This window comes from Coffea arabica, chromosome 11e (assembly GCF_036785885.1).
Source record: "Coffea arabica cultivar ET-39 chromosome 11e, Coffea Arabica ET-39 HiFi, whole genome shotgun sequence".
Lineage (NCBI taxonomy): Eukaryota > Viridiplantae > Streptophyta > Magnoliopsida > Gentianales > Rubiaceae > Coffea > Coffea arabica.
The window spans coordinates 45501839-45646017 of record NC_092331.1 but is presented as its reverse complement, the minus strand read 5'-3'; the positions used below and the strand labels follow the sequence as shown (position 1 = coordinate 45646017).

Below are 144179 nucleotides of genomic sequence, written 5' to 3'. Positions count from 1 at the left end.
AACCCGGAGTACCACCTCGGCGTGAGAACTAGAAGTACTTTTGTGGTGAGTGCTTCCAAATATTCGATTGTACTTGTTACGTGTGTTCCCTACTTGACTTGTATGAATACGTGAAAATGAATGATAGGGCAAAGGTGTACTTTACCGCACTTGCCTTAAAATGACTTGTTCTTGCTATTGAAATACTTGACTTGCTTATATGTACTTGAAATATATGACTTGCCTGGAATTCCAGAAACCCTGAGGCTAGTTAATCGAGTCGAGCCGGCAAGGGCCTGGTCGATTAGATAACGAACCCTGGGTCACTAGTTAAGTCGAGTGGAGTGATATCTCCTCGGCGATCCGGTATACTCGAGTATTACCACCCGTGTTTCGTGTGGCGTGCGGGCCCGAAAAAGGGGGTTGATTGGTGGACGGGGATTGGCGTGTAGTGAAGTTTTATTTTGGATTTGTTATTATTTGAAAGTTGACGGAGTGTCGACTACTCATTGATCAAGCTGGAATGGAACCGAGACGTGAATACTGTATCCTTATATATGAGTGCGAACTTGATATTGCTTGACTAGTTGAAGTACTATTTCCCTGATTTTGACTTGTTTACTCGCTATTTCATTATTACTATGTTATTCTTTGCTTTGTTGGGCAATTTGATATTTGGAACTTCACTGGGTTTCGACTCACCCTATTAGTTTGTTTTCCTTACAGGGGTACGAGAGAAGCGTGAGAAGTGTAAAGGCTAGCGTAGCCTAGTTACTTTAGACTTTGTTTTGAATTTTGGTTTTGTACTCGCGCTATTTCTCGAATGGAACATATTGTACTTGGATTGTATACTTTTGAACTAGTTTAAGATATCGAGACTTTGTATCCTGAATTCGATCAATGTAAATTATAAGCTTGAATTGTGAATGTTATCTATGGTTCATGGTTGTGTGCACGTGATTTTAGTGAGTGAGTCCTGGCGAGAGCTGGGCAGGCGGTCCGCCGAACCCTCTGGTACGCCTTAGGGGGAGGTGGGGTCGTCACATGTGGTATCAGAGCTTAGGTCATGACTTGATCTAGGTAGATTGAGTGCTTGATACAATAGGCTAGGGTCTTATCCTTGAGCTTAGCCTTTAGCCTTGATTTCTTCGTGATGCGTACTTACTTTTGCAATGTTATTTGCAAACTTAGGTGATGGCGGATGCTGACGCTACCGGGGGTGCGGGGCCGTCTCAGCCCGTACCTACTGACATACCTTTGGACGCTCCTGCTGGCGAGCCCTATCTGGAGGGGCCCGTTTCACGCGTGATTACGTACTAGGAGGTTCCCGGTGGGCCGGTACAGCGGTGGTCCCCAGCGCGCAAGATCCGGCGCTGCGATTGCTGGAAGACCTACTCCTATCCTGACCGAGTGGTGCTCGCTGTGGACGACGAGCGGAGACGATTGGGTAGCACCAATCGTAGGTGCTATACAGAGATAGATCGCCTTCGAGCTACACTACGAGACCAGGGAGTCCGGATCCGAGAGTTCGAGGCCTCGGTTCTGGAGGAGCAGCAGCGGACCGATGCTTTCCGCGAGCAGGCTCAGACAGCAACTGGACGACTGATGCGAGTGGTGGTACATATACGAGATCGCACTGACCGTGTTTTGACTGAGTGTGAGGCGTTAGTTGATGATGTACTCCAGGACTTGGCCGGAGATGGCCAAGCACCTGTGGCTCCTGCCGTTCCCGATGCTCCTGAGGAGGATCCTGAGGAGGACCCGGAGGAGGAGATGAGTGCGTCTTCAGAGTCAGTTGGGTCGGCGTCTAGCCAGACCACTTGTTAGGTTTGAGGTTTGAGGAGTTTTTGTGGGATAGTTAGGAACATAGTGGCTCGACACGTCTTCTTTTGTTTTTGTTTTAGATGTGTCACGGTGGATGTAAATATCTTTTGTTCTATGTTCCTTGGCTGTGATAGCCTATGACTATGTGACCTGTTGGCCTGTATATATGACTAGTTTGTTATGTAAATAAAGTGCTTGTTTCTTACGTGTTAATTGCCTCTAGTTATCTTGTTGCAACGCGATATATGAGTCGTACCTTACCTTGTTTATATGTTTCTAGTTGGTTAACTCTCAATATGGAAGATAAGAGAGGTCGGACCAAGAAAGCTAACAGAGAACGCGGTTCTAGGCGAGGCCGTGAGGGTGAACAAGAACAGGAAACGGTGCCTGAACTGAGAGAGGAGAGGGAGGCAACGGTTGAGCAGCAACCTGAACCCCAGAATGCCGGGGGAGATCAGGTGGCTACTGCCATCCAACAGATGACTAATATTTTAGCCCGATTGGTGGAGCAACAGGGTCAAGGTCCTGTAAATCAACCTAGGGATCCTGATTTGGGACAAGATAGAGCCTTGGAGAGATTCCAAAAGTTCTCTCCACCTAAATTCTTAGGAGGACCAGACCCGTATGAGGCTGAGAAGTGGTTGGAGGCCATGGTAAATATTTTTGCTGCCCTGAACTATACAGAGGAGAGACAGGTTCAATTTGCTGTATTTCAGTTCGAAGGGCCAGCTAGGGCCTGGTGGAACGTAGTAAGGGCCAAATGGGAAAGAGAAGGAACTGCGTGGACTTGGCTAACTTTGTGCGGGATTTTAACGAGAAATATCTTCCTCCTATCGTCCAGGAGAAACGAGAGGACGATTTCATTAAACTTCGTCAAGGATTGATGAGTGTAACTGAGTATGAGACTCAGTTTACCAAATTGTCTAAATTCGCTCCCGAGCTGATTGCTACGGAGCCAAGGAAAGTACGGAGGTTTATACAAGGGCTAAATGTGGAATTACAGGAAGCCTTAGCGGCAGCCCAGATTAATACGTTTACGGAAGTCTTGGAAAAGGCCCAAAGGATAGAAACTGCTAGGACCCACGTAAAGAATTTCCACGCTAAACGAAAAGGAGGATCTAGTGGAATTCAAGGGTCTGTGCGTAGTGATCAAAATGCACCACCTGCCAAGTCTGGTCGTGGGGCTGGAGGTGGACGGTTTTCGGGTACATTTAGGGGAAATGCCCCGAGAGGAGGTGCCCAAAGGGGAGGCCCAGTTGGTAGAGGACAAGGAAGAGGAATTCCACAGGGAGGCCAGACCTCTACTCCCCGAGTAACATGTGGATACTGTGGAAAACCGAACCATACTGAGGATGAATGTTGGAGAAAGGCTCGGAAGTGCCTAAGATGTGGAAGTACGGAGCATCAGATAGTCAACTGCCCGTTGATTAGTGATACCCAATCGACTGCCAGGTCAAACCCAAAGCCGACCAATGCTGGAGGGGCTAGGTCGAGGGTTCCGGCTAGAGTATATTCGCTGGACCAACAATCCGTGCCTGAACCAACGGAGGTGGTTGAAGGTACGATTCCTATTTTTCACCGGTTAGCCAGAATTTTGATAGATCCCGGTGCTACTCACTCTTTTGTTAATCCTGCGTTTATGCTTGGAATTGATTTGAAAGTTGAAAAGTTACCTTATGACTTAGAGGTAAGAACACCTACGGGTAATCAAATTTTGCTGGCAAATGAGGTGTATAAGAATTGTGATATTTGGGTTGGTGAACGGAAATTGGTAGTGGATCTCATTAATCTAGCCATTAAAGGGTACGATGTTATCCTAGGTATGGATTGGCTAGCTCATTATCATGCTCGGGTAGATTGTAAGATGAAAGTGGTTGAATTTTGTATACCGGGGGAGGCAACACTAAAGTTTGATGTGAGGGGTATGATAGCCTCTTCTGCGCTTATTTCCGGTATAAGGGCTAGGAAATTGCTTAGTCGTGGGGCTCGTGGTTATCTAGCTTTTCTAATTAATACTCCGGGAGAAAAGACTAAGTTGGAAGACATGCCAGTAATTAGTGAATACCCGGACGTATTTCCGGAAGAGTTGGAGTCTTTACCGCTCGAAAGGGAGATTGAATTTAAGGTTGATCTAGTACCCGGAACCACTCCTATTTCTAAAACTCCTTATCGTATGGCACCTGCTGAGCTTAAAGAGTTGAAGGTGCAATTGCAAGACTTGCTAGAACGAGGGTTTATTCATGAGAGCGAGTCTCCGTGGGGAGCTCCAGTGTTATTTGTTAAGAAGAAGGACGGGAGTTTAAGGTTGTGCATTGACTATCGAGGATTGAATGCAGTAACCATTAAGAATAAGTATCCTTTACCCCACATTGATGAGTTGTTTGATCAGTTACAAGGGGCCGTAGTGTTTTCTAAGTTAGATCTGCGACAAGGGTATTATCAGCTGAGAATTAGAAAGGAGGATGTGCCAAAAACGGCATTTAATACTCGATATGGGCATTTTGAGTTCGCAGTAATGCCTTTTGGTTTAACTAATGCTCCAGCGGCATTCATGGATCTGATGCATCGAGTGTTCAAACCTTACTTGAACAGGTTTGTGGTGGTGTTCATTGATGATATCTTAGTGTATTCGAGGTCAAGGGAAGAACATGAACAACATTTACGGATAGTACTACAAACCCTAAGAGAGCACCAACTGTTTGCTAAATTCAGTAAGTGTGAATTTTGGTTGGAAAGTGTGGCGTTTTTAGGTCACATAATTTCAAAAGATGGACTTGCTGTAGACCCGGCGAAAATGGAAGCTGTGGCTAAGTGGAAGCAGCCAGAAAATCCAACAGAGGTGCGAAGTTTTCTAGGCTTAGCAGGGTACTACCGCAGATTTATAAAGAATTTCTCGAGAATTGCAGGGCCCTTGACTAACTTGACTAAAAAGCAGGGAAAGTATATTTGGGATGCTAAGTGTGAAAGTAGTTTCCAAGAGCTTAAGAAACAATTGACTATGGCTCCAGTTTTAGCTTTGCCCAGTGGGAGTGATTGCTATACGGTTTATACCGATGCTTCGAAAGAAGGGCTAGGATGTGTGTTGATGCAGAGTAAGAATGTGATTGCCTATGCATCTAGGAAATTGAAACCTCATGAGCAGAATTATCCGACCCATGATTTGGAGCTTGCAGCTGTAGTATTCGCTTTGAAGAAATGGCGACATTATCTTTATGGTGTAACTTTTGAGGTTTTTACGGATCATAAGAGTCTTAAGTATCTGTTTTCTCAGAAGGAGTTAAATCTAAGACAACGTCGGTGGGTAGAGTTCTTGGAGGACTATGACTGTACAATTAACTATCATCCTGGAAAGGCCAACGTTGTAGCAGATGTTTTAAGCCGAAAAGCTCAATTAGCAAGTTCTTTAGTGAGAGAGTGGAGCCTGTTGGAAGATGTTTGTGAGTGGAAACCCTGTTTAGAATCGAATAGGGTGATTTTTGGAAATATTGAGGTGAAGTCGGCGTTGATGGAACGGATCAAAGAGAGCCAAGTAAAGGACCCAATGATACAAAAGTGGATAGAGAAGGTAGAGAAAGGAGAGTTACCTAATTTCAATCTAAGTCCTGATGGAATCCTGAAGTTTCGAAATCGTGTCGTGGTACCTAGGGATGAGGAATTGAAAAGGGAGATTTTGGAGGAATCACATTGCTCTAGGTATACGGTGCACCCAGGGAATAATAAGATGTACCGAGATCTTAGAAGTTTGTATTGGTGGGAAAATATGAAGGCGGAAATTGCCCAGTTTGTGCAAAAATGTCTTACGTGCCAACAAGTAAAAGCTGAGCATCAAAAGCCGTCAGCTTTGTTACAGCCTTTAGAGATCCCTGAATGGAAATGGGAGCACATAACGATGGATTTTGTGTCAGGATTGCCACGAACACAAAAGGGGCATGATGCAATTTGGGTGATAGTAGATAGATTAACTAAGACTGCACATTTTCTGCCAGTGAACATGAAATATCCTTTGGAGAAACTTGCTAAACTTTATATGGATGAGATAGTAAGATTACATGGGGTACCAGTGAGTATTGTATCGGATAGAGACCCCAGGTTTGTATCCCGATTTTGGCAGAAACTACAAGAGGCTCTAGGGACTAAATTGAGTTACAGTACAGCGTATCATCCACAAACTGATGGACAATCTGAGAGAACTATCCAAACTCTTGAGGATATGCTGAGAGCCTGTATTGTGGATTTTAGAGGAAGTTGGAGCCAATACTTAACTTTAGTTGAGTTCGCGTATAACAATAGTTACCATTCCTCTATTCAAATGGCCCCATATGAAGCATTGTATGGACGAAGATGTCGATCTCCAATCCATTGGGAGGAAGTAGGAGAGAGAAAAGTGATAGATCCGACCACAATACCGTGGGTTGAGGAAGCGTATGAGAAAGTAAAAATGATCCGCCAGAGGCTTCAAACAGCCCGAAGCCGTCAGAAGAGCTATGCTGATCATAGGAGAAGAGACTTGGAGTTTGAAATAGATGATAAGGTGTTTCTTCGAATTACACCATTAAAAGGAAAGATCAGATCAGGAAAAGGGAAAAAGTTGCAACCACGATATATAGGACCTTTCAAAGTACTTCAGCGAATAGGAAAAGTGGCTTATCGACTTGAGCTACCAGCTAGCTTGTCTAGGATCCATGACGTTTTCCATGTTTCTTTGCTTAAGAAATACCATCCGGATCCAACTCACATTTTGCCACTTCAAGATGTTGAACTTGACGAGTCCCTAACCTATGAAGAACGACCTATTCAAATATTGGATCGAAAGGTGAAGGACTTGAGAACCAAGCAAATTCCTTTAGTAAAGGTTCTATGGAAGCATCATGAAGTGGAAGAAGCAACTTGGGAGCTAGAAAAAGACATGCAAGAGAAATACCCCGACCTGTTCATGACTAAAGGTATGAATTTCGGGGTCGAAATTCTTTTAAGGGGGAGAGAATGTGAGAACTCGCAAATTCCTTGTATTTTTCTCAAAAATACCCTTTTATTTGAAAATTAGTATTTATCAAAGGCCACTACCCAAATATTTCACATTAAGTGTAAGTAAACCTAGAAAATAGGGTTTTACGCTTCGGTTTTAAATTTGGAGCGAAATTAGGGTTTTTGCGATTTTTCACCGGATGAATTTTCGGTACAGAGTAAGAATTAATTTGGGGATTAAAAGTGACTTTTAAGTGAGAAATAATATGTGACTAGTGGCAATGATATAAGGTTAGTGAATGGGAAGTGAAAAACCTAGTACGTGAGTTTTTAAGAAAAACGGCGCGATCCGGCGGGTCCCGCGCATTACCGATTGAACGCACTGCTTGACCACCATTTTTCTTACCCAACAAGTTTGTTGACTTTTGCACATAATATCTTCTTATATTGTAGCAGCCTTGACCGAAATTATGAGGCTAGAAATAACAAGAAGGAAAGAGAAAAAAAGAAAGGTGGTGGTGGTGACACTTGTCACCACCTCATGGCCTCTTACCCAAGACTAACCCCAACCATTTAACTCCAACACTTAGCATTTTTCTTCTTCATTTTGGGTGCTGCTGGCCGAGAACAACAAGAAGAGAAACTCCAAGGGAAAATCTTTCATTTCATCTCCAAATCCAACAAATAAGTGAGGAATCGAGCGAAGTAAACCGATTAAACTTGTTTTCTAGTGACTAGCTAGTGAGTTGTGGTGTGATTCTTGAAGGGGAGAGCTTGTGCTACTCTTGGTGACTTTTATTCAAGGTAAGAGAGTTTATCTCTCCAAGTTTCACTTCTAATCTTGTTTAATTAAGCTTAGTAACTTGATTTTATGGTGAGATTATGAATGATGAGCATGTTTTAGTAGTTTTTCCAAATTTATTTGATGAACTAGGGCTTGTGGAAATTCTGCCCAAATGATTGTATGATGTTTGTATGTTGCAATTGAGGTGTTATATGGTGTTTTGGTAGTGATTGGACCAAGAAATTAAGGAAAGATTCACTAGAAACTCAAAATTTTCAAAATCTGGAAAATGGTCCTAACATTCTGTCCGAATTTTTATCTATATGTTAGAGGCTGTTTTGGCCTTAGGTCAAAGAATAAAAGTTGTAGAGAATGGCATTTTGTAGGTGCCTACAAAATTTCAACTCAATCGGAGCAACGCAGAACGTGAAAAGTCCAAAATACCCCTACTGTTTTAAGTCTTTCCCAGCAGTCCGTTTCTTCAGTTCAGTCTAGTTTATCATGATTTTTGACCAGGATCCATTCTGATTTAGCTCTGGGCCGAAACATGAAAGTTGTAGAGTTCTGAAGTAGCTTGAAAATGCCTCAAAGAAAACCTGATTCGGACTTGTGTACACTGAGTTATGACCATTACAGTGTTCTGCGTTTAAACAGCCGGTGAATTGGTTTCTGGTTTAGTAATCTGAGATTTTGACTAAGTTACATTAGAAACTGGACTAAGTGACCTTCATGAACATTGTAGCCCTGAGTCTTAGCTTCGAAACGGCATAGGTTTCATCTTAATCCGATAAGCGTAGCCTCGAATAAGTTATTTCCGCTTTTATACGTCAAATCTGTCTTTTGGCTATAAGGAATTTCTGTTCTTGCTATTGATGCGAATCTTATTATTATGATATTGTGAGCCTATGGAACGGCTCTTGACCTGAATTGCTTATATGTATGATGTTGGGTTGTGTTTGAGAAAAACAATGAAGCCTAAATGGCTGGAAAATTAGGTAAACACAAAGGGCATGCTGCCCGAATTTTTACTCGAGAACTAGAAAACTATATTTTCGACTTGAGTGAAGGTTAAGTACTTAATACTTGAACTAGCGAGGACTTTGGCTATTATGTTTCTTGAGTGTTATACGTTAGGACTTGATTAAACTTGTACCCTTGAGGAAAGCCTAACGACCAATGAAAACTTGAATTTTCTTGTACTTTCAACTCAAGTATTATTTCCAAGCATCTATGTTACAAGATCTTATGATTTGAAAAGCGAGCCAGTTTTCACGAGTGTCTTTCAAATGAATTTCAATTGGTCGATTCTTAATGAACGAAACGTTTAAGTTTCGAATCTTACTCGTGTTACAAAGTTCTCAAACTGAAATTTTCTCGCAGATTTGGACTCCAAACCCGGAGTACCACCTCGGCGTGAGAACTAGAAGTACTTTTGTGGTGAGTGCTTCCAAATATTCGATTGTACTTGTTACGTGTGTTCCCTACTTGACTTGTATGAATACGTGAAAATGAATGATAGGGCAAGGGTGTACTTTACCGCACTTACCTTAAAATGACTTGTTCTTGCTATTGAAATACTTGACTTGCTTACATGTACTTGAAATATATGACTTGCCTGGAATTCCAGAAACCCTGAGGCTAGTTAATCGAGTCGAGCCGGCAAGGGCCTGGTCGATTAGATAACGAACCCTGGGTCACTAGTTAAGTCGAGTGGAGTGATATCTCCTCGGCGATCCGGTATACTCGAGTATTACCACCCGTGTTTCGTGTGGCGTGCGGGCCCGAAAAAGGGGGTTGATTGGTGGACGGGGATTGGCGTGTAGTGAAGTTTTATTTTGGATTTGTTATTATTTGAAAGTTGACGGAGTGTCGACTACTCATTGATCAAGCTGGAATGGAACCGAGACGTGAATACTGTATCCTTATATATGAGTGCGAACTTGATATTGCTTGACTAGTTGAAGTACTATTTCCCTGATTTTGACTTGTTTACTCGCTATTTCATTATTACTATGTTATTCTTTGCTTTGTTGGGCAATTTGATATTTGGAACTTCACTGGGTTTCGGCTCACCCTATTAGTTTGTTTTCCTTACAGGGGTACGAGAGAAGCGTGAGAAGTGTAAAGGCTAGCGTAGTCTAGTTACTTTAGACTTTGTTTTGAATTTTGGTTTTGTACTCGCGCTATTTCTCGAATGGAACATATTGTACTTGGATTGTATACTTTTGAACTAGTTTAAGATATCGAGACTTTGTATCCTGAATTCGATCAATGTAAATTATAAGCTTGAATTGTGAATGTTATCTATGGTTCATGGTTGTGTGCACGTGATTTTAGTGAGTGAGTCCTGGCGAGAGCTGGGCAGGCAGTCCGCCGAACCCTCTGGTACGCCTTAGGGGGAGGTGGGGTCGTCACACAAACAGAGCTAATTCTCCTCTTTATGTCTTTGACTTCAAAATAAAAAAGAGTTACTCAGCAATAAAACATTCTTTCTACTCAACCGCATGCTATGTAAGTCCATTTTTAAGTTCCTAACTCCTTAGTGAACCAATTAATATATCAATGAAGTACAAAAGTTTACATGATAAAAGTACAAATGTTTTTTATCATGTAATCAAACTACATACCAGATAAGTAAAAAATTTAAGTAGGAAGATTAAACATAACAATCACACCACAGCTTATTTGAATCCATCAGTTGTGACAAATACAAGTTTTTTTTTTTTTTTTTTTACCTTAGGGTGTCCTAACCTTAGGGCTAGACTAATTTCCTAAAACTGTGTAGAGTTTTGCCTCAAGGATATACAACAAGTCAGCATATAGGATTAATCACGGGATCTGCTGGTAACTATTAGATTACAGAACCCGTCGAACTACCCGTGGGGGCTGACAAATGCAAGTTCATTAATTTGATTAAATTTGCATCCACACCTAAAGCCTTCATAAAAAATAGTAATTAAATCACACGAACGCAGCTTTAGAATGAAATAAGTTCCATTGTCGAATGTCAATAACCTCAATGCATCAATATTATCTAGAGCACGAAAAGGGCAGGAAAAAGCACCACATTAACAAAAAACTATCAAAATTACATGCCCCAAATTTTCTTCCATATGCTAAAATTAACAAATAATAGTTAATATGGCGACAACTCACTCGAGTGCACCATTTACGTGATAAATAATTAAATGTCTTTTCTTCTAACACCACTGTCAATGGATTTTTAGAAAAATCCAAGTACAAGAATTTTTGGTGTCTATTTACAATTTCAGGGACATCTTCTTGGCCAAATCATTTTTCTTTTTTGCTTATTTCACATAAATGACCAATATTTCATTTACATGCATCATCACAGCTCCTTGTGAGATTAGAGAAGTTACAAGAAGGTAGATTGTGAGATGTGATGCACTATCCCCAAATGGTCGTATTCTGACTTCTTAGTGAGTAAAATACATCAGAGAAATCCCATTTTAACTGAAACAGTAGTAAATTAGCAGGACAGGGTGACAATGTTGGAACTTGTGAATCCACTTTACATCTTAAAGCACAACATTTTTGGTCTCTTCACTCCAGTTAAGAAAAGCCACAAAAAATGGATATGCTGCTGCATTCAGCAGAAACTCTCAAGTAAAATAATCTATCAGAAAAATGATAACTATGTGTTGATTAAAGATACGTTTATCGAATCATCTAACAGATATGTTTAAGGAATCATCTAACACTGTTAGCACATTACAGACAAATCAAAAGAAGCACTCATTGTCCCCAAATGTGCCTTTTAATAAATGCCAGGAAAAGTTGTTAAACTGGGGTGTCTTCAGGGTAACTTCTGTGACCCAGAAAGAAAAAAGAAAGGGAAACAAAATGCAATCCAACTACTTTCTGTTGGGATATCAAGTGTGAATCAATATCTCACATCGGAAAGAGATGAGTAGAATGAGGAACATATAAGTGGGAATGATTCATAGACCCAATGCCTTAAGGTTTTGGGTTGGATGTGGTGTCAAGCCCATGGTTGTGGTTCTCATTCTAACTCATGGTTAAATTCTCCCCGAGTTTGGCTCTCTCAGAGCCCAACAAGTGGTATCAGAGCCGATGATTCGGCTGGGCAGTGACTCTAGGATAAAAAGCCAGTGGAAGTGGTAAGGCGTGGTTTGGATAAGAGCAGGAAAAAAAAATCATGCAGACCTACAGTGAGGCAAGGGCATGTGGGCTCTTGAGCAAGAATCGTACACTCCAGATTGAAGTGGGTTTGATGGAGTGGATGGTCTAGGGAGAGAGGTCCGATGTGGAAGAGATTCACAATTGAGGGGGAGATTGTTGGGATATCAAGTATGAATCAATATCCCACATCAGAAAGAGATGAGTAGAATGAGAAACATATAAGTGGGAATGATCCATAGATCCAATGCCTTAAGGTTTTGGGTTGGATGTGGTGTCAAGCCTATGGTTGTGGTTCCCATTCTAACTCATGGTTAAATTTTCCTCGAGTTTGGCTCTCTCAGAGCCCAACACTTTCATACAATTGTTTCAATTAACAGGACAGCCAAAAAAAAAAAAAAAAAAAATCTTTTCCTGCAGAAATTTCCCTTTAACAAGCAAGTCCTTCAAGTCATTTATTTAAGAACCAACTCTATAGAAATACAGGAGAAGAAACAGCATGCATGTTCATGTTCAAACCATTCCATGTGTCAACAACAATTATGTAAGACTATTTCTCGTCTTTATGAAAGTTAAATCGGTGCAGCAATCGAGGATGGAAGTTGGACTGTCCTAAATGACAAAAACAATTTGTCATTACCACACAAACCAGCTCCATACATGGACGTTTACCTCTCAGGAACAGCACAACTTGTGCATGGTCAACTGCCTTAACATCCACAGGGTATATTTTAACTGATCCGTAGGTTAGCAGCTACACCTACAGTGAAATTCTGAAGCTGCATATCGCAGTGCATGAATACCTGGAAGTTTGCTTGTCTGAGCTAGCCGTTCCATTTTGATGCTGATGGACCACAGAAATGAGGCCCTCTCTTAAAAAAGAAATTTTATCCATAGTTTTGTGTATATCCAAATTCCAAGATGATTTGTATAACAAGAAATTTTTAATTAGAATAGATTGTAAATCTGCAAAAGAGATTTTACAAAAAGATGTTCAAAATATAGTTTCAAAGCAAATATTTGCTAGATGGCAAGCTATTTTATCTGTGTTCGATTTCGACATAGAATTTATTAAAGGAGAAAATAACTCCCTTCCTGACTTCTTGACTAGAGAATTTTTACAGGGAAATGGAACGTGAAACTCACAAAGAATACCTTCGAAGACTTCGAGCTGAACGAGATAACCCAATTCTTCAAAAAAGAGCCACAAATATTTCTCATAGACCCTTTACCTATTTTGTCAAAAATCCCGATAAAACTATTCAACCAATTCCTTATTCTCAAATTCGAAATCATGATACAGTTCATATTAGACACAGCTTTTGGGCTGCAACCACACCAAAAGAACAAGCCTTTCTTCTAAAAAGGCAGATCAATTCAAACATTATATTTAAGAATGTTCTTGAAAAAGCCAATCATCCTCCTGAAGATATTCAGCCAATTTTAATTCGAATTCAACAGCTTAAAGAACAGCTTAACAAGATTATTTGTTAAAATTTTGCAGGATCATGGATTCAAAAGCAGGAAGTTCCAGGCCAAAGACTCCTCAGGATTATGAGATGAGTCTTACCCCTGAAATTCAAATGAAATGCAGAATCGAGCCTCTATAAATAGATTCAAGATTCAGAAGACAGGCATCGGCGAAAAAATATCAGAAGTTGTAATAGACTTGTCTTAGTTTTCCTACTACTCCCACTTACTCTTAGTTCTCCTACTATTCCCACTCACTCTAAAATAACCATTGTACTCAAAGTCTTTGTAGAAGTGGATTTCATCATTACAATAAAGTCTTCAAGGTTGGAATTCATTACAAGCTTCCGTTAGTCTCTCAACAATCAAAAGTAAGTCCAACTACTTATGTTTATTGCATTTCAATACCTGGGAAAGAAGTGGTATCAGAGCCACACCCTTGTTTAATTTGCATACGTATATTTAAACTTTGCATTTACATTTACTTTATTTGAATTACGTTTCTATTTTAACTTGGCTATTTCATGCATTTATGTTACATATTTTATTAAACTTTACTGAAAACGTTGGTAAGACTTGATGCTTTGTTAGACCGTTGGTAAGTCCAGGATAGGATGTTCCAGGCATAGGCTCGGTTGTTCCCGTCTAAGTAAAATTTAATTAAATATTAAGCATGGCTGCATTTCTTAGACAATTAAAAATAGGATCTAATTCAAAGCAAGAAAATGTAGTACAAAGGCATGAATATCATATGCCTATAAACAATTCAGATTGGACAATCCCAGAAGAAAAAATTGAACACATTTATAGAATTGGCCCTTTAGATTTCAAAACTGCTTTATCAGTCAAAACCCATGAAGAAACAATATCTATTCAAGAAGAATATCAAACTATACAATTATTAAATCATAGTACAATTCAAAAATATTTAAGTAAAGGATATCGTTATATTCATATTGGATTAATACAAATTGCTGTAAAGCCCTTATTCCATTTAGGAGTTGATGCTCCAATATACCTAGCTTTAAGAGACACTAGACTCAAAAGATATAAAACATCTTTATTATCAATGATTCAAACTAATGTTTGCAACGGACCAATATATTTTAACTGTGCTCCAAATTTTTCAATAGATTTAACAGACCCTCATATATTAAATTCAGTTATACTAGATATTCATCTACAAGGAAATGAATTTGAAAAACATACAAAGAATTTTGCAATAATATACAGAATATATTATAGACCTTTATCTTCACATTTAAATCCAAAATTCATAATGACTCCAACTCTTAAAGACGAAACAACTTTATTACAAGTAGATGCAGATCGACCTACTACATATATTCCAAAAAGATTAAAATGGAATGAAATTACTATACCTAGTGAATTTGAAATTAAAAATCCACAAGTAGCAAGAAATATAGAACAAACTACTGAAGATATTATAGAAAAATCGGATGGAAGTACTTTAATAAGATTTACATCATTAAGAGAAAGACCAGAATCATCTTATTCATGGTTACCAGCTAGACGTTCAAATTATGAGTCATCTGAAATTAATTTCCCTATGGAAAGTACATCAAATTTTAAATATAAAACTCCTATTCCAGAAGTGGTAAATCAAAATAAATCTGACTATTCCCCAACACATTCTCAAATGCAAGGAGAAATAAATGTTATAAATAGACCATATAAAATAAATCATAAATATTTACAAGAAGATTTTGATGATGAAGAAAACACAGAAAAAAGAATTTGGTTTTTTCAATTAGAATCAGAATATAAAGAAAAATTAATATTAGAATGGAAAATAGAAATAGAAAAACAAAAGTTTGACTTTCCTTTCTTTACATGGTTAACATTTTACACATCAAAATTAGGAATAAGTGATGTTTATAATATTCCACAAATAAATGTTCAAACTAATTTATATAAAAAATGGAAATTAAAAGATGATCAAATATTAACATCAATACACCCTCCATTACAAGAAGTAAAAATTAATCTAGGAAAAGGAGAAGTAATAGCCTCACCTTTTAAAAAGGGAAGAGAAGCTGAATCAAGTACAAATAATTCAATAAATCTTGAAGATCTTAAAAAAGTTTATCAACAAAATAATTATACAAATCAAATTCTTCATACAATATCTCAACATATGGAAGTATTAAATACAAAAATTGATACACTAAAGAAACCAGATTTAAAATTCCCAAATGATATATCAGCACCTCATTTTCAACCTAGAAGTCTGACAAGAGAAAAAGAACAAGATTTAGTACAAAGTATTAGTACTCAAAAGATAAGTAATACAGATAATTTATTAAATAAAATATCTAATGCATTACAAAATCTAACTACAGATTCAAAACCAACAACACCCAAAATAAATACCTTAGACCAAATAATAGAAGATAACTCTACTGAAGAATTAGAAGATTTATCAGAAGAATCAGCAAATTCAGACATAGAAGAAAATATACTTTTACCAATAGAAAATCAATTTGAAGAAGAAAATAATCAAATAAATAGAATAAAAAGAAAGAACTATAGTAATAATAAAAATTGGAAAATGGTAAGTTCAAAAAATTATTATCCTAGACCAAGTCCTCCAGATATTCAATATGAAGAAAGATCAAAATTTAGAACAACTAAATATGATGGAGACTCAATATATGAATGGAACATAGATGGCAAAGCAGAATATGAAGTATTAAATAATTTGCAAGAAATGGGAATGGCGAGATTAGCCTATAAAATTAAAAATATTCAAGAAAGAAATATTGCAACTTTATTAGTCTCAGGATTTACTGGACAATTAAAGAATTGGTGGGATAATGCTTTAACATTACAAGATAAATTATCAATATTAGATCATACACAAGAAATAGAAGATGATCAAGGAAATATTCAAATACAGTCAGATGCTGCAGAATTTTTAATAGTAACAATAGTAATGTATTTTATAGGAAATCCTAAAGAAGAATTAAATTCAAATAAAACATTCTTAACAAATTTAAGATGCCCAACATTATCAGATTTTAGATGGTATAAAGATATGTTTTTAACAAATGTATTAAGAAGACCAGATTGTAATGCTTCATTCTGGAAAGAAAGATTCATAACAGGATTACCAAGTTTATTTTCTCAAAGGATAATGGATAATTTACAAAAGGAAATGGGAACAGATGTAATTTCATTCGAAAATATTACTTTTGGACAATTATTTGCTTTTGTGAAAAAAGAAGGATTAATATTATGTTCAGAATTAAGATTACAAATAAAATATGGATCAAAACAAAAAGAAGTAGGATCATTCTGTGATGCATTTGGAATTAAACGAATCAAATCACCATCAGCATATAAAAAGAGAATTAAAAAATATTCCAAGAAACCAAGATATATAAAATCTAAGGAAAATGAACCAACTAAAAGAAAGAAATTCATTAAAAAGAAAATTGTTTGTTACAAATGTGGTAAAATAGGACATAAAGCAAACAAATGTAGATTAAAAGAAAAAATTACAGAAATCTGTGTAAATGACGAAGAAATTAAAAATAAATTAATAAATTTGTTAATAAATGAAAAAGATAAAAGTTCAGAAGATGACTATTACAATGATATTTCTAGTTCAGATAGTGAAGAAAATTGCAATTGTACTCCAAAATATATAAATGTTATAACTAAAAAAGAAGATAAAGAATTTTTATTAGATATAATAGAAAAAATTGATGATCCAATGGCTAAAAAAGAATATTTAGAAAGACTAAAAAGTTTAATTATTCAAGAAGATAAAATGCCAAAAATAATAGAACCTTTTAGTATATCAAAATTAATAGATAAATATCCAAACATTAATATAATGAAAAAAGAAACTACTAAAGATCTTCAATCAGAAATTAATAATCTCAAAATACAAGTAAAACAATTACAACAAGAAATTATAGAATTAAAATTAAAAGATTTAGAGATAGAATCAAAATTAGAATTAATAAGTAATCAGCCTTCAACTTCTAATTCTAAAACAGAAGAAATATTAATATCAGAAAAATTAGTAGAAGAATCTCAATATTTGAATACTATTGAAAGAATAACATTTCAAAAATGGTTCGCTTTAGTAACAATTACAGTAGAAGATTTCAAAGAAACATTTGTAGCTCTAATAGATAGTGGAGCTGATACAAGTTGTATTAAAGAAGGAATAATTCCTACTAAATATTGTGAAAGAACAAATGAAAAATTAATGGCAGCAAATGGAGAAGATTTAAAAGTAACTTATAAATTTACAAAAGGATCAATATGTAACAATGAATATTGTATTAGACATAATTTCATAATTGTAAAGAATATACATCATGATGTAATATTAGGAACACCCTTTTTAATTCAAATATATCCATTTTTAGTAAGTAATGAAGGGATTTCAGTAAATATAATGGGAAAAATTGTTATCTTTAAATTCTTAACTCCAATAAAACAAAAGGAATTACATACATTACAAACATCTTCGATATATAAAACAATAAACAGTATTACCAAAGTACAACAACAAATAAGCTATATTAAAGAAGAAAAATCTTATTTAAAAATTGAGGAACAACTAAATGATATTAAAATACAAAAAAGAATATCAGAATTAGAGGAATTATTTAAAAAAGAAATTTGTGCAGACATTCCTAATGCTTTTTGGGATAGAAAACAACATATGATAGAATTACCTTATGAAAAAGATTTTAATGAAAAAAATATTCCAACAAAAGCTAGACCAATACAAATGAATTCTGAATTATTAGAATTTTGTAAAAAGGAAATAAAAATATTACTAGATAAAGGATTAATAACTCCTTCAAAATCACCTTGGAGTTGTGCTGCATTCTATGTAATGAATCAAGCTGAAAAAGAAAGAGGAGTTCCAAGATTAGTAATAAATTATAAACCTTTAAACAAAGTTTTACAATGGATTAGATATCCTATTCCCAACAAAAAAGATTTGCTTAATAGATTATTTAATGCAAAAATATTCTCAAAATTTGATATGAAATCAGGATATTGGCAAATATTAATAGATCCAAAAGATAGATACAAAACAGCATTTACAACACCTTTTGGACATTATGAATGGAAAGTTATGCCATTTGGATTAAAAAATGCACCATCAGAATTTCAAAATATAATGAATGATATTTTCAATCCTTATAGTTCATTCAGCATAGTTTATATAGATGATGTATTAATATTTTCAGAATCATTAGAACAACATTTTAAACATTTAAGTATATTTCTAAAAATAGTTAAGAAAAATGGATTAGTTATTTCTGCTCCAAAAATGAAATTATTTCAAACAAAAATAAGATTTTTAGGACATAATATATATCAAGGAACAATAAAGCCAATAAATAGAGCTTTAGAATTCGCTACTAAATTTCCAGATGTGATAAAAGAGAAAAATCAATTACAAAGATTTTTAGGATGCTTAAATTATATAGCAGAATTCTTTCCTAAATTAAGACAAGAATGTTCTATATTATTTAATAGATTAAAGAAAAACCCAAAACCTTGGACAGAAGAACATACTCAAAAAATAAAATATTTAAAAGCAAAAATAGAATCATTACCATGTTTGTGCCTACCTCATCCTAAAGCATTCATGATAGTTGAAACAGATGCATCAGAATTAGGATACGGTGGAATATTAAAACAAAAAATAAATAATTCAAAAGAAGAATTAGTTAGATTTCATTCAGGAACATGGTCTGATCCTCAAAAGAATTATTCAACTATTAAAAAAGAAATTTTATCCATAGTTTTGTGTATATCCAAATTCCAAGATGATTTGTATAACAAGAAATTTTTAATTAGAATAGATTGTAAATCTGCAAAAGAGATTTTACAAAAAGATGTTCAAAATATAGTTTCAAAGCAAATATTTGCTAGATGGCAAGCTATTTTATCTGTGTTCGATTTCGACATAGAATTTATTAAAGGAGAAAATAACTCCCTTCCTGACTTCTTGACTAGAGAATTTTTACAGGGAAATGGAACGTGAAACTCACAAAGAATACCTTCGAAGACTTCGAGCTGAACGAGATAACCCAATTCTTCAAAAAAGAGCCACAAATATTTCTCATAGACCCTTTACCTATTTTGTCAAAAATCCCGATAAAACTATTCAACCAATTCCTTATTCTCAAATTCGAAATCATGATACAGTTCATATTAGACACAGCTTTTGGGCTGCAACCACACCAAAAGAACAAGCCTTTCTTCTAAAAAGGCAGATCAATTCAAACATTATATTTAAGAATGTTCTTGAAAAAGCCAATCATCCTCCTGAAGATATTCAGCCAATTTTAATTCGAATTCAACAGCTTAAAGAACAGCTTAACAAGATTATTTGTTAAAATTTTGCAGGATCATGGATTCAAAAGCAGGAAGTTCCAGGCCAAAGACTCCTCAGGATTATGAGATGAGTCTTACCCCTGTAACTCAAAATAGATTTCAACTTTTATCCGATTTCCCAGCATTGACTTATAGTCAGGCTGCTACTCCAATTATTTCTCCAATTAGACCCATTCAACAACTAGCAAAATCCCCAGAAAAATCTCAAGGAAATACTTATTTCACAAAGCCATTTACTCAACATATTACTTTAACCAGATTCCAAGAAATACCCATATACTCTACTCTTCATCAAGTTACTCAAAGGATCTTTCCTCCAAAATGCTATTGGCAACCAGATGACCCTTCAAAAAATCTAGATTATTATGAATTAATCCTTACAGATACTCAATCTGTAGAGATTTACCCCATTCCAGATAAAAAGAATCCAAATATTATTAGTCATTCCAAGTGTATTATAAAGAAAGTTTGTTCTCCTAATGAATGGACTTCTCTTTATTCCAAAAAATCCTTTTCAGTAAACTTTATTCCAGATGGATTTACATATCAAGATTACAAAATGGCATGGTATCGTGCTTTCCTTTTTAGACCATTCAACCATTCCTGGTTCTTCACATTCAAAGATAGTTGCAGCAAAGACTTCCCAATTTGGTTCAATCACTGGTGGAAATGGTTTGGACCCCAACCAGAGATTCTACCACCAAATGTTCTCATGGGATTTCAAACATATCTAAAAAGAGCAAAGGGGGAAGAATATACAAGACCAATTTTATTCCACATGGAATTCAAAGTGCCATGGATATTTTGCTGGAGTTTCAAAATTCATCAAGAACTAGAAAAACCTCTGCCAATGTCATTGGTAAGAGAATTCAAAATAAAATGGTGGACTGGATTCAATCAAGAATTTGGCGATCAAACTAATGTGATCAGATTCCTGACTACTGGAGACAAATTAAAGTGGACAGCTACTACCACTACTCAAAAGGAGACAAGACAGTCAACAATCATTCCAACCACTACACCAACTCCACTCACTCCAAAAAGAGACAAAGAAAAGGTGACGGAAATGGCATCCGAAGAAACAGCCAGTAACTTTTTAATAAAGCAAATCATGCAGAATCCCGAGATGCTGAAAGAATATCTGAATTATTTACAAAAGCCAAAAGAAGAAGACAAAATAGAGGAGCCAGCAGGATCATCAGAATCTACTTTTGATCCTTTTGATGACCCCATCGGTGGACAAAATCCAAACGACTTTTGAAAAAGAATGTCGGCCACCACAAATGAAAGCAAAATTGAAATTCAAATGAAATGCAGAATCGAGCCTCTATAAATAGATTCAAGATTCAGAAGACAGGCATCGGCGAAAAAATATCAGAAGTTGTAATAGACTTGTCTTAGTTTTCCTACTACTCCCACTTACTCTTAGTTCTCCTACTATTCCCACTCACTCTAAAATAACCATTGTACTCAAAGTCTTTGTAGAAGTGGATTTCATCATTACAATAAAGTCTTCAAGGTTGGAATTCATTACAAGCTTCCGTTAGTCTCTCAACAATCAAAAGTAAGTCCAACTACTTATGTTTATTGCATTTCAATACCTGGGAAAGAAGTGGTATCAGAGCCACACCCTTGTTTAATTTGCATACGTATATTTAAACTTTGCATTTACATTTACTTTATTTGAATTACGTTTCTATTTTAACTTGGCTATTTCATGCATTTATGTTACATATTTTATTAAACTTTACTGAAAACGTTGGTAAGACTTGATGCTTTGTTAGACCGTTGGTAAGTCCAGGATAGGATGTTCCAGGCATAGGCTCGGTTGTTCCCGTCTAAGTAAAATTTAATTAAATATTAAGCATGGCTGCATTTCTTAGACAATTAAAAATAGGATCTAATTCAAAGCAAGAAAATGTAGTACAAAGGCATGAATATCATATGCCTATAAACAATTCAGATTGGACAATCCCAGAAGAAAAAATTGAACACATTTATAGAATTGGCCCTTTAGATTTCAAAACTGCTTTATCAGTCAAAACCCATGAAGAAACAATATCTATTCAAGAAGAATATCAAACTATACAATTATTAAATCATAGTACAATTCAAAAATATTTAAGTAAAGGATATCGTTATATTCATATTGGATTAATACAAATTGCTGTAAAGCCCTTATTCCATTTAGGAGTTGATGCTCCAATATACCTAGCTTTAAGAGACACTAGACTCAAAAGATATAAAACATCTTTATTATCAATGATTCAAACTAATGTTTGCAACGGACCAATATATTTTAACTGTGCTCCAAATTTTTCAATAGATTTAACAGACCCTCATATATTAAATTCAGTTATACTAGATATTCATCTACAAGGAAATGAATTTGAAAAACATACAAAGAATTTTGCAATAATATACAGAATATATTATAGACCTTTATCTTCACATTTAAATCCAAAATTCATAATGACTCCAACTCTTAAAGACGAAACAACTTTATTACAAGTAGATGCAGATCGACCTACTACATATATTCCAAAAAGATTAAAATGGAATGAAATTACTATACCTAGTGAATTTGAAATTAAAAATCCACAAGTAGCAAGAAATATAGAACAAACTACTGAAGATATTATAGAAAAATCGGATGGAAGTACTTTAATAAGATTTACATCATTAAGAGAAAGACCAGAATCATCTTATTCATGGTTACCAGCTAGACGTTCAAATTATGAGTCATCTGAAATTAATTTCCCTATGGAAAGTACATCAAATTTTAAATATAAAACTCCTATTCCAGAAGTGGTAAATCAAAATAAATCTGACTATTCCCCAACACATTCTCAAATGCAAGGAGAAATAAATGTTATAAATAGACCATATAAAATAAATCATAAATATTTACAAGAAGATTTTGATGATGAAGAAAACACAGAAAAAAGAATTTGGTTTTTTCAATTAGAATCAGAATATAAAGAAAAATTAATATTAGAATGGAAAATAGAAATAGAAAAACAAAAGTTTGACTTTCCTTTCTTTACATGGTTAACATTTTACACATCAAAATTAGGAATAAGTGATGTTTATAATATTCCACAAATAAATGTTCAAACTAATTTATATAAAAAATGGAAATTAAAAGATGATCAAATATTAACATCAATACACCCTCCATTACAAGAAGTAAAAATTAATCTAGGAAAAGGAGAAGTAATAGCCTCACCTTTTAAAAAGGGAAGAGAAGCTGAATCAAGTACAAATAATTCAATAAATCTTGAAGATCTTAAAAAAGTTTATCAACAAAATAATTATACAAATCAAATTCTTCATACAATATCTCAACATATGGAAGTATTAAATACAAAAATTGATACACTAAAGAAACCAGATTTAAAATTCCCAAATGATATATCAGCACCTCATTTTCAACCTAGAAGTCTGACAAGAGAAAAAGAACAAGATTTAGTACAAAGTATTAGTACTCAAAAGATAAGTAATACAGATAATTTATTAAATAAAATATCTAATGCATTACAAAATCTAACTACAGATTCAAAACCAACAACACCCAAAATAAATACCTTAGACCAAATAATAGAAGATAACTCTACTGAAGAATTAGAAGATTTATCAGAAGAATCAGCAAATTCAGACATAGAAGAAAATATACTTTTACCAATAGAAAATCAATTTGAAGAAGAAAATAATCAAATAAATAGAATAAAAAGAAAGAACTATAGTAATAATAAAAATTGGAAAATGGTAAGTTCAAAAAATTATTATCCTAGACCAAGTCCTCCAGATATTCAATATGAAGAAAGATCAAAATTTAGAACAACTAAATATGATGGAGACTCAATATATGAATGGAACATAGATGGCAAAGCAGAATATGAAGTATTAAATAATTTGCAAGAAATGGGAATGGCGAGATTAGCCTATAAAATTAAAAATATTCAAGAAAGAAATATTGCAACTTTATTAGTCTCAGGATTTACTGGACAATTAAAGAATTGGTGGGATAATGCTTTAACATTACAAGATAAATTATCAATATTAGATCATACACAAGAAATAGAAGATGATCAAGGAAATATTCAAATACAGTCAGATGCTGCAGAATTTTTAATAGTAACAATAGTAATGTATTTTATAGGAAATCCTAAAGAAGAATTAAATTCAAATAAAACATTCTTAACAAATTTAAGATGCCCAACATTATCAGATTTTAGATGGTATAAAGATATGTTTTTAACAAATGTATTAAGAAGACCAGATTGTAATGCTTCATTCTGGAAAGAAAGATTCATAACAGGATTACCAAGTTTATTTTCTCAAAGGATAATGGATAATTTACAAAAGGAAATGGGAACAGATGTAATTTCATTCGAAAATATTACTTTTGGACAATTATTTGCTTTTGTGAAAAAAGAAGGATTAATATTATGTTCAGAATTAAGATTACAAATAAAATATGGATCAAAACAAAAAGAAGTAGGATCATTCTGTGATGCATTTGGAATTAAACGAATCAAATCACCATCAGCATATAAAAAGAGAATTAAAAAATATTCCAAGAAACCAAGATATATAAAATCTAAGGAAAATGAACCAACTAAAAGAAAGAAATTCATTAAAAAGAAAATTGTTTGTTACAAATGTGGTAAAATAGGACATAAAGCAAACAAATGTAGATTAAAAGAAAAAATTACAGAAATCTGTGTAAATGACGAAGAAATTAAAAATAAATTAATAAATTTGTTAATAAATGAAAAAGATAAAAGTTCAGAAGATGACTATTACAATGATATTTCTAGTTCAGATAGTGAAGAAAATTGCAATTGTACTCCAAAATATATAAATGTTATAACTAAAAAAGAAGATAAAGAATTTTTATTAGATATAATAGAAAAAATTGATGATCCAATGGCTAAAAAAGAATATTTAGAAAGACTAAAAAGTTTAATTATTCAAGAAGATAAAATGCCAAAAATAATAGAACCTTTTAGTATATCAAAATTAATAGATAAATATCCAAACATTAATATAATGAAAAAAGAAACTACTAAAGATCTTCAATCAGAAATTAATAATCTCAAAATACAAGTAAAACAATTACAACAAGAAATTATAGAATTAAAATTAAAAGATTTAGAGATAGAATCAAAATTAGAATTAATAAGTAATCAGCCTTCAACTTCTAATTCTAAAACAGAAGAAATATTAATATCAGAAAAATTAGTAGAAGAATCTCAATATTTGAATACTATTGAAAGAATAACATTTCAAAAATGGTTCGCTTTAGTAACAATTACAGTAGAAGATTTCAAAGAAACATTTGTAGCTCTAATAGATAGTGGAGCTGATACAAGTTGTATTAAAGAAGGAATAATTCCTACTAAATATTGTGAAAGAACAAATGAAAAATTAATGGCAGCAAATGGAGAAGATTTAAAAGTAACTTATAAATTTACAAAAGGATCAATATGTAACAATGAATATTGTATTAGACATAATTTCATAATTGTAAAGAATATACATCATGATGTAATATTAGGAACACCCTTTTTAATTCAAATATATCCATTTTTAGTAAGTAATGAAGGGATTTCAGTAAATATAATGGGAAAAATTGTTATCTTTAAATTCTTAACTCCAATAAAACAAAAGGAATTACATACATTACAAACATCTTCGATATATAAAACAATAAACAGTATTACCAAAGTACAACAACAAATAAGCTATATTAAAGAAGAAAAATCTTATTTAAAAATTGAGGAACAACTAAATGATATTAAAATACAAAAAAGAATATCAGAATTAGAGGAATTATTTAAAAAAGAAATTTGTGCAGACATTCCTAATGCTTTTTGGGATAGAAAACAACATATGATAGAATTACCTTATGAAAAAGATTTTAATGAAAAAAATATTCCAACAAAAGCTAGACCAATACAAATGAATTCTGAATTATTAGAATTTTGTAAAAAGGAAATAAAAATATTACTAGATAAAGGATTAATAACTCCTTCAAAATCACCTTGGAGTTGTGCTGCATTCTATGTAATGAATCAAGCTGAAAAAGAAAGAGGAGTTCCAAGATTAGTAATAAATTATAAACCTTTAAACAAAGTTTTACAATGGATTAGATATCCTATTCCCAACAAAAAAGATTTGCTTAATAGATTATTTAATGCAAAAATATTCTCAAAATTTGATATGAAATCAGGATATTGGCAAATATTAATAGATCCAAAAGATAGATACAAAACAGCATTTACAACACCTTTTGGACATTATGAATGGAAAGTTATGCCATTTGGATTAAAAAATGCACCATCAGAATTTCAAAATATAATGAATGATATTTTCAATCCTTATAGTTCATTCAGCATAGTTTATATAGATGATGTATTAATATTTTCAGAATCATTAGAACAACATTTTAAACATTTAAGTATATTTCTAAAAATAGTTAAGAAAAATGGATTAGTTATTTCTGCTCCAAAAATGAAATTATTTCAAACAAAAATAAGATTTTTAGGACATAATATATATCAAGGAACAATAAAGCCAATAAATAGAGCTTTAGAATTCGCTACTAAATTTCCAGATGTGATAAAAGAGAAAAATCAATTACAAAGATTTTTAGGATGCTTAAATTATATAGCAGAATTCTTTCCTAAATTAAGACAAGAATGTTCTATATTATTTAATAGATTAAAGAAAAACCCAAAACCTTGGACAGAAGAACATACTCAAAAAATAAAATATTTAAAAGCAAAAATAGAATCATTACCATGTTTGTGCCTACCTCATCCTAAAGCATTCATGATAGTTGAAACAGATGCATCAGAATTAGGATACGGTGGAATATTAAAACAAAAAATAAATAATTCAAAAGAAGAATTAGTTAGATTTCATTCAGGAACATGGTCTGATCCTCAAAAGAATTATTCAACTATTAAAAAAGAAATTTTATCCATAGTTTTGTGTATATCCAAATTCCAAGATGATTTGTATAACAAGAAATTTTTAATTAGAATAGATTGTAAATCTGCAAAAGAGATTTTACAAAAAGATGTTCAAAATATAGTTTCAAAGCAAATATTTGCTAGATGGCAAGCTATTTTATCTGTGTTCGATTTCGACATAGAATTTATTAAAGGAGAAAATAACTCCCTTCCTGACTTCTTGACTAGAGAATTTTTACAGGGAAATGGAACGTGAAACTCACAAAGAATACCTTCGAAGACTTCGAGCTGAACGAGATAACCCAATTCTTCAAAAAAGAGCCACAAATATTTCTCATAGACCCTTTACCTATTTTGTCAAAAATCCCGATAAAACTATTCAACCAATTCCTTATTCTCAAATTCGAAATCATGATACAGTTCATATTAGACACAGCTTTTGGGCTGCAACCACACCAAAAGAACAAGCCTTTCTTCTAAAAAGGCAGATCAATTCAAACATTATATTTAAGAATGTTCTTGAAAAAGCCAATCATCCTCCTGAAGATATTCAGCCAATTTTAATTCGAATTCAACAGCTTAAAGAACAGCTTAACAAGATTATTTGTTAAAATTTTGCAGGATCATGGATTCAAAAGCAGGAAGTTCCAGGCCAAAGACTCCTCAGGATTATGAGATGAGTCTTACCCCTGTAACTCAAAATAGATTTCAACTTTTATCCGATTTCCCAGCATTGACTTATAGTCAGGCTGCTACTCCAATTATTTCTCCAATTAGACCCATTCAACAACTAGCAAAATCCCCAGAAAAATCTCAAGGAAATACTTATTTCACAAAGCCATTTACTCAACATATTACTTTAACCAGATTCCAAGAAATACCCATATACTCTACTCTTCATCAAGTTACTCAAAGGATCTTTCCTCCAAAATGCTATTGGCAACCAGATGACCCTTCAAAAAATCTAGATTATTATGAATTAATCCTTACAGATACTCAATCTGTAGAGATTTACCCCATTCCAGATAAAAAGAATCCAAATATTATTAGTCATTCCAAGTGTATTATAAAGAAAGTTTGTTCTCCTAATGAATGGACTTCTCTTTATTCCAAAAAATCCTTTTCAGTAAACTTTATTCCAGATGGATTTACATATCAAGATTACAAAATGGCATGGTATCGTGCTTTCCTTTTTAGACCATTCAACCATTCCTGGTTCTTCACATTCAAAGATAGTTGCAGCAAAGACTTCCCAATTTGGTTCAATCACTGGTGGAAATGGTTTGGACCCCAACCAGAGATTCTACCACCAAATGTTCTCATGGGATTTCAAACATATCTAAAAAGAGCAAAGGGGGAAGAATATACAAGACCAATTTTATTCCACATGGAATTCAAAGTGCCATGGATATTTTGCTGGAGTTTCAAAATTCATCAAGAACTAGAAAAACCTCTGCCAATGTCATTGGTAAGAGAATTCAAAATAAAATGGTGGACTGGATTCAATCAAGAATTTGGCGATCAAACTAATGTGATCAGATTCCTGACTACTGGAGACAAATTAAAGTGGACAGCTACTACCACTACTCAAAAGGAGACAAGACAGTCAACAATCATTCCAACCACTACACCAACTCCACTCACTCCAAAAAGAGACAAAGAAAAGGTGACGGAAATGGCATCCGAAGAAACAGCCAGTAACTTTTTAATAAAGCAAATCATGCAGAATCCCGAGATGCTGAAAGAATATCTGAATTATTTACAAAAGCCAAAAGAAGAAGACAAAATAGAGGAGCCAGCAGGATCATCAGAATCTACTTTTGATCCTTTTGATGACCCCATCGGTGGACAAAATCCAAACGACTTTTGAAAAAGAATGTCGGCCACCACAAATGAAAGCAAAATTGAAATTCAAATGAAATGCAGAATCGAGCCTCTATAAATAGATTCAAGATTCAGAAGACAGGCATCGGCGAAAAAATATCAGAAGTTGTAATAGACTTGTCTTAGTTTTCCTACTACTCCCACTTACTCTTAGTTCTCCTACTATTCCCACTCACTCTAAAATAACCATTGTACTCAAAGTCTTTGTAGAAGTGGATTTCATCATTACAATAAAGTCTTCAAGGTTGGAATTCATTACAAGCTTCCGTTAGTCTCTCAACAATCAAAAGTAAGTCCAACTACTTATGTTTATTGCATTTCAATACCTGGGAAAGAAGTGGTATCAGAGCCACACCCTTGTTTAATTTGCATACGTATATTTAAACTTTGCATTTACATTTACTTTATTTGAATTACGTTTCTATTTTAACTTGGCTATTTCATGCATTTATGTTACATATTTTATTAAACTTTACTGAAAACGTTGGTAAGACTTGATGCTTTGTTAGACCGTTGGTAAGTCCAGGATAGGATGTTCCAGGCATAGGCTCGGTTGTTCCCGTCTAAGTAAAATTTAATTAAATATTAAGCATGGCTGCATTTCTTAGACAATTAAAAATAGGATCTAATTCAAAGCAAGAAAATGTAGTACAAAGGCATGAATATCATATGCCTATAAACAATTCAGATTGGACAATCCCAGAAGAAAAAATTGAACACATTTATAGAATTGGCCCTTTAGATTTCAAAACTGCTTTATCAGTCAAAACCCATGAAGAAACAATATCTATTCAAGAAGAATATCAAACTATACAATTATTAAATCATAGTACAATTCAAAAATATTTAAGTAAAGGATATCGTTATATTCATATTGGATTAATACAAATTGCTGTAAAGCCCTTATTCCATTTAGGAGTTGATGCTCCAATATACCTAGCTTTAAGAGACACTAGACTCAAAAGATATAAAACATCTTTATTATCAATGATTCAAACTAATGTTTGCAACGGACCAATATATTTTAACTGTGCTCCAAATTTTTCAATAGATTTAACAGACCCTCATATATTAAATTCAGTTATACTAGATATTCATCTACAAGGAAATGAATTTGAAAAACATACAAAGAATTTTGCAATAATATACAGAATATATTATAGACCTTTATCTTCACATTTAAATCCAAAATTCATAATGACTCCAACTCTTAAAGACGAAACAACTTTATTACAAGTAGATGCAGATCGACCTACTACATATATTCCAAAAAGATTAAAATGGAATGAAATTACTATACCTAGTGAATTTGAAATTAAAAATCCACAAGTAGCAAGAAATATAGAACAAACTACTGAAGATATTATAGAAAAATCGGATGGAAGTACTTTAATAAGATTTACATCATTAAGAGAAAGACCAGAATCATCTTATTCATGGTTACCAGCTAGACGTTCAAATTATGAGTCATCTGAAATTAATTTCCCTATGGAAAGTACATCAAATTTTAAATATAAAACTCCTATTCCAGAAGTGGTAAATCAAAATAAATCTGACTATTCCCCAACACATTCTCAAATGCAAGGAGAAATAAATGTTATAAATAGACCATATAAAATAAATCATAAATATTTACAAGAAGATTTTGATGATGAAGAAAACACAGAAAAAAGAATTTGGTTTTTTCAATTAGAATCAGAATATAAAGAAAAATTAATATTAGAATGGAAAATAGAAATAGAAAAACAAAAGTTTGACTTTCCTTTCTTTACATGGTTAACATTTTACACATCAAAATTAGGAATAAGTGATGTTTATAATATTCCACAAATAAATGTTCAAACTAATTTATATAAAAAATGGAAATTAAAAGATGATCAAATATTAACATCAATACACCCTCCATTACAAGAAGTAAAAATTAATCTAGGAAAAGGAGAAGTAATAGCCTCACCTTTTAAAAAGGGAAGAGAAGCTGAATCAAGTACAAATAATTCAATAAATCTTGAAGATCTTAAAAAAGTTTATCAACAAAATAATTATACAAATCAAATTCTTCATACAATATCTCAACATATGGAAGTATTAAATACAAAAATTGATACACTAAAGAAACCAGATTTAAAATTCCCAAATGATATATCAGCACCTCATTTTCAACCTAGAAGTCTGACAAGAGAAAAAGAACAAGATTTAGTACAAAGTATTAGTACTCAAAAGATAAGTAATACAGATAATTTATTAAATAAAATATCTAATGCATTACAAAATCTAACTACAGATTCAAAACCAACAACACCCAAAATAAATACCTTAGACCAAATAATAGAAGATAACTCTACTGAAGAATTAGAAGATTTATCAGAAGAATCAGCAAATTCAGACATAGAAGAAAATATACTTTTACCAATAGAAAATCAATTTGAAGAAGAAAATAATCAAATAAATAGAATAAAAAGAAAGAACTATAGTAATAATAAAAATTGGAAAATGGTAAGTTCAAAAAATTATTATCCTAGACCAAGTCCTCCAGATATTCAATATGAAGAAAGATCAAAATTTAGAACAACTAAATATGATGGAGACTCAATATATGAATGGAACATAGATGGCAAAGCAGAATATGAAGTATTAAATAATTTGCAAGAAATGGGAATGGCGAGATTAGCCTATAAAATTAAAAATATTCAAGAAAGAAATATTGCAACTTTATTAGTCTCAGGATTTACTGGACAATTAAAGAATTGGTGGGATAATGCTTTAACATTACAAGATAAATTATCAATATTAGATCATACACAAGAAATAGAAGATGATCAAGGAAATATTCAAATACAGTCAGATGCTGCAGAATTTTTAATAGTAACAATAGTAATGTATTTTATAGGAAATCCTAAAGAAGAATTAAATTCAAATAAAACATTCTTAACAAATTTAAGATGCCCAACATTATCAGATTTTAGATGGTATAAAGATATGTTTTTAACAAATGTATTAAGAAGACCAGATTGTAATGCTTCATTCTGGAAAGAAAGATTCATAACAGGATTACCAAGTTTATTTTCTCAAAGGATAATGGATAATTTACAAAAGGAAATGGGAACAGATGTAATTTCATTCGAAAATATTACTTTTGGACAATTATTTGCTTTTGTGAAAAAAGAAGGATTAATATTATGTTCAGAATTAAGATTACAAATAAAATATGGATCAAAACAAAAAGAAGTAGGATCATTCTGTGATGCATTTGGAATTAAACGAATCAAATCACCATCAGCATATAAAAAGAGAATTAAAAAATATTCCAAGAAACCAAGATATATAAAATCTAAGGAAAATGAACCAACTAAAAGAAAGAAATTCATTAAAAAGAAAATTGTTTGTTACAAATGTGGTAAAATAGGACATAAAGCAAACAAATGTAGATTAAAAGAAAAAATTACAGAAATCTGTGTAAATGACGAAGAAATTAAAAATAAATTAATAAATTTGTTAATAAATGAAAAAGATAAAAGTTCAGAAGATGACTATTACAATGATATTTCTAGTTCAGATAGTGAAGAAAATTGCAATTGTACTCCAAAATATATAAATGTTATAACTAAAAAAGAAGATAAAGAATTTTTATTAGATATAATAGAAAAAATTGATGATCCAATGGCTAAAAAAGAATATTTAGAAAGACTAAAAAGTTTAATTATTCAAGAAGATAAAATGCCAAAAATAATAGAACCTTTTAGTATATCAAAATTAATAGATAAATATCCAAACATTAATATAATGAAAAAAGAAACTACTAAAGATCTTCAATCAGAAATTAATAATCTCAAAATACAAGTAAAACAATTACAACAAGAAATTATAGAATTAAAATTAAAAGATTTAGAGATAGAATCAAAATTAGAATTAATAAGTAATCAGCCTTCAACTTCTAATTCTAAAACAGAAGAAATATTAATATCAGAAAAATTAGTAGAAGAATCTCAATATTTGAATACTATTGAAAGAATAACATTTCAAAAATGGTTCGCTTTAGTAACAATTACAGTAGAAGATTTCAAAGAAACATTTGTAGCTCTAATAGATAGTGGAGCTGATACAAGTTGTATTAAAGAAGGAATAATTCCTACTAAATATTGTGAAAGAACAAATGAAAAATTAATGGCAGCAAATGGAGAAGATTTAAAAGTAACTTATAAATTTACAAAAGGATCAATATGTAACAATGAATATTGTATTAGACATAATTTCATAATTGTAAAGAATATACATCATGATGTAATATTAGGAACACCCTTTTTAATTCAAATATATCCATTTTTAGTAAGTAATGAAGGGATTTCAGTAAATATAATGGGAAAAATTGTTATCTTTAAATTCTTAACTCCAATAAAACAAAAGGAATTACATACATTACAAACATCTTCGATATATAAAACAATAAACAGTATTACCAAAGTACAACAACAAATAAGCTATATTAAAGAAGAAAAATCTTATTTAAAAATTGAGGAACAACTAAATGATATTAAAATACAAAAAAGAATATCAGAATTAGAGGAATTATTTAAAAAAGAAATTTGTGCAGACATTCCTAATGCTTTTTGGGATAGAAAACAACATATGATAGAATTACCTTATGAAAAAGATTTTAATGAAAAAAATATTCCAACAAAAGCTAGACCAATACAAATGAATTCTGAATTATTAGAATTTTGTAAAAAGGAAATAAAAATATTACTAGATAAAGGATTAATAACTCCTTCAAAATCACCTTGGAGTTGTGCTGCATTCTATGTAATGAATCAAGCTGAAAAAGAAAGAGGAGTTCCAAGATTAGTAATAAATTATAAACCTTTAAACAAAGTTTTACAATGGATTAGATATCCTATTCCCAACAAAAAAGATTTGCTTAATAGATTATTTAATGCAAAAATATTCTCAAAATTTGATATGAAATCAGGATATTGGCAAATATTAATAGATCCAAAAGATAGATACAAAACAGCATTTACAACACCTTTTGGACATTATGAATGGAAAGTTATGCCATTTGGATTAAAAAATGCACCATCAGAATTTCAAAATATAATGAATGATATTTTCAATCCTTATAGTTCATTCAGCATAGTTTATATAGATGATGTATTAATATTTTCAGAATCATTAGAACAACATTTTAAACATTTAAGTATATTTCTAAAAATAGTTAAGAAAAATGGATTAGTTATTTCTGCTCCAAAAATGAAATTATTTCAAACAAAAATAAGATTTTTAGGACATAATATATATCAAGGAACAATAAAGCCAATAAATAGAGCTTTAGAATTCGCTACTAAATTTCCAGATGTGATAAAAGAGAAAAATCAATTACAAAGATTTTTAGGATGCTTAAATTATATAGCAGAATTCTTTCCTAAATTAAGACAAGAATGTTCTATATTATTTAATAGATTAAAGAAAAACCCAAAACCTTGGACAGAAGAACATACTCAAAAAATAAAATATTTAAAAGCAAAAATAGAATCATTACCATGTTTGTGCCTACCTCATCCTAAAGCATTCATGATAGTTGAAACAGATGCATCAGAATTAGGATACGGTGGAATATTAAAACAAAAAATAAATAATTCAAAAGAAGAATTAGTTAGATTTCATTCAGGAACATGGTCTGATCCTCAAAAGAATTATTCAACTATTAAAAAAGAAATTTTATCCATAGTTTTGTGTATATCCAAATTCCAAGATGATTTGTATAACAAGAAATTTTTAATTAGAATAGATTGTAAATCTGCAAAAGAGATTTTACAAAAAGATGTTCAAAATATAGTTTCAAAGCAAATATTTGCTAGATGGCAAGCTATTTTATCTGTGTTCGATTTCGACATAGAATTTATTAAAGGAGAAAATAACTCCCTTCCTGACTTCTTGACTAGAGAATTTTTACAGGGAAATGGAACGTGAAACTCACAAAGAATACCTTCGAAGACTTCGAGCTGAACGAGATAACCCAATTCTTCAAAAAAGAGCCACAAATATTTCTCATAGACCCTTTACCTATTTTGTCAAAAATCCCGATAAAACTATTCAACCAATTCCTTATTCTCAAATTCGAAATCATGATACAGTTCATATTAGACACAGCTTTTGGGCTGCAACCACACCAAAAGAACAAGCCTTTCTTCTAAAAAGGCAGATCAATTCAAACATTATATTTAAGAATGTTCTTGAAAAAGCCAATCATCCTCCTGAAGATATTCAGCCAATTTTAATTCGAATTCAACAGCTTAAAGAACAGCTTAACAAGATTATTTGTTAAAATTTTGCAGGATCATGGATTCAAAAGCAGGAAGTTCCAGGCCAAAGACTCCTCAGGATTATGAGATGAGTCTTACCCCTGTAACTCAAAATAGATTTCAACTTTTATCCGATTTCCCAGCATTGACTTATAGTCAGGCTGCTACTCCAATTATTTCTCCAATTAGACCCATTCAACAACTAGCAAAATCCCCAGAAAAATCTCAAGGAAATACTTATTTCACAAAGCCATTTACTCAACATATTACTTTAACCAGATTCCAAGAAATACCCATATACTCTACTCTTCATCAAGTTACTCAAAGGATCTTTCCTCCAAAATGCTATTGGCAACCAGATGACCCTTCAAAAAATCTAGATTATTATGAATTAATCCTTACAGATACTCAATCTGTAGAGATTTACCCCATTCCAGATAAAAAGAATCCAAATATTATTAGTCATTCCAAGTGTATTATAAAGAAAGTTTGTTCTCCTAATGAATGGACTTCTCTTTATTCCAAAAAATCCTTTTCAGTAAACTTTATTCCAGATGGATTTACATATCAAGATTACAAAATGGCATGGTATCGTGCTTTCCTTTTTAGACCATTCAACCATTCCTGGTTCTTCACATTCAAAGATAGTTGCAGCAAAGACTTCCCAATTTGGTTCAATCACTGGTGGAAATGGTTTGGACCCCAACCAGAGATTCTACCACCAAATGTTCTCATGGGATTTCAAACATATCTAAAAAGAGCAAAGGGGGAAGAATATACAAGACCAATTTTATTCCACATGGAATTCAAAGTGCCATGGATATTTTGCTGGAGTTTCAAAATTCATCAAGAACTAGAAAAACCTCTGCCAATGTCATTGGTAAGAGAATTCAAAATAAAATGGTGGACTGGATTCAATCAAGAATTTGGCGATCAAACTAATGTGATCAGATTCCTGACTACTGGAGACAAATTAAAGTGGACAGCTACTACCACTACTCAAAAGGAGACAAGACAGTCAACAATCATTCCAACCACTACACCAACTCCACTCACTCCAAAAAGAGACAAAGAAAAGGTGACGGAAATGGCATCCGAAGAAACAGCCAGTAACTTTTTAATAAAGCAAATCATGCAGAATCCCGAGATGCTGAAAGAATATCTGAATTATTTACAAAAGCCAAAAGAAGAAGACAAAATAGAGGAGCCAGCAGGATCATCAGAATCTACTTTTGATCCTTTTGATGACCCCATCGGTGGACAAAATCCAAACGACTTTTGAAAAAGAATGTCGGCCACCACAAATGAAAGCAAAATTGAAATTCAAATGAAATGCAGAATCGAGCCTCTATAAATAGATTCAAGATTCAGAAGACAGGCATCGGCGAAAAAATATCAGAAGTTGTAATAGACTTGTCTTAGTTTTCCTACTACTCCCACTTACTCTTAGTTCTCCTACTATTCCCACTCACTCTAAAATAACCATTGTACTCAAAGTCTTTGTAGAAGTGGATTTCATCATTACAATAAAGTCTTCAAGGTTGGAATTCATTACAAGCTTCCGTTAGTCTCTCAACAATCAAAAGTAAGTCCAACTACTTATGTTTATTGCATTTCAATACCTGGGAAAGAAGTGGTATCAGAGCCACACCCTTGTTTAATTTGCATACGTATATTTAAACTTTGCATTTACATTTACTTTATTTGAATTACGTTTCTATTTTAACTTGGCTATTTCATGCATTTATGTTACATATTTTATTAAACTTTACTGAAAACGTTGGTAAGACTTGATGCTTTGTTAGACCGTTGGTAAGTCCAGGATAGGATGTTCCAGGCATAGGCTCGGTTGTTCCCGTCTAAGTAAAATTTAATTAAATATTAAGCATGGCTGCATTTCTTAGACAATTAAAAATAGGATCTAATTCAAAGCAAGAAAATGTAGTACAAAGGCATGAATATCATATGCCTATAAACAATTCAGATTGGACAATCCCAGAAGAAAAAATTGAACACATTTATAGAATTGGCCCTTTAGATTTCAAAACTGCTTTATCAGTCAAAACCCATGAAGAAACAATATCTATTCAAGAAGAATATCAAACTATACAATTATTAAATCATAGTACAATTCAAAAATATTTAAGTAAAGGATATCGTTATATTCATATTGGATTAATACAAATTGCTGTAAAGCCCTTATTCCATTTAGGAGTTGATGCTCCAATATACCTAGCTTTAAGAGACACTAGACTCAAAAGATATAAAACATCTTTATTATCAATGATTCAAACTAATGTTTGCAACGGACCAATATATTTTAACTGTGCTCCAAATTTTTCAATAGATTTAACAGACCCTCATATATTAAATTCAGTTATACTAGATATTCATCTACAAGGAAATGAATTTGAAAAACATACAAAGAATTTTGCAATAATATACAGAATATATTATAGACCTTTATCTTCACATTTAAATCCAAAATTCATAATGACTCCAACTCTTAAAGACGAAACAACTTTATTACAAGTAGATGCAGATCGACCTACTACATATATTCCAAAAAGATTAAAATGGAATGAAATTACTATACCTAGTGAATTTGAAATTAAAAATCCACAAGTAGCAAGAAATATAGAACAAACTACTGAAGATATTATAGAAAAATCGGATGGAAGTACTTTAATAAGATTTACATCATTAAGAGAAAGACCAGAATCATCTTATTCATGGTTACCAGCTAGACGTTCAAATTATGAGTCATCTGAAATTAATTTCCCTATGGAAAGTACATCAAATTTTAAATATAAAACTCCTATTCCAGAAGTGGTAAATCAAAATAAATCTGACTATTCCCCAACACATTCTCAAATGCAAGGAGAAATAAATGTTATAAATAGACCATATAAAATAAATCATAAATATTTACAAGAAGATTTTGATGATGAAGAAAACACAGAAAAAAGAATTTGGTTTTTTCAATTAGAATCAGAATATAAAGAAAAATTAATATTAGAATGGAAAATAGAAATAGAAAAACAAAAGTTTGACTTTCCTTTCTTTACATGGTTAACATTTTACACATCAAAATTAGGAATAAGTGATGTTTATAATATTCCACAAATAAATGTTCAAACTAATTTATATAAAAAATGGAAATTAAAAGATGATCAAATATTAACATCAATACACCCTCCATTACAAGAAGTAAAAATTAATCTAGGAAAAGGAGAAGTAATAGCCTCACCTTTTAAAAAGGGAAGAGAAGCTGAATCAAGTACAAATAATTCAATAAATCTTGAAGATCTTAAAAAAGTTTATCAACAAAATAATTATACAAATCAAATTCTTCATACAATATCTCAACATATGGAAGTATTAAATACAAAAATTGATACACTAAAGAAACCAGATTTAAAATTCCCAAATGATATATCAGCACCTCATTTTCAACCTAGAAGTCTGACAAGAGAAAAAGAACAAGATTTAGTACAAAGTATTAGTACTCAAAAGATAAGTAATACAGATAATTTATTAAATAAAATATCTAATGCATTACAAAATCTAACTACAGATTCAAAACCAACAACACCCAAAATAAATACCTTAGACCAAATAATAGAAGATAACTCTACTGAAGAATTAGAAGATTTATCAGAAGAATCAGCAAATTCAGACATAGAAGAAAATATACTTTTACCAATAGAAAATCAATTTGAAGAAGAAAATAATCAAATAAATAGAATAAAAAGAAAGAACTATAGTAATAATAAAAATTGGAAAATGGTAAGTTCAAAAAATTATTATCCTAGACCAAGTCCTCCAGATATTCAATATGAAGAAAGATCAAAATTTAGAACAACTAAATATGATGGAGACTCAATATATGAATGGAACATAGATGGCAAAGCAGAATATGAAGTATTAAATAATTTGCAAGAAATGGGAATGGCGAGATTAGCCTATAAAATTAAAAATATTCAAGAAAGAAATATTGCAACTTTATTAGTCTCAGGATTTACTGGACAATTAAAGAATTGGTGGGATAATGCTTTAACATTACAAGATAAATTATCAATATTAGATCATACACAAGAAATAGAAGATGATCAAGGAAATATTCAAATACAGTCAGATGCTGCAGAATTTTTAATAGTAACAATAGTAATGTATTTTATAGGAAATCCTAAAGAAGAATTAAATTCAAATAAAACATTCTTAACAAATTTAAGATGCCCAACATTATCAGATTTTAGATGGTATAAAGATATGTTTTTAACAAATGTATTAAGAAGACCAGATTGTAATGCTTCATTCTGGAAAGAAAGATTCATAACAGGATTACCAAGTTTATTTTCTCAAAGGATAATGGATAATTTACAAAAGGAAATGGGAACAGATGTAATTTCATTCGAAAATATTACTTTTGGACAATTATTTGCTTTTGTGAAAAAAGAAGGATTAATATTATGTTCAGAATTAAGATTACAAATAAAATATGGATCAAAACAAAAAGAAGTAGGATCATTCTGTGATGCATTTGGAATTAAACGAATCAAATCACCATCAGCATATAAAAAGAGAATTAAAAAATATTCCAAGAAACCAAGATATATAAAATCTAAGGAAAATGAACCAACTAAAAGAAAGAAATTCATTAAAAAGAAAATTGTTTGTTACAAATGTGGTAAAATAGGACATAAAGCAAACAAATGTAGATTAAAAGAAAAAATTACAGAAATCTGTGTAAATGACGAAGAAATTAAAAATAAATTAATAAATTTGTTAATAAATGAAAAAGATAAAAGTTCAGAAGATGACTATTACAATGATATTTCTAGTTCAGATAGTGAAGAAAATTGCAATTGTACTCCAAAATATATAAATGTTATAACTAAAAAAGAAGATAAAGAATTTTTATTAGATATAATAGAAAAAATTGATGATCCAATGGCTAAAAAAGAATATTTAGAAAGACTAAAAAGTTTAATTATTCAAGAAGATAAAATGCCAAAAATAATAGAACCTTTTAGTATATCAAAATTAATAGATAAATATCCAAACATTAATATAATGAAAAAAGAAACTACTAAAGATCTTCAATCAGAAATTAATAATCTCAAAATACAAGTAAAACAATTACAACAAGAAATTATAGAATTAAAATTAAAAGATTTAGAGATAGAATCAAAATTAGAATTAATAAGTAATCAGCCTTCAACTTCTAATTCTAAAACAGAAGAAATATTAATATCAGAAAAATTAGTAGAAGAATCTCAATATTTGAATACTATTGAAAGAATAACATTTCAAAAATGGTTCGCTTTAGTAACAATTACAGTAGAAGATTTCAAAGAAACATTTGTAGCTCTAATAGATAGTGGAGCTGATACAAGTTGTATTAAAGAAGGAATAATTCCTACTAAATATTGTGAAAGAACAAATGAAAAATTAATGGCAGCAAATGGAGAAGATTTAAAAGTAACTTATAAATTTACAAAAGGATCAATATGTAACAATGAATATTGTATTAGACATAATTTCATAATTGTAAAGAATATACATCATGATGTAATATTAGGAACACCCTTTTTAATTCAAATATATCCATTTTTAGTAAGTAATGAAGGGATTTCAGTAAATATAATGGGAAAAATTGTTATCTTTAAATTCTTAACTCCAATAAAACAAAAGGAATTACATACATTACAAACATCTTCGATATATAAAACAATAAACAGTATTACCAAAGTACAACAACAAATAAGCTATATTAAAGAAGAAAAATCTTATTTAAAAATTGAGGAACAACTAAATGATATTAAAATACAAAAAAGAATATCAGAATTAGAGGAATTATTTAAAAAAGAAATTTGTGCAGACATTCCTAATGCTTTTTGGGATAGAAAACAACATATGATAGAATTACCTTATGAAAAAGATTTTAATGAAAAAAATATTCCAACAAAAGCTAGACCAATACAAATGAATTCTGAATTATTAGAATTTTGTAAAAAGGAAATAAAAATATTACTAGATAAAGGATTAATAACTCCTTCAAAATCACCTTGGAGTTGTGCTGCATTCTATGTAATGAATCAAGCTGAAAAAGAAAGAGGAGTTCCAAGATTAGTAATAAATTATAAACCTTTAAACAAAGTTTTACAATGGATTAGATATCCTATTCCCAACAAAAAAGATTTGCTTAATAGATTATTTAATGCAAAAATATTCTCAAAATTTGATATGAAATCAGGATATTGGCAAATATTAATAGATCCAAAAGATAGATACAAAACAGCATTTACAACACCTTTTGGACATTATGAATGGAAAGTTATGCCATTTGGATTAAAAAATGCACCATCAGAATTTCAAAATATAATGAATGATATTTTCAATCCTTATAGTTCATTCAGCATAGTTTATATAGATGATGTATTAATATTTTCAGAATCATTAGAACAACATTTTAAACATTTAAGTATATTTCTAAAAATAGTTAAGAAAAATGGATTAGTTATTTCTGCTCCAAAAATGAAATTATTTCAAACAAAAATAAGATTTTTAGGACATAATATATATCAAGGAACAATAAAGCCAATAAATAGAGCTTTAGAATTCGCTACTAAATTTCCAGATGTGATAAAAGAGAAAAATCAATTACAAAGATTTTTAGGATGCTTAAATTATATAGCAGAATTCTTTCCTAAATTAAGACAAGAATGTTCTATATTATTTAATAGATTAAAGAAAAACCCAAAACCTTGGACAGAAGAACATACTCAAAAAATAAAATATTTAAAAGCAAAAATAGAATCATTACCATGTTTGTGCCTACCTCATCCTAAAGCATTCATGATAGTTGAAACAGATGCATCAGAATTAGGATACGGTGGAATATTAAAACAAAAAATAAATAATTCAAAAGAAGAATTAGTTAGATTTCATTCAGGAACATGGTCTGATCCTCAAAAGAATTATTCAACTATTAAAAAAGAAATTTTATCCATAGTTTTGTGTATATCCAAATTCCAAGATGATTTGTATAACAAGAAATTTTTAATTAGAATAGATTGTAAATCTGCAAAAGAGATTTTACAAAAAGATGTTCAAAATATAGTTTCAAAGCAAATATTTGCTAGATGGCAAGCTATTTTATCTGTGTTCGATTTCGACATAGAATTTATTAAAGGAGAAAATAACTCCCTTCCTGACTTCTTGACTAGAGAATTTTTACAGGGAAATGGAACGTGAAACTCACAAAGAATACCTTCGAAGACTTCGAGCTGAACGAGATAACCCAATTCTTCAAAAAAGAGCCACAAATATTTCTCATAGACCCTTTACCTATTTTGTCAAAAATCCCGATAAAACTATTCAACCAATTCCTTATTCTCAAATTCGAAATCATGATACAGTTCATATTAGACACAGCTTTTGGGCTGCAACCACACCAAAAGAACAAGCCTTTCTTCTAAAAAGGCAGATCAATTCAAACATTATATTTAAGAATGTTCTTGAAAAAGCCAATCATCCTCCTGAAGATATTCAGCCAATTTTAATTCGAATTCAACAGCTTAAAGAACAGCTTAACAAGATTATTTGTTAAAATTTTGCAGGATCATGGATTCAAAAGCAGGAAGTTCCAGGCCAAAGACTCCTCAGGATTATGAGATGAGTCTTACCCCTGTAACTCAAAATAGATTTCAACTTTTATCCGATTTCCCAGCATTGACTTATAGTCAGGCTGCTACTCCAATTATTTCTCCAATTAGACCCATTCAACAACTAGCAAAATCCCCAGAAAAATCTCAAGGAAATACTTATTTCACAAAGCCATTTACTCAACATATTACTTTAACCAGATTCCAAGAAATACCCATATACTCTACTCTTCATCAAGTTACTCAAAGGATCTTTCCTCCAAAATGCTATTGGCAACCAGATGACCCTTCAAAAAATCTAGATTATTATGAATTAATCCTTACAGATACTCAATCTGTAGAGATTTACCCCATTCCAGATAAAAAGAATCCAAATATTATTAGTCATTCCAAGTGTATTATAAAGAAAGTTTGTTCTCCTAATGAATGGACTTCTCTTTATTCCAAAAAATCCTTTTCAGTAAACTTTATTCCAGATGGATTTACATATCAAGATTACAAAATGGCATGGTATCGTGCTTTCCTTTTTAGACCATTCAACCATTCCTGGTTCTTCACATTCAAAGATAGTTGCAGCAAAGACTTCCCAATTTGGTTCAATCACTGGTGGAAATGGTTTGGACCCCAACCAGAGATTCTACCACCAAATGTTCTCATGGGATTTCAAACATATCTAAAAAGAGCAAAGGGGGAAGAATATACAAGACCAATTTTATTCCACATGGAATTCAAAGTGCCATGGATATTTTGCTGGAGTTTCAAAATTCATCAAGAACTAGAAAAACCTCTGCCAATGTCATTGGTAAGAGAATTCAAAATAAAATGGTGGACTGGATTCAATCAAGAATTTGGCGATCAAACTAATGTGATCAGATTCCTGACTACTGGAGACAAATTAAAGTGGACAGCTACTACCACTACTCAAAAGGAGACAAGACAGTCAACAATCATTCCAACCACTACACCAACTCCACTCACTCCAAAAAGAGACAAAGAAAAGGTGACGGAAATGGCATCCGAAGAAACAGCCAGTAACTTTTTAATAAAGCAAATCATGCAGAATCCCGAGATGCTGAAAGAATATCTGAATTATTTACAAAAGCCAAAAGAAGAAGACAAAATAGAGGAGCCAGCAGGATCATCAGAATCTACTTTTGATCCTTTTGATGACCCCATCGGTGGACAAAATCCAAACGACTTTTGAAAAAGAATGTCGGCCACCACAAATGAAAGCAAAATTGAAATTCAAATGAAATGCAGAATCGAGCCTCTATAAATAGATTCAAGATTCAGAAGACAGGCATCGGCGAAAAAATATCAGAAGTTGTAATAGACTTGTCTTAGTTTTCCTACTACTCCCACTTACTCTTAGTTCTCCTACTATTCCCACTCACTCTAAAATAACCATTGTACTCAAAGTCTTTGTAGAAGTGGATTTCATCATTACAATAAAGTCTTCAAGGTTGGAATTCATTACAAGCTTCCGTTAGTCTCTCAACAATCAAAAGTAAGTCCAACTACTTATGTTTATTGCATTTCAATACCTGGGAATTACCAGCTAGACGTTCAAATTATGAGTCATCTGAAATTAATTTCCCTATGGAAAGTACATCAAATTTTAAATATAAAACTCCTATTCCAGAAGTGGTAAATCAAAATAAATCTGACTATTCCCCAACACATTCTCAAATGCAAGGAGAAATAAATGTTATAAATAGACCATATAAAATAAATCATAAATATTTACAAGAAGATTTTGATGATGAAGAAAACACAGAAAAAAGAATTTGGTTTTTTCAATTAGAATCAGAATATAAAGAAAAATTAATATTAGAATGGAAAATAGAAATAGAAAAACAAAAGTTTGACTTTCCTTTCTTTACATGGTTAACATTTTACACATCAAAATTAGGAATAAGTGATGTTTATAATATTCCACAAATAAATGTTCAAACTAATTTATATAAAAAATGGAAATTAAAAGATGATCAAATATTAACATCAATACACCCTCCATTACAAGAAGTAAAAATTAATCTAGGAAAAGGAGAAGTAATAGCCTCACCTTTTAAAAAGGGAAGAGAAGCTGAATCAAGTACAAATAATTCAATAAATCTTGAAGATCTTAAAAAAGTTTATCAACAAAATAATTATACAAATCAAATTCTTCATACAATATCTCAACATATGGAAGTATTAAATACAAAAATTGATACACTAAAGAAACCAGATTTAAAATTCCCAAATGATATATCAGCACCTCATTTTCAACCTAGAAGTCTGACAAGAGAAAAAGAACAAGATTTAGTACAAAGTATTAGTACTCAAAAGATAAGTAATACAGATAATTTATTAAATAAAATATCTAATGCATTACAAAATCTAACTACAGATTCAAAACCAACAACACCCAAAATAAATACCTTAGACCAAATAATAGAAGATAACTCTACTGAAGAATTAGAAGATTTATCAGAAGAATCAGCAAATTCAGACATAGAAGAAAATATACTTTTACCAATAGAAAATCAATTTGAAGAAGAAAATAATCAAATAAATAGAATAAAAAGAAAGAACTATAGTAATAATAAAAATTGGAAAATGGTAAGTTCAAAAAATTATTATCCTAGACCAAGTCCTCCAGATATTCAATATGAAGAAAGATCAAAATTTAGAACAACTAAATATGATGGAGACTCAATATATGAATGGAACATAGATGGCAAAGCAGAATATGAAGTATTAAATAATTTGCAAGAAATGGGAATGGCGAGATTAGCCTATAAAATTAAAAATATTCAAGAAAGAAATATTGCAACTTTATTAGTCTCAGGATTTACTGGACAATTAAAGAATTGGTGGGATAATGCTTTAACATTACAAGATAAATTATCAATATTAGATCATACACAAGAAATAGAAGATGATCAAGGAAATATTCAAATACAGTCAGATGCTGCAGAATTTTTAATAGTAACAATAGTAATGTATTTTATAGGAAATCCTAAAGAAGAATTAAATTCAAATAAAACATTCTTAACAAATTTAAGATGCCCAACATTATCAGATTTTAGATGGTATAAAGATATGTTTTTAACAAATGTATTAAGAAGACCAGATTGTAATGCTTCATTCTGGAAAGAAAGATTCATAACAGGATTACCAAGTTTATTTTCTCAAAGGATAATGGATAATTTACAAAAGGAAATGGGAACAGATGTAATTTCATTCGAAAATATTACTTTTGGACAATTATTTGCTTTTGTGAAAAAAGAAGGATTAATATTATGTTCAGAATTAAGATTACAAATAAAATATGGATCAAAACAAAAAGAAGTAGGATCATTCTGTGATGCATTTGGAATTAAACGAATCAAATCACCATCAGCATATAAAAAGAGAATTAAAAAATATTCCAAGAAACCAAGATATATAAAATCTAAGGAAAATGAACCAACTAAAAGAAAGAAATTCATTAAAAAGAAAATTGTTTGTTACAAATGTGGTAAAATAGGACATAAAGCAAACAAATGTAGATTAAAAGAAAAAATTACAGAAATCTGTGTAAATGACGAAGAAATTAAAAATAAATTAATAAATTTGTTAATAAATGAAAAAGATAAAAGTTCAGAAGATGACTATTACAATGATATTTCTAGTTCAGATAGTGAAGAAAATTGCAATTGTACTCCAAAATATATAAATGTTATAACTAAAAAAGAAGATAAAGAATTTTTATTAGATATAATAGAAAAAATTGATGATCCAATGGCTAAAAAAGAATATTTAGAAAGACTAAAAAGTTTAATTATTCAAGAAGATAAAATGCCAAAAATAATAGAACCTTTTAGTATATCAAAATTAATAGATAAATATCCAAACATTAATATAATGAAAAAAGAAACTACTAAAGATCTTCAATCAGAAATTAATAATCTCAAAATACAAGTAAAACAATTACAACAAGAAATTATAGAATTAAAATTAAAAGATTTAGAGATAGAATCAAAATTAGAATTAATAAGTAATCAGCCTTCAACTTCTAATTCTAAAACAGAAGAAATATTAATATCAGAAAAATTAGTAGAAGAATCTCAATATTTGAATACTATTGAAAGAATAACATTTCAAAAATGGTTCGCTTTAGTAACAATTACAGTAGAAGATTTCAAAGAAACATTTGTAGCTCTAATAGATAGTGGAGCTGATACAAGTTGTATTAAAGAAGGAATAATTCCTACTAAATATTGTGAAAGAACAAATGAAAAATTAATGGCAGCAAATGGAGAAGATTTAAAAGTAACTTATAAATTTACAAAAGGATCAATATGTAACAATGAATATTGTATTAGACATAATTTCATAATTGTAAAGAATATACATCATGATGTAATATTAGGAACACCCTTTTTAATTCAAATATATCCATTTTTAGTAAGTAATGAAGGGATTTCAGTAAATATAATGGGAAAAATTGTTATCTTTAAATTCTTAACTCCAATAAAACAAAAGGAATTACATACATTACAAACATCTTCGATATATAAAACAATAAACAGTATTACCAAAGTACAACAACAAATAAGCTATATTAAAGAAGAAAAATCTTATTTAAAAATTGAGGAACAACTAAATGATATTAAAATACAAAAAAGAATATCAGAATTAGAGGAATTATTTAAAAAAGAAATTTGTGCAGACATTCCTAATGCTTTTTGGGATAGAAAACAACATATGATAGAATTACCTTATGAAAAAGATTTTAATGAAAAAAATATTCCAACAAAAGCTAGACCAATACAAATGAATTCTGAATTATTAGAATTTTGTAAAAAGGAAATAAAAATATTACTAGATAAAGGATTAATAACTCCTTCAAAATCACCTTGGAGTTGTGCTGCATTCTATGTAATGAATCAAGCTGAAAAAGAAAGAGGAGTTCCAAGATTAGTAATAAATTATAAACCTTTAAACAAAGTTTTACAATGGATTAGATATCCTATTCCCAACAAAAAAGATTTGCTTAATAGATTATTTAATGCAAAAATATTCTCAAAATTTGATATGAAATCAGGATATTGGCAAATATTAATAGATCCAAAAGATAGATACAAAACAGCATTTACAACACCTTTTGGACATTATGAATGGAAAGTTATGCCATTTGGATTAAAAAATGCACCATCAGAATTTCAAAATATAATGAATGATATTTTCAATCCTTATAGTTCATTCAGCATAGTTTATATAGATGATGTATTAATATTTTCAGAATCATTAGAACAACATTTTAAACATTTAAGTATATTTCTAAAAATAGTTAAGAAAAATGGATTAGTTATTTCTGCTCCAAAAATGAAATTATTTCAAACAAAAATAAGATTTTTAGGACATAATATATATCAAGGAACAATAAAGCCAATAAATAGAGCTTTAGAATTCGCTACTAAATTTCCAGATGTGATAAAAGAGAAAAATCAATTACAAAGATTTTTAGGATGCTTAAATTATATAGCAGAATTCTTTCCTAAATTAAGACAAGAATGTTCTATATTATTTAATAGATTAAAGAAAAACCCAAAACCTTGGACAGAAGAACATACTCAAAAAATAAAATATTTAAAAGCAAAAATAGAATCATTACCATGTTTGTGCCTACCTCATCCTAAAGCATTCATGATAGTTGAAACAGATGCATCAGAATTAGGATACGGTGGAATATTAAAACAAAAAATAAATAATTCAAAAGAAGAATTAGTTAGATTTCATTCAGGAACATGGTCTGATCCTCAAAAGAATTATTCAACTATTAAAAAAGAAATTTTATCCATAGTTTTGTGTATATCCAAATTCCAAGATGATTTGTATAACAAGAAATTTTTAATTAGAATAGATTGTAAATCTGCAAAAGAGATTTTACAAAAAGATGTTCAAAATATAGTTTCAAAGCAAATATTTGCTAGATGGCAAGCTATTTTATCTGTGTTCGATTTCGACATAGAATTTATTAAAGGAGAAAATAACTCCCTTCCTGACTTCTTGACTAGAGAATTTTTACAGGGAAATGGAACGTGAAACTCACAAAGAATACCTTCGAAGACTTCGAGCTGAACGAGATAACCCAATTCTTCAAAAAAGAGCCACAAATATTTCTCATAGACCCTTTACCTATTTTGTCAAAAATCCCGATAAAACTATTCAACCAATTCCTTATTCTCAAATTCGAAATCATGATACAGTTCATATTAGACACAGCTTTTGGGCTGCAACCACACCAAAAGAACAAGCCTTTCTTCTAAAAAGGCAGATCAATTCAAACATTATATTTAAGAATGTTCTTGAAAAAGCCAATCATCCTCCTGAAGATATTCAGCCAATTTTAATTCGAATTCAACAGCTTAAAGAACAGCTTAACAAGATTATTTGTTAAAATTTTGCAGGATCATGGATTCAAAAGCAGGAAGTTCCAGGCCAAAGACTCCTCAGGATTATGAGATGAGTCTTACCCCTGTAACTCAAAATAGATTTCAACTTTTATCAGATTTCCCAGCATTGACTTATAGTCAGGCTGCTACTCCAATTATTTCTCCAATTAGACCCATTCAACAACTAGCAAAATCCCCAGAAAAATCTCAAGGAAATACTTATTTCACAAAGCCATTTACTCAACATATTACTTTAACCAGATTCCAAGAAATACCCATATACTCTACTCTTCATCAAGTTACTCAAAGGATCTTTCCTCCAAAATGCTATTGGCAACCAGATGACCCTTCAAAAAATCTAGATTATTATGAATTAATCCTTACAGATACTCAATCTGTAGAGATTTACCCCATTCCAGATAAAAAGAATCCAAATATTATTAGTCATTCCAAGTGTATTATAAAGAAAGTTTGTTCTCCTAATGAATGGACTTCTCTTTATTCCAAAAAATCCTTTTCAGTAAACTTTATTCCAGATGGATTTACATATCAAGATTACAAAATGGCATGGTATCGTGCTTTCCTTTTTAGACCATTCAACCATTCCTGGTTCTTCACATTCAAAGATAGTTGCAGCAAAGACTTCCCAATTTGGTTCAATCACTGGTGGAAATGGTTTGGACCCCAACCAGAGATTCTACCACCAAATGTTCTCATGGGATTTCAAACATATCTAAAAAGAGCAAAGGGGGAAGAATATACAAGACCAATTTTATTCCACATGGAATTCAAAGTGCCATGGATATTTTGCTGGAGTTTCAAAATTCATCAAGAACTAGAAAAACCTCTGCCAATGTCATTGGTAAGAGAATTCAAAATAAAATGGTGGACTGGATTCAATCAAGAATTTGGCGATCAAACTAATGTGATCAGATTCCTGACTACTGGAGACAAATTAAAGTGGACAGCTACTACCACTACTCAAAAGGAGACAAGACAGTCAACAATCATTCCAACCACTACACCAACTCCACTCACTCCAAAAAGAGACAAAGAAAAGGTGACGGAAATGGCATCCGAAGAAACAGCCAGTAACTTTTTAATAAAGCAAATCATGCAGAATCCCGAGATGCTGAAAGAATATCTGAATTATTTACAAAAGCCAAAAGAAGAAGACAAAATAGAGGAGCCAGCAGGATCATCAGAATCTACTTTTGATCCTTTTGATGACCCCATCGGTGGACAAAATCCAAACGACTTTTGAAAAAGAATGTCGGCCACCACAAATGAAAGCAAAATTGAAATTCAAATGAAATGCAGAATCGAGCCTCTATAAATAGATTCAAGATTCAGAAGACAGGCATCGGCGAAAAAATATCAGAAGTTGTAATAGACTTGTCTTAGTTTTCCTACTACTCCCACTTACTCTTAGTTCTCCTACTATTCCCACTCACTCTAAAATAACCATTGTACTCAAAGTCTTTGTAGAAGTGGATTTCATCATTACAATAAAGTCTTCAAGGTTGGAATTCATTACAAGCTTCCGTTAGTCTCTCAACAATCAAAAGTAAGTCCAACTACTTATGTTTATTGCATTTCAATACCTGGGAAAGAAGTGGTATCAGAGCCACACCCTTGTTTAATTTGCATACGTATATTTAAACTTTGCATTTACATTTACTTTATTTGAATTACGTTTCTATTTTAACTTGGCTATTTCATGCATTTATGTTACATATTTTATTAAACTTTACTGAAAACGTTGGTAAGACTTGATGCTTTGTTAGACCGTTGGTAAGTCCAGGATAGGATGTTCCAGGCATAGGCTCGGTTGTTCCCGTCTAAGTAAAATTTAATTAAATATTAAGCATGGCTGCATTTCTTAGACAATTAAAAATAGGATCTAATTCAAAGCAAGAAAATGTAGTACAAAGGCATGAATATCATATGCCTATAAACAATTCAGATTGGACAATCCCAGAAGAAAAAATTGAACACATTTATAGAATTGGCCCTTTAGATTTCAAAACTGCTTTATCAGTCAAAACCCATGAAGAAACAATATCTATTCAAGAAGAATATCAAACTATACAATTATTAAATCATAGTACAATTCAAAAATATTTAAGTAAAGGATATCGTTATATTCATATTGGATTAATACAAATTGCTGTAAAGCCCTTATTCCATTTAGGAGTTGATGCTCCAATATACCTAGCTTTAAGAGACACTAGACTCAAAAGATATAAAACATCTTTATTATCAATGATTCAAACTAATGTTTGCAACGGACCAATATATTTTAACTGTGCTCCAAATTTTTCAATAGATTTAACAGACCCTCATATATTAAATTCAGTTATACTAGATATTCATCTACAAGGAAATGAATTTGAAAAACATACAAAGAATTTTGCAATAATATACAGAATATATTATAGACCTTTATCTTCACATTTAAATCCAAAATTCATAATGACTCCAACTCTTAAAGACGAAACAACTTTATTACAAGTAGATGCAGATCGACCTACTACATATATTCCAAAAAGATTAAAATGGAATGAAATTACTATACCTAGTGAATTTGAAATTAAAAATCCACAAGTAGCAAGAAATATAGAACAAACTACTGAAGATATTATAGAAAAATCGGATGGAAGTACTTTAATAAGATTTACATCATTAAGAGAAAGACCAGAATCATCTTATTCATGGTTACCAGCTAGACGTTCAAATTATGAGTCATCTGAAATTAATTTCCCTATGGAAAGTACATCAAATTTTAAATATAAAACTCCTATTCCAGAAGTGGTAAATCAAAATAAATCTGACTATTCCCCAACACATTCTCAAATGCAAGGAGAAATAAATGTTATAAATAGACCATATAAAATAAATCATAAATATTTACAAGAAGATTTTGATGATGAAGAAAACACAGAAAAAAGAATTTGGTTTTTTCAATTAGAATCAGAATATAAAGAAAAATTAATATTAGAATGGAAAATAGAAATAGAAAAACAAAAGTTTGACTTTCCTTTCTTTACATGGTTAACATTTTACACATCAAAATTAGGAATAAGTGATGTTTATAATATTCCACAAATAAATGTTCAAACTAATTTATATAAAAAATGGAAATTAAAAGATGATCAAATATTAACATCAATACACCCTCCATTACAAGAAGTAAAAATTAATCTAGGAAAAGGAGAAGTAATAGCCTCACCTTTTAAAAAGGGAAGAGAAGCTGAATCAAGTACAAATAATTCAATAAATCTTGAAGATCTTAAAAAAGTTTATCAACAAAATAATTATACAAATCAAATTCTTCATACAATATCTCAACATATGGAAGTATTAAATACAAAAATTGATACACTAAAGAAACCAGATTTAAAATTCCCAAATGATATATCAGCACCTCATTTTCAACCTAGAAGTCTGACAAGAGAAAAAGAACAAGATTTAGTACAAAGTATTAGTACTCAAAAGATAAGTAATACAGATAATTTATTAAATAAAATATCTAATGCATTACAAAATCTAACTACAGATTCAAAACCAACAACACCCAAAATAAATACCTTAGACCAAATAATAGAAGATAACTCTACTGAAGAATTAGAAGATTTATCAGAAGAATCAGCAAATTCAGACATAGAAGAAAATATACTTTTACCAATAGAAAATCAATTTGAAGAAGAAAATAATCAAATAAATAGAATAAAAAGAAAGAACTATAGTAATAATAAAAATTGGAAAATGGTAAGTTCAAAAAATTATTATCCTAGACCAAGTCCTCCAGATATTACTTAAAATGAATTGATAATTTCCTTGAATCAACAAAATAATATCCTCCAGATATTATTAAAGAATAGGTTGGAAAGTGGTATATCAACAAAATAATTATACAAATCAAATTCTTCATACAATATCTCAACATATGGAAATATTAAATACAAAACTAGATACATTAAAGAAACTAGATTTAAAGTTTCCAAATGATATTTCAGCACCACATTTCCAACCTAGAAGTTTGACAAGAGAAAAAGAACAAGAGTTAATCCAAAATATTAATACTCAAAAAATAAATACTACAGATAATATATTAAATAGAATATCACAATCATTACAGACTTTATCCAAGCCTCAAACCCCTAAAATTAATACTATGGACCAGATTATAGAAGAAAATTCAACTGAGGAATTAGAAAGTTCAAGTGAAGAATTAATAAATTCAGATATAGAAGAAAATATATTAGTACCCATAGAAACTCAATTTGAAGAAGAAGGCGATAATCAATTAAATAGAATAAGGAGACAAAGGATAAATAATAATACCAATAAAAATTGGAAAATGATAAGTACAAAAAACTATTATCCAAGACCTAGTCCTCCAGATATTCAATACGAAGAAAGATCAAAATTTCGTACCACTAAATATGATGGAGATTCAATTTATGAATGGAATATAGATGGCAAAGCTGAATATGAAGTATTAAATAATTTGCAAGAAATGGGAATGGCTAGACTTGCTTATATATTAAAAATATTCAAGAGAGAAATATTGCAACATTATTAGTTTCAGGATTCACTGGACAATTAAAAAATTGGTGGGATAATGCTCTAACATTACAAGATAAATTATCAATATTAGAACATACCCAAGAAATTGAAGATGATCAAGGAAATATTCAAATACAATCAGATGCTGCAGAATTCCTAATAGTAACAATAGTAATGTATTTCATAGGAAATCCAAAAGAAGAATTAAATTCAAATAAAACATTTTTAACAAATTTAAGATGTCCTACATTATCAGACTTTAGATGGTATAAAGATATGTTCTTAACAAATGTATTAAGAAGACCAGATTGTAATGCTTCATTTTGGAAAGAAAGATTCATAACAGGATTACCAAGTTTATTTTCACAAAGAATAATGGATAGTTTGCAAAAAGAAATGGGAATAGATGTAATTTCATTTGAGAATATTACTTTTGGACAATTATTTGCATTTGTTAAAAAAGAAGGATTAATGTTATGTTCCGAATTAAGATTACAAATAAAATATGGTTCTAAAACAAAGGAAGTAGGATCATTTTGTGATGCATTTGGAATTAAAAGAATTAAATCACCATCAGCATACAAAAAGAAAGTTAAAAAATATAATAAAAAATTAAAATACAAAAGACCTAAAGAAGATAAACTAGAAAGACCAGAAAGAAAGAGAAAGTTTATTAAAAGAAAAATTGTTTGTTATAAATGTGGAAAAATAGGTCATAAAGCAAACAAATGTAAATTAAAAGAAAAAATTACAGAAATATGTGCAGATGAAGAAGAAATTAAAAATAAATTAATTAATTTATTAATAAATGAAAAAAATCAAAGTTCTGAAGATGATTATTATAATGATATATCAAGTTCAGATAATGAAGAAAATTGTAATTGCACTCCAAAATATATAAATGTTATAACTAAAAAAGAAGATAAAGAATTTTTATTAGACATGATAGAAAAAATAGAAGATCCAATAGCTAAAAAGGAATACTTGGAAAGATTAAAGAGTTTAATCATTCAAGAAGATAAAATGCCAAAAACAATAGAACCTTTTAGTATCTCAAAATTAATAGATAAATATCCAAATATAAACATAATGAAAAAAGAAACTACTAAAGATCTTCAAACAGAAATTAATAATCTCAAAATACAAGTAAAACAATTACAGAAAGAAATTATAGAGTTAAAAACAAAAGATTTAGAAATAGAAGCAAAATTAACATTATTAGAAAATCAAGCTTCAACTTCTAATTCTAAAACAGAAGAAATAAATATATCAGAAAAACCTACAAATGAACTTCAATATATAAATATTATAGAAAGAATGACATTCCAAAAATGGTTTGCTTTAGTAACTATCACAGTAGAAGATTTTAAAGAAACATATGTAGCTCTAATAGATAGTGGAGCTGATACAAGTTGCATTAAAGAAGGAATAATTCCAACTAAATATTGTGAAAAAACAAAAGAAAAATTAATGGCAGCAAATGGAGAAAATTTAGAAGTAACATATAAATTTACAAAAGGATCAATATGTAATAATGAATATTGTATTAGACATAATTTTATAATTGTAAAAAATATAAATTGTGATGTAATATTAGGAACACCCTTTTTAATTCAAATATATCCATTTTTTGTAAGCCATGAAGGAATTTCAATAAATATAATGGGAAAAACAATTATATTTAGATTTCTAACCCCAGTAAAACAAAGAGAATTACAGATATTACAAACCTCCTCTATTTATAAAACAATAAATAGTATTACTAAAGTACAACAACAAATAAATTATATTAAAGAAGAAAAATCTTATTTAAAAATTGAAGAACAATTAAAAGAAGAAAAGATACAAAAAAGAATTTTAGAACTAGAAAAATTATTACAACAAGAAGTATGTGCTGACATTCCTAATGCTTTTTGGGATAGAAAACAACATATGGTTGAGTTACCCTATGAAACAGGATTCAATGAGAAAAATATTCCAACAAAGGCTAGACCTATACAAATGAATTTTGAATTATTAGAATTCTGTAAAAAAGAAATAAAGGCATTAATGGATAAAAAATTAATAACCCATTCTAAATCACCATGGAGTTGTGCTGCATTTTATGTCATTAATCAAGCAGAAAAAGAACGAGGAGTTCCAAGATTAGTAATAAATTACAAACCATTAAATAAAGTATTGCAATGGATTAGATATCCAATTCCTAATAAAAAAGATTTGCTTAATAGATTATTTAAAGCAAAAATATTTTCAAAATTTGATTTAAAATCAGGATATTGGCAAATATTAATAAATCCAAAAGATAGATACAAAACAGCATTTACAACACCCTTTGGACATTATGAATGGAATGTAATGCCATTTGGATTAAAAAATGCACCATCAGAATTTCAAAATATAATGAATGACATCTTTAATCCTTACAGTTTATTTAGTATAGTTTATATTGATGATGTATTAATATTTTCTGAATCATTAGAACAGCATTTTAAACATTTAAATATATTTTTAAAAATAGTTAAGAAAAATGGATTAGTAGTTTCTGCACCAAAAATGAAATTATTCCAAACAAAAATAAGATTTTTAGGACACGATATTTACCAAGGCACAATCAAACCAATTAATAGAGCTTTAGAATTCACTACTAAATTTTCAGATGAAATAAAAGATAAGAATCAATTACAAAGATTTTTAGGATGCTTAAATTATATAGCAGATTTCTTTCCCAAATTAAGACAAGAATGCTCTATATTATTTAATAGATTAAAGAAAAATCCAAAGCCATGGACAGAAGAACATACTCAAAAAATAAGATATTTAAAAGAAAAAATTAAATCTTTACCATGCTTATGTTTACCACATCCTAAAGCGTTCATGATAGTTGAAACAGATGCATCAGAATTAGGATATGTAGGAATATTAAAACAAAAATTAGAAGAGTCAAAAGAGAAGTTAGTTAGATTTCATTCAGGAACTTGGTCTGATCCTCAAAAAAATTATTCAACTATTAAAAAAGAAATTTTATCAATAGTTTTATGTATATCAAAATTTCAAGATGATTTATATAATAAAAAATTTTTAATAAGAATAGATTGTAAATCTGCTAAAGAAATTTTACAAAAAGATGTTCAAAATATAGTTTCAAAGCAAATATTTGCTAGATGGCAAGCTATTTTATCTGTATTTGATTTTGAAATAGAATTTATCAAAGGAGAAAATAATTCTTTACCAGATTTTCTTACTAGAGAATTCCTACAAGGACATGGATCGTGAATTGGTGACTCCAATTGAAGAACGAGAATATACCAATTATTTGAGAGTTCAAAGGGATTCTCCCAAACTCCAAAACAAAGAAAAAGATATCCAATCCAGAGGATATCAATATTTTGCCCAAACCAGCTATGGCAGACAGAGTATTCCAGCTCATCAAATTCCTAAATATGACACTATATACATTCGAAAAAGCCCTTATGCTACTATCACTCCCCAAGAAAGAGCCTTTCTTATTCAAAGAGAGATTCAGAGAAATACCATTCGAATCAAAGTTATGAAAAGAATTGAGAGAAGTGAGGAATTTATTCAGTATCACAGAAAGCAAAATAAACAATTATCTGACCAACTTAAAGATATTGTTTATTAATATTGCAGGATTATGGATTCAAAAGCAGGAAATTCCCGGCCAAAGACTCCTCAAGATTATGAGATGAGTCTTACTCCTGTTACTCAAAACAGATTCCAACTTTTATCAGATTTTCCAGCATTGACTAACAGTCAAGCTGCTTGTACTCCAACTTCTTCTCAAATAAAACCTCTTCAACAGATTCCAAAGACCCCAGAGAAATCCAATGAAAATACTTATTTTACCAAGCCATTTACTCAACATATCACTTTAACCAAATTTCAAGAAGTACCTTTATATTCTACACTCAATCAAATTACCCAGAGAATCTTTCCTCAAAAGTGTTTTTGGCAACCAGATGATCCTTCAAAAAATTTGGATTATTATGAATTAATTCTTACAGATACTCAATCTGTAAAAATATTTCCAATTCCAGACAGAAAAAACCCAAATATGATTAGCCACTCAAAATGCATAATAAAGAAAGTTTGTTCTCCAAATGAATGGACTTCTCTTTATTCTAAAAAATCCTTTTCAGTAAGGTTCATTCCAGATGGATTTACATATCAAGATTATAAAATGGCATGGTATCGTGCTTTCCTTTTTAGACCATTCAATCATTCATGGTTCTTCACGTTCAAAGAAAATTGCAGCAGAGAATTTCCAATTTGGTTCAATCACTAGTGGAAATGGTTTGGCCCACAACCAGAGATACTACCTCCAAATGTGCTTATGGGATTTCAAACGTATCTAAAAAGAGCAAAGGGGGAAGAATATACAAGACCAATTTTATTCCATATGGAGTTCAAAGTCCCGTGGATATTTTGCTGGAGTTTCAAAATTCATCAAGAGCTTGAAAAATCACTTCCAATGTCATTGGTTAGAGAATTCAAAATTAAATGGTGGACAGGGTTCAACCAAGAATTCGGAGATCAAGTAAATGTTATTAGATTCCTAACTACCGGAGATAAACTCAAATGGACTAAACCAACAGCTACTCTAACAACTTTTGTACCCACTACAACAAAGTCTTCACCAACTCCAACCACTACAGCACCAACTCCAACCACTACTCCAATACAGAAAGAAAAAGATACCGAAATGGTATCCGAAACCACTTCAAATGACTTTTTGATGAAAAAGATGATACAAGATCCAAGGCTACTCAAAGAATATCTGGATTATTTACAAAAGACAGATAAGAAAGAAGAAATCGACAAAATTGACGAGTCAGCAGAATCATCCGAATCTACTTTTGATCCATTCGGAGGACCATGCGGACAAGATCCAAACGACTTTTGAGAAAGAAGCCGATCACTTTTGAAAAAGATGTCGGCCACAAATAAAAAGAAGATGAAACTCAAAGGAAGAAGAAATGAAATTCAAATGAGAAAGTCCCGAGCCTCTATAAATAGAAGGAAGATTGCAAACTGAAGGCATCGGCGAATAGAACAGAGAAAAATTTCAGTTTACATCTTATAGTACAAACCTCTTACCTACTCTCACTTACTTCAAACCTACTCTTACCTACTTCAAACAACTGCTGTACTCTAGCTATTGTCAAGCTTATTCAATAAAAGAATCAAGGATTTATTTTGCTCAAAGCTTCAGTTGTCTACTCAATTTCATTGTAAGTCCAAATATTTATGCTTATTACAAGTTTATATTGCCTGGGTAGAAGTGGTATCAGAGCCACACTACGACTGCATATTTAGACTTTGAATTTATTACTTTATTTGAATTACGTTTCTATTTTAATTTGGCTAATTCATGCATTTATGCTTATCTATTTTATTAAACTTTCACTGAAATCGTTGGTAAGACTTGATGCCTTGTAAGACCGTTGGTAAGTCCAGGATAGGATGTTCCAGGTATAGTGCTCGGTTGTTCCAGGTTAAGTAAAAATTTAATTAAATATAAAACATGGCTGCATTTCTTAGACAATTTAAAATAGGATCTAATTCAAAGCAAGCTAATATAGTACAATGTCATGAATATCATATGCCTATAAATAATTCAGATTGGACTATTCCAGAAGAAAAAATAGAACATATTTATAGAATAAGTCCTTTAGATTTCAAAACCGCTTTATCAGTTAATACTCATGAAGAAACGATATCTATTCAAGAAGAATATCAATCAATTCCATTATTAAATCATAGTACAATTCAAAAATATTTAAGTAAAGGATATCGATATATTCATATAGGTTTAATACAAATTGCTGTAAAACCTTTATTCCATCTAGGAGTAGATGCTCCAATATATTTAGCATTAAGAGACACAAGACTCAAACGATATAAAACTTCTTTACTTTCTATGATTCAAACAAATGTTTGTAATGGACCCATATATTTTAACTGTGCTCCAAATTTTTCAATAGATTTAACTGACCCACATATTCTGAATTCTGTAATATTAGATATTCATCTACAAGGAAATGAATTTGAAAAACACACAAAGAATTTTGCAATAATATACAGAATATATTATAGACCTTTATCGTCGCATTTAAATCCTAAATTTATAATGACTCCAACAACTTTTGTACCCACTACAACAAAGTCTTCACCAACTCCAACCACTACAGCACCAAAGTGAGAGTAGGTAAGAGGTTTGTACTATAAGATGTAAACTGAAATTTTTCTCTGATCTATTCGCCGATGCCTTCAGTTTGCAATCTTCCTTCTATTTATAGAGGCTCGGGACTTTCTCATTTGAATTTCATTTCTTCTTCCTTTGAGTTTCATCTTCTTTTTATTTGTGGCCGACATCTTTTTCAAAAGTGATCGGCTCCTTTCTCAAAAGTCGTTTGGATCTTGTCCGCATGGTCCTCCGAATGGATCAAAAGTAGATTCGGATGATTCTGCTGACTCGTCAATTTTGTCGATTTCTTCTTTCTTATCTGTCTTTTGTAAATAATCCAGATATTTTTTGAGTAGCCTTGGATCTTGCATCATCTTTTTCATCAAAAAGTCATTTGAAGTGGCTTCGGATACCATTTCGGTATCTTTTTCTTTCTTTATTGGAGTAGTGGTTGGAGTTGGTGCTGTAGTGGTTGGAGTTGGTGAAGACTTTGTTGTAGTGGGTACAAAAGTTGTTGGAGTAGCTGTTGGTTTAGTCCATTTGAGTTTATCTCCGGTAGTTAGGAATCTAATAACATTTACTTGATCTCCGAATTCTTGGTTGAACCCTGTCCACCATTTAATTTTGAATTTTCTAACCAATGACATTGGAAGTGATTTTTCAAGCTCTTGATGAATTTTGAAACTCCAGCAAAATATCCACGGGACTTTGAACTCCATATGGAATAAAATTGGTCTTGTATATTCTTCCCCCTTTGCTCTCTTTAGATACGTTTGAAATCCCATAAGCACATTTGGAGGTAGTATCTCTGGTTGTGGGCCAAACCATTTCCACCAGTGATTGAATCAAATTGGAAATTCTCTGCTGCAATTTTCTTTGAACGTGAAGAACCATGAATGATTGAATGGTCTAAAAAGGAAAGCACGATACCATGCCATTTTATAATCTTGATATGTAAATCCATCTGGAATGAACCTTACTGAAAAGGATTTTTTAGAATAAAGAGAAGTCCATTCATTTGGAGAACAAACTTTCTTTATTATGCATTTTGAGTGGCTAATCATATTTGGGTTTTTTCTGTCTGGAATTGGAAATATTTCTACAGATTGAGTATCTGTAAGAATTAATTCATAATAATCCAAATTTTTTGAAGGATCATCTGGTTGCCAAAAACACTTTTGAGGAAAGATTCTCTGGGTAATTTGATTGAGTGTAGAATATAAAGGTACTTCTTGAAATTTGGTTAAAGTGATATGTTGAGTAAATGGCTTGGTAAAATAAGTATTTTCATTGGATTTCTCTGGGGTCTTTGGAATCTGTTGAAGAGGTTTTATTTGAGAAGAAGTTGGAGTACAAGCAGCTTGACTGTTAGTCAATGCTGGAAAATCTGATAAAAGTTGGAATCTATTTTGAGTAACAGGAGTAAGACTCATCTCATAATCTTGAGGAGTCTTTGGCCGGGAATTTCCTGCTTTTGAATTCATAATCCTGCAATATTAATAAACAATATCTTTAAGTTGGTCAGATAATTGTTTATTTTGCTTTCTGTGATACTGAATAAATTCCTCACTTCTCTCAATTCTTTTCATAACTTTGATTCGAATGGTATTTCTCTGAATCTCTCTTTGAATAAGAAAGGCTCTTTCTTGGGGAGTGATAGTAGCATAAGGGCTTTTTCGAATGTATATAGTGTCATATTTAGGAATTTGATGAGCTGGAATACTCTGTCTGCCATAGCTGGTTTGGGCAAAATATTGATATCCTCTGGATTGGATATATTTTTCTTTGTTTTGGAGTTTGGGAGAATCCCTTTGAACTCTCAAATAATTGGTATATTCTCGTTCTTCAATTGGAGTCACCAATTCACGATCCATGTCCTTGTAGGAATTCTCTAGTAAGAAAATCTGGTAAAGAATTATTTTCTCCTTTGATAAATTCTATTTCAAAATCAAATACAGATAAAATAGCTTGCTATCTAGCAAATATTTGCTTTGAAACTATATTTTGAACATCTTTTTGTAAAATTTCTTTAGCAGATTTACAATCTATTCTTATTAAAAAAAATTTTATTATATAAATCATCTTGAAATTTTGATATACGTAAAACTATTGATAAAATTTCTTTTTTAATAGTTGAATAATTTTTTTGAGGATCAGACCAAGTTCCTGAATGAAATCTAACTAACTCCTCTTTTGACTCTTCTAATTTTTGTTTTAATATTCCTCTATATCCTAATTCTGATGCATCTGTTTCAACTATCATGAATGCTTTAGGATGTGGTAAACATAAGCATGGTAAAGATTTAATTTTTTCTTTTAAATATCTTATTTTTTGAGTATGTTCTTCTGTCCATGGCATTGGATTTTTCTTTAATCTATTGAATAATATAGAGCATTCTTGTCTTAATTTGGGAAAGAAATCTGCTATATAATTTAAGCATCCTAAAAATCTTTGTAATTGATTCTTCTCTTTTATTTCATCTGGAAATTTAGTAGTGAATTCTAAAGCTCTATTAATTGGTTTGATTGTGCCTTGGTAATTATCGTGTCCTAAAAATCTTATTTTTGTTTGGAATAATTTCATTTTTGGTGCAGAAACTACTAATCCATTTTTCTTAACTATTTTTAAAAATATATTTAAATGTTTAAAATGCTGTTCTAATGATTCAGAAAATATTAATACATCATCAATATAAACTATACTAAATAAACTGTAAGGATTAAAGATGTCATTCATTATATTTTGAAATTCTGATGGTGCATTTTTTAATCCAAATGGCATTACATTCCATTCATAATGTCCAAAGGGTGTTGTAAATGCTGTTTTGTATCTATCTTTTGGATTTATTAATATTTGCCAATATCCTGATTTTAAATCAAATTTTGAAAATATTTTTGCTTTAAATAATCTATTAAGCAAATCTTTTTTATTTGGAATTGAATATCTAATCCATTGCAATACTTTATTTAATGGTTTGTAATTTATTACTAATCTTGGAACTCCTCGTTCTTTTTCTGCTTGATTCATGACATAAAATGCAGCACAACTCCATGGTGATTTAGAATGGGTTATTAATTTTTTATCCATTAATGCCTTTATTTCTTTTTTACAGAATTCTAATAATTCAAAATGCATTTGTATAGGTCTAGCCTTTGTTGGAATATTTTTCTCATTGAATCCTGTTTCATAGGGTAACTCAACCATATGTTGTTTTCTATCCCAAAAAGCATTAGGAATGTCAGCACATACTTCTTGTTGTAATAATTTTTCTAGTTCTAAAATTCTTTTTTGTATCTTTTCTTCTTTTAATTGTTCTTCAATTTTTAAATAAGATTTTTCTTCTTTAATATAATTTATTTGTTGTTGTACTTTAGTAATACTATTTATTGTTTTATAAATAGAGGAGGTTTGTAATATCTGTAATTCTCTTTGTTTTACTGGGGTTAGAAATCTAAATATAATTGTTTTTACCATTATATTTATTGAAATTCCTTCATGGCTTACAAAAAATGGATATATTTGAATTAAAAAGGGTGTTCCTAATATTACATCACAATTTATATTTTTTACAATTATAAAATTATGTCTAATACAATATTCATTATTACATATTGATCCTTTTGTAAATTTATATGTTACTTCTAAATTTTCTCCATTTGCTGCCATTAATTTTTCTTTTGTTTTTTCACAATATTTAGTTGGAATTATTCCTTCTTTAATGCAACTTGTATCAGCTCCACTATCTATTAGAGCTACATATGTTTCTTTAAAATCTTCTACTGTGATAGTTACTAAAGCAAACCATTTTTGGAATGTCATTCTTTCTATAATATTTATATATTGAAGTTCATTTGTAGGTTTTTCTGATATATTTATTTCTTCTGTTTTAGAATTAGAAGTTGAAGGTTGATTTTCTAATAATGTTAATTTTGCTTCTATATCTAAATCTTTTGTTTTTAACTCTATAATTTCTTTCTGTAATTGTTTTACTTGTATTTTGAGATTATTAATTTCTGTTTGAAGATCTTTAGTAGTTTCTTTTTTCATTATGTTTATATTTGGATATTTATCTATTAATTTTGAGATACTAAAAGGTTCTATTATTTTTGGCATTTTATCTTCTTGAATGATTAAACTCTTTAATCTTTCCAAGTATTCCTTTTTAGCTATTGGATCTTCTATTTTTTCTATCATGTCTAATAAAAATTCTTTATCTTCTTTTTTAGTTATAACATTTATATATTTTGGAGTGCAATTACAATTTTCTTCATTATCTGAACTAGATATATCATTATAATAATCTTCTTCAGAACTTTGATTTTTTTCATTTATTAATAAATTAATTAATTTATTTTTAATTTCTTCTTCATCTGCACATATTTCTGTAATTTTTTCTTTTAATTTACATTTGTTTGCTTTATGACCTATTTTTCCACATTTATAACAAACAATTTTTCTTTTAATAAACTTTCTCTTTCTTTCTCTTTCTTTCTCTTTCTTTCTGGTCTTTCTAGTTTATCTTCTTTAGGTCTTTTGTATTTTAATTTTTTATTATATTTTTTAACTTTCTTTTTGTATGCTGATGGTGATTTAATTCTTTTAATTCCAAATGCATCACAAAATGATCATACTTCCTTTGTTTTAGAACCATATTTTATTTGTAATCTTAATTCGGAACATAACATTAATCCTTCTTTTTTAACAAATGCAAATAATTGTCCAAAAGTAATATTCTCAAATGAAATAACATCTGTTCCCATTTCTTTTTGCAAACTATCCATTATTCTTTGTGAAAATAAACTTGGTAATCCTGTTATGAATCTTTCTTTCCCAAATGAAGCATTACAATCTGGTCTTCTTTTTTTTTTTTTTTTAATTGAATATGATCTTTATTGGCAATGAAAAGAGAAAATACACAGACCGTGTGACTAACCTATCCTGAGACCGTACAGACTCTCACATACGGAGTTGACAGCCTATCTAACTGCAAAAGAGTCCGAACTTTAGAAGGGAGAGCTATTTCACTCAAGAAGCGGGCATCCGCTCGTAGATCCGACGAGGCCAACGCGTCGGCAACCGCATTTGCTTCTCTGAACGTGTGAACCAACGACACCCCCAATTTTGCCACCAAGCTCCGAATATGCCTAATCGTGTTACATAACGGCCAGGAAGACGTCATCTTAGAGGACACGAGATGCACTAAAGTACTAGAATCCACTTCCGCTATGACCCCCGTGAGATTGCTATCCTGGCAATAACGAAGACCCTCCAGCAAAGCCAACGCCTCTGAGGAGAGAGCGTCTTTCTCTCCAAACTCCTTATAAAATGCAAACACTAAATTACCCTCAGCCGAGCGCACCACCCCTCCACCACTTGAACGCCCGCGTACCACACTAGCATCAGTGTTGAGTTTCACCGCCTGCCCTGTAGGTTTTGCCCAAGGAAAGGCACGAAGCTGTACCAATTTTCCCTTGACCTTACCGAACTTCACCCAGTCACAATCTGTGTCCCCTTTGAAAAACTCGAACTTGAGCAGCCCCCCCTGCCCAACTGCTCGACAAATGCGCACACCTGGTCGATTACCTGATCTGACGACATACTCACCCCCTCAAAGCGGGCCTTGTTACGGCCCTTCCAAATAAACCACAAGATTAAAAGAGGGAGAATGACACGAATATGATTCTGTGAGACAAACCGGTGAGACAAGAGCCAACATGATAGTCTCGATGCCACCCCACTCCCCTGGACTACCAGCCCAAAGCGGCAGGAGAAGTGCCGCCAGACCCTGCTCGCTAAAGGTCCCGAGACAAAAAGATGGTGTCCCGTTTCTGGAGCGAGGCCACAACAGTAACACTTTGACCTCAATCCTCTCCCTTGAAGGAGATCATCCAAGGGGAGCCAACCACGCAACAACCTCCACGCCAAGAAGGATACCTTCAGGGGGACCACCGAGCTCCAGACCAATGAATCAACAACCGATCGATTGTGCGTTGAGCGAAGAACGTCCCAAGCTGAAGATACAGTAAAGCTCCCCGAAGGTGACGCCGCCCAAATCATCTGGTCTTGCATATTGGGGAATATTCGCAGCTCCATGACCTTCGACACTAAGTGCCCCAGAAGAAGCCGTCTGAGCCACTGCTCATCCCAACCATCAGAAAGAAAAAATTCCCCTACCAACCTGTGAGACTTAGGGCCTGGCACCAAGCTAGCGAGCGGAACATCAGTGCACCACCTGTCCTGCCAGAAGTCAACTAAGCCCTCCCCCAGACACCACCGGATATTCCCCTCCGCAAACCCCCTCACCTCTACCAACCGGCGCCAAAATGGGGACGGGCGGTCAACTGAAACTAGAAGAGGATGCCCCCCTCTGACATACTTGACGTGCATGAACTCTGCCCAAATGGACGCCCGTTCCCGCAACTTCCACTAGAGCTTACAAGAGAAAGCCTTTGTGACGTCCTCAAAGGAGCGAAACCCCAGGCCCCCTTCCTCGACCGGACGGCAAACCTTATCCCACGCCGCCCAGTGGGTCCGTTTGCTATCAATAGAGGTATCCCACAAAAAAGCATTGCACACTCGGCCTAAACGCAGCAGCACCGCCTTCGGGGGTTGGAGCACCTGGAGTAAGTAGACTGGAAGGGAACACAGGACACTTCATAAAAGGACCATCTTCCCCCCCATAGATAGCATCTTTGAGCTCCAATGGTATAGCTTTTGGCGAACCTTGCCCAGTAACGCATCAAACGCTGCACATGTAACCCTGCCGCGAATCAGCGGCACCCCTAGATACCTGAACGGAAACCCCTGGCACTGGTACCCTAGGGTCGTGCTAACAAGGGTCCGCTGGGTGTCCGTCACCCTGGCCGATGCGTAAAAGGCACTCTTAGCAATATTCACCTTCTGGCCAGAACAACTTTGGTAGAGCTGCAAAAAATCCTTAAGGGACACCAACGCGTCCTGCGAGCACCGAGTAAAGATGATCATATCATCCGCAAAGGCTAAATACGGCACTTTCGACCCAGCAGATACAAAGTATCTACTGTCCTTGGAATCAAAAAGCCTTTGCAGCCCTCTCCCAAGAAAATCCGCCACGAATAAGAAGAGCACAGGAGAAAGAGGGTCACCCTGTCGCACCCCCTGATATGACTTCACAAAGCCCGTTGGTTCCCCATTAACTAGGATCGAGAACCAAGTGTTAGAAAACGTTCGAAAGAGCAAATCCACTACTACCTCTTCAAACCCATACTGCCTGAGCAAAAAAAGTAAAAACGACCAGTCAACCCGATCATATGCCTTCTCCATGTCGAGCTTCAAAATCAAATTCGGGTCAATCAACCTCCTATCCAAGTCTAAAATCAGCTCCTGGGCCAATAGAACATTGTCCACTATCCCACGCCCTGGAACAAACCCTGTTTGCCATGGTGAAATGAGCTTCGGGAGGAGCTTACTGATCCTGACCGCCAATATCTTAGACACAACCTTAGAACTTACATTACAAAGACTAAGAGGCCGAAACTCCCGCCAGTGGGATGCACCGTCCACCTTTGGGATGAGCACCACCATAGAATGTGACCAGCTCCTGGGTTGCTCCATACCCTGAAAGAAGTCCTGGATAGCCATAAGCAAGTCATCCTTAACCATGTCCCAGCAGCTTTGAAAAAATCCTGCTCCAAACCCATCCGGACCCGGAGCGCTCTGGGTGTCCATTCCAAACACTACCTCATGGATTTCCTCCATCGTAGGAAGCTGTTTCATGATCTCGTTATCCTCCTGGGTGACTCTAGGAACCTCAAAAGGCAGCTCAGTGAGGGGCTGCACCTGGCGGTTGGATGCAAACAAGTCCGAAAAATAGGATATCGCTGAGTTCTTAATCTCCTGCAGGTCTTCGTGCCATCCCCCCTCCTCTTTCCTAATACGGGAAATGAAATTCGAGTTTCGACGCTGACGGACCCAAGAGTGAAAAAATGCAGTATTAGCATCCCCCGCCTGTAACCATTTAATACCTGCCTTCTGATGCCAAAACTCACACTCTATAGAAAGTGCCCGATTGTATCTCGCTCTGGCCTCATGAAGATGAATCTTTGACTCCTCACTTCTAACCAAATCGTACTCCGCCTCCGTCTGTTTTAGCTCCTGTTCCGCCTCCGCCACCTTAGAAGAAACATTACCAAACACAACACGGTTCCATTGCTTCAATGCATCTCGCACTGCTTTGAGCTTGTTGTACCATCCCCATGCCAGAGAATCTGGTCTTCTTAATACATTTGTTAAGAACATATCTTTATACCATCTAAAGTCTGTTAATGTAGGACATCTTAAATTTGTTAAAAATGTTTTATTTGAATTTAATTCTTCTTTTGGATTTCCTATGAAATACATTACTATTGTTACTATTAGGAATTCTGCAGCATCTGATTGTATTTGAATATTTCCTTGATCATCTTCAATTTCTTGGGTATGTTCTAATATTGATAATTTATCTTGTAATGTTAGAGCATTATCCCACCAATTTTTTAATTGTCCAGTGAATCCTGAAACTAATAATGTTGCAATATTTCTCTCTTGAATATTTTTAATTTTATAAGCAAGTCTAGCCATTCCCATTTCTTGCAAATTATTTAATACTTCATATTCAGCTTTGCCATCTATATTCCATTCATAAATTGAATCTCCATCATATTTAGTGGTACGAAATTTTGATCTTTCTTCGTATTGAATATCTGGAGGACTAGGTCTTGGATAATAGTTTTTTGTACTTATCATTTTCCAATTTTTATTGGTATTATTATTTATCCTTTGTCTCCTTATTCTATTTAATTGATTATCGCCTTCTTCTTCAAATTGAGTTTCTATGGGTACTAATATATTTTCTTCTATATCTGAATTTATTAATTCTTCACTTGAACTTTCTAATTCCTCAGTTGAATTTTCTTCTATAATCTGGTCCATAGTATTAATTTTAGGGGTTTGAGGCTTGGATAAAGTCTGTAATGATTGTGATATTCTATTTAATATATTATCTGTAGTATTTATTTTTTGAGTATTAATATTTTGGATTAACTCTTGTTCTTTTTCTCTTGTCAAACTTCTAGGTTGGAAATGTGGTGCTGAAATATCATTTGGAAACTTTAAATCTGGTTTCTTTAATGTATCTAGTTTTGTATTTAATATTTCCATATGTTGAGATATTGTATGAAGAATTTGATTTGTATAATTATTTTGTTGATATACTTTTTTAATATCTTCTAAATTTAGTGTATTATTTGTGCTTGATTCAGCTTCCCTACCCTTTTTAAAAGGTGAGGCTATTACTTCTCCTTGTCCTATATTTATTTTTACTTCTTGTAATGGAGGATGTATTGAGGTTATAATTTGATCGTCTTTTAACTTCCATTTTTTATATAAATTAGTTTGAACATTTATTTGAGATGTATTATATATATCATGTATTCCTAATTTTGACATATAAAATGTTAGCCATGTAAAGAAAGGGAAATCAAATTTTTGTTTATCTAATTCATTTTTCCATTCTATTATTAATTTATTCTTGTATTCAGATCCTAATTGGAAAAACCAAATTCTTTTTTCTGTATTTTCTTCATCTTCAAAATCTTCTTGTAAATATTTATGATTTATTTTATAAGGTTTACTTATAACATTTATTTCTCCTCTCATTTGTGAATGTGTTGGAGAATATTCTGTTTGCTTTTGATTTTGATTTATTACTTCTGGAACTGGGGTTTTATATTTAAAGGTTGAAGTATTTTCTATGGGAAAATTTATTTCAGTGGATTCATAATTTGAATGTCTAGCTGGTAACCATGAGTAACTTGAACAAGGTCTTTCCCTTAATGAAGCAAATCTTATTAAAGTATTTCCATCAGGTTTTTCTATAATATCTTCTGCAGTAGTTTGTTCAATAGTTCTTGCTATTTATGGATTTTTTATTTCAAATTCACTTGGTATAGTTATTTCATTCCATTTTAATCTTTTCGGTGTATAAGTTGTAGGTCTATCTGCGTCTACTTGTAATAAAGTTGTCGCTTCCTTAAGTGTTGGGGTCATTATAAATTTAGGATTTAAATGCGACGATAAAGGTCTATAATATATTCTGTATATTATTGCAAAATTCTTTGTGTGTTTTTCAAATTCATTTCCTTGTAGATGAATATCTAATATTACAGAATTCAGAATATGTGGATCGGTTAAATCTATTGAAAAATTTGGAGCACAGTTAAAATATATGGGTCCATTACAAACATTTGTTTGAATCATAGAAAATAAAGAAGTTTTATATCGTTTGAGTCTTGTGTCTCTTAATGCTAAATATATTGGAGCATCTACTCTTAGATGGAATAAAGGTTTTACAGCAATTTGTATTAAACCTATATGAATATATCGATATCCTTTACTTAAATATTTTTGAATTGTACTATGATTTAATAATGGAATTGATTGATATTCTTCTTGAATAGATATCGTTTCTTCATGAGTTTTAACTGATAAAGCGGTTTTGAAATCTAAAGGGCCTATTCTATAAATATGTTCTATTTTTTCTTCTGGAATAGTCCAATCTGAATTATTTATAGGCATATGATATTCATGACTTTGTACTATATTAGCTTGCTTTGAATTAGATCCTATTTTAAATTGTCTAAGAAATGCAGTCGTAGTGTGGCTCTGATACCACTTCTACCCAGGCAATATAAACTTGTAATAAGCATAAATATTTGGACTTACAATGAAATTGAGTAGACAACGGAAGCTTTGAGCAAAATAAATCCTTGATTCTTTTATTGAATAAGCTTGATAATAGCTAGAGTACAGCAGTTGTTTGAAGTAGGTAAGAGTAGGTTTGAAGTAAGTGAGAGTAGGTAAGAGGTTTGTACTGTAAGATGTAAACTGAAATTTTTCTCTGATCTATTCGCCGATGCCTTCAGTTTGCAATCTTCCTTCTATTTATACAGGCTCGGGACTTTCTCATTTGAATTTCATTTCTTCTTCCTTTGAGTTTCATCTTCTTTTTATTTGTGGCCGACATCTTTTTCAAAAGTGATCGGCTCCTTTCTCAAAAGTCGTTTGGATCTTGTCCGCATGGTCCTCCGAATGGATCAAAAGTAGATTCGGATGATTCTGCTGACTCGTCAATTTTGTCGATTTCTTCTTTCTTATCTGTCTTTTGTAAATAATCCAGATATTCTTTGAGTAGCCTTGGATCTTGCATCATCTTTTTCATCAAAAAGTCATTTGAAGTGGCTTCGGATACCATTTCGGTATCTTTTTCTTTCTTTATTGGAGTAGTGGTTGGAGTTGGTGCTGTAGTGGTTGGAGTTGGTGAAGACTTTGTTGTAGTGGGTACAAAAGTTATTGGAGTAGCTGTTGGTTTAGTCCATTTGAGTTTATCTCCGGTAGTTAGGAATCTAATAACATTTACTTGATCTCCGAATTCTTGGTTGAACCCTGTCCACCATTTAATTTTGAATTTTCTAACCAATGACATTGGAAGTGGTTTTTCAAGCTCTTGATGAATTTTGAAACTCCAGCAAAATATCCACGGGACTTTGAACTCTATATGGAATAAATTGGTGACTCCAATTGAAGAACGAGAATATACCAATTATTTGAGAGTTCAAAGGGATTCTCCCAAACTCCAAAACAAAGAAAAAGATATCCAATCCAGAGGATATCAATATTTTGCCCAAACCAGCTATGGCAGACAGAGTATTCCAGCTCATCAAATTCCTAAATATGACACTATAGACATTCGAAAAAGCCCTTATGCTACTATCACTCCCCAAGAAAGAGCCTTTCTTATTCAAAGAGAGATTCAGAGAAATACCATTCGAATCAAAGTTATGAAAAGAATTGAGAGAAGTGAGGAATTTATTCAGTATCACAGAAAGCAAAATAAACAATTATCTGACCAACTTAAAGATATTGTTTATTAATATTGCAGGATTATGGATTCAAAAGCAGGAAATTCCCGGCCAAAGACTCCTCAAGATTATGAGATGAGTCTTACTCCTGTTACTCAAAACAGATTCCAACTTTTATCAGATTTTCCAGCATTGACTTACAGTCAAGCTGCTTGTACTCCAACTTCTTCTCAAATAAAACCTCTTCAACAGATTCCAAAGACCCCAGAGAAATCCAATGAAAATACTTATTTTACCAAGCCATTTACTCAACATATCACTTTAACCAAATTTAAAGAAGTACCTTTATATTCTACACTCAATCAAATTACCCAGAGAATCTTTCCTCAAAAGTGTTTTTGGCAACCAGATGATCCTTCAAAAAATTTGGATTATTATGAATTAATTCTTACAGATACTCAATCTGTAGAAATATTTTCAATTCCAGACAGAAAAAACCCAAATATGATTAGCCACTCAAAATGCATAATAAAGAAAGTTTGTTCTCCAAATGAATGGACTTCTCTTTATTCTAAAAAATCCTTTTCAGTAAGGTTCATTCCAGATGGATTTACATATCAAGATTATAAAATGACATGGTATCGTGCTTTCCTTTTTAGACCATTCAATTATTCATGGTTCTTCACGTTCAAAGAAAATTGCAGCAGAGAATTTTCAATTTGGTTCAATCACTGGTGGAAATGGTTTGGCCCACAACCAGAGATACTACATCCAAATGTGCTTATGGGATTTCAAACGTATCTAAAAAGAGCAAAGGGGGAAGAATATACAAGACCAATTTTATTCCATATGGAGTTCAAAGTCCCGTGGATATTTTGCTGGAGTTTCAAAATTCATCAAGAGCTTGAAAAACCACTTCCAATGTCATTGGTTAGAGAATTCAAAATTAAATGGTGGATAGGGTTCAACCAAGAATTCGGAGATCAAGTAAATGTTATTAGATTCCTAACTACCGGAGATAAACTCAAATGGACTAAACCAACAGCTACTCCAACAACTTTTGTACCCACTACAACAAAGTCTTCACCAACTCCAACCACTACAGCACCAACTCCAACCACTACTCCAATAAAGAAAGAAAAAGATACCGAAATGGTATCCGAAGCCACTTCAAATGACTTTTTGATGAAAAAGATGATGCAAGATCCAAGGCTACTCAAAGAATATCTGGATTATTTACAAAAGACAGATAAGAAAGAAGAAATCGACAAAATTGACGAGTCAGCAGAATCATCCGAATCTACTTTTGATCCATTCGGAGGACCTTGCGGACAAGATCCAAACGACTTTTGAGAAAGGAGCCGATCACTTTTGAAAAAGATGTCGGCCACAAATAAAAAGAAGATGAAACTCAAAGGAAGAAGAAATGAAATTCAAATGAGAAAGTCCCGAGCCTGTATAAATAGAAGGAAAATTGCAAACTGAAGGCATCGGCGAATAGATCAGAGAAAAATTTCAGTTTACATCTTATAGTACAAACCTCTTACCTACTCTCACTTACTTCAAACTTACTCTTACCTACTTCAAACAACTGCTGTACTCTAGCTATTGTCAAGCTTATTCAATAAAAGAATCAAGGATTTATTTTGCTCAAAGCTTCCGTTGTCTACTCAATTTCATTGTAAGTCCAAATATTTATGCTTATTACAAATTTATATTGCCTGGGTAGAAGTGGTATCAGAGCCACACTACGACTGCATATTTAGACTTTGAATTTATTACTTTATTTGAATTACGTTTCTATTTTAATTTGGCTAATTCATGCATTTATGCTTATCTATTTTATTAAACTTTTACTGAAATCGTTGGTAAGACTTGATGCCTTGTAAGACCGTTGGTAAGTCCAGGATAGGATGTTCCAGGCATAGTGCTCGGTTGTTCCAAGTGAAGTAAAAATTTAATTAAATATAAAACATGGCTGCATTTCTTAGACAATTTAAAATAGGATCTAATTCAAAGCAAGCTAATATAGTACAATGTCATGAATATCATATGCCTATAAATAATTCAGATTGGACTATTCCAGAAGAAAAAATAGAACATATTTATAGAATAGGCCCTTTAGATTTCAAAACCGCTTTATCAGTTAAAACTCATGAAGAAACGATATCTATTCAAGAAGAATATCAATCAATTCCATTATTAAATCATAGTACAATTCAAAAATATTTAAGTAAAGGATATCGATATATTCATATAGGTTTAATACAAATTGCTGTAAAACCTTTATTCCATCTAGGAGTAGATGCTCCAATATATTTAGCATTAAGAGACACAAGACTCAAACGATATAAAACTTCTTTACTTTCTATGATTCAAACAAATGTTTGTAATGGACCCATATATTTTAACTGTGCTCCAAATTTTTCAATAGATTTAACTGACCCACATATTCTGAATTCTGTAATATTAGATATTCATCTACAAGGAAATGAATTTGAAAAACACACAAAGAATTTTGCAATAATATACAGAATATATTATAGACCTTTATCGTCGCATTTAAATCCTAAATTTATAATGACCCCAACACTTAAGGAAGAGACAACTTTATTACAAGTAGACGCAGATAGACCTACAACTTATACACCGAAAAGATTAAAATGGAATGAAATAACTATACCAAGTGAATTTGAAATAAAAAATCCACAAATAGCAAGAAATATTGAACAAACTACTGCATAAGATATTATAGAAAAACCTGATGGAAATACTTTAATAAAATTTGCTTCATTAAGGGAAAGACCTAGTTCAAGTTACTCATGGTTACCAGCTAGACATTCAAATTATGAATCCACTGAAATAAATTTTCCCATACAAAATACTTCAACCTTTAAATATAAAACCTCAGTTCCAGAAGTAATAAATCAAAATCAAAATCAAACAGAATATTCTCCAACACATTCACAAATGAGAGGAGAAATAAATGTTATAAGTAAACCTTATAAAATAAATCATAAATAAATCATAAATATTTACAAGAAGATTTTGAAGATGAAGAAAATACATCTTTAAAGTCCATATGGAGTTTTCATTTTAAAAAAAAACCAAATATGATTAGCCACTCAAAATGCATAATAAAGAAAGTTTGTTCTCCAAATGAATGGACTTCTCTTTATTCTAAAAAATCCTTTTCAGTAAGGTTCATTCCAGATGGATTTACATATCAAGATTATAAAATGGCATGGTATCGTGCTTTCCTTTTTAGACCATTCAATCATTCATGGTTCTTCACGTTCAAAGAAAATTGCAGCAGAGAATTTCCAATTTGGTTCAATCACTGGTGGAAATGGTTTGGCCCACAACCAGAGATACTACCTCCAAATGTGTTTATGGGATTTCAAACGTATCTAAAAAGAGCAAAGGGGGAAGAATATACAAGACCCCATTCAGGTCCAGAATTAGGAGTTTGCTATTTGATGCCTTTCGAGAAGCAGCTCGGGTTATCCTAACAAGTGGCCTTTCAGTTTGCACTGAAAAAAAAAAGAATGTTACATAAAGCATTCCTTTAACATTGACTAGTGGATGATAATATTAAAACAAAATGTACCATGTACCATGTCCTGTTTCTACATCCATACCTCCTTGGACCTCAGTCTCCTTTCCCAATTTATTCTCATTCAAAAAGGAAGCATAATTGAAGGGGTCGGCCAGTTTACTCATTGCAATCTCCAAGGCCATAAACTTCCTAGCAATCCTAGCATGAGTCTGATATACAAATATTAGTTGGATGCAATAAACTAGCATGAGTCTGACAACAAGCATTTGTGTACTTACTGATTTAGTAATGTTGGGTGCGCGTCCCATTGCCCAACATTGTATAAATTTCAATGTATAAACACCACAACTTGATGTATCCTTCTGTCGTGAATTATGATTTACAAGATAAAAAGTCCAGCTCCAATCCTTATTCAAGAATTTATTCAAAATTCATACCTAAGCCTCAAAAAAAAAAAAACCAAGGGAAAAAAGGTCATCTTACTATATTTCATATTAATATAAGCTGTAATTTAATATAAGCTGTAATTTTTCTTGTAATACCAGAAGATGTATTATTCCATCATAGAATGTTGTGTCATTTTGCAGAGGATCAACAATGTAGATTTCTTTTTCCGTGACATGAACGATCATCGGAAACCAATGTGATTTATGAAGTATGGCGAAGAAAATCTGCAATATAAGACAATAAACACTATCCAATAAAAAAATTATCCTATCTTATAATAACCATGAAATGAGTACACAGATGTAAATTAAAATAATTGCTGCCTTTTACTTTATAGATGACAAAACAATGAAAGTTATTGTATACCTTTTCAGCATTTTTCATTAATTCCTCCAGCTTTTCAAGATGGAAAGCCTTCACAAGGCTTTCTTTTATGGATGGAAATTCTATGACCATATAGTGCTGCAATGAAATGAATGACAAGCACGAGTCAAATATAAATTTTGCGATTCAGAAAACTATATGTCACATTGTTGATCCTCTGCAAAATGACACAACATTCTATGATGGAATAATGCATCTTCTGGTATTACAAGAGAAATTACAGCTTATATTAAATTACAGCTTATATTAATATGAAATATAGTAAGATGACCTTTTTTCCCTTGATTTTTTTTTTTTTTGGGCTTAGGTATGGATTTTGAATAAATTCTTGAATAAGGATTGGAGCTGGACTTTTTATCTTGTAAATCATAATTCACGACAGAAGGATGCATCAAGTTGTGGTGTTTATACATTGAAATTTATACAATGTTGGGCAATGGGACGCACACCCAACATTACTAAATCAGTAAGTACACAAATGCTTGTTGTCAGACTCATGCTAGTTTATTGCATCCAACTAATATTTGTATATCAGACTCATGCTAGGATTGCTAGGAAGTTTATGGCCTTGGAGATTGCAATGAGTAAACTGGCAGACCCCTTCAATTATGCTTCCTTTTTGAATGAGAATAAATTGGGAAAGGAGACTGAGGTCCAAGGAGGTATGGATGTAGAAACAGGACATGGTACATGGTACATTTTGTCTTAATATTATCATCCACTAGTCAATGTTAAAGGAATGCTTTATGTAACATTCTTTTTTTTTTTCAGTGCAAACTGAAAGGCCACTTGCTAGGATAACTCGAGCTGCTTCTCGAAAGGCTTCAAATAGCAAACTCCTAATTCTGGACCTGAATGGGGTGATTTTAGCCAAGAATTCCAATGACAGATATGACTTTAAATTCAGGCCATATACCCATGAATTTTTGAAATTCTGCTTCTCATGTTTTAATGTGGCAATTTGGTCATCAAAACAATGGTATGTGTCGACCTATATTTTAGTTAATTGATTTATATGTTACACCTTCTTTTTTTTTCCCCCTTATTTTTCTGCAATTCTTCTTTTTTCCCAGGCATAATGTTCAACGTGTAATAAAAAATCTGCCACATTTTAAATGGGAGTTTGTTTGGGTGAGACTTCATTTGTCATTATCAGAATTTGTAGAATCAGTCTCTTAGCAAAATTTTGCAGAATCAGTCTCTTATTTTTGGGTAATGTTCCATTGGATACTGCTGTATTTTACAGAATCAGGCTCACTGCACTGTAGTCGAAACCAAAACTAAAGAAAATTCAGAAAAAAAGATTATGTTTAAGGACTTGAGGAAAGTTTGGAAAGATTTTGAGCAATATGGTCTGTCTAACACATTGTTAGTCGATGATTCTCCATATAAATCATTCCTTAATCCTGTAAGTATACTTGTTATGTGACATATTCTTGTACTCTGTTCTGGATGATGCTCTAATTTTTTTCCTTTGCTGAATTTTTTAGAGATACAATGCCATCTTCCCCGAATCTTATGCATTTTTAAGTGAAAAGGATAATTATCTGGGTGAGAAGCATCTTTCTTGGCTTTGTGGTTTTCATTATTGAATTAAGCTGAAATTATTCAAGTAACTTGAAAAGAAATATCTGCAGATCCTAAAGGAGAATTTGCTCAGCACTTGAAGAAATTGGCTGAAGTTGATAACGTAGAAGAATTCATCAAACAAAATCCATTTGGTCAACCGCCCATAATACAAGAAAGTGACGAATGGCACTTTTACATGAAGGCTCTTAATGAAAGCTGATTTGCGGATTGAAAGCTGGGACGAATGGCAGTGATGAAAATAGAGAATTATTTCAATGGATTATCTAAGGACAGCGGCTGTGAGGGAAGATAAAGAAGTGAAGGTTCTTGGGATGAAGGACTTGTTCAAAGTTCAGATGTTTCAATGGAGAGAAGCTCTTGGAGAGGAAGTGAATGGGCAGTGAAGAGATGATCAGTCCGAGAGAGAGAAAATGGTAAATTACAGGTTTCATCATCAGTACCAGGTGGCCGGCAGAGCTTTTACTGAAGTTGGATTGCTGGAGCCAGCCCATTTAACACCTGCACAAGTGAACTTTAATTTATTGTTTTGTTATTGTTATGTTTAAAAAAATTAAAATTCTGATTCATATTCACTTGTTTATGAACAGATTGGAGATACTTCATCTGCTCAATTCTGATTCATGTTCACTTGTTTATGAACAGATTGGAGATATTTCATCTGCTAGCCAACATGACGATGAGCCTGGCTCTAAATACCAAAAGAACGGGTGACGGATCCCGGAATGGCCGGACTATTAGGCTCCGGTTAAAAACCTATATTGCTTTCTTAGAAGTTATTAAAAATCTTATTACAGAAATTCTTTTTATTCTTATATTGAAGTGGTGCTTATTTCTCTCAATATAAAGGGCTTCTAGTTTCCTTAGATTTCCATAGTCAAGAGGAAGGTAATTTAGAAGACATCCAGCAGGATATCTTAAATAACCTCTGGAATAGCAGAAATAGCACTAATAAAGTTAGAAATCTTAATATCTTGGCATTTTATTTTAACAATCTTCCGAAACAAAGTTTTTCATATTATGTAGTAGTAAAAGGAAAAATACCTGGAATCTATTCTAAATGGATTTCCGTTATAGAAAAAATAAATCATTTTCGTAATCCTTTATGAAAAGCATTTCATAGCATACATGAAGCACTAGAATTCGCTAGGCAGAATATAGGAACAACATTTTATGTAGATCCTAAGGCTAGCATGGATAGCATGAGGGCTCCAGTATATCAAAATACAGATGCCCCTAGTAGCAGTAGAAATTATTAATATGCATTAGAAAAAGATAACACAAATAGAATAGAATTTTGTAGACATTGCAAGAGCATGGAACAAGCTATTATAAGTTTAAATTTAAAGTGTGGAAATTTTGAAGAAGAAGACTTTTCTCAAAAAGAAAAAATAAAATCCTTAACTGAACAACTTAAAGAAATGTATAAGATCTCAAACTCACAAGGAGATACTATTCTCCCACAAATTTCTGAGATTGGGGAGCTCAAAGGAAGGCTGTCTTATACAGCATCTCATATGGCCAGTTCTTCATCCGGCCCAATAAAACAGCCAATTTTTGTAAAAGAAAAGCCCATTTCAGAAAGACCATTTGAATTTCTTAAGTCCAGAATATTCTTTAAACCATATCACCTACTTAGTTTCCTCCCTTTACATATCCAAGAAATTATTAGCCAAAAAGCCCAAGCCCAATATTATTCAAATGTCATCAAGAATTGGAAAAATCACTTCCAATGTCACTAGTCCGAGAATTCAAAATCAAATGGTGGATAGGATTCAATCAAGAATTTTGTGACCAAAAGAATATATTAAGATTCCTAGAGACTGGAGAAAAACTCAAATGGACCAATCCAAATCAGCAGTCAACCAAAGGAGTCAATTTCCCAACTACTCCACAGAAGAAAGAAAAAGAAAAAAGTTGCTCAACATCAGAAACAACGGCAAATGAATTTTTTATGAAGAAGATGATGCAAAATCCGGAGATGCTCAAAGAATACCTAAATTATTTGCAAAATCAAGACAAGAAAGAAGAAGACAAAAAAGATGAGTCAGCTGGATTGTCATCAGAATCAACTTTTGATCCATTTGGTGGTCCTTGTGCTCAAGACCCGACGGGCTTTTGATAAAGTTGTCGGCCAATTTTCAAGAAGATAAGATAAGAATCTCAAAAGAACCAATCAAAAGAAGATAAGGTGTCGGTAGAAAAAGCAAATGAAATTCAAATGAAAGTGTCGGCAATCAAATGAAGATGAAATTCAAAGACGGAAGTCTTTATAAATAGAACTCAAAATCATTTGTGGGGGACATCGAGTTTTGAGTCATCTGAAAATCTCTCTGTAAACCCCTACCTTCTCAGCTTTTATATTTCTTTGTATGCTCTTTTATTCAAGAAGATCAATAACAATTCGAAGTTTGATTTCATCTCAAAGGTTCTGCTATTTAAAGTTTTCATTGCAAAGACTACTCTGATATTCAAGTAAGGTTCATATACCCTACTCAATTTTATGACAATTTTATGCCTGGGTTGGTTCTGGTATCAGAGCCATACCGATGTTATATAAATACTACTGATTGTTTAGAATTATATCTTGTCTTAAAATTCTAATTTATGCATCCATATTAAATATATCATTTATGAATTTATCTTAGCATTGGTAAGACCTAAAAACCCTTGTAAGCCGGTTGGTAAGTCCAGGATAGGATGTTCCACGCATAGGATCGGTTGTTCCTGATAAGATAAAAAGATTAAATAAGATATTAAACATGGCCGCATTCCTTAGACAATTAAAGATAGGATCTAGTTCAAAACAACCAAGTATAGTTCAAAGTCATGAATATCATATGCCCGTAAATAATTCAGATTGGACCATTCCCGAAGAAAAAATAGAACATATTTATAGAATAGGACCCTTAGATTTCAAAACAGCTTTATCAGTTAAAACCCATGAGGAAACAATATCTATTCAAGAAGAATACCAATCAATTCCATTACTGAATCATAATACAATTCAAAAGTATCTTAGTAAATGATATAGATATATTCATATAGGCTTAATTCAAGTTGCGGTTAAACCATTATTCCATTTAGGAGTAGATGCACCTATATATTTAGCTTTAAGAGACACTAGACTCAAAAGATATAAAACATCACTTTTATCTATGATTCAAACAAATGTATGCAATGGACCCATTTATTTTAATTGTGCTCCAAATTTCTCAATAGATTTAACAGATCCACATGTTTTGAATTCAGTCATATTAGATATTCATTTACAAGGTGATGAATTTGAAAAACATACAAAGAATTTTGCTGTAATTTATAGAATGTATTATAGACCATTATCCTCACAACTGAATCCTAAATTTATTATGACTCCAACTTTAAAAGATGAAACAACACTATTACAAGTTGATGCTGACAGACCAACTACATATACTCCAAAAAGATTAAAATGGAATGAAATTACAATACCTAGTGAATTTATAATTCAGAATCCGCAAGCACCAAGAAGTATAGAGCAAACAAATCCAGAAGATATTATAGAAGAACCTGATGGAAAAGTTTTGCTAAGATTTTCTTCATTTAGGGAAAGACCTTCCACTTCAAGCCATTCTTGGATACCAGCTAGAAGATCTAGTTATGAATCCACGGATACAAATTTTCCTGTAGAAGGTACTTCAACATTCAAATTTAAAACTCCTGTTCCAGAGGTAATTAATCAAAATCAATCAGATTATTCTCCAACACACTCCCAGATGAAAGGAGAAATAAATGTAATAATTAAAGAATACAAAATAAATCATAAATATTTACAAGAAGATTTTGATGATGAAGAAAATATAGAAAAAAGAATTTGGTTTTCACAATTATCCTCTGAATGTAAAGAAAAATTAATATTAGAATGGAAAAATGAATTAGAAACAAGAAAGTTTGATTTTCCTTTCTTTACCTGGTTATCATTCTATATTTCAAAAATAGGAATAGATGATGTATATAATACTCCTCAAATAAATGTTCAAACTAATTTATATAAAAAATGAAAATTAAAAGACGATCAAGTAATAACGTCAATACATCCTCCATTACAAGAAGTAAAGATTAATATAGGACAAGGAGATATAATTGCATCCCCTTTCAAAAAAGACAGAGAAGTTGAGGCAAGTAGTAGTAGTAATAATATAAATTTAGACGACATTAAAAAATTATATCAGCAAAATAATTATATGAATCAAATTCTTCATACTATATCACAACATATAGAAGTAATAAGTACAAAGATAGATAGTATTCAGAAACCAGTAACAAAATTCCCTAATGATATTTCAGCACCTCATTTTCAACCTAGAAGTTTAACTAGAGAAAGGGAACAAGAATTAATTCAAAGTGTCAATACTCAAAGAATAAATAATACTGATAATATATTAAATAGAATATCTCAAACATTGCAAAGTTTAACAACAGAAGCCCAAACTCAAACTTCTAGAGTAAATACTTTAGATAGTGTAAAAAATAAAGAAATATCATCAGAAGAATCAAGTGAATCAGAAAGCGACGAAGATGTAATTTCACCAATAGAAGATCAATTTAAAGAAGAAGGAAATAATCAAATAAATAAAATAAGAAGAAGAAGAATTTATAATAAAAATAATAATAAAGAATGGAAAATGGTAAGTACAAAGAATTATTATCCAAGACCCAACCCTCCAGATATTCAATATGAAGAAAGATCAAAATTTCGTACCACTAAATATGATGGAGATTCAATATATGAATGGAATATAGATGGCAAAGCAGAATATGAAGTATTAAATAATTTACAAGAAATGGGAATGGCTAGACTAGCTTATAAAATTAAAAATATTCAAGAAAGAAATATTGCAACATTATTAGTTTCAGGATTTACTGGACAATTGAAAAATTGGTGGAATAATGCTTTAACATTACAAGATAAATTATCAATATTAGATCATACGCAAGAAATTGAAGATGATCAAGGAAATATTCAAATACAATCAGATGCTGCAGAATTTTTAATCGTAACAATAGTAATGTATTTTATAGGAAATCCAAAAGAAGAATTAAAATCTAATAAAACATTTTTAACAAATTTAAGATGTCCAACATTATCAGACTTTAGATGGTATAAAGATATGTTTTTAACTAATGTATTAAGAAGACCAGATTGCAATGCTTCATTTTGGAAAGAAAGATTCATAACAGGATTACCAAGCTTATTTTCACAAAGAATAATGGATAATTTACAAAAGGAAATGGGAACAGATGTTATTTCATTCGAAAATATTACTTTTGGACAATTATTTGCTTTTGTGAAAAAAGAAGGATTAATATTATGTTCAGAATTAAAACTTCAAATTAAGTATGGATCAAAAACAAAAGAAGTAGGATCATTTTGTGAAGCATTTGGTATAAAAAGAATTAAATCACCATCAGCATATAAAAAGAAAAGTAAAAGGGATAAAAAAATATCTAAGATATAAAAAATCTAATAAAGATAAAAATTATGAAGAAAAGAAAAGTAGAAAATTCTATAAAAAGAAAATAGTTTGTTATAAATGTGGGAAAGTAGGACATAAAGCAAATAAATGTAAATTAAAAGAAAAATTAAATGAAATCTGTGCAGAACTCGATGAGAAGGTAGGGGTTTACAGAGAGATTTTCAGATGACTTCAAACTCGATGTCCTCTACAAATGATTTTGAGTTCTATTTATAAAGACTTCAGTCTTTGAATTTCATCTTCATTTGATTGCCGACACTTTCATTTGAATTTTATTTGCTTTTTCTACCGACACCTTATCTTCTTTTGATTGGTTCTTTTGAGATTCTTATATTATTTTCTTGGAAATTGGCCAACAACTTTATCAAAAGTCCGTCGGGTCTTGAGCACAGGGACCACCAAATGGATCAAAAGTTGATTCTGATGACGATCCAGCTGACTCATCTTTTTTGTCTTCTTCTTTCTTGTCTTGATTTTGCAAATAATTTAGGTATTCTTTGAGCATCTCCGGATTTTGCATCATCTTCTTCATAAAAAATTCATTTGCCGTTGTTTCTGATGTTGAGCAACTTTTTTCTTTTTCTTTTCATAATAATCCAAATTTTTTGAAGGATCATCAAGTTGCCAATAACACTTTTGAGGAAAGATTCTTTGAGTAAGCTGATTGAGTGTAGAATATAATGGTACTTCTTGGAATCTGGTTCTTGTAATATGCTGATGAAATGGCTTTGTAAAATAAGTATTTTCAGTGGATTTTTCTGAGGGTTTTTGAATTTGTTGGACTGGTCTCTTTTGAGAGGAAATTGGAGTACAAATGGCTTGACTGTAGGTTAAAGCTGGAAAATCTTGTAATATTTGAAATCTATTTTGAGTTACTGGAGTAAGACTCATCTCATAATCTTGAGGAGTCTTAGGTCTAGAACTTCCTGCTTTTGAATCCATATTCCTGCAAAATTAATAAACAACATCTTTAAGTTGGTTAGATAATTGTTTATTTTAATGTTGAAGAAATGCCTCATTTCTTCCTGCTCTTCGTAGGACTTGAATTCTAATAGTATTTCTTTGAATCTCTCTTTGGATGAGAAAAGCTCTCTCCTTTGGTGTAAGGGTTGTGAAATGGCTTTGCTGAATATATACTGTATCATGTTTGGAAATTTGATAGGCTGGAATGTTTTGTCTTCCATTATTGGTTTGAATTAAATATTGATATCCTCTGGATTGAAGAACTGCTTCTTTGTTTAAGAGTTTAGGAGAATCTCTTTGGGTTCTTAGGTAATTTGTATATTCTCGATCAGTTCTTTGGGCCATCATTTCACGATCCATGTCCTTGTAAAAATTCTCTAGTAAGAAAATCTGGTAATGAATTGTTTTCTCCTTTAATAAATTCTATATCAAAATCAAAAACAGATAAAATAGCTTGCCATCTAGCAAATATTTGTTTAGAAACTATGTTCTGAACATCTTTTTATAAAATCTCTTTTGCAGATTTACAATCTATTCTAATCAAAATTTTTTTATTATATAAATCATCTTGAAATTTTGATATGCATAAAACTATTGATAAAATTTCCTTTTTAATAGTTGAATAATTCTTTTGAGGGTCAGACCATGTTCCTGAATGAAATCTAACTAATTCTTCTTTTGATTCTTCTATTTTTTGTTTTAATATACCCCCATATCCTAATTCTGATGCATCCGTTTCAACTATCATGAATGCTTTAGGATGTGGTAAACATAAACATGGTAATGATTCAATTTTTTCTTTTAAATATTTTATTTTTTGAGTATGTTCTTCTGTCCAAGGTTTTGGGTTTTTCTTTAATCTATTAAATAATATAGAGCATTCTTGTCTTAATTTAGGGAAAAAATCTGCTATATAATTTAAACATCCTAAAAACCTTTGTAATTGATTTTTATCTTTTATCTCATCTGGAAATTTGGTGGCAAATTCTAAAGCTCTATTGATTGGTTTTATTGTTCCCTGATATATATTATGTCCTAAAAATCTTATGTTTGTTTGGAATAATTTCATTTTTGAGGCTGAAATTACTAGCCCATTTTTCTTGATTATTTTTAAAAATATATTCAGATGCTTAAAATGTTGTTCCAATGATTCAGAAAATATTAACACATCATCTATATAAACTATGCTAAAAGAGCTATAGGGATTAAAAATATCATTTATTATATTTTGAAATTCTGATGGTGCATTTTTTAATCCAAATGGCATTACGTTCCATTCATAATGACCAAAAGGTGTTGTGAATGCTATTTTGTACCTATCTTTTGGTGTTATTAATATTTACCAATATCCTGATTTTAAATCAAATTTTGAAAATATTTTTGCCTTAAATAATCTATTGAGCAAATCTTTTTTATTAGGAATTGGATATCTGATCCATTGTAAAACTTTATTTAATGGTTTATAATTTATAACTAATCTTGGAACTCCTCTCTCTTTTTCAGCTTGATTCATGACATAAAATGCAGTACAACTCCAAGGTGATTTTGAAGGTGTTATTAATCCTTTATCTATTAATGTCTTTATTTCTTTTTTACAAAATTCTAATAAATCAGAATTCATTTGTATTGGTCTTGCCTTAGTTGGAATGTTTTTTTCATTAAATCCTGTTTCGTAGGGTAGTTCTATCATATGTTGTTTTCTATCCAAAAAAACATTAGGAATATCTGCACAAATTTCTTTTTGTAATAGTTCTTCTAATTCTGAAATTCTTTTTTTGCATTTTACTTTCTTTTAATTGTTCTTCAATTTTTAAATAAGATTTTTCTTCTTTTATATAATTTATTTGTTGTTGTACTTTAGTAATACTATTTATTGTTTTATAAAAAGAAGATGTTTGTAATGTTTGTAATTCTCTTTGTTTTATTGGAGTTAGGAATTTAAAGATAATAGTTTTTCCCATTATATTTATTGAAATTCCTTCATGACTTACAAAAAATGGGTAAATTTGAATTAAAAAAGGTGTTCCTAATATTATATCATGATTTATATTTTTCACAATTATAAAATTATGTCTAATACAATATTCATTGTTACATATTGATCCTTTTGTAAATTTATATTTTACTTGTAAATTTTCTCCATTTGCTGCCATTAATGTTTCTTTTGTTCTTTCACAATATTTAGTAGGAATTATTCCTTCTTTAATACAACTTGAATCAGCTCCACTATCTATTAAAGCTACGTATGTTTCTTTAAAATCTTCTACTGTAATGGTTACTAAAGCATACCATTTTTGAAATATCATTTTTTCTATAGTATTCAAATATTGAATTTCATCTGTTGGTATTTCTGATATACTTATTTCTTCTGTTTTAGAATTGGAAGTTGAAGGTTGATTTTCTATTAATGTTATTTTTGCTTCTATTTCTAAATCTTTTGTTTTTAATTCTATAATTTCTCGTTGTAATTGTTTTACTTGTATTTTGAGATCATTAATTTCTATTTGAAGATCTTTAGTGGTTTCTTTTTTCATTATATTTATGTTTGGATATTTATCTATTAATTTCGAAATACTAAAAGGTTCTATTATTTTTGGCATTTTGTCTTCTTGGATAATTAGACTTTTTAATCTTTCTAAATATTCTTTTTTAGCTACTGGATCATTTATTTGTTCTATTATGTCTAATAAAAATTCTTTATCTTCTTTTTTAGTTATAACATTTATATATTTTGAAGTGTTAGAGCAATTACAATTTTCTTCACTTTCTGAACTAGATATATCATTATAATAATCATCTTCAGAACTTTGATCTTTTTCATTTATTAATAAATTTATTAATTTATTTTTAATGTCTTCTTTTTCTGCACAAATCTCCGTAATTTTTTCTTTTAAATTACATTTGTTTGCTTTATGACCTATTTTTTCACATTTATAACAGACAATTTTGTTTTTAATAAATTTTCTCTTCTTTTCTGGTTTATCTTCTTTAGATTTTTTATATCTTATTTTCTTATTATATTTTTTAACTTTCTTTTTATATGTGGATGGTGATTTAATTCTTTTAATTCCAAATGCCTCACACCTATAAGTTTTTGGCTGTGTGAATAAGCATGAAAGATCACCACCTTTAGTTGGAATAAGTACGGAATCAGGTTGTAAGTCTTTAATCAAAACTGAAAAATTTTGGACAGCTTTACAACCTACAAAAACAAAATAACCTTCAACTTGAAACAAATTTGAAATTGGGTAAAGAAGTAATGGTACATCATCAACTAAATGGTAAGAAGGTATAGAACAAGTTTTAAGTGTGAAAACTCCCTTTGCCACTTCATTATTCCTTCCACCAATTGATTCTACTTGAGAAGGCATTCTAGCCTTTGACACTTTCCTTCAAAATCTGCATAAGAAGTACAAGTGTTAGGATGGAAATTATACTGAAAAGAAGGTAAAGATGATGAATGAACCATAGGTAGCAAATGAGAGTCAAAATTTGGAATTCTCCCTTCATGGTAGGTTTGACTTGATTCCCCTTTGGTATGGACAGATTTGAATTGAAATTGTTCCATGAGATGATTCCAAATAGATTCAATTCCTAAAAGACAAACTCCATGGAAGCTAGTGAATTGTACAAGTGACTTTGGAATGGAGCACGGCATGACTAACTTCACTTGACTTTGTTTAATCTGCACAAATGAAGAAACACTAAATAAAGCAAAGGTAAGTTCGTTAGAAAAACAATAAGCCCTCACATTTTTGCTCAAAATCGGCTCACTTTCTCTTTTTTCTTCCTTTTTACCACTCATCTCATCAAAATTTTCCATCTCTTTATCTAGCTTAACGCCCTCGATTGTTTTCTCATTATTAACCTCCTCAACAAATGGTTCAATAGGATGAGATACTTCTTTGTTGGGAATAGGGTCAACTACCTCCTTCTTAGAAAACTCACTTTGATAGCATCCATTTGACTCTATTTGTTTTTGGTGTAGAAGACGTTGATATGTCTCCCAAAATGACTCCTCATGAGGTGATTCAACTCTAGGTTTAGGCCTAAAAAATGTTGAATGAACCTTCTTATCACCTCTTGTATAAACCGGCTTTAAAGAGGTAGATTGCATGGAACCCCTCCTCTTAAGAGATTCGTTCTCTTGCTGGGGTTTACGTTTGTGTTCCCTCGCTCCTCTTTGGCTTTTCCTTGATCGAAATGAGGTATTAGAATGATATATCTTATCATCCGCATCATGATCAGCATTCTGAACACTCGAAACCCTATTGTGTGTATTTTCGGTACTTCGCATCTCAATGGCAGCCAATCTGTCTAATAATTGTGTCATTACAACTTCATGTCTCTTCGCTTGTTTTCGAAGAGCTTGGAGCACCAGTTTGAGTGATACGTCGGTTTCAGACGGCTCAGGCATGTTCCCTTCTTGAGAAATATTGTCAAACCTGCAAAACAAGTGTATCCTAGTCTATCTTGCAAAGCACTCGTGTATCACTAAAGGAAAACACACTCACTCTCAATTTTCCTTCTCAAAATTCTTAAAACAACTCAAACTCTCAAAAATTTCAGAATTAATTACCCTATAAGCAAGTAATAAGACACAAAGCAGAATTTTGAAAATCCTAGAAAAACTCTACCCGAAGCTGGAATTTTTTTTTTAACTGCTGTTTTTGTTGAATTTCTGGTCAGTATTTTGGAGGGTAAGTGGTGCTTTTGGGGTGCTCAAATAACGCAAGAACCAGTCCTCAAATTTCAGTCAAATCGGTTAGCAAAAGCTATCTCAACCGATTTTAGAAACTCAAGAATTCAAAGGCGATTTGGCTAAGGTGTTTGCGGCGGTTTAGGTTTGGTTTTGGAAACTGATTTGGGGGGTGTTTAGGGTCTGGTTAAGTCGCTTGGGGTTGTTGGAATTCAATTAAGATTGGGAACTCAAGAATTGGAAACCAATCAAGATTTGACGACTCAAGTTTTGGGAAACCAATCAAGATTTGGAGACTAATCAAGAATTGGAAACTCAAGATTTGGGATACTTGATTTCCTTTGTGTGAGAGCCGATTCCTTCTCTTCTTCATTTTTTTTTTGTTCTTTTTTTTTTTTTTTTACTTCGGCTCTTCAAGGAACACAAATTCAGGTCACACCAACAAGTTCAAGAAAAACGGATGAAAGGTTATGCAAATTCCAAGAAGACCCTAGTTCTTGATTTATTGTTCAAGAACTTTCAAAACAAGATTTAGTGGTTCAAGAACTTCAAGAATTTTGTTCAAGGAGCTCAAGAACTTTCCCAAATTACGTTGTGGTGTTTAGGGTTTGCAAGAACAACAACCAATATTCAAGAAATAGGCAAAACAGAATTTCAGCAATACTCAAAAGAAAATTCCAGCAATACTCTAGCAACTTGGACACTAAAACAATATAAGGTACGTGACTCTTTTTTTTTTTTTCTTTAAACCCTAACAACCCAAACACAAGTATAACAGACTCAAGAAAGAAATTTGGTTAGAAAACACAAAAAAAACAACACCCAAACAGATTTTTTTTTTTACTCGGATGAACAGTAACGTGAACAGTACGCTACAGTATGCTGAACAGTAATCGCTACAGTAATGATGAACAGTACTGGGTACAGTATTTTTTTTTTTTTTGACAAAAGACACAAACTAACAAGATATGAACAATTTCAATTAAAAGAGAATTAACCTGATGCTCTGATTACCAACTGAAGAGCAACCCTAGGGGAAGACCCTCCTAGAACCTCCCAACCTTGTAATTATCAGAGTTGGATCTTTTCTCCCAACAGAAATTGAACTCGATTGTTCTCATGAACTCAAGACCTCTGACACACAAACGTAATCAGCAACCTTAAGCAAATAAGGATGGATGAAGCGACACCACGATTAGGGATCAAGCTAATCGATAAAGTCTGATTTGAATCCTAAGCTATGAACTCAAGAATTCAAGAGTAAGTTCGATTAAGAACTTGAAGGAAAATTCCTCACGATTTCTGGTTGTAATAATCTGTGTTTTCACGCATACAATAGGTGCCTTTTATAGGCTAAAACTAGGGCAAATCCGGCCCACATAAACCTGGAATAGAAATTCGGTCCGCATAAAGAGCTAGCTCTTTAAGGCTTCTCGATAAGGCCCAATAAGTAATAAAATACTCAACTACTAACAACTACTAAACTAGGCAGTCTTAAGACAACTACCAACTAAGCTAACACGTATGAGATCATTCTTTCACTTCAAACGTACAAGTGAACAAGGTAACTTCATGGTCCATCAAATCTTCAAACTTAGTTTCCTCCTTGCTTGTATGGTGAATGATCAAGGCTCGTAAAGCTTCCTTCACTTTCTTGGATCTTGATCTTGTCATCGGATGACCAATGTTGACCAAAGGATTCTTGACTCAAGATTGAAGTTATTGCACACCCGCATCCGCATCAATTATTGTTACCAAAATGGATTTATTATTGTTTCAGCCAAAGGAGGAACTAAAGCCGTTAATGGGAAAATGAGTACCGTCATCTTATAACGGAGGATAGGCAGAAAATAGCTGGTGTTTTATTCAGAAATGTTTTTATTTGTATTTTATCCCTTAAATTAAATTGTGTATGGAACAATGGGTACTCTTTTGTTGTAATGGAGGAATGCCGTAAACAGCTGGTATTTTCTTCGAAAACGATTGCATTGTTATTCGACCCACAACTAAATGTATTTGTATAAGGGAAAATGAGTACCCTGTTGTTCTAATGGCGAAAACACATAAAAAGATGGTATTTTATTGGAAAAATCATTGTTATTATTGTATTCAGAAAAACATGTCTGTCTACGGAAATGGGTACTCTGTTCTCATATTCCTACCGAACCCGTCCACAGCTGGTCTTCTACAGCGGAGTAGTGCAATTCAAAAATATGCATGCGATTTGGTTCTTCTAATTTTTCCAAATAAAAATTTAGATGCAGTGCCAACTATGACTTATTATCGCACTAACCTAACTTAGGCTCACTAATGATACAGTTCGTTAACCGTAGTCCGCAAAAGGATGCCTGAAACAGGTCAAACTGCTCTTAACCACTCAGTCGATGCACTGCAAGCTCCTCCATTTAAACTCAGGTCCGTCATCCATATCTCCTCCTATAAGAGCTTCACACAACTAAACTTCTTCCTTGCATGCCCATTCACCCCCGCATTGGTTTCGCATAACAGCCTTCGCTATTGCATGCCGCTTCAGCTTCATACAACCACCTTTTATAAGTTTCGCATCGTTCTTTACCACCTGTAACATGTAACTAGACGAAAGATTCGCTTCGTTCTATATGTTCTAACCCCTGAACCGACCAGCCTCCTCGTAACATAATCCTTTTCCAGACTGACTCATGGCACTTGGACGACTTCCTAAAATACATGTCCTGAACAACGGAGGCATGATCGGCTACTTTCAAGATGAGGTCTTACCACTTCACGACATTGGAGTGATGTGGATAGTTGAGGAAGCGCTGGTTCGGTTAGATAGGTTTCCCGGAGCGGAGTTTCCGCAGTCGATGCTGGTGTCTTGCATCCCCGTTCGCAACCCCATTCGCATTCTCGTTTATGTGTAGGTTTTTAAACGATAGGGGGTAAGGTGTCTTTTCACATTCTCGAGTGTTTGCGGGTTGAGGTTAAGTCCAAGGTTCGCCTCATAAAATTAGGGATCCGAGTGTTACTCCGCGTACCAACTTGGTTTCTTCGTCTAGATCCAAGAGCTACGTGGGATACTAGTTCATACCTCCGGGCGAGTTCGTATCATCTTGTGTCTCTGACTTTGATAAATTTGTGACGTAAGTGGGTATTTTCCACCATGCTGTTGCCAAGGAGAGATTGGCAGTTCCATGCTACCTGCGTAATGATGCATCCTTTCCCGAGCTCTGGCATCTTGGTCAATTTCTGAGCCCAACCAGAGTGCAAAGGGGAAGGTACATATCTTATTCCTGGCCTAACTGCCATATGTGCCTTTTGCTCTGAAGAGAGTGATTTTTTCAAATAAGCTCCTTCTCATGTGTTGTTACCTGGCTTTTACTATTAGAGAAGCAGCAGATATGTGAAGTAAATCCGAAGTTGACTTCTATGCAAAAGTTTTACTTATTTTGGTCTGCTAGTACTTGAATAAGTATTGGGAAAAAGAGGTGACTGCAAAGCAGAAATTTACACAACTTTTGTCCAATTTGTAGCAGGTAAATTGCTCTGGGGCATATTTTGAGAATATGGATCTCCATAGAAAACCAGAACAGTTTTCCAACTTTTGCAAAGTGCTCTTTCTGTCCTTTGATATTTTGTTATCCAAGTGTGTAGAATGTAGATGATGGCTTTTCCGAAAGAGTAGCAATATCTAATCTAATCTAATCTAAAATATATAAAAGGGGGAACGACCATTAGCTACAGTGCAGCCATGGGCCGGTTTCCACGGTAATTCGGATGACTTCATGGGGTATTTTGGTCTTTCCAATGTGGCATAAAGGTCAAATTTGTGGCTCTTGAATTTTCTGATATTGACTTTGCATTTTCTTTCTCTATAATGCCCTTGGTGGTCAGGTTTTGCCCGTAAATTTGGAGACTTGTGTGTCCGTTTATTAATGTTTGGTTAGCCTTTCTTGTAATTGTGACCATGTTTGTGCCCTTTTATTGTTCTTTTCCTTAACCTTATCGGGATTACCCGATGGGGTGGAGCTCGAGGAGTCAGAAATGCCCATTTTTCCTCTCCTTTCTTCATCGTTGTCTTACTCTTCAGCTCATCTTCCCATCAATCAGCCTCTTATTTGTCTCATCTTCTTCCTCTTTTCTTTTCTTGGTTTTTTTTTTTTTTTGGATTCTGACCGAGAGCAACAACAAGAACACAATGGTCTGGACCTTTTTTTCCTTGTAAGACTCTTTTTCTTTCTTATCATCAAGACTTCTCTAGCCTTTTGGATTTTTTGGAGGGTTTACCAGTCGAATTTTAACATATAAAAATATGTATATATTTGTGATGTTGCAGGTCCAAAAATTTGGAAATGTCTTCCAACATTCAGCATCCTGATGAAAGTGAGATTGTGTAAATTTTTTTCCCAGGTGTAGAAGAAATTAGAGTATTACGGGTCTCCTCCGGCCTCAAGAGGGTTAAGGTTGGACTTGCATTTTTTCTCTCTCGACTTTGTTCTCTATATATTTTTTTAGTTTTTTCTTTCCTGTTATTTTGGCCATGTTTGTGGCTCTTATATTGTTCCTTTCATTTTCTTTATCGTAATAATACATCTAACCAACTCGATATAGAAAATGGCAAACAAAAGCACGAGAACGGAAAGCCAGCGGTCCAAGCAGAAAAGATTTTTTTTTTTTTTAAAGTGAGGATGCGATGCTGTGATTTCACTTTGAAAGTGTGAGAGCATTATAATTCATACCATCTGTGGTGCAGAAGAAATCAGAGTATCAAGAGTCTCCTCCGGTCTCAAGATCCTTAAGGTTGGAGCCAGATTTTCTGTTTCTATACAGACATTATTACGATGTATTGGGGATGATGACAGTCTAATTTTTCGTTTGACGAATGTTTAATCTATAGGCATTTAAATGATTGTTTGTGCAACATTTCATATGCTTTTACCCTTGCACCACTCTAATGATCTATCCCCAGTTCTTTCCCTTTCCCTCCCATTAAAGGAGCGGTCCACCATTTGAAACCCCTCCATAAACAACCACGGCTATGAATATCACTTGAGAAGTTTCACATTTACCGGGCGAAAAAAAAACAAAAGCAAAAGAAAGAGTAGAGGTTCCATGAACTATTGCCTCTGTTTCTTTTTCTTTGATTCATTCTTCAATTGTTAAATGTCAACTGTTGCGATGTATTCATTTGTCTAGGTTTCTATTTTGATGGATTTTGAGGTTTTGTAGGCAGATTAGAGTTTTATTGATTCTTAGTATGCTGAAGGATGCTTCTTCTGAAGTTACCTGTGTTGTGATATTATAATTCTATACCCTTTTTTTTTCCTGTGGTTTACTTGACATTTCTGATTTGCTCACTCCAATGCTTAAATTCTATACAATATTCAGGTTATAATGATAGCTGGAGCATCTAGATATCTCGAGCCTTTTCAATTTCAACATTTTATTAAGGTATCCTCAATTTGTTGCATTATTACTTCTTTTTTAAGGGATTCAAAATAAGTCTTGGTCTCATTACTATCTGCAAAGTTCTGCTTTTTGTGAAAATGGTTATTTTTTTTTTTCATTTGTATGGCATCTTTAATTGAATTACACATGAAGTATAGAGAAATTCAACTAGCAAGAAAATAAAGTTTTTAGAAAATGTCAAAAATGGGTCAAATTTAGGAAAATTATATATGTGATGAATATCATTGTTAAGTTGTTAAGCTTAAAATGACTTATAAATCTCAACTTATTCAACCGTTGTTGTAAATCTCAGACTCTTAAAATATGTGTTGCTAAGTTATCTACATTTTCAAAACACAACTTTGTCAAATCCAGCATAAACCTTTCTGCATTTCATGAAGTATAATGACATAAAGGAGGGGTTGTGCTAACATTTCTCTTAATTATTTAAGTACTTTGCACAAACAGTATTAACATGGTTGAAAACATAGTTATATTAGTATTAACATATCCAAACACTACTAAGACAAACTGCAAATGAAACTTTGAAAACAAATTGACTTGAGTTCTTATCCTATGTTTAGAATTCTTTTTCTGTGGTTTATATCCTCAGCAATTAAACGCTTGCATATTGTATAAGCAAGTGCAAGATTTACTATAATCCCAAAAATGTGTCCTTTTCTTTTGGATCGACTTTCCTTTTTTTTTTTTTCTAATAAATCTAACGCATTCTTTCTTCTTTTGGCTATCTACATTGAATTCTTCTAATGTTACAATTGCAAAGCTTTATAAACATGTTAAGAAAAATATTTTTTTCCCTTTTTTTTCATTATGGAAACACCAAATCTCCTTAATTTTTATTTATTGCTTTAGGGAATGTTATCCTTGAATGTCGCACTAATATTGCACCAAATATTCATCCAAGTTATTTTTTAGAAAAACATTTACAAGAATTCTTACTTTTATCGCCTGTCAAGGGTTTTTTTTTTTTTTTTAATTCCTTTACCCAGCTTATCTGATTTGATTTTTTTTTTTTGTTTTTGTGGATAAATAAGGTGGAAGAAAAGGATGCCTGCAGCAAGTGATAAGTGACTATGATATAGGCTTTGAGATTCAACTCTCATAACACTTCAGTATTTGTGTTCACTTGTAGCTTTTCTAATATTGTTTGATTTTTAATTGTAGTAATACCCTTTCATATTACAGCAATCATTTGAAAATTAGGTTTATGGCATTTTGTAGTCTGATTCATGTCTCACAAGCTAGGACATATTTGTTAAAAGGACAAATCTAAGATCAGCTTACACCATCGTATTTCTAGCTGAAACAAAATGTCAATAGACAATCACTATATTTAGAAATGCTTTTGTAGAAAGGATCTACCTTTGAACCGACTGTCATCACATTTAATTGAATAAAAGGTCCATATATATCTACAAGTATGCAATTTGCAATTCTGCAGATGGCCATTTGCGCATAAAAAATATAAGCCCTAGACGTCTAACTCCCTGGCTTCGTCACTAGTTTAATTCTAATGTGGTAACATAAATTACAAATAGTTTTGGAGCAAAAGAAATAGTCTGCTCTTAAGTTCATTTACTCTAAAACCATCTCTAGTTTTAGTTCATAGTACCTCGTGAAATTTAAATAACAAATCCTCATTTTCTGATTTTCCATTTGTACCACAAAATTATTACTTGTCTTTTGGGTTATAATCTGCTTGAAGCTTGATACCAAGTGTATGAGATCTTACAGTTGACACTGGCCAATATGCTGAACCTGGTTGTACACGCTTCGTTGACTAGTGCTTCCCATGACTAATGATGATAAAGGGATAAAATTGCCCTTCTCAAGTCAGTCAAATACTATCAAAAGATGATTTTGGAGGGGAGGAATAGTTATTTTCTTTGGAATATGAAAATTTAAATTGTGACAACATAGTATAAGTCTCCTATTGGTCTTCTTCTTAAATGAGTTTCATGCATACACCATAAGGTTCATGTTTCATGCATGGACCATACTTCATTGAGGACAGAGAAATGAATGAAGAGGGAAGAAAGTGGAAATGGAGCATGACTTGTATCAGAATTTATGTATCAATGGATGTCCTTATAGTTACAGCATTTAATACCAATTAATACCAGAAGAGTTTGTGATGTTTAATTTATGCAACGTATCCGTGGGATTCAGGTAATTGATATCAATGACTGAAGCCTCAATAGCTAATCTACAGCATAGCTAAATGGAACTACTAATATTTTGCGGGATAATTTCAAAAACATCTCCTGAGGTTTCTGGTTATTTCACTGGCCTTTCTCTAAATTTTGAAAATTACATTAATTTCTTTTGAGGTTTATTATTTTGTAACATTTATGTCCATCTAATAATTAAAAAAATGAGATTAGGAGAGAGATAATAATATGATTTTTCCATTGCTTCTCATTTACTAAATTGTTTAATTAATCTAGTACCAACCCAAACATTAAAAAAAATGCTTTTGTTTTCTTTTTATTATCAGGGGTTAAATCATATATGGCATTAAAAATAATATATCATTCTACATATTTCACTTGATGTAAGATTCAAATTATTTTTTTTAGTTATAAATTCATCGCCAAACATGATTAACAACAAATAATTAAAAAAAATGCAATTAAAATATTACAAAGATTGAAGTTTAACATCATAAAAATCTTACCAACTAATTTTAATATGTTGACAAGAATATTTATGATGTTAAAGTTTGTTTTTTGTAATACTTTGGTTGCAAATTTTTTGATTATTTGTTGTTGATCATGTTTGACAATGGTAGATAATTGAAAAAAATAATTTGAATTTTGTATTAAGTGAAAAAAATAAAATGATATACTATTTTTTATGTTATATGTGATTTGATCCCTAATGATAAACAACAAATTTTACTGTTTTTCTTTAATGTATGTGTTGGTATTAAATTAATTCAATAATGTAGTAGATGAGGAGCAATAATGCAAACATATTATTTTCTCTCTCATAATATCACTTTTTAATTATTGATTGGGCCTAAATGTTACAATATAATTAATCTCAAGAGAGGTTAGCGTAATTTTGAAAACTTGGAGGGGGGCCAGTGAAATAGTCAAGGGAGGTTTCTGAAATTATCACATATTTTGCACTAAAAATACTCTCGTAAAGCAACCCTTTTAAGAAAAGAAATGGATTAGAAGTATTTTTTTTTTTGAATTTATGAATTTCAATAACTAAATGCGATATGGTTGCGAAAAAGGTATTTCTAAATAGCAGTAGACATTCATTAATACACCTAACTTACCATATGAATACATATAATTACAATTATTACACCTCTTTGTGTTGCTGTCTCAAATTAATTACATTTATAAAAAAAAAACACTCGAATACCCTTCCTAACGGGTGCCTAATTAGCCAAACCATTGTAAAATTTGCACTACAACTTTACACCACAAAAAGGAAAATATCTTGTTTAGCATTTATTTTATGTCGAGCATTAGTTTAGTCAACAATTTATTGATTCTGCACCAAGTCTCAAGTACTCATTGACCACCAACTAATTACTAGAGCTTAAAATATTAATGTTTGCCAAGGAAAGAACCTGGCCTCGTAAGACAAAAATAGAATAGATAGGACAGAAATTTAAACCCCAGTCTACAAGCATTGGTTCCCCTTAGGTAGAGTGTGTGTGTGTGTGTTTCTACAGATTGCTGAGGAGGGGGGGGGGGGGGGGGGTCTACAAGCATTGGTCCTCTAAAGACTATTTTCCACTGTTGTTGCCATGCTTTGCGGGTATGGTTCCTCAAGTCCAACATGTACAGTTGCCTCCAGGCCCTCCACAATCCACATGCTTGGGAAAAGAAAAAATATATTATTTTGTATGGGTGAAATTTATATTAATAAAAACTTTGCCATATTAAAAGTAAATTATAAGTGTTGATGTAATACAATAACAAGTTGCTTCATTGTTCTTTGGGAATTTAATACTGTTATTGATAAACAAAATCATCATAAAATATCTATTCCTCTGTTAAGTGAGTCAAAAGTGTCATTTTCTGATAGCAAGATATCTATTCTCTGTAGTATTTTTTTTGTTATTCTCATTAAAGTATTGTTTATTACCTAAGTTTGTTACTTGATTTCAAAGACAAATCATATAGAGTTATCCAAATTGGAAGAAATCTATGGTGGCAATAGAGCCAGAAAAAAAAATATTCATTTGGATAAATTAAATGATTTGCCAATCAGTACGTAGTAAAGACAAAAATACATGATGATTATCAGGATAATATGTGTGCCAAATTGATTATCTACAAGAAGGACCATAGCAACCGCAGGATTATAATTACCCACAAATGAAGTTTAGAAAGCCTAGAGTTGATTTCTTGAAGATTGGTTTAATATATATGGTTATAGCATATAGCAAACTGAAGTTGTTGCTTTAGCTGTGTACATACTTTCGTATGAAAATTGAATTTGAAAGCAAACTAATGTTGTTGCTAAAGCAATCATCACACTTTGTACCCCAAATTCATCATCTTATACATCCACACACTCAAAGCTTCTAAGTTCTAATTGACCATCACTTCAATGAGTTTGCGACGTACCGTTTAAGAATTCAAGGTTAAGAAATCCAATTGATAAACATACCAACCGAATGCCTAGGTAGTTTAACCGTTAATTATTGGTGATAACATAGATAATGGATTTAACTTAAGTTTCTTGTGATACACAAGTGAACTCCTTATCAAGCATCAAAGTAGCCCTGTCAATCGAATCATTTGAGTTGGATTTTAATAAACTCAAACTCGGCTCATATAGTTGATATCACTTTTGGACTTTGATTTAGGAGTTTTGGGTTGATTTGATATCACAAAAATTTGAGCTGTAAGCCGAATTCGGGTTTAGCCCAAACTCATTTATTGTTCCTTAATTTTTTTAATATAATTATTTTAACTATTAAGTTCTAAATCTAATTTAACATTGATAGAACCACAGTGTTAAAACTATATAGGGACTAGTAATAGTTATTAAAAGGTACATAAACCAAGAATTTTTCAACAATATAGTTCAAAGTACATGAAAATAATAATAAAACATAATCAACAATCACTACATACATATATATATATATATATATATATTGATATATAATTCAGAAGTATAAAGTATTAATATTATAGATTTAGATATATAATTATATATACCAAAATATGAATATGATATATATACACACACACATATAGATTAAAGGGTTGGAGAAACTTTGTTATAGACATTTCTATACATTGAATGTACTCTACAGATAGAAGAATACGTAGAGTTGATCATAGTAAAATAAGAAATTGAAAGATTTCGTTGGATTTGTTCGTTTGGAAATTTCCCGAAAAGCTAATCATAGGTTCTTCTCTCCATCGGAACAATAGGGCCGTTATGCTCATTACTAAACTTATTGAAAAGATGAAATATAACCGAGGTATATCTTTTTGATCCAAGGATGACTCAATCATCAGAAGAGGAATTAGGCCAAAAATTAGGCCCTAAATCAAGTTTGAGCTTACTAAAATCCAAACTCAACTCACATTTAATTCGAATCTAATATTTAGGTTCAAATGCAACCCGACTCCATGAAAGGTTAGGCTTATCGAGTTTTTTTTCGAGCTGAGTGTGCAGGTTCGGGTTGATTCCGACCTCATTGACAGTCCTACCTCAAAGTTCTTTGATTCGCTTACTTTAGTGGCCATTGCCACAGGTGTTCAAAGTAGTGAACAACTAAATGGAGTTCGCCTGTTTGGATAAAAGATTATTTGAAATAATATTGTGGTAATTTTTATGATATGATGTATGTAAAATGAAAAGGCAATCCCCTACAAATAAATTCAAAAACTGATGAACTTAGATGTGTGTCTTCCCTAGTAGTAAAGGGGAGTATTATTAACTAGATTACTAGAAATTATTCAGCACGAATTACTTTACCAAATTTTGTGGGAAACTCCTTAGGGACTCCATAAGATTGGATGTTACAGCATGGAAAGCTAATTTATGTTTGACCTTATTAACAACTTACCAAATGGGCCAAAAAGATCAAGTTCTTTTTGGCTTATTCTCCTTCAATCTTAACTTTCGCTTAAATCTTATCCATTTCAAAGGAAACGCAGATTTCCCAAACTTCCAGCACATGTATAAACCGAACAATTAAAGTAAACTAAGGTATGCTACGCTGATTAGTTTTGAATCTCAAGATAACAGCTTCTTTAATCTTAAGAGAGGTGTGGTACTTCTGAGAAAATGACCTAAATAGTCCCTCTACTCTTTTGTTAAGGTCAAAATAGTCTCTTAATTTTATTCTTAACCAATTTAGTCCTTTAATTTTTTTTCGTAACTAATTTAAATTGTGAGAAACTGCTATAAAAACTATGTTGATTTTCAACAAACTCTAACAAGAATATCAAAACAATTATTGAAAAATCTCCAATATTTAGCTCTCGATCTGATCCAATTCTTTGTAATTTCCCCGACTAATTTTGGTTTTATTAATTTTATGAAAAGTTTTAGATGGTTTTTCCATTTTCCTCCCACTTTGACTAGTTTTGAATGGAAAAGACCTATTGGCTACAATAGAATATTTGAAGAACTAAATTGACTAAAAGTAAAATTCATTAACAAACTCGGCTTTCAGCCTTTCACAAAATAGTCACAAAATAGTCTAGGGACTATTTAGTTCATTTGCTCGGTAGTTATGGTTAAGGCTATCAATGAGTCAGGTTTGGACCCAGATCCGATAATTTTTTTCGGGTATGGATTAAGAATAATTTTGGTATCCATACCCGTACCCGTTTACTCTAACAAAAAAGCGGGTCAATTATGAAATATAGGATTCCGACCCATATTCAACCAAAACTCGAACAATACATTAATAATTATAAAATATAAATATTTCTAAATATATTCTTTTACTAAATTAACAAAAGTATTTTTTTTTACCAAATTAACCATATCCCAAATGAAGCATCTAAGAAATTAGAATTTGAAAGAGGCAAACTTGTTTGACCAGAAATATATTCATCACAAGTTGCATATAAGTACTTTTTGCTAAATATCTTGGGATCATGTTGGACTTTTTTGCTAACATGGATAAAAAAATAAATAAATGATACATGTTGGGTCTTTTTTTTTTTGGGTAGATCTGACCTCGACCCAAGACCCATCGGATCTAGTTCCAGAATTTTAATTACAAGATCCATCAGGCATATGGATCGATTCTGGGTCCAACACATCGAACCGTTGACAGGCCTAGTTATAGTGATTCACAGGTCCCAAGTCCCAACACCTGAACTTCTAGCAGTATAGTGGACGCACCAGAGAGGGAGGGACCAGTGAGAAAACAAAACGAGATGGATCCATTCCGCAAGAGGCTGCCGAAGCTCTTTCTTCAGAGTCATAAATGCCATCTCTCCTATGAAAACTCCTCATCAACAAAAATGATAGGGTCAATTAAACTAAAACCTAATTGAAAGAGGGTGCGTTTCACCTTGCTTCCTGTGATCTAAAATAACACGTACTTCACTTTGATATGAATTATAACTTGGCCACATTTCAAATAATTCATAAAAATTTGAGAGTTGATGAAATAATCCCTTTGCTTTTAAGAGTTTAGAGGGAAATAATTCAATTTGCATAAGAGTAGAGAAATTATAAAGAGCGATTAGATTATAGAAGTTGATGCCACTCATTGCACCCCCATCGTAGTTATTAACCATTAAGATGATTTTGTCGGTGAAATTTTTAATAAGAAAATAGTCAATCCTCCTAGCCTTTTTTCTTGTCATAGCGACTTCAAAATATTTAAAAAATTGAGAAAGACTTAAAAGGAAAAATTAAATGATGGAATATTTTGAGGATGCCTAGCCCTTCACAAAATTCTCCCAAACAACCCTAATGCCATATGGCAACATTTATTAAATGAAATGTTTCTAGTGTTAGCAAACTATGAAATCCATTCAAAAAAAAAAAAAAAAAACTATGAAATCAACATGAATTTTTTAAATTAAAATTTTACATTTAATAAAAAATCCTACCCTAATGGATTTACACGCATTGACCTCAAACTAATAGGAAACTATATAAAAATCAATTAAGTTTTAAAATTATCATGAACCATCTAAGTGTAAACACCAAATCAATCAAGAAAATCATTAGAACGATACGAATATCTCTATATATTTGGAATGGAGGGGGCAAACTGAAATTACCCCTCACTTTCAGGGAGGTCTAGCATAATTAATCGTAAAAGCCAAATCCTTATTTTTACCAGCCTTGGAAATCGGCCCGTGAATGGGCCACCACATCCACGAGCGTACTTTTGTCTTGCTGACAAAATCCGTAAATTTCTGATTGGAGCGTGCTATGGCGAGTGACTCAAGCGCGTGGGAAATCACTCTCTCCCAGCTCCATCTAAACAGTGCAAAGGATGAGCCAAAATTATAAACAAAACAAAAACAACTGAGCAGTGATAGTGAAAGAAGCCCAAGGAGTGAACTAAATGCAGCAGTAGTGACATTGGGAATTGCACAGCAGCAGCAGCAGTTGCACTGCACCACCACCCTTCAGTTTTCTCACACACTCACACACTAACGTTATAGGGTTTGCTTATCTCTGCAGTTTCTACTTTCTTGAAACTCAGGGGAACCCAAAAAAGAAAAAAAAAAGCCGCATTTTGTCCTGTTTTTTTGGCCTTTCAAGTAAGTTCTCAAGCTGTTAATCTCTTTTCTATTTTCCCTGTTTAGTTACTGGAAATGCTCCGTTTCTGTAGTTGAAACTTGCTAGTTGATTGAGTTCCAGGGAGGAAACGTGAGTTTTCCATATGGGTGGGAGCAATGGGGGTTCCTTTTCATGATATTTCAGTTTTCTGTCCATTCCCTTGTTTTGCGGTTTTGGGTTTCTGTCTTTTTGAGGGTGGGGTAAATGGGGTTGGTTTCTCCATGTGCTGGGCTAGCTGCTTGTTTGTATCCCTCCAAAGCTCTCCAGTTTTGGAGGATATCTATTACTTCTTTTGTCCCATTAAAAGTGTTGTATTTTAAAACGTAAGTAGGATTTTCACTGGGTGCTTGTGAAAGGCAAGAACAGAGGCATTGGTGGTGTAGTTTTCCATATCTAGGCTAGCTGCTTGTTTGTATCCCTCCAAAGCTCTCCAGTTTTGGAGGATATCTATTACTTCTTTTGTCCCATTAAAAGTGTTGTATTTTAAAACGTAAGTAGGATTTTCACTGGGTGCTTGTGAAAGGCAAGAACAGAGGCATTGGTGGTGTAGTTTTCCATTTTTTTTTTGGAGTCAGAGCAGGTAATTGAATTTTTTTTTTGTCTTTAGATCTTAGTTTGTTAGCTAGACAAAGCAAAATATCAATGATGCTTGATGGGTTTTTCTTTATTTCTTTATTTTTTATGTTTCAATGCCTGTTGTCTCTTGTTATCTTTCCTGCTATTGTTTTCTGTCCTGTTTCCAGGATGTGATTTATGGGTTGAGTGAGAATTTTCTCCTGATTTCCTTATTTTCTGGCAATTTGATACAGCAAAGAAGGAAGAAAATTAAATAAATGATCTTATACAGTTTCTATCAGCGACGTCAATTTCTTGTTAGAAGAAAAGCTATGTTTGTCCCAGCGAAAGCAGTTTTTTTTTTCTCATTATTTACAAATTTTTCCCTGTAAGTGATGTGGGTTCTTCGATCTTGATTTTGCTTAACGTTAATGATGAATACAAAAAGTATCTCTCTTATTTTTTTCAGTTATGTTAATATTTTATCTTTTTGTTGAAAGTCATGTTTGGTTTCTCTAGTTAATAGTAAGACTTTATGCAGAAATGTGGGTTGGAAGAGTCGTTTTCTTAATTATGATGATGCTATAGTTAAAGAGTCTAAGCAGAGGAGTAAAAACGAAGTAAAAGAAAAAAAGAAGTGAAAGGATGCCAACATAATCATATTTGTTGTTTTCTTCCATCTATCCCATTCTTTTTTCGCTTTACTTTTTTAGTCATTTTCTTCTGTTGGAGGTTTGGTTGGTGGGAGTAGTGGAGGTGGTTTCTATGGAGTTTCTTTGAAGGGATTATTGTGTTTGGTTGTTTATTTCTTGGCTTTGCTTGCTCACACTTGAATATGGACTAAAGGTTGGGTATCCTTGAAGAACAATTTTATTTGTCTGTATTCAGATTTATGTGTATGAGAGTTCTTTCTGAGCAAAGGTTTTCTTCTGAACTGTTATAGGTGCATTGGGTCTGGTGGGCCTTTGAAGAAGTTCCTTTGTTTGCCATATTCTTCCTCCACTGTACTGTAGAGTTACTTAATATGCAGACACCAAAAGGAAGGTACTTTGTCATTACTAAGGTTTTGGGGCTATCATACTCTGCTTTGACTTTACTAGTCTTCCTCTGCAAATCTGTCAAAATCTTTGTTTTCTTGTCCCTTAAGATCTGCAAATAACTAATTACATCCTAGGACTTATACAACCAAAACTTCAATATTAATTTCTACTAGCTGCATAAACCTGATACACTCTCTTCTTCTTTTTTTTAAAACATTGCGTATTTAGTTGATAGCAACATGCATTGTCTTTGATAGATAGCGCATTATGCAGCTGCACTATGATTAATGTACTGTTTAATGTTTCACTGCAGATTCCCAGTTAGCATTAGCTAAAAATTTGCATATATCCTTTCACTAAATTTTCATCTTTGAATGTGCCCAAGCATTTAGAGCTGTGCACCGTATCAGTAAATTATTTAATTGTTTCATGAGAAATATATCATTTATCAACATTATTTTGTTCTGAGTTGTCCATGATATGTCTTCTTTCTTGCTTTTGATAATTTCACCTCATAAACTCTGAGAACAGGACTAGTTCTTCAGAACTGCCTCAGAAAACATCTCCAGCCACTCCTCGGACAGCTCAGAAGCTCAAAACTCCTGGATCAGAGGCAGACTCAGTTTCAACTTCAAACTCAGCCGGGAGGATGTCAAAAGAAAGAAGTCCTAAAGTTGTTGATCGCAGGTCTCCTCGAAGTCCAGCAACTGAGGTACTTAACCTTAACCATTTTGGCAGATTGATCAGATACTTCTAGATAGTTGATGCATATTGAAGTTCAGTTTTTGCTCTCAAAATTTCACAGTTTATGTGGTCTGTATCCACATTCAAAATAAAGCTGATGCATAGTTTAAGAGTTGGTGCAAAAAGTCTGTGCCAGCATTTTAAACAATTTACTTGTCCCAGTTAGATATGAATTGCTGTCAGATAGTTCCCTCTCCACCTCATGGCACAGTGAATTGTATTATCCTTTTTATTTACCTTACATCTGGTAGAGATAGATCCTATAAGGATAGTTGCATGCTGTTTGTAGCTTGTCATTTATAACCAATTTGCGTTTCTTTTCTTTATCTGATTGCCTTTCTTAATCAACTTTCTGTCTTAAGGCATTAATGGTATTTGAATTAAGTGTTCGAATATCTGCCAATTTTGTGCCATTTCAAATCTTTTGGCATCTTGTGCTTTCTTGTGTTTCTTTGTCTGTTCTTGGTGGATGCTTTTCCTCCAGTACTTTGTCTACCATACATCTGATGGGATTATTTACCTTTAATCTATGTGTAACAAACTGCCCCTTCCTCAGAAGAAACGGACAACTAGAGTTAGTGATTTGGAAACTCAGCTTGCCCAGCTCCAAGAGGAACTGAAGAAGGCAAAAGACCAATTAAGCTCATCTGAATCAAGGAAGAAAAGGGCCCAGCAGGAGGCTGAGGAGGCTAAAAAGCAACTTGAAGCCATGTCAGAGAAGCTTGAAGAGTCTGAGAAGCAGTTGCAGGAGCTATCGGATTGTGAGGAAGCTCGGGTGCAAGAGTTGCGCAAGATCTCACAGGATAGAGATCGGGCATGGCAGTCGGAACTTGAGGCTATCCAAAAGCAACACTCTATGGATTCTGCTGCTCTAGCTTCTGCCATGAATGAAATTCAGAAGCTTAAAATGCAACTTGAAAGGGTAGCTGAATCTGAAGCAGCTCAAGCTAGGCATGCTGAATCAGCTCATGCTGATGTTCAGAACTTAAGAATGGAACTTACAGAAACTCTTGCGCTGGTAGATGAAATAAAGGCTCAGTTAAATGACAGCAAAGAATCTGAAGTTCGGGCAATGGAAGAAGTAAGTAAAGCTCAAATGCAGCTGGAGGAAGCAAAGGCCACGGAGGACACGCTTCGCTCAGAAGGTCTCAGAGCTGAGGAGGCTTACAAGTCCTTGGCCTTGAAGTTAGAACAATCAAAGATGCAAGTCAATTCTTTGGAGGAACTTGTTAGTAGACTGCAGGCTGATGTTAACAAAAGGAGCAATGACTCATCAGCTTCTTCAGGTGATGTTGAAATTGCAAGGGAAAAAGAAGGAGCTGAGAAGTCAGAACAGCTTAAAGTTGAGCTCAATAGTATAAAACTTGAGGTAGGTCATTTGAGAGCTGCATTAGAGGCATCTGAAAGAAGATATCAAGAGGAATACATTCAAAGTACCTTGCAGATTAGAAGTGCATATGAACTGGTTGAGAAGACAAAGTCTGAATCATGTCAGAGAGAGGCTGAATTGGAGGCTAGGTTGAAGGTTGCAAGAGCTGATGTTGAAGAGTTAAAGAAAAGACTAATGGATAAAGAAACTGAATTAAAGAACACTGCAGAGAAGAATAAAGGGCTAAATGGAAACGTAGAGAGAGACCAGTGTATTCAACAAGAACTTGGAACTGAACTGAAGAAATCTGAATCAATCGTGGAAGCCCTGAAAGCAAGTCTGATGGATAAGGAGACAGAGTTACAGAGTGTTGCTGAGGAGAATGAAATGCTGAAGTTGGAAATTAAAAACAGAGAGCTAGAAAGAAGTAAATTGAATGATGAAGCTCTTGCTTTAGTGGAAGCTGCCAGGGCCACAGAGCAAGAGGCCCTATCGAAGCTCAGTTATCTGACAGATGAAGCAGATCAAAGTAGTAGAAAGACAGCAAGGGTTACCGAGCAGCTGGATGCTGCACAGGCTGCAAACTCCGAAATGGAAGCTGAATTGAGGAGATTAAAGGTGCAGGCAGACCAGTGGAGGAAAGCTGCTGAGGCTGCTGCCACAATGCTTTCAACAGGTAATAATGGTAAATTTGTGGAGAGGACAGGTTCTTTGGACTATCACACTCTTGGAGGAAAGTTGAACTCACCTTATTCAGAAGACTTGGATGATGACTCACCCAAGAAGAAGAACAGCAATATGTTGAAGAAGATAGGTGTCCTGTTGAAAAAGGGTCAGAAATAGCTTCAAGCTTTTCCAGGTTGCGTCTGTTGCTGCACCAATTATTTATTTATTATTTTACCTTGCCTGAAATTTCTTCACGGAATTATATCTTTTACATTTCTTTCCTTGCAGACATGTCAGCCAGTATCTACAGAACCTCGTGTTGCAACTGCTGATGTTCCTGAACTTCATTGGAGTTGCAATAGCTCATAAGCAGACATTGTATAGTATGTAAAAGTTGACCATCACCAGAAGCAACAATATTGCTAAGTTGCCTGTACGGCCATTTACTGTTGGATGCAAGAAGATTTGTAATATCATTTACCAAGCTATTTTGTTCAAGGCAGGCAATCTGCTGATTTATTTTCATCTTTTGGGTGATGCTAGAGTTTGCCTGATCTATTGACTCGAGCAATTTGGTACATTTTCCAGAAATTTCAGATTTTACTCAGCAAATGTTTAATTTGCATCCTTAAAGGTATCTTACTGCCTAGTTCTTTGTACTTGAACCTTTATTGAAATTCTACATGGCATTACATGACTTGTTCCCCCTTCATGTACCAGAGGTTCAAACTATTATAACCATTCACATGTAAGGGTGTCAATTGGGTTTTTTGAGCTGGGCATTAGGAAGTCCAAGTTTGGCTCACAAATTATATGGATTTTTGGGTTTTGGACTTTTAGGCTTTAGGCTCATATTAAAAGGTTCAATTTCAGCTTACACTATTATATGAGGTTTGGACTCAAATTAAGCTTGTTCAAACTCATAATTAAATACATAATTATATATAATATATATGTTAAAAATATGAATTGTTACAAATTTATATATAAATCAAGTCATTAGCATTTTACGTCGTAATATGCATAATTATCAATTATAAATATTATATATATTTTACATATATAATTATACTCATATATGAGCTGAATTTTAATCAATATGAGCCTAGTATGACTCAAACTCGCCTCATATTTAATTTAGGTATAATATTTAAGCTCAATCTCTGTTCAAACGAATTAAAACTTAGATTCAGCAAGTTTTTTTGAGCTCAACCTTGTTGAAGTCCCATTCACATGGATACACTAGCCTAACCCCCTCCAATCCACTCCCACCCCAAAGGAAGAAATGGCAGTAAAAATTCTCAACAGATGGAAAAAGGGACTTAAGATGTGGAAAGAAGAAGTGGAACGAGTTTTGTTAGTTTTGAGGTATTGAGACCAGATTTTTACTTCTGGCATACAATGTATAAAAAGGTTTTACACGAGATAATTGAGAACTATTTTTGCTTATTTTACTCATTTTGGTTTTAGCTCAACTGGATAAGCTAAATATAAGTCAATTCAAAGCTTTAAATTAATGACAATTAACTCACATACTTTCACAATTATAAAAGATGCATCAAATTCTAAAAGATACTTTTTGATATCACATAGAACTTCTGCAAAAATTAACAAAGAGCTATTCTTACTTTTCTTAGAATTTTTAATTCAAAAAAATTGCTTAATTTTTTTTTATTTGTATTAGTAGATACACTTGGCGCATTACTCATGGTTTTTACAATACATGATAATTAAATTTGCCAAATTGGTGCCTTGTGTTGGTTTTTTTTTTGTTATTTTTCTTGTTAGATCTGAGATTTCTTGGATTTCTTTTCTTTTATCTTGAAGTTTTGAAACCTATTCTATTATATCTAAGCTTTCACTTTGGATTTGGAGCAGTTTCACATTAGATTTAGCAAGTGAAAACATGCACATATTTGGCCTGTATTGATTCATCTCATGTGGAAAGATTTTTTGTGAAACTTTATAGGTCTATTTTTATTATTTTTTCATAGATTTGTTGTATCTAGTGATTTTCAGATTTATTTGTATTCATTGCATATTTAATGTATTTTTGGTCATTAATGCATATTTATGGCAATCAAATTACCTTCCTTATATATGAAAAGAAAATCTCAAATTTGGTGAATTATTAGTTGATGCCTATGCATTCATTTAATGGAAAATAAAAAAAGCTTCTTGCCTTTTTTTTGGCACAAAACTAACAAGTGAAATACTTAATGAGTTCATTAATATTTTTTAAAATTTTTATAAAGTAAAAGGGCTTGTAAAACCCATCATTGAGCCCTTGATGTTTCTTGTATCCATAAGGATCTAATTATGAAGTATATGCGAACAATTCTCTAATCACATAAACAAATATAGTATAGAAGATTAAAGTTACAAATAAAGCATATTGTATAGAATTTCAAGCAAAAAAGATTAGATATCAATAGCTGACTTTATAATTTAAATTATTATTATAATACAAGTATATCATTGAAAAGATCAGTAATTTAAGCACATGTACATGATATAATTTTAGAATCACTATAGTCTCTTAAAAAAAATAGCACATATTACAATACAAAATATTCTTTAGATTATAATAATGTAAATGCATCGATGTATAGTAACAAAGAGATTATAATAATATAAATACATCAGTATATAATAATAAATCAAAATGCTTACAACCATTTAAATTGGTTCAGTGGTCAGGGAAAGACTCTTAGAATCTTTCCTGCCGTCAGATTTAGTGTTTAGATAGTAGAAGGTGGGAAGGACATGGGAGACTTATAAAAATGACCACTATAAGAAAAATCAAACTACTTATAATTAATCTTCTTTTTCAACATAAGTAGATAACGTGCCAATATCATTCGGCCAAAAGTTTCGTCGTTCTCTCAGGTGCCGCGCATGTGGGTTGGCAGCATTATGTTGTTCGCGCATGGCGCGACGGGTTCCGCTCTGTTATAGTCTTCTCTTCTGGCAATAGCCTATGTGCCTCCTGCTGCGTTGTCTGCCGCATTGATAGACTTGTTTCTCTATCTGGCGGTATCCCATGCCCCTTCTTTCCACTACCTTCTCTCTCTCTCCTTCTTTTGGACAATATTGCTCTGTTTCTTATCCGGCTGTTCTGAGCCCTGCTACAAGAGGTTCTCTTCTTACCACGCAAGGAGCATCGATCCTCAGTCTCTCGCGTTCTCTGGGTTGCAGTGGTCCAACCGTTTGGTTCTCTTTCTCCTCCTCCATTGTAAGTTTTCTTCTTCTTACTTTCCGGTTAGGTGCAGAATTCACTGTGAGATTTCTCTGTGAGTTATAGCCTGAAGTTGATATTTTTGTTCTTTGTTCTTTGTTTCCCTTTTTGAACTGCGCAAAGGTCATCGAACCTCTGTCTCTCGCGTTCTTTGGGTTGCAGTAGTCTAGATCAGCTGCCATCCGTTCGCTTCTCCTCCTCATCCTCCTCCGTTGTACGTTTTCTTCTTCTTCCTTTCCGGTGAGGTGCGGCAGGGGTGTGCAAAATTGAAAAATTTCGATTTACCGACCGGGAATTTTCGAAATCGGTAATTCGGAATTCGGCACTGAAATCGGAATTTCCGATTTCGAATTATGCGAATTTGGTTCGAATTCGGTAATGGAGTTTTTGAAATCGGAAATCGAAATCGAAATCGAAATTTCCAATTTCAATTTCATTTTATAATACATATATTAATATTTATTTATTTATATATAATAATATTTTTTATTTCAATTTCGTTTTATAATATGTATATTAATATATATTTATGTATATAATAATATTTTAATAATATATTTATATATAATAATATTTTTTATAATATATGTAATATAAAATTTATATTATATAACAATACATCTAACAAAAAAGAAAAAAAAGGAAAAAAGTTCCCAAATTCGGTGAATTTGGAATTTACCGAATTCCGAATTGAATTCGGAATCGAAATCGAAATCGGAACTGGTGAATTCGAAATCGAAATTGGTCGGTAATTCCTATACCAAAATTTCGAAAAATTCCGAATTCAAACTTCCGAATTACCGAATTCAAATTCGATGCACACCCCTAAGGTGCGGTCTTCGTTGTGAGTTTTCTCTGTAATATTTTTTGTTCTTTGTTTCCCTTCTCGAATATCTTCTATTCTGCTCTCGGCAGAGGTACTCTCTTGCTCTTGTTGAGCTGTGTGTTTGGATTTTCTTCCCTTCTACTTGCACTGTGTTTGGTTTGGTGGTTCCACTGTTTGGTCTACATGGGTTTGATATTGGCCTGTGTTCCTGAAGGCCCCTATGGTGGCTCACTCAGAAACACGAAAAATGTCGACCATGCGTAGTTATACGTTTTGTCATGTGATAAGTATTTGTCTTGTGGGTTCTCTAAAAACTATTCTCGTTTACATGGGTTTGATATTGGCCTGTGTTCATGAAGGCCCCTGTGGTGTCTCACTCAGAAACACGAAAAATGTCTACCATGCATAGTTGTATGTTTTGTCATGTGATAAATTTTGGTCTTGCGTTCTCTAAAAACTATTCTCGTCTGTTCGTCAACAAAATGAACTCTGTTGTGCTTTGTTCCAGACGTTACGGTTAGGGATCTGCTTTAGAGTAGTGTTGACTCATTCATAATTTTTTTTTTCTTGTCTTCTCTATATAATATGTGTTGAATGCATTTTTTTGCGTTGCTTCTCTTTTGTTTGTTCCATAGCAGTTCCCTTTGCTTTTGATCCTGTTAGCAAAACCTAGGACCTGTCTTTAGCACGTTTTTTAGCATTGGATTCTCCCTCGGTTCTAAAACTGATTTCCATTTTTGCCTTTTTAGCTGACCATGGAGCCTTTACATGTGTCCGAGATCCATAGTTCCCTACCCCAGTGGACTTCTGTGATCTAGGTCATAGAGGCATCTCCCCCTAAAACTACCCATGCAGACCGTGCGTCAAGAGTTTATCGCCGCTTTGTCTTTGCTGATTCGCACGTACGCATTGTTTACTTACCTGTACTCTTCTTCTGCTTGTTTCTTGCTTTGCTTCTGTGTGTTTTTTATTTGTTTCTTTCGTTTTGTGGTGGATAAGGTGTGAAGGTTTCTGCTGTTGCCATTGACGCTTAAGAATACAGTCTGATGTGTTGTGATTTATTAGAAAACTGAACATGTAATCTGAAAAGTAGAATGCAGCCAGTTGTTCTGTCTCTCTGGAACAAGTTTGTTGAGTCTAGAGGCAAGATTCTTATGCAACTGTTAAAAAAGAGGCCAGTTCTTATTTGCCGCAGGCTCAAAGTTGTCTCTTATAATGGTATTGCTACTTCGCTTGCTTGTCAATTTGTATATGTGCTAGCATATTTCATTGTCTTTTCTGATCTTATAGTACCTTGCATTCCTCTCTCTTGCAGGAATTGCACTCTCCACTAGAAACGATTCGGTGCTTCTCATTGATCCACCTGTTGGAGATGCAAGCCAGTTGAAAAATTGGTTAGTCTGAAATATTTCTCTTCACTTTCTGGCTATTCCAGACTTATCAAATCGTATATTGTATCTGCTAATTGTGTACTTGCTTTTATCTTCTATCGAAGGGCAATGAGGAATGAGAGCCAGTTTGCTACGCTGGTTCAGGAAAAAACGTATAACATGCATAGTCCAACGTATAACATGCATAGTCCGAGTATGTTTCATCAGTCAAAACACAAGTTTTGTACGATACAGGCTGTTCTAGCAAATCAGAAGGTCCTTATATTAAATTATTTGCAAAGCTTTTAGAAACCAGAAAATTTGCCGTTCATTATAGTTTTTATTTGGATGTTTACAGCTCTCGTGGGTGAAAGCTCGTTTCTGTTTCCAAAACATATTCCACAAATATTGGTATATGTCTTGTGTTAAGTGTCATCGTCAGACATCGGCCAATTATGGGCACACTTTTACCTGCAATCACTGTAATGAAAGGCAGACTGCGACCCTAAGGTAAGCTATATATTCCTGTTTATTGAACATGAATCTTTACTGTGGAAGCATTTCCTATTTTTTTTTCATGGTGTTTATCCTTCGAACTAGGTGTCGCTTTGATGTTGATCTCATTGATGATACCGGCGTTATGACAGCCTCTGTATTTGGTGAATTAGCTGAACAATTACTTGGAATTTCTGCAGTTGCGGCAATGGATTTTTATAACAGGTTTATATTTCACTGCATAAACTGATGCTCTACTATGTAAACCAGAACGTCCATATTATGAAACCCTTTGTTGCTGCTTCTTACATAGCCATTTTGTTTAATTGATTCTTAGAACGAAGAATTCCCACTCGAACTAACCCATGACACATTGAAGTCGAAGACATTCATTGCTCAAGTTAAGCCTAGAAACACCAAAGATGATGGGACTTATCAGCGCTATACGATTGTTTATTACTTTGAGGACAACAAAGACTATGAACTTCTTGAGGAACAACCCCTGAGTAGTTCTCAGGTGGCCAGTCAGCTTTCTGTAGCTGATACTCCAGATTGTTGCTAAATACTTAGCCGTATACTTATTTAAATACTCATGCACGATTCTTTTTATGATAACTCTTTGATTGGTTTATTGCATAGAAAAACCATGCTTTTTTTCCAAGAACTAGCTCTGCTTTGATAGGAAGCAAAATGTTTCTGAAGCTGAAAGTCAATCTTTTGCAGTTAACGTTTCAGGTGTCTCCTATCCCTTCCAGTAATCCCTATTTTCCATCTTTGTTGGGTATTCTTTAAAGATAAGTTTGCTTCCTGTATAGATAAGCCGTGTGGTTTCTCAAAGACACGCGTTTGCCTTGCAAAAAGAATGGAGCTCAGCGAGGAAGCCGAAGGCACTATATCAGAATCTTGTGATATTGCGAGCAGCAAAAAGCCAAGGAATGCTTGATCTGCTTGTCCTCATCAGAAGGTCTTTTGTCGTTACTCTTGCTGCTGTGTATGCCTATCTAGGCATACACTTTTATTAGATACTTTATCATAATCCTGTGATTTCACAGGTAGCACAAAAACAAGTAATGCTTGATCTATTAGTCCTTATAAGAAGGTCTTTTGTCATTACATTTCCTACTTTTGTCCAATGGTCTTTTGTCATTGTATTGTCTACTGTGTAAACTTAGTTTACTTGGCTCTGTTGTCGATGGTCTGTCACTAGGAGCGTATTGAAGACATTTAAGCCGCTTTATGTATGGCCTATTTCCAGCTTATCTATCTACCATATGTTATTATGCTTATTTTTCCTTATTTGATCGCTGAGCTAAAGGCACAGCTTTCTGAGAATCAATTGCATTGAATTTCATATACTTGCGTCCAGAGATATAATGTTCCTGCAGCTGCTCCCAGCAATAAAGCCTCTTTAAAGCAATGCACACCTAACGTTTGCTAGCCAATAGAATTGCCCTTTTTCTACCAGCTTCATTGATTATAATCCTGCACCTTTTCCACCCTGCTGATCATGAACGTCTATAAAGTGCCTAATCCTGCTTTTATCTTTTGATAGACCACATTCCATGTAATCTTTCACATACCAAATTTCCTCCTTGCTCTTGACTCTTTTATGCATATTGCTCTTTCCATTCCGTCATGCCAATGGCCAAACCCAAAAACCCTTTCAAAAAGTGGAAAGCAGTATATCTCAGAGACAAAATTCGACACTACCTTTGCACCTTCGGTGGCTGTCAAGTTCACGCCGCAACTGTTATCCAATCATATCAAGGAAAAGCATTCTATTCTCCCAAGAGGAGTTTCTTTAAAGCCTATCCAATGGTTTTAAAATACATGGGTGAACCCTCGCTGTACTCTCTTGCCTCAGTTGAATAGTGGTTGCAAAATATCATTGATATTTGTTCTGAAGCTTTTGCACCAAACCGTGCGTTCCTTGCTTTCTTATGGCATACATGCGATTCGTTGCTTGTGATGATAAATTATAGTTCTTCTGCTCTTTATATTTTTTTAGATTGCCATGCGCCTTTGATGAACAAAGTTCCAAAAGGAAATCCGTGGTGTTACATTATGATGTGTTCGAATCTGCAGAAACAAGTTTCGTATATTATCTTGTAAAAAAGAATAGGGAAAAAAAATGCTATAGCTTGTACCCTTTCCCTAACATCTACATTTTCTTCTCCCCCCTCCCCCCCACAGAAAATTCCCGGTTCTATTTTCAAATCAGCTTGCTTCAAAAACGGCCAAATTATGAAGTTATTCCATGGAATCGCTGTTTGGCATGTAACAATCAATGATGGGTGCTTTGAACAAGGCTGGGAATCCTATAGCACAGATAACCTGATTCACAAATATGACTTGCTTTTCCTGCAATGTAGAGGGAATTTAGCTTGCGATGCGCTGGCTTTTGGCACAACACAAATCCTCACATTGATGCCATGGACACTGCCTTTGCCAATGGTGCCAAATTATCAAAAAAACCAACCAGGAAATTATTCTCTTCTGCAGTCTTTCTCCTTATTTTGCTTTATAGCATTCATGTTCGTTAAAGGCAATTGATTTTCATGTAGATTCTGCGGTTGTCGAAAACTCGAACCGTATTACATCATCCATACATCCATTCTTCGGCCATAATCTGGCGGCATTTACTACTTTCTACCAATTTTATACTAGATGCCATAGATACACGTTGGTGAGCATACAACTTTCTTTTTTTTTGGATTTTTTTTCCCTGTTAGTCATATCTTATACTTGGTTATTAACAGACCCTTCCACAATATATAACCCCGGGATTACATGAAGCCAAAACTCCAACTACCAATATCGCTAGTGGACACTGAACATATAGTCTTGGAATAACCGCGGCAACATTTGATCAAAATTGGAGCACGTTCTTTGCAGACCATGAACTTCGAGATGGCGAAGTTCTTCTCTTCATTCCACAATCCAAATCCTGTTTTTCCATCATCATCATCTTCAACCTGTTATTTCTCAGATGTCCTTCAACGTTTCTAAAAAAACCTTGTATGCCTTAATCAGCTTTGAACCGTTGTTTTACAGCTTTACTGTTAACTCCGTTTTCCTTATTTTCCTATTTATATCGCCTTTCTTACACTATATGTTCAGTCTGTTCATGCAGCATTCAAGCTCATCATACTGAGCTGGGCATTCACACTTTTATTCCTACCACGCAGCGCGCGGTTCTTGCCTCCTAGCTTTGTTGAATACAATCAAACCATCATTGGATACCAGAACACTTTGTTTATTTTTTAATTTTTATAAAAGGAAAAGGTATATAATAACCATTATTGAGCAATCGATGTTTCTCGTGTCAATAAAGACCACACTTTGAAGCATACACTAATAGTTCTCTAATCACAATAAAAAATATAGTATAGCAAATTATAGCTACAAATAATGCAGATTGTATAGAATTTCAATTAAAAAAGATTAGATATCAATAATTGACCTTATTATTTAAAATATTTTTTAATACAAGTATATTAGCGAAAAGATCCATAATTCAAGCATTTGTACATGATGTAATTCTGGAATCTCTATAGTCTCTTCAGAAAAATTAATACAGATGACAATGCAAAATATTCTTTAGATTATAATAACGTAAATGCATCGGTTTATAGTAATAAATCAAAGTATTCACAATTAATCTTTTTCCAATGAAATGTGTTTAGCTTTTTGGTAAGTTTTGTTCTATGGGATGCTTTTTCCCTATACATTTTAATGTTTGACATGTACATTATTTGGTTATGAGTGACATAGAATTTTATTTCTTTTAACCTTAATAAAGATTTTATAAATTTTATTAAGGTTAAAAAAAATAAAATTCTACGTCATTTTAATTTTCGAAGGGTGCTAGATCTTTTCTTACTTTTTTGGTTAAATAAAATTTCAGATTACGTGGTTTGATTATTCACTTATTTATCATTCTCCTTTCCTTATTTCTCAACATCTTTACTTTTAAAGTACTCATTTCACCAAAAAGCCAAAAATAAATACTAGATTGAAATAGTCCAAAACTTTGAAGACTAAAATAGTAATTCCACCGACCATAAATGTGAGAAACTGTGGAAACTGCAAAGACATAAATAAGCGCCTGCTTTCTTATCTCGAAACAAAAACCTCTTTTCTTTCCCTCGTCTGAAAATCCCCTCTTCCTTCAATTTCAACTCTCTGCTTTCTCTTGACTTTGCTCTTGATTTTTCGTCCAAGCAGAAGAGGAAACAAGAAATAAGGTAATATGCTACTAGTAGATATCCTTTGATGCTGTTGTTCTTTACTGCTCTCACTGGAGCCCGACATTGCATTTATTTGTCAATAAGACGGAAAGATTGAATTTTTATTGTTCCATCAACAGCAAAAAGATTGTTGTCTTTACAGAGTGCTAAACTTGTGTATGTTTGGTTGAAATCTTGCAGGGTTTTGTGCTAAGTTTACTTAGATGATCAAAAGACTTCAGTTTTAAGCTGATAAGACAATTTTTCCTACTTGAAAAGCAAGAAGGTAGATCTTCATCTGCTTTTTGTCAAGTTCTTTTATCTTGGAATTGCTAAATTCTATAAAGGGTTTCTGAAAAGTTATGATTTTGATGTACTTTGGTTAAGTATGGAGTTAGTTGCTTGAACTTGGATAATTACTAGTTTGTAAGTACTAGCTCAAGTTTTCTTTTGTCTTTTTGTCTTTTCAATGAAATGGGGAAGCCAAGAAGCTGGAGTGATGCTCTGGCTTGATGTTTCTTCTCCTGTTGTATCTTTTCCAATTTCTATATTTTTTCTTGTTTTTGTTTAATTTTTCCTGTTAGTTTCTAAATTTGAAGATGCTGAAAGCAGTTACGAGATTTGTTCTTTATGTATCTGTTGAATTCCATATTGTCAAGCCTAAAGCTGTTTCTCTACGAAGTACAACAAGTCTTAGAGGAAAGTTATTTTCTTTATCCAAATCAAAGGCAACATCGGCCCAGTGTTAACTAGTTGTTCTGATGTCATAAATGTGCCATTTTAATTAGTAGAACATGTAAAAACTGTGTACTGGGTTTTTTGATGTATAGGCTATATCAGAAATTTTGATCTATTTTTACCTTGTACATTCAAGATGTGGTTACGTTTTGTATATATATTTGTGGTTGTGTATATGATGTTTGATGTTGCTGAATGCACTGATGTCTAACCATGGCTAGTATTGCATATGGGTGTTAACGAGCTGAGTCAACTGTACCAAAATTGGAGTGCTCGAGTTGAATTTTCAAAGTTGAGCTCCTGAACGTGTACTCAAGGTAGATTTGATTAAAAAAGGAAAAATTAACTTACTCCACCTCAACTTGAGTAAGCTACAGAATGAGTCAAGGCTTATTGAGCCTGAGTTCAAGCCTATTGAGCTCGATTATTATGGAATAATGGAATTCTCAAGAATAGATAGAATAAAACTTTTCATGAATTATGAGCTCAACTCAAGTGATGCTCAAGCTGCATTCTAGCTCAACTCAAGCTTGGTCAACTCTAAGTCCAGTTGAGCTGTTGACCAAGCTGGTCGAAAGCGGCTTGCAAGCAACTTGGTCCAACTGCCCCTATTCGCAGTTTCTTATAATTGTTGGTTATAGCAATTATTGGTGTCCAAGACGCTATGCCTGTTTTATGTTGTTTAATAAAACAGTGGCATTTAGATCTAAAAATGTGGTTAAAATGTTTAGTTCAGCTGCAATTCGATAATCTCTTTTAAAGTATCTATGATTGTGTGTTTTGCATTTTACTCTGGAACCTATTTAACATTGTCTCAACTGCATGTCAATGTTGTCCACTCTGTCTATAACTCAGACTTTGTAACCATTCATATTCGTTCAATTCCGTGAACTACTGTCCTTGTTGCTCCGTGTTGTTTGGGAACCCAAAATGTTGCTAGAGCTATTAATAACTGGTACTCTGCTGTCTAAAATAACTGAGTTGATTGAATTGAATGAAGCACGTGCTGTCTTTTCCTCGTAGCTTTTAGGTCTGTTGAGTAATCTCTGATCATTCTGCATTGAAGAAGCTGACTCTTATTCATGAGGATTTTGGAGTCAATTGATTGATTAATCTTGAAAAGGAGTCTTCTTTCAATTTCTTACCTTTTTCAAACACTGATAACTCATAAATGTTCTTATCTGTACCTGTAATATTTAAATAGAATACTTCTTATCCAGTTCAAGTCATTCCTTGTTATAACCCTAGAGACCTAGTTCAACCCATAAACCTGATATTAACGTGTTTAAAAATGCATGACTTTTCCAATTATTCCTGGAGTTCCAGGCACAATTCAAGATGATTTTTTCCCCTTTAGGATTGTTTCAGAGACTTGACAATCATTTCTTTTTCTTGAATTTCTCTCTGATGGTTTTTTCCCCCCTATGGGTATTGACATAATGAAGTTTTTAGTTCCAGATACTGATTAGGAATTCTGAGTCCTTTTATTCATGTTTGTGGGTCTTGTAAATAGTTGCATTGACTGAACAAAAGATACTTTGTGTTCATTTTCTCAGCTTTATGGTGATGTTTCATTGCTGAATCTGTTTGACAGTTTCTAGTGTTCTTATGCTGAGTATGTGATCACAGTCCACTTATTTCTAAGCATGGTCTTCAATCTTGATCAGTGCTGAATCCTGGATTATATTGTTTGATCTCATATGATGTACTTGTAAATACCATTGACACTATCAATCTTGAAGTTCTCAAGTCTTCTTTTGGAGATATGGTAAGCCATAGTGATTCTGTCGTGTCCTATGATATTCCTATTCTCTTTGGCTAATGGCATCAGTAATGTCCTTGTGTAAATTGTGTATATGTATCTTTTGAAATCAAAATGAAGCCTGTAAATACTTTTTTCTTCATTTATGAGATTTGATCAACCTTCATACAATTGGGCAGGTATACATACTGCTGTGAATGAGTAAAGTTGATACTGGTTAATTGTTTGTTTCCAGATAAGACATTGGTGCTATGGGAGGACCCACATCATGCTCCTTTACAACTAGTGCCTCTGGATGTCTTGCACAAATTTGAAATTGTGCAACAGCATGTTGGAGCCATAGGTATCATGTGGCGTGGATTGATAACCTTGTTGATGTCTAGTAGCTTTCATGTATCTTTATTTTTTATTATTGTTATTTTCAGGAGATTTGATATATAGTGTCTAGCTAAAGATTTAGCTACTTTGCAGCTGGGTTGTGTTCCCCATGCTTGATGAGTTATATATATGTGCGTTTGTATGTATGCATATATGGTCCAGTCTGTGCCTTTTGGATTTCTGTTCTGGCATTTCTTGAATAACAAGCTGGTATGCGGTCCAGTCTGTGCCTTTTGGATTTTCTGTTCTTGCATTTATTGAATTATAAGCTGGTTGTCATGGATTTTTTTTTTTATTAGTAAGGATGTGTTTACTTAGTAAGGATGTGTTTAATTATAAGCTGGTTGTCATGGATATTTGTTGAGATATGCCAACTTTTCCTACAGATTTTGTTAGATTATGTTTGGTATCAAAATAATTTAGTTATTAGAAGAATAAGGATATTTGTTAACCAAATATCATGTTGGTTTGTTAACAAATATTTTTGCTAAGATTTGCTAGTAGAAGAAGATTATATTTTCTTGAGACTTTTAGGATAATTGTTAACTGGATATTTTGCTAGTTTGTTTCATGTAATCACTATAAATAGTGAGTTGATGAATGAATAACACAAGCTTATCTTCAGCTTCAATACAAGTCTTTTATAAGCTTTTTTTCGCAACACTAAGGTGATGTTTCTTAGTTTATGCCCCAAAAAACCAACAATATTTTTTTAATTAGTAACGATGTGTTTGCTATCACTAAAATGGTATGAGGTTTATATAGTGCTTTTTTATGTGAATATTCACCTGCTTATCTTTCCTTACTGTAATGCCTGAGTCTAGTGTTCTTAGCTGGCACTGCATTTGCATTAACAAATCTGATGGAAATGTAATTGCAGCACCAAAAAATCATGGTCACCCAATCATTACTATTGGGGCCAAAGAACTTTTGGTTTTGTCTCTTTAATAACAAGAGGCCTTGGTTTATAAACTTCACCTCAATGTATTATCAAAAGAATTTTTTTTTTTGTTATCCAAGTAAATCCTTATGATAATTGGCTTGAAATCAAATGAGCACAGCGTAGTGCTTCTCATCATGAATGCACCCTTCTTGAATTAGATGAAATTTTGTGGAAGGAGGATTGTGTTACAGGAATTGTACTGCCCAGTCCAGAACAGAGTCAATGGAAATGGGCTTTTGACTTTATAATATGGAGAATAGTGTCTTGTTGATTACCACTATAAAGATCAGGAGTAGATTATTATTATTATTATTATTATTATTATTTAGCTACATTGTTTTTTCCATAGGTTTCTGGGTCTTTTGTAATTCTTCACTTGGATGCATTTTATTTTATTTTGTTGTTTAACCTCTTTTTTCGGGCACAGGATGGAGTTTGGTTGGTGAGGGAAGTGAAGCAACCAAAAAAATATTAATTTGAAATTAGAACTTATGGAAAAGTGGTCCAACTTTTTGTGTTTGTTTAAGAGTTGACACTGTCAATTGTTTGAGTTTAATTTTTCCCAGTAGATGGATTATCTTTACTAGAGGATGAAATTTCTTTCCTATTTGCTATTTTCTATCTTCATTTCTTTCACAAGATTTACAATCCAAGCCAAGGAATAGTACCTTTTGGAAATCCTTTTTCCCATTGCCAACCAATTTTCTTTTGGTAACCAAACAAGAGCGGATGTAACCTAACATTGGAATACCATGCAGTTTTGCTCGATTTCCTTTCCCCACTGGATTGCTGGAACCAAACAGGGCCTTGCTGGTTGATCGGTCGGTCGGTGGGTCGGTGGGAATAGTGGGATATAGTTTGACATAAATCTTATTCAGAATTGTCCATTTCCATCCTCATCTGTCATTGTCATTATTTGCAAGTGTCATCTCAACTTTCCAAGTGCTTGCTACGGAGCTAGCTGCAGTCTTTTTTCCTTTCAAGGTTGAAAACTTTTGGAGTGGCTCTGGAAGAAAAAAAGCTGTATGACTAAGAGTCCTCCCTCTTCTATCACTTGTAGATGTCTTTGCCTTTGTTCTTTACTGTAGTTGTTGTCCTGCAAAAGAAATATATCTGCTCAGTATTTGACTTACAGCCCTCGTGCCAACCCACCAGGTAAAGTCTATCCTTTCTCCGCATCTTATTTCCTTCTCGTGGATTGAATTGCCTATCTGCACATCCTTGCTTGCTGCAGTTTCCCTGTTGCTTTTGGTGTCAATGACATTACAATCTGGTGCAACTTTTCCCTTCCACATTTTGAAAATCTTTTTCTGATGATATCCCAGAAAAAATCTCCTATTTTTAGACTGTTATCTTGAAAAAAGGGCAAGGGAGGGGGGGGGGGGGGGAAGAGAGAGAGAGAGAGTGGATTATCTGTATTTCTGCTTTCATGAGTTGTGGTCGCACTGCTTCAGTGGCTTTAGGTTCTGTCATTTTTTTCTCATCCTTCCTTTTTCCCCTTCCTTGAATGTTTTATATGCATGGTTTTTGGTTTGAACAATTATCATGTTGTCCTTGGAAAATTTGCAGAGAGAGAGTGTTGTCCTAATTACCATTTGGACAACAAAAGTTGTTTAAAAAATTCCTTGTATTCTTATGGTTTGGGCTCAAGTTCTTTTTCTTTGTTGAAAAGAAAATCAATTTGATATTCTACTGCTTAACATATCCTAATTCATCAGCAACAATCTCTCATCAATTAATCGCAGAACCAAATTGGTCTACATGTGAAATTTTCTCCTCTGTTGTGCTTTCAACATGTCCTTTTTCCATTTACCAAGTATACACATTTAGAATTTTAAGATTTTTGCCTAGTGTAGCATGTGTGATGGGGGTGAGAGCTATATAAAACTGTTAGTCAGTTGGAGGACATTCCAGAAGCAACTCTAATGGCATTAACCAGTTTCCTAGTAATGATGCTCATTGTATGTTTCCTTCATGCTTTGATGCAGCTCATCTTTTAACGCTTCCTTAGATCCTTGCTGATTGGAGAACTTGTGTGCGCCATATTGGGTCTAATAAAATTACGGTTATGGCTTCAAAGGATCTTTGGGCTAAAATTCAAGACCATGGGACAGCTCTTGATGAGAAGAAGACGCGAATCAGGTGCAATTATTGTGGAAAGGTTGTCAGTGGGTTTAGTCGCCTTAAGTACCACTTAGGAGGAATCCGGGGTAATGTGGTTCCTTGCGTGCAAGTTCCTAACAATGTGATGGAAGTATTTCGAGATGAGTTACTTGAAAAGAATACAGGAAATGTCAGTAGGGAAGTTGGGGAACTTTGTTCCCCTAACCTCCCTTCAAGGAGAAACTCATTGCCTCGTCCAAATTCTGCAGAGCCTTATCATCCAGGGCGTACAAAAACTTCTGGCATGGGAAGTGAAAAACGGCGGAAGATTGCTGCACCATCTGAAAACCATGAATCTCTGTCAGCCTCTGGTACCAATATGACACTTGGTTCTCAATCAGCTGCGAGTAACCAATGTTCCTCTTCAAGGGAATTTCAGAAGCTGATAGGTAGATTCTTCTATGAAACAGGAATTGACTTGGATGCTGCAAGATGTCCTAGCTTTCAGAAAATGATGAATGCGAAGTTTGGTTCTGAACATACAGCATACCCGATTCCTAGCTCTGAGGATTTAAGAGGGTGGATCCTGCAGGAATCAGTGGAAGAGATGCAACAGTATGTGAGAGAGATTAAGAGTTCATGGATGAAGACAGGGTGTAGCATCTTGTTGGATGGGTGGGAAGAGTTGACAGGTCGGAAACTTCTGAATGTTCTAGTGGCCTGCCCAAAAGGTACAATTTACATTCGATCTGCAGACATTTCTGGGTTTGATGAGGAGGGCAGTTGCATGCTGGAATTCCTGGATGATGTCCTCAAGGAAGTTGATGTTCAGAATGTAGTCCAAATCATTGCAAACTCCAAGTCATCCTGGATGGAGACTGTTGGCAAACTGGTGATGGGAAAATACAAGACACTTTTCTGGACAGTTTGTGCTTCTTATTGTCTAGAACTTATGTTGGAGAAAATGGGGACAATGAAAAAGGTTAAAGAGACAATAGATAAGGCAAAAACTATCACAAGATTTGTGCATAGCCATGCAACTGTTCTGAAACTTCTGCGAAGTCACACTTCCATCAAGTACTTGGTTAGACAATCCAAGTTCAAGTTGACAGAGCCTTTCTTAACTCTTGAGAATATGGTCTCTGAACAAGAGAACTTGCAGAACATGTTTCTTTCGTCTGCTTGGAAGGCCTCGAGATGGGCTTCCTCAATGGAAGGAAAAATAGTGGCTGACTTGGTGGCTGATTGCTCGTTTTGGACTGGAGCAGAATTGGTTGTTAAGGCGACCATACCACTTGTGCGTGTTATAGACTTGATAACAAAGAATAATAACCCACAATTGGGTAATATATATGAGATAATGGATCAGGCCAAAGAAACAATCAGAGAGGAACTCAGTGACAAGGAATCTACATACATGCCATTTTGGAAGGCAATTGATGACATCTGGAATGGACGTTTACATAGCCCTCTCCATGCTGCAGGGTATTTCTTGAATCCGAAGTTATTTTATGTTAATGATTTCTATACAGATTCAGAAATTACCAGCGGCCTTCTGTGCTGTATTGTACGTTTGGTTGAAGATCCTGGTTGTCAAGATATGATAAGTTTGCAGATTGAAGAGTATCGTGCAGCAAAGGGTAATTTTGGTCAAGGAAGTTCGGATCTGCAGTCTTCTCTAGGTGATATTATACATACTTCACCTTTAATAATTAATCATCTAGTCCAAATTTAGTTATTCTGATTTATGTATTTGTTTCAGAAAGCTGGTGGTTCAAGTATGGAAGTGGATATCCTCAGTTGCAGCAACTTGCTATTCGAATCTTAAGCCAGACATGTACTGGTGGCACAAAATATAATCTGAAGAGGAGCTTGGCTGAGAAGTTACTCACTACAGGGAGGAACCCAATAGAGCAAGAGAGGCTGGCTGCAATGGTATTTGTGCATTATAATCTACAACTTCAAAATTTCAACCTAGGTATAGCAAATGACTTAGCAAGTGAAGACATTGACCCGATGGATGACTGGCTAGTTGACAGATCACAACCTGTTCTGACTCAGAGAGACCAAGAGAGAGATGAATTTACATGGAAGGAGCTGGATTGTGGTTACACAATAAATGGCAGAGTGGAAGGTAATTCTGGATATTCTAAGTTTCATCCTAAAAAAGAGCCCCATTCAATTTGAGTTTTGGACAGGCAAAATTGATTGCAGAACTCTTAATGGCCCTCAACATCGGTCTGTGTACTTGTCTGTTGTGTTCGTTTATGTCTAGTTTAGTTTAGCATCTTTTAAAGATATAGGCCTGTAATAGGTTTAAATCATCAGCATTTTTGTAATGCACATCCTTGGCAAATTTGAGAGGCAGATTATCGGGCCTGTCTTTTCGGGACCAAGATTGCTGCTTCAGAACTTCTCGTGTGGTAGTAACAGAAGGCAGTTGGCTATTGTGCACTAAAAGGTGAAAAATCATATACTGTTTCACATGTTGTAGTAAACAAAATAATGTTGGAATTTGGAAGCTTTGGCTAATGGCTAATAGTTTGATTGCATAGGTATATTATATATGTTTTAACATGCTAGTCGTTTTGTTTTCATACAGTTTGAAAGATAAGGAAGCCTTGGTAGTAATTACTTTGCAGTGACTTTGCAAGCCAGAAAACAGCTTGAATGATCTTTGTTCCTTTCAGTATGTTTAGTGATTATGGTTACATGTTTAGCGAATGATCTTGGTTCTTGGGATGAAACTAGTGCTTGATGATTTGGAGGATGAAGAGGTGTTTTTTAAGTGAGAGAGAGCGGTGGTTGAAATGGAGATATATTTGGTCTGGATTGTTCCTTTTAGTGAACTTTTGAATGTGCATGAAGAGTCTTACTTCTTACTCTCTTCTCAGAATGTGCAGATTCTCCGAGTCAAGAGTGCTTCATCCTAGGGGTTTGATTTTGATCATGGAACTACACTTTATCCTTTGCTACTTGGATGCAGAGACTGGACACCCACGTCCCATTGGTTCCTTCTAATACTCTGTTTCCTATGGAATAATATATGATTGCCAGAATGTACCATTGTAGAATAATAAACTGTTCAATATCTCGAGTGCTAACATCTGTAAATGAGCATTTCCAATGTAGATAGTAGTTACTTTAGGTTGACCCTTATGAAACTTTTGCAGATTGAGTCACATGATCAAGATCAAGATGCTATCATCGAGGGCCTCAACCATTAGTTATTTGGTGTTCTGGTTCACAAAGAAGAAATGTCAAGATTGCACCATTCATTTCATTTTTTTTTCATTTTTTATTTTTAATTTTAAACCATCAGTTAATGGTAATAGTTCACAAAGAAGAAATGTCATGAATTTCATCATTCATCTTTCTTTTCTTTATTTTATTTTATTTTTTTTAAAAAAAAGGCCTAAAGTGGATAGATGGACTGTTTCTTATCACATAATTTAGCTATTACTCAAGTCAGAAAGACAATAATGTAATTGCTTTTATTGAAGTATTTGTTTAACTTTAAAATACGAAAGAATATCCAGTGCAGCAACAAGTCCACTACATGTATTCTATAACATGAATCATCAAGGGGTAATGAGACTGAAAATAACCAAAATTAAAATCTAAAATTCATGAATTTAAAGATTGGTTGAAAATTAAAGGGTAATCTGGCTTTAGTTTGTGGGCGCAAATCCAAAATTAGAGGGTTTATTTTAAGTCTCAGAAAGTTTATAAGATTGTAATGTCCATCACGTTAGGGCCTATTCTCTATTGCTTCAACCTTTTGTTTTTCTCCCATAGGCCAACAAATCATGAAAGGTCTCCAAGACTTAACTTAGTTTATACATAGATTAATCAAGTGATCGTGAGATTCTCGGATCGACTCTCGAGCCCTCTCCTTTTTGGCTCTCCCTTGTAATGCTTGGAATTTCTCAATTAATTTCAACAATAAATTATGAAAATCTAATAAAATTTATTTTCAAATATTTGGAGAAAAGCTACAATTATTTTTGAAAGAACCAATGAGCTATTGTGTGTAATCATCTTTTTTCGACTTAAAATAAGTGATTTGAAAGGACGAAGTAGAAGTTAACAAAGGAATCTGTAGTACATCTATCTATATCTATTTATATCTATCTATCTTTACTCTACCATATAAAAGTGCCTTGAGTTTTAGTTAGTTAGGCGTGTAAGCAAAATTTGGTCTTAATTGTTTTGATACCAAAACTACCCTGCTCTCCAATAATTAGATACATTTTACTATATTTTAATGAAAATCAATAAAAAATGAAACATCCTTTTGAGTAATGGTGAATTAAGAATTTAATACTCATATTAAAAGATAGTCTCATAACTGAAATAGCACTATGGATCATTTACAAGTCAACATTAACAATAAACCAAAAAAACTTACCAAAACTAAAACAAAAAAATGATAAAATGATACAAAAATGACAAAATATTATCCAAAAAATTGAAAATTCAACTCAAATGTCATAAAAGAGAAAATTAAGGTAGTTTGAATACAAATACATAATTATAGATATTTTGGTACCAATAGTACCACCAGTCTTAGCTAGACTAAAGTATTAATAGAGTTGGCCTTAGTTTTTGTTGATGCCCAAAGTACTTTCCATAATAAGCCACATGTATTTGCAAAAAATGAACAAAAAATAAAAGGCCAAAAGTATATAGAGAGGCAGTTTGTTAACACATAATATAGCTACTCAACTCAGAAGCTGATGTAATGCCTTTATTTATCATGGAATAAAGTTTCACTATACCCAAAAAAAAAAAATCCAATAACGATTAGTGATTATTGACATAAAATTAGAGTCAAGTTTTCAAATTTGAAAATTGACAAAAAAGTAAAGGGTAATGAGGGTTTTGTTTGTTGCCACAATCACCAAAATCACATGTTATCCTTGAAGTTTTTTTTCCTTTTTTTTTTTTAACTCTTCTATTCCTCCTCACATCCTTCCTATCTCCAATTGACACATGTTCGAACCTTGAATCTGACAGCGAGGAGAACTCTAAAAGCCTTCCCCTACCTATTAGGCCGACACCAATGGTTGGTTCCTCATCCTTGAAGTTGATTATGAAAATACCAATACATTTCTTTTTCAATATTTGGAAAGAGCTCCCATTATTTTTAAAGAAGATAAGGGACTATTGTGCATAAGCATCCTTTTCCAACTTAAACTCAGTTATTAAACAAGTCGAAAAGTAAACTTAATAAAAAATTAAACCTATAGTACAATATCTGGAGAAAATCTTACTAACCTCAGGATTCATTTTGAGATGTAAATCCTACTAAACTTGGATTATGGTGTAACAACTCATACTCTCGAGTCTCAATCTCTTGCGATTTAAATTCAATCCATTGTTCTTGCATTTTTGCCCCTCTTAACTCTGATGCAAAACCGGGAAGCATAATAGGTGGGGAAATAAGAAAATGTTCAATACTTCAATGTTTCAATTTAGGAGGAATGCTATATCTTAATGAGCTTCAAAAAAAAAATCTTTTAATGGAAGAAGGATGAGATTTAAAAAGCGGAAAGGGTGTATCTTAATGAACTTGATGCCCTAACACCACCAAGTAAAGTGGACTCATTAGTGGTGTCCAGCAGTTGATTAGAGAATTTAGAGTTTCCCAAAAGATAACCAGTTCAGTCATTTTGATGGCCATCCATTTGCCAACTTAAGAGTTGTCTAATTTCAAAATTTGCACATCTCAATTGCAGAGTTAGGAATTTAAATGAAATGCTTTAATTGGAAACAAAGTGAAATCAGCCAATTAAAGGATACACAACTGATCATCCAGATTCATGTAACTGCTAAGCTCCAAGTGTTCGTCTCATTTTTTTTTCGAATGGTTGAATGGTAATACAAACCGGTCTTTTCCATTTTAGCTCCCGATGGCAATGATCAAAATGTTATGAAGTATAATTGAATGGATCATGCTTATAAAGTGAAGAAGAAAGTGGATTAAAAGAATGAAACAGAACACTCTCTTGCAGGAAGAACTCATTAAGAGAAACAGGAGATATTTTCTGCAATGTTTACACCCACATACACCGATGTACACGATGATGTCCTGGATTATCAATTGATGATGACACTCTGATCATTTCCGATTTCCTCCTGTTTTTCTTTGACTGTCTGGGCTGAAGTGCAAGAAGAAGGAGTGCAATTGTGCAACTCAATCCTCTGCAGTGTGGGTATATCCCCTAAGCAAGAAGGCATTCACAATTTGAGTATCTCAAGACAAGGGAGGTGATCCTCCGAGTCTGAGGCATTCCAATGTGCAATGTCCAAAGTCTTTAGCTTCAAGACTTTGAGTTAAGAAACTCTTCTTCTTTCATGTCCTATCTTTTCCCCAGAAAGGAAACAGCTGATAATATGAGAACCTCAAGATTAGGCAATTTCCCAATGGTTGAAATTGTACTCCATGGTAAAGGAAAATTTGCGAGCTTCAACTTCTTAACAGTTGACAGTTTGTGGAAAGTAGAATTCACAATGATAATGAAGTAATTGGCCACAGTAGAGCACTTTGAGTGACTCAAGTCGAGTGAGGAAGTCCAAAATCGGAAAACGATTGCAATTGGAAGTATGATCTCGTGAATCCAGAAATCTGCTACTCAGCTTTTGAAGGTTGGGTAAGAATCTCATTGTCTTCTCAATAGCTTTATCGAAGAATAAACATGGCATTGAAAGAGTCTGTAAGCAATTAAATCTGAATTCTGAAGAATTACTCCATGAATTCTTGATTATACAATGGCAAAGTGCAAGACCCATCTATTTTGAGATGCCTCAATCTCAACAAGTTCCAAATAGTGTCAAGCAATTGCATTCTATTATATGCTCTCACTAGAAGAGTTTCCAGCTTCTGCAGGTTGCTTATTTCCCTTGGCATACTTGTTGAGGAAGTGCGAATGGATAAGAATCTTAAAAGAACCAACTAGGATATGCAATAAGTAAAGTGTCACAGGACAAGCTGGAGTAGCGTGTAGCAGTCACGGTGTCGTTCTATTCATTTAACATAATTAGTTGTAAACTGTGTCGTTTTACTTATTTAGAAGAATTAGTGGTACCGTGTCGTTTTCATAATTGTCACGTAGCAAGGTTGTTAGAAAGGAATTTTCAGGAGTTGGTTCATGCAGCATTCGGTTATGTGCAACATGCAGGCATTGCATGCAACCTTCAGGCATTAGTATTAAGTAGTGGACTCTGCACCGAGAAAAAACAGACTTTTGATTGATTTGTAACAGATTTCTTGAGTGAAAGGAATAGTTCCTTCCTCTGCGAATTCATCTACCATCTTTTCATTTCTTCCTCTCCACCTTGATTCACGTCTTCATTTCTGTCCCCTCAAGCTGAACCCCGATATTTCTGCCAAGAAGCCACTGGGAATAGCTTGGGTTGGTGACAATTGGCATCAGAGCAAGTCGATCTTGTGGCAATGGCGGAAACTAGAAGTAAAATTTCAGAAGAGAATGTCAAGAGATTGGATAGAGAAGTCACAGATTTGGGAGTAGTGGTTAAGAACTTTGGAGGGTCAGTAGGGGATCTGCATGCTAAGTATGACAGTCTGATGAGCATGATGGCTCAAATGTCACAGGATTTTAAGAATTTCGCCAAGGAAAAACAACCCTTGGGAAACTCTCAGAGGTCTGGGAACGGTCAAGGCTCTCAGTCACAAGGGTCTGGAGTGAATCTGGGGGAAAATTCTGGCGGAAGTTTAAATGGAAGTCCAGGAGGAAGCTTGAATAGGAGTGATAAATAGAACGAAACAATCCTTCACATCTAAAAAAAAAACTAATTTGGTCTGGCAACGTATTTTAGATCAAATTTTTGACTTGAAAATGTACATCCAAATCACATACTCAAATTTCGAGAGGCAAAATATGAACAAAAATAGCATTCTCTTGAAAACAACCTTCAACCACCACTTCTAGGAGAAGAGGGAATGGATGGCAAGAGGTTTTTTTTTTAGGAAAATATTAATTTTCCTATTATTTGCCACTTGAAAATATGAGCACTTGACTTGGACGTGCAATTTTTTTACTAGAATTTTGGATAGAAATAAGTTGTTAGACAAAATTTATTCATTTGTAATATGTGGTGGACTATTTTGCATCATTTTATAAACAAGAGACCAAAAAAAGTATAAATTAACCCCATCAACTGCACTTTTGCATTTGCTCTACCAAGTGCAAAGAATCCGATACTACATCTCTACTATCCCAAGGATTCGAGGCACTATATATTCTAGACATTGTAAAAGTTTGTCTCAAGTCCAATCCCGTCCATTTAATTTTTAGATCAAACTTACTATTAATTGCATCTTCCAATTGATGTTCCTATCAATTCCGTCCATTTAATTCTAGATCAAACCTATCACTAGTTGCACCTTGCAATTGATGTTGCCATTGTAGAGGCCCTATCCATCTAGTTTGGACTCTTGGGAATACACCATACAACTTATAACAAATACACATCATGAAAATTAAAACAACAAATATGGATAGTTATTAATATCCACAGTAAAAGTTGTGTTTCGATACGTTATTGTTTTTAGTATCTAAACTTGTTGATATTCTATACACATCTATTATATTAATATATACATTTTTTTGCTGTATTCATTGCCAAAAGGAGATATTGGGCCTCCCAAATTGTGGCATACTAGAACTAGTCCATTTTGGACCGGTGTATGGCAATGTTTTGAAATCCGGACTAATAAATGAATTAAATAAGCTTCTGATTCATGGTTTAACCAATTTGATCAATTCAATTCCAGTTTAATGATATTGAAAATTTTTTATTATTTTAATATTTAATTACTTGGACAAAATTCATAAATAAAAAATATTTAATGAAAAAACCAGTTCAAAGACCAGCTCTTGATAGGATTTGATTGATTCATTTGACTTTCTAAATTAAATATAGAATCAGACTGAAACCATAATCAGTTCATGACGCAATTGATCAAGATAAAATCGAGATACATCTATATTAATATAATTCCAAAATCACTGAGGTCCAATTTCTCCAAAACTAACGAACTAGGCTTCATGGATTTTGTGATCAAGAATCTGCAAGAGCTGTTATGTTCAAATGCTGATTCAATTCTTCAGCTGCAGTATCAAATGGAGATGGTTCTTGGAAGTATATTATCTCTCAGAGAAATTTTTTTTGAAATTGGGGAACTTTTCTGAGAACAGGAGGAGCAGAGAGACCCTTGGATACGTTTCAAAGACATTGTATACCAGACTGAATTTGTCATTGATTCATTTATTGCCAGAAGTGGTCATCTTTGGGAATGGAAAATGGGTCTGTTTGATGTCCTGCAACAGATTAAGATTGTCAGTAGAGAGGTGAATGCTATTAAAATCAAAAGGACTACCAACATTCAAGTCCTCAAATTTCCAATGAACCTTGGTGGTTTTTCTTCTCTGGCTAGTTCAGAAAATTTTGTTGGATTGCGAGGTCCCAACCATGAAGCTGGAAATGAAACATAGAAGCCCATTGGTCATGTGTAGTTTTTTGTTGATATAAGTGAAAAAGATCGCGGACCAACTCACTAATGATTTCGCAGGGTTGTGCATACTCTCGATTATGGGAATGCCTGGCATTGGTAAAACAACACTAGGCCAATATATGAAAATCCTTTGGTTCCCTTATGCTTTCATGCTCATGCAAGGGGTCACGTCAGTCATGCATATGAAAAGAGAAGACTGTTGCTTGAAATTTTATAGCTAGTTTGTGGGGAAACTGACCAAGTATGGAAAATGGAGGTTGAAGATTTAGCTCCAAAGTTGTATCAAAGTCTCAAGGGCAAGAAGTATTTCATCTTCTTGGATGATTTGTGGGATATTAAACCATGGAATGATATAAAAGCCTCTTTCCCAGATGATGAGAGAGGTAGTAGAATTATGTTCACAAGCAGATTTCAACATATTGCTTTGGAAACTGGATGCATGAGCATGACTTGCCCTTTTAATCCAATATCAGAATCTAGGACCTAGGAATTGTTGCAAGTCAAGCTATTTGGAAAAGAAAGATGCCCTCAAGAACTTCTTAAAGTTGGACAGAAAATTGCAGCAGAATGCAAAGGTCTGACTCCTGCTGTGGATCTGACAGCTATGATGGCAAGAAACACAACACTTTGGGGACAAATTGCTAATAGTTTAAATGCACACCTTCTTGAACATCAAGACAGACGGTGTATGCACATACTGGAACTTAGTTACAACCAGTTACCAGACCATCTGAAACCGTGCTTTTTCTATTTTGGGGCATTCCTTGAGAACAGAAAAGTGCCAACAAATAATTTGATCCTGTTATGGATTGCAGAAGGATTTCTTCAACTGCAAAAAAATGATGAAGGAAGTTCAGAGGATATAGCTCGAAATTACTTCAATGATCTAATTGCCAAAAGCCTTGTAATAGATTCCAAAAAGGATCCTTCAATGGAGGAAAGCAAGCCGTGTTCATGATCTACTACATGATTTTGTGCTGGCAAAAGCCAAAGAAGAGTGCTTCTTGCAGCAGCATACATGTCTTGATTCCAAGGATTCGTCTGGTCATGCCCAGACATTGTATGAGCCATACCATCTTTGCATCTATTCTTATTGGGAGTGCTTCAAAGCATCAAAGCCTTTTGGCCCACGTCTCCGCTCGTAGTATCATCAGCCCTTTTGCATTCTTGCCCGTTTGAGAACTTCAAACTTCTCAGGGTGCAGGATCTTTCAGGCATCCATGTTGACTTTATGTCACCAACTCAAGCTGTTCCCAATGGCTTCTTGGCAGAAGTATCGGGGTTCAGCTTGAGGGGACAGAAATGAAGACGTGAATCAAGGTGGGGAGGAAGAAATGAAAAGATGGTAGATGAATTCACAGAGGAAGGAACTATTTCTTTCACTCAAGAAATCTGTTACAAATCAATCAAAAGTCTGCTTTTTCTCGGTGCAGAATCCACTACTTAATACTAGTGCCTGAAAGTTGCATACAATGCACAAGATTTGTAAAATCGGGATCTTACGTAGGATCGATTTTAGTTTCATAGAATCGGATCGTAAGATCGTAAGATTCCACCAAAAGTTCCTAAATTTACTAAATTAATGAATTTGAAATTGATATACCATTTTGTACCTTCTAAAAGATATCAAATAAATAAATTACTCATAAATATATAACATTTTTTACTAACAATCTGACAAGTAATAAAGAAGAGAACATAAACCTGTTATCTATCATGATTTCAAATCTTAAAACCAAATGCTTTATAGTTTACGCAATCATAATTTCAAATATAAAATAATTATCAACCTCCAATGATGAAATCTAAACACATGGCTGCCATCTAAGCAATGACATCTCCATTGCCAAAAGATACTTTTTCAGAAACAATAAATTTCTCACTGCACAACCAGATTGATAGGGTTGTACAGCCCATAGAATCTTACTGTAAGGGACCTCATGCTAAAGAGTGGATGCACAATTGAACCACATTCAGTCGATCAAGACATAAACCACATCAAATTGATCTAGCCAGGGGCGTTTTGTGCTTATTGAGAGAGTGTATGTCAGTCACCTGATGCATACATAGCCTAATTGTAGACTTGGAGGGGGGAATTAAAATAGCTGTCTAGGACAGTCCCAATAAATCTGAACTCTCAATCAGTGCACCTCAGTTGGAGACAAACCTGTTGGGATGCCTTGAATCAGGTCTTCGATCCATGGCGACTCGACTATGTTGCGTTTCGCTGAGCTGTTTGGGGTAACGCCTTGGCTGGGGGGCCCGGGAGGCAGCGTTGCCCCTGGTGGGGGTTCGGGGGCAACGCCCCCAAAGCTTACGGTATATATAAGTTACCGTGTCTGTTTTATTTTGGGTTTTGGTTCTGGACCTATTTTTGGGTCCGGTCCGTTTAGTTGTTTGGTTGTATATATATACACCTTATATATACACATTCGTTCCAAACCCTAATAGAAATCTGATTTCCCCTAAAACTGTTCTACTGTTCTTGTTTGTTCACTTGTTTTGTTGCATCTGGTATAACAAAACCATTGGAGGGTGTAACAAGAAAGTCACAAGATTCTGGGCCTATATCTGAATTTTGAATTAATGACCATTTTACTAATAACTTCAGAGATTAACAACATCGGTTGCAACATGGAGAGTTCTCACTTTTTAATTGTTTGCACATCATCAGACTTCAGGTAACATACATCGGTGCTTTTTTTGACTTTTTGAGCAAAAATTGTTAAAACATTGCAATTAAAGGCTGCAATTCTTTGATAAATTACAAGCCTACCCCAAATGTTTTCATTTACTTGCAAAATGGAGTCTCGTATTTCACATATTAGCAAAATTTTGTAGGATCGCTGTAGGATCGTAGGATCGTATGATTCTATACGATCCTACCGATCCTACTCGATTTTATGATTGATTAATGCAATTTGCGATTCTGAATGCGATCCGGATCGATTTTGATTATCTAGATCGTACGATCCTACGATCCTACGAACCGGATCGCGATTTTGACAACCATGGCAATGCATGCATGTTGCACATAACCGAATGCTGCATGGACCAACTCCTGAAGATTTCTTTCTAGCAACCTTGCTACGCGACAATTATGTAAAACGACACCGTACCACTAATTCTGCTAAATAAGTAAAACGACACAGTTTACAACTAATTATGTTAAATGAATAGAACGACACCGTGACTGCTACACCTTACTCCAGCTTGTCCTGTGACATCTTCCCGCCCTTAACTGCAACCTTGTCCTCAAGGTTCAAAGTCTGGAAATGCAGCGCATATGAATTCAGCATCTTCCCAGGTAGCATTAGATGGAGAAGAATTGAACCATTGGACCAACCATTGCACTGCCGTACTATTCTTCCTCTTGACCATTCGCCTGTCTAAGACTGCCATTGGTTGGACCTTCAACTGCCATTCTTCATCCGAATATGGTAATGCTGTACTAGGAACCACTTCTTCTCCTACCTTCTTCTTTAACAGTGACACATGGCAAACAGGATGAATTTTCGAGTCTTCTGGCAATTTCAACTTATAAGCGACAGCTCCAATCCTTTCAATCACCTGATATGGTCCGTAGTATTTCGCAGCAAGTTTCATGTTCTTTCTAAGAGCCATAGAGATTTGTCTGTAAGGCTGTAACTTTAAGAATATCCAGTCTCCTACAGCAAATGTCCTTTCTGATATCTTGTTGTCTACATACTGCTTCATTATCGCTTGAACTTGCTCTAGATTATCCTTAAGCAATCTCTCCATGCCTTGCCTGTTCTGTACATAGTATTCTAAGGCTGCTACGTTGGTTTGAAGATATGGTCCAATGGTCACCTGTGGGGCCTTGAACCCGTAAAGAGCTTCAAAAGGGGTCATCTTAATGGAGAAGTGGTATGAAGTGTTATACCACCATTCTGCAAAAGCCAACTACTGGTGCCAGGACTTGGGTTTCTAATGAGCCATGCACCTCAAATACATTTCCACACACTGATTCACTCTCTCGCTCTGTCCATCACTTTGAGGGTGATACGCAGAACTGAAATGTAGTTTAGACCCCAAGAACCGAAAAAGTTCCTGCCAAAATTGACTTGTAAACGCTTTATCTCTATCAGACACTATACTTTGAGGAATTCCATGCAGCTTACAGACATCATGAAGGAAGAGTTTGGCCACACCAACAGCACTAATTGGGTGGGATAGACTTTGGAAATAGCTATACTTGGTCAACCGGTCAACTACAACCATGATCACATTTTTTCCTTCAGATTTTGGAAGCCCCTCTATGAAATCCATGGTAACATGGCTCCAAGAGTACTGAGGAACTGGGAGGGGTTGCAACAGCCCAAGACAAGCGACATTTTCGTGCTTGCATCTGCTACAGACATCACACTCTTGCACCATTTTTCTGATATCCTCCAGCATGTGTGGCCAGTAGAAGAACTGTTTAGCTCTTAGGTAGTAGGTTTGTATTCCAGAATGCCCTCCTGTGTAAGAAGCATGGATTGCCTGGATTACCTTCCTTTTTATGTCTCCTCGTCCTCCAATATAGATTTTCCCCTTATACTTCAATATACCATTTTGGTAGCTATACTCAGAGTTCTCAGCAGGTGCCAACAATAAGCTTTGAATTTTAGTTTGTACATCTGCATTCTCGCTGTAGCTATCAATAACTTCTTGCAACCAAACTGGTGTCACGGTGGATAATGCTGCACATTCCGTTTGATCCACCCCTCTCCTAGACAATGCGTCAACCACTACATTCTCAGCTCCCTTCTTAAACTGTATCTCGTAACTCAACCCAAGCAATTTAGTCAGCCATTTTTGATGCAAGGGAGTAGTGATCCGTTGCTCCAGTAAGAACTTCAAACTCTGGTGATCAGTTTTTAGGACAAAGTGATGGCCCTCTAAATAATGCCTCCATTTGTTAATAGCAGTTACCATAGCTAGTAATTTATTCTCATATATGGACATCCCTAGGTGCCTTGGTCCTAGAGCTTTGCTCAGATAAGCCAATGGTCTTCTTCCCTGCATTAGAACTGCCCCAATACCCCCATAACAAGCATCCGTTTTCACCACAAATGGCTTGGTGAAATTTGGAAGTGCTAGCATAGGAGTTGAACTCATAGCTAGTTTGAGTAGTTCAAAAGCTTCCTCTGATGCCGTAGTCCATATGAAACGATCTTTCTTGAGCATATCAGTCAGAGGCTTAGCGATGGCTACATAAACCCTGACAAACTTCCTGTAGTACCCTGTCAACCCCAAAAATCCTCTCATCTGTTTTACCGATGTGGGTTTTGGCCAATTAGTCATGCACTTGATTTTATTGTTGTCCGCAGCTGCCCCCTCCGAGCTAATAATGTGGCCAAGGTATTCTAATTTTGGCTGTGCAAATGAACACTTACTTCTTTTTGCAAATAGCTGATGAGCTCTTAACCTCTCCAGAACTTCTTCAAGATGCTGCTTGTGTTCCTCTAAACTTCTGCTGTAGACTAAAATATCGTCAAAAAACACAAGTACAAATTTCCTCAATTCCTGTTTAAATACCTCATTCATCAAGCTCTAGAAAGTAACTGGAGCATTATTCAGGCCAAATGGCATGACTTTAAATTTGTACAAGCCTTCATGGGTTCTGAAAGCTGTCTTGAAAATATCCTTGCCTCTCACCCTTATCTCATGATAACCAGCCCTCAAATCAATTTTGGTGAAGTATTTTGCCCCATATAATTCATCTATGAGTTTGTCAATTAAAAGCATAGGATATTTGTCTTTGATAGTCAGCTCGTTCAGGTGCCTATAATCTACACAGAATCTCTAGCTTTCATCTTTTTTCTTGACCAACAAAATGGCCGAAGCAAATGGGCTATTGCTAGCCTGGATAATCCCATTTTCCAGCATTTCCTTAACTAGTCTCTCAACTTCTGCTTTCTGAATGTAAGGGATCTTATATGGTCTCAACTTGAAGGGTTGAGCGCCCTCTTTGAGAATGATCTGATGGTCATGGGACCTTGGTGTGGGTAGACCCTTAGGTTCTGCAACGACATCTTCAAATTTAGCTAGCAATTCCACAACTTCGTTAAGGACAGGTTCCTCTTCCCCTGGTTGGCTCTCTGAAGTCGCACATATACACCCCAAAACCCCATAAGTGTGCTTCCTGAATCACTGTTTTGCCTTACTACCTTCAACAAGCTCACTTCCCCATCACAGCTACCACTACTTAGCGTTACTGTCTGACCATTCTTGTTGAACTGAATGAATAGTGAGTTGAAGTCAAAAACTACTGGGCTATATTTCCTTAACCAGTCTACTCCAATCACCATATCACTCCCCCTAGCTTCAATGTCCTCACCTGGTGCTGGAACTCCAATACACCCATTCTCCAGATCAAAGGGTTACAAATGAACCTACTATACAACTTTGTGCTATCAGCCATAGTTACTCCCAGGGGTTTAGTAGGCATCAGTTTGCACTGTAATTGCTTTGCAAGTCCTTTATCAATGAAGCTGTGAGTGCTACCACTATCGATGAGGATAGATATTTCCCTATTCTTAATAAAGCCCTTAATCCTAATAGTTTTAAAGCTCACATTACCAGACAAGGCATTCAAGGAAATTTCAATTTGTTCATCATTCTCTAACAGTTGACCCTGGTCATCTAGACCTTCCTTCTCTACTACTTGTATCAAGTACTCTTCGGAGTAAGATTCATCAGTTAAGATGAAATTAATATGTCTAAATTGGCAAACATAACCCGGGGTATATTTCTCATTGCATTTGTAGCACAACCCAAGCTCCCTCTTAGTTTGAAAGTCCTTTGGCGAAATTTGTTGGTTGGGTAGTTCTGGAGTTTTTGAAGGAATAGAAGAAGAAGGGAACGAGTTAAATTTGTTGGAGTTTAAGGCTGAGTGGGTTGTGTTTTTCTGGGCAGGAAGTGTATTGGAAGATGGCTTGGTCATTGGTTTGGAGTATCGATTAATGGCAGTGACAGTGATTTCTTGTTGGGTTGCAATTCTATGGCCGAGATCAAGGTATTTGGTTTTAGCATCTTCACCATGGACTTAATTTCTGCTTTTAATCCACTAGTGAAAACAACAACATAATATGATTCAGACATGTGAGGGAGAGAAGCCATTACCAGGGCTTTGAGCTATTCGAACTTTTCCACATACTCTTCTACAGTTCCCCTTTGCTTGATTTTACTGAATTCTTCCACAACATTCCTGGGGTTCTTTTTCCAAGTCTTCTACAAATTTCAGTGGCTAACATCCCCCATGGAAGGTCGTCCCTCCCTGCTTGAAATCCGTGGAACCATGTATCCGCTCTCTTTTTCAAGTACATTTCAGCGATAGGGACCTTCTGGTTCTCTGGGATCTGATGAATGTGGAAGTATTTCTGAGCCTTCCTCACCCATTCCTGGGATCTTTTGCTTTCAAAGCTTGAAAACTCAATCTTGGGCAGTCTTTGTCCACACCTCAGGATTTGCTTTATGGGGGATTATTTTGCTTCATTGTACGATGTTGGATTGTGGTGGATTCCAATATCAAATTAATGGATTAAATCCACTAATAAAGGAGACAAATGAAAAATTTTATTACACTCAAAATGTATACAATAACAACACTCATAAAATAAACTTATACTAGACACTACTAAATTGAGCCTTATTATTGGGAATATTTGTTTTAATTTTTTTAGAACCTTACTCTTGAGAAATCTGCTCAAACACTCATTTAACAACTGTGTTCGTTTATTTTCCTTTCTTTCTCTTGAGCTCTGATGCATTCAACTGAAAAGTGAACCCCTATTTATACTAGTAAAACCCTGACATGTAGCTGCAATTTTTCTCTTCTCATTAATGCATAGCTCTCTAAAAATCTATTGAAGATCACGGCTAGAACGGCTTCTCAATTTGAGCGTGATATAGCAGCAATAGATTCTCACAGTCACGCCGTGAAAATGGACTTTTACAATTGTCCATTCTTCCATGTCAGAAAACTACTACACTATTGTACTTTGCTTGTGGTAAATGCATATGGTTCAATGGTGGGATTTAGCATTAAAGTCAATGATGACTTTCAACCCAACCTCTCAGCATTGACTTTTCACGTAGTCATATCAAGAATCTCTCAAAACTTCATGAACTTGGAAGGATTCAAACTCTTTGTGAATATATCAGCAACTTGTTCATCTATGTTGACATACTTCAAGTCAATTTCTCCTTGCAACACCTTCTCTCGAACAAAATGATACTGAACTTCAACATGCTTTGTTCTCACATGAAATGCTGGATTTTCAGCCATGCGAATAGCTGACTAGTTGTCGTAGTATAACTGAACTGGGTAATCAATTGGTTGGTGTAAGTCCTTCATGAGTTGCACTAACTACGTCCTTTCCTGTGCTGTTGAAGCTACTGCTCTATACTTTGCTTTTGTATTGGATAATGACACTGTCGATTGTCACCTTACTACACCAAAAAATTTTGATTAATCCAAAGTTGAACATATAACCTGCAGTTGACCTCCTTGTATCATGAACACCCGCATAGTCTGCATAACAATATCAAGTCACTTTGCAAGTTTCTCCTTTCTTGTACAATAGACCATAATGAATGGTCCCTTTAATATGTCTCAAAATTCAACGCATAGCTTCCAAGTGTGTTTCTTTGGATTTTGCATGAATCTACTCTCGATCCCAACTGCATATGATATGTTAGATCTAATCAAAGTGAGATAAATTAAACTACCTACTAACTATTTGTACATGGTAGTATCGTCAAGGTCTTTACCCTTAGTAGAGCAATATCTGGCATTGATCTGCATTGCAGTTGAGATTGGTTTATACTCGAGCATCCCAAATTTCTTCAATAAATCTTTGGCATACTTATTTTGGCACAAAAACAAACCTTCATTGGTCTTATCAACTTCAAGACCCAGAAAATGTTTGGAAGCGCACAGACAAGTTTACTTTAGTTCATTGAATTTCTTCATCATCATCACTTGTAATGATTAGATGATCAACATACACAAGGATAATAACTAACCTTCCACTGATAGCTTTCACGAACAAAGTGAAATCTATAGGTGCCACAAAATATCCACTTTGAAGCAAGAACTCAACTATCTTGCCATACCATACCCCAGGTGCTTGATTTAATCTATATAAAGTTTTCTTCAGTTTGCATACGTAACTTGGTCGGACCATGTCTTCATACCCTTTTGGTTGATCCATATAGATCTCCTGATCTAGCTCTCCATGAAAGAAAACATTTTTTACATCTATCTTCCAAGCTTCCATGACTTGTTGGCTACAACTGCAGATAGAACTCAAACCGTGGTCAGCTTTGCCATTGGACTAAATGTTTTATCATAATCCTGCCCATATTTTGAGAAAATTCATGAGCAATGAGACGTGCTTTGTATCTCTCAACTGAGCCAACTGGATGAATCTTAACATTATAGACCCATTTGCAAGAGATAGGTTTAACATCTCTTGGTCTTGAAACAAGATCCCAAGTCTCATTTTGGTTGAATAGTAAGTAGATGGTTCAACTACTTCGTCATCTTCTGTCAAAGCTGCATTGGCATACTTAAGATTTGGCTTTATCTGTCTAGTTGATCTCTGGAGTTGTATAAAAGAATTATCATTGCCTTCAATCTTCTTGAACTGGCTTGGGCTTTTACCTTCTAGGGTTAGATCATGTACTCTTGTTTGCTAAAGACTTTTGCTCTTCTCAAGTGAACGAATATTGATTATGTCTTCAGCTCTCTCTTGATCTGTTTCTAGTTTGTTGGTTTTAAGTTGATCAGCAGATCTCTCGTGTAGCTTCTCTTCTAACTCTTGTAAGTCTAGCAACAACATTCCCTAGGGTGACCACCAAGATGATGCCTCAATGAATACTACATTTTGTGAGACATAGCATTTTCCAGTCGTGGGTTTATAACATTTCCAACCTTTCCGATGATTATCATAGCCCATGAATATATAATGAATGGACTTCTTATCGAATTTGGTTCGAAGATGACCTGGCACAAAAACATAACAAACACACCAAATACGCTAAAGTGAGTAACATTAGGTTTAACATTCCATAGTTTCTCAATTGGAGAAATAAAGCCTAATTTAGACTGAGGTAGTTTGTTGGTCACATGGACTACCGTCTTTATGAACTTGGCTCAAAACGTAGAGATACATTTTTGGAATGTAGCATGCTCTTGCAGATCTCTGCAAGATGTCTGTTCTTCTACTCAACTACTCCATTTTGCTGAGACATATTAGGACAAGTCAGTTGTCGTCTTATCTTGGACTCCTGCAAGAATCTGGTGAACTCATTTAATGCGCATTGAGATTTGTTGTCTGTGTGTAGGAATGTTATATTCCGGCCTACTTCTTTCTCGACTTTGTCCTTGAACTCTTTAAACTTGTTTAAAGCTTCTGACTTTTCCTTCATAAAATTAGCCTAAACACATCTAGAAAATCATCAATAAGGGTAATCATATATCTCATACCACTGATGGATGGTTCCTTTACTCGTCCAAACACATCTGAATAACTTAGTTCTAGAGGCACATTGGCTTTGAACTTTGACTCTTCATATGGAACTTGATGAGCATTTCCCTCCTAGCAACCTACAAAAAATAACGTCTTCTCGGATATCTAGTTGAAGAAGTCCACTAAGCATCAACTTCATCATCATGATCTTTAACTTGTGATAACTAATGTGCCCCAGTCTAGCATGCCACATATCAATTGTCTCGTTCTTTCTCCTCTTATCAATATAGGTTTCTTGAACTAACAAGTAACATCACATATACTAACTCCAGTCGTCTTTCTTGCATCGTTGGTGTACCTGTAACTTTTAGATGTCAATACACCTTGACATCATCGGGTCCAAACAACACGTAGTTACCAGACACTGTTAGTTAAGAAGCCAATAGTAAATTATTCTCTATTCTAGGTACGTGGTAGATGTGCTGCAACTCTACTTACTGAGAGTTGTATCAAGGTAGTATCATCGTATTACTAATATAAGTAATTGGTAATTGGAATTATAAGTTGTCACCACCACTCGGTTGCCTTTGTACTCTGTCAAATCTTTTAGTTTTTCTTTGTCTCCAATCATATGGTTAGAACAACCGGAGTCAATAATCCAATCATCAATATGGTTGATAGGTATAGTACTCACCATTGTAAAAGCGAGCTTTTCTTGTAATTCAGTAGTGCAACAAAATGTGAACTTTTCTACTGCAAAGGATACTTGGACATCTCAATCTTCATCATCCTTATTTACCTTTTTGGAGGATGTAGCAGCATTATCTTCTATTGGTGGGGATCTACAAAATTTTGCATG

The 144179-nt window shown here is 33.3% G+C and overlaps 5 protein-coding genes and 2 long non-coding RNA genes across 17 annotated transcripts; 5 read left to right on the top strand and 2 right to left on the bottom strand.

Annotated features, from left to right (window-relative positions):
- Positions 1 to 64551: 64551 nt before the first annotated feature.
- Positions 64552 to 75956, bottom strand: LOC113718336 (uncharacterized). The gene is made up of 8 exons (XM_027243247.2): positions 75867 to 75956; positions 75596 to 75724; positions 75136 to 75262; positions 74934 to 75027; positions 66342 to 67872; positions 66126 to 66236; positions 65202 to 66044; positions 64552 to 65103 (listed from the first exon to the last, which is right to left on the bottom strand). Exons 1-8 carry the CDS (start codon positions 75954 to 75956, stop codon positions 64552 to 64554), a joined length of 3477 nt encoding a protein of 1158 aa, XP_027099048.2.
- A 1252-nt stretch (positions 75957 to 77208) lies between these two features.
- Positions 77209 to 78414, top strand: LOC140021623 (uncharacterized). The gene is made up of 3 exons (XR_011825539.1): positions 77209 to 77435; positions 77522 to 77980; positions 78117 to 78414. It is a non-coding gene; the product is annotated as an uncharacterized lncRNA (long non-coding RNA).
- A 14254-nt stretch (positions 78415 to 92668) lies between these two features.
- Positions 92669 to 95314, top strand: LOC113718789 (uncharacterized). The gene is made up of 5 exons (XR_003454625.2): positions 92669 to 92846; positions 92962 to 93088; positions 93237 to 93425; positions 94014 to 94076; positions 95129 to 95314. It is a non-coding gene; the product is annotated as an uncharacterized lncRNA (long non-coding RNA).
- Positions 95315 to 102606: 7292 nt separating this feature from the next.
- On the top strand, positions 102607 to 107875 carry LOC113717650 (interactor of constitutive active ROPs 2, chloroplastic-like). 3 transcript variants are annotated; one of them, XM_027242425.2, is made up of 5 exons: positions 102607 to 102823; positions 104341 to 104441; positions 104969 to 105149; positions 105738 to 107409; positions 107505 to 107875. In XM_027242425.2, exons 2-4 carry the CDS (start codon positions 104422 to 104424, stop codon positions 107391 to 107393), a joined length of 1857 nt encoding a protein of 618 aa, XP_027098226.1. In that variant the 5' UTR covers positions 102607 to 102823; positions 104341 to 104421; the 3' UTR covers positions 107394 to 107409; positions 107505 to 107875. The 3 variants fall into 3 exon arrangements, with proteins under 3 accessions (XP_027098226.1, XP_027098225.1, XP_027098227.1); XM_027242424.2 differs by lacking the exon at positions 102607 to 102823 and adding an exon at positions 103038 to 103422; XM_027242426.2 differs by lacking the exon at positions 102607 to 102823 and adding an exon at positions 104066 to 104243.
- A 2211-nt stretch (positions 107876 to 110086) lies between these two features.
- Positions 110087 to 114402, top strand: LOC113717621 (replication protein A 70 kDa DNA-binding subunit B). Its single transcript, XM_072072808.1, has 9 exons — positions 110087 to 110451; positions 110578 to 110668; positions 112030 to 112182; positions 112374 to 112498; positions 112596 to 112674; positions 112776 to 112926; positions 113009 to 113160; positions 113251 to 113370; positions 113483 to 114402. The coding sequence occupies exons 3-9, from the start codon at positions 112130 to 112132 to the stop codon at positions 113505 to 113507; spliced, it is 705 nt and encodes a 234-aa protein (XP_071928909.1). The 5' UTR covers positions 110087 to 110451; positions 110578 to 110668; positions 112030 to 112129; the 3' UTR covers positions 113508 to 114402.
- Positions 114403 to 117232: 2830 nt separating this feature from the next.
- LOC113718705 (uncharacterized) lies at positions 117233 to 126665 on the top strand. 9 transcript variants are annotated; one of them, XR_011825578.1, is made up of 8 exons: positions 117233 to 117392; positions 117576 to 117660; positions 120110 to 120217; positions 121954 to 122350; positions 123184 to 124980; positions 125061 to 125233; positions 125331 to 125432; positions 126472 to 126665. XR_011825578.1 is itself a non-coding variant. In XM_072072970.1 (7 exons), exons 5-7 carry the CDS (start codon positions 123264 to 123266, stop codon positions 126474 to 126476), a joined length of 2094 nt encoding a protein of 697 aa, XP_071929071.1. In that variant the 5' UTR covers positions 117233 to 117392; positions 117576 to 117660; positions 120110 to 120217; positions 121954 to 122350; positions 123184 to 123263; the 3' UTR covers positions 126477 to 126665. The 9 variants fall into 9 exon arrangements, 5 of the variants coding, with proteins under 5 accessions (XP_071929071.1, XP_027099403.1, XP_027099404.1 ...); XR_003454607.2 differs by having other exon boundaries at positions 126193 to 126665; XR_011825577.1 differs by adding an exon at positions 126193 to 126308 and having other exon boundaries at positions 125061 to 125432.
- A 9429-nt stretch (positions 126666 to 136094) lies between these two features.
- Positions 136095 to 136712, bottom strand: LOC113718335 (uncharacterized). The gene has a single exon (XM_027243246.1). The coding sequence runs from the start codon at positions 136710 to 136712 to the stop codon at positions 136095 to 136097; it is 618 nt and encodes a 205-aa protein (XP_027099047.1).
- Between the last annotated feature and the right edge of the window lie 7467 nt (positions 136713 to 144179).

Coding starts and splice junctions, on each gene's coding strand:
- LOC113718336 (XM_027243247.2), bottom strand. CDS start 75,956: ATGGTCATAGAATTTCCATCCATAAAAGAAAGCCTTGTGAAGGCTTTC. Junction 75,725..75,866: donor TAATGAAAAATGCTGAAAAG/GTATACAATAAC, acceptor CTTATATTGCAG/ATTTTCTTCGCCATACTTCA. Junction 75,263..75,595: donor ATGGAATAATACATCTTCTG/GTATTACAAGAA, acceptor TTTGTATATCAG/ACTCATGCTAGGATTGCTAG.
- LOC113717650 (XM_027242425.2), top strand. CDS start 104,422: ATGCAGACACCAAAAGGAAG. Junction 104,442..104,968: donor ATGCAGACACCAAAAGGAAG/GTACTTTGTCAT, acceptor CTCTGAGAACAG/GACTAGTTCTTCAGAACTGC. Junction 105,150..105,737: donor CTCGAAGTCCAGCAACTGAG/GTACTTAACCTT, acceptor CCCCTTCCTCAG/AAGAAACGGACAACTAGAGT.
- LOC113717621 (XM_072072808.1), top strand. CDS start 112,130: ATGCAGACCGTGCGTCAAGAGTTTATCGCCGCTTTGTCTTTGCTGATT. Junction 112,499..112,595: donor CAAAGTTGTCTCTTATAATG/GTATTGCTACTT, acceptor TCTCTCTTGCAG/GAATTGCACTCTCCACTAGA. Junction 112,675..112,775: donor GCAAGCCAGTTGAAAAATTG/GTTAGTCTGAAA, acceptor CTTCTATCGAAG/GGCAATGAGGAATGAGAGCC.
- LOC113718705 (XM_027243600.2), top strand. CDS start 123,264: ATGGCTTCAAAGGATCTTTGGGCTAAAATTCAAGACCATGGGACAGCT. Junction 124,981..125,060: donor GGATCTGCAGTCTTCTCTAG/GTGATATTATAC, acceptor TATTTGTTTCAG/AAAGCTGGTGGTTCAAGTAT.
- LOC113718335 (XM_027243246.1), bottom strand. CDS start 136,712: ATGACCCCTTTTGAAGCTCTTTACGGGTTCAAGGCCCCACAGGTGACC.